Source organism: Petromyzon marinus, chromosome 83 (genome assembly GCF_048934315.1).
Source record: "Petromyzon marinus isolate PM22_M1 ecotype Great Lakes invasive population chromosome 83, UKy_Petmar_22M1.pri1.0, whole genome shotgun sequence".
NCBI classification, from domain to species: domain Eukaryota; kingdom Metazoa; phylum Chordata; class Hyperoartia; order Petromyzontiformes; family Petromyzontidae; genus Petromyzon; species Petromyzon marinus.
The window spans coordinates 6,088,044-6,232,222 of NC_133748.1; the positions used below are offsets into that span (position 1 = coordinate 6,088,044).

Sequence of the window (144,179 nt, forward strand, 5' to 3'; positions counted from 1 at the left end):
GATGACTGCGGCAGTTGTTTAAAACGAACAGTTCTTGAACGGGTCCTCGTCGTTGGACCCCCGGGTGGGACAAGGGCGGGTTCCCTGGGGACGACTTGAAAATGGTCTAACGGGCACGGCCCCTCCCGGAAAGAAGATGGGGGGGGGGGGGCGGAAGCGGGTTTTGGTCATTCCTCCCTCCTTGGATGGCTTTCAGATGGCTCAACGGGTGGTTTCCGCGGTTGTCAAGTGCTGGATTCCTGTGGGCAGAGGAACAAAAATCTGCTGAGGCCTAACCTCTGTGGTCGCACGCCCAGGCTCGTCGGCCACATCAGACACCCTGCCTTCGGGTAGTGAGGATGAAACAACCTGGCAAGGAGGAAAATAAGGTTTCAGCCACGATGGGTGCACGTTCCAACGCCTGTGACCAGGGGCGGAGCCAGGGGGGGTGACAGGGGTGACATTCTGCGTATAAGTGTACGACACTCGGTCTGGTGGACTCCGTGCAACTGCATTGTCAGAGTGTGTCGCCAACCGATGGTCTCTAGTTCAACAGCCTGACTCTCTAATAATTCTTGAAATACAAATATGTTGAATGTCACCCCGGCCTGAAATCCTGGCTCCACCCCTGCCTGCGACCAACCTGGATCCGAAAACATTGCGGCCTCCTGACCTCTATCAGCTCAACCGGGCCCTGCCATGGTCTATACAATTTAGGGGACGTGCCCAAGGGCACATGGGGGCAATGCAGCCATGCCTTCTTCCCAGTTTTCCATGGGTTCCCGGACTCCCAAACCCCTGCCAGTTTCTCATTGGCCATGAAAGTGCAGGAGGCGGGAGGCGGGATGCCTCCTGCGCTTTCATCAATCGTTTAAGGGTGAGGTGCATAAGTCTTGGCACAGCGACTCTCTTTTTACCCGACTCAATATTTAACTGGGCTTCCATGGGGGGGGGGGGGGGGGGATCACACTCTCTCCAGTACATAAAAAAGAGGAGAACCCGGTAGAGGCGTGAGGGGCCATCCTATAGGCCGCGCAAACATCAGGAACATGTAGGTCCAAATCGGACTGTGCCTCATTGACTTGTTGGCACAACATGGACGTAAGAGTCCTGTGCAGGTGCTCTACCATCCCGTCAGTCTGGGGATGGTAGGGAAAAGTACGAATTTTCTTTCTAACCAACAGATCACACACTTCAACAACTTAAAATAAAAATTCCGACCTTGGTCCATAAGGAGATGTTCTAGGGCCCCTTTATCGAACATGTACCCATGAAGGAAAGCATCCGTTAAAGACGCAGCCGACTGATCTGCCAGGGGCCATGCCACTGGCCACCGTAACAGGTACTCCATCCCCACAGGTAAAAATGTATTACCCCAATAGACAGCAACTGTGATCGGGCCAGCCTCGGTTGGGGCTTTCGGGGAGCACATTCAACACACCCCAAGGTGCATAAACTGGACAATGGGCAGCTCTCCTAACTCTACCCTGCAGAGCAGTCAGCACAACGATGCGGTAACGCTGCACTTCTGCATCCCATCTCATGAGAATCCCATCTCGGAGGACCACGGGGGACATACACCCTGGACCCTTCCTACTGCTCGTTGTACCGACATGGTGACGTATTTTTAGAAGGGAGGCATCCTCTGCCTGGAGGCGCCCCCACTCCTCGTGTGCAAGACCAATGGTGTTGTCGCACACGACCATCACTATGGATGGTGGAGAGTCCACTGACGCTACAACGGCGCAATGCTCTCATTCACCTACCGGTTTACAACGCCCCGGCACCCATCAAACATGCACAGTAGCCCTTGGGCGACAATCGCAACAAAGCGTCCGCATTACAGTGGCGCAACCCTTTCCTGTAGGTGACTGTGAAGGAGTAGTCCTGTTAAACCTCCAACCATCATGAAAGCTGTCTGACGGCTGGTCAATTCACAGCGCTTATTGCAGGGCCGCGTGATCCGTGCGTACCACAAACTGCCTATCATAGAGGTATGGACAGTACTGCTGCATAAAATTCACGATAGCCAACAACTCGCAGCGTGTAATACAATAGCGCTGCTCTACGGAGGATAGTACCCGTCTCCCGTAAGTGACTACGCTCTCCACCACGTTCTCCACCTGTGACAACACGGCGCCTATTCCAGTGTCGCTGGGTACCGAAGGGGAGGTGCATTAACGAGGCCATCGCACAATGCAACAAATGCGGCCTCCTCCTCCTTCCCCCACGGAAACCTCTGACCCTTTGCAGTGAGACCATGGAGCAGCTTCGCGACTGTCTCGAACCCGGGCACAAAGCATCGGTAGTATGACGCGAACCCAACAAAACTGCGGACTTCACTCACTGACGATGGGGTTGGCCACTTTCGCACGCATGCAGTTTTGTCAGGGTCCATGGAAATTCCGGCCTCGCTAACAATGTGACCCAAATAGTGTTCCGAATTTTGCAAGAGGTGACATTCTTGCGGCCTAAACCTAGAATTGGCTGCCCGCATTTTGACAAACACCGAACGCAGCCGCTGCAGAATGTTGTATATATAGGCCTTTTTCCAAAGATTCATATTAGAATAATTCTGCAAATATTTTTGTTTATTATTGATCGGGGCGAGCATGGGGCATGAAAGGGTGAGGCACACCCCACCCCTCACACCCAGCTGCCTTACAGCATTTAAAGCAACTCGAGGGAGGAGGCCATGAAGAGCCATTAAATAATAAACTCCGGGGCAAAGGGAGGTTAACGACGATCTTGGAAATCTCCAGATTGTCAAAGGACCACATGACATGACCTCCCCGCCGACGTTGTGGACAGTTCACAAACAAATAGCCAGACTCACTGGCACATTATAACTGATATACTTTTTTTATATGGTAAAAGTTTGAAGCTTGGCTATAAGAATTAGTCGACATTATAGACTGCAGTATTCATTATTTTATTTCTTATTGTATCTTTCTATCTACGTGACTTTACCAAGAGAATCAAGGAATATGAATTCCGGCAGTCAAGAAAGCTTAAGTGGAAACTTAGTTATATCTCCATCCTCAGGATATCAAAATATAACTTGAGAATAAAAAGCACGGATCCTTGGATACAGAAAAGGAGCAAAGGTTAATAAAACCCTTGGAATACCGGAGGTAACATCTAATGGTACATTACAAATCTTGGTTAAACATAAACCAAATAATATTCAAAAAACGTTAGACCGGGGGTAACTCAAAAGAGATACGAGAAAAATAGATAAAACACAGACCAAATAATATGTAATCCATGCAATCAAAGCCTCCCTGGCCGCCTTTGTCGTTCAACAATTTGACACAACACAGAGTAGCCGTAAAATACGTATGAAGGGAGAGTGCCTCCCTCCCTTTTAGCAGAAACCACGGAGGCAGGAAAAGGGGGGGGTAATGCAAACAAACATAAAATGTAATGGAAAGCAGCCAGTCAGGTGTCACCAAGAGGAGAGGGGGGAATCGACCAAACAGATGCCCATTGTTTTTGTTTTACCTCTTTTTATATATGTAACTTCACTAAATGAACCAAAGAACATGAGCTCCTGCAATCACGAAAGCTTAAGTCCAAACTAAGCTATATCTCCAACCTCAGGATATAGAAATATAACTCGAGAATAAAACACTGATCCCTGGCGACATGGACTGAGAACAAAGCTTAGCAAAACCCTCGGAATAGTGGTGGTAACAACGAGGGCACATTACAAATCTTGGTTAAACATAAACCAAATAATTATCAAGAGGTAGACCGGGGGTAACTCAAAAGAGACACAAGAAAAATAGGTCAAACACACAAGACCAGATAATATGTATTCCATGGAATCAGAGCCTCCCCAGCCACTTTTGTCTTCCAACAATTTGACACAACACATTTTCCCCATCGCAAGAGACGCGTGGAGGGGAGAGAATTTCAGATATATGCAGTGACACGACACGTAAAATTCAGTATGGCAAGCGGCAAGCTCCGGGGTGGGCCCTGCAATTGACGAAGGATGGCGAGGCTTGCCGAGTAGCGATGTGTCTACACTGAGTGCCAACTTCCACCCGGCAGCTGCACAATCAAGGAGAGAGATAGAGTGACGAGCAACGACAAGCAATCAACCGGGAGAAATGGCAGAAAGCGCCAAGCATCGACCAAGCCAGCATCGCAGAGGACCAGCTGCACGCGCAATTGTGCATCTCCAGATAGCATGGAGCAGTAGAGAGCGCGCAGCAGCGCCACCAGCGCCACGGAGCAAGGGTATCAGTGGCCAGCGGACAAACGGCGAGCACTACGAGCACCTTCAAAGACAAGCGTTGTGCCGACTCTCTTCATCCAGCAGTGGACAAACAGCTGCAGCTGCCGCCTCAAAGAGAGCGAGGAAGCTGTTTGTATGAGATGCCCACATTCACACACCTACAACGCATCGCCCGGCATCTGCTTAACGCAAAGATTTGAATAAGGAGACAAAACCACCAACAAACACATAACGCACATTTCGGGACAAATAATAAGAAGACTGATAATAAGAGTGTGCCAACTATTCGCTGATGATGAAGAACATTACTGCCCATTGAGAAACGTAGATACGGTCGTTTAGAAGTATTTTAGTCATTCATTTTGGTAATTGCTTAATTGTACAAATGAATTCATTGATGAAACTAAACGTTTGGAAAACCTACTTTACGAATCTGCACACTCACAGGGAGACTATCGTGTTAAAATCTTTATTTTGATCACAGGATCTTGCCGGCGAATTTTTTGAAGCCTTAGCCAATTGATAAGCATTTGCTGAAGCAGGCACACTGCCGCACACCATTGTTCCAAGACATTTTGTTAATTGCATAATCTTACCAATGAATTCATTGAGGTCTACTTTTGCTTTCGGGATACGTTTTATTTTTCCTATCGCCGTATATGCCCGCTTTACTCTGAGGAATTAAAAGATTGTTCTGTTACCCAGTTTAACAAACGTAATCATTTAGGGTTAAATGTACGGATCAATGAGGAGGACATCTCCAGGAGTACTGTGTTGACATTCCAGACATAAGAGTTTGCATATTAGAGCGTTATGTTTTTGTTTAGAAATTAAAGTTGCTTAACACAGAAGTGTCTAAGTGGTGCCTTCCTAAGTTCATGCATAATAATCTTGATTTTAAGAACTGTATCCTGCAGTGAGATTTTAATTTGGAGACCTGACATTAACACACTAAACATAATCAGTAATGTTAAAGTGACAATCATTGTATTATCCCGATTTCAAGACAATAAAGCATACTTACATCACACTTGCATAACTTCATATAACTCATTGTATTATCCCGATTGATAATACGACCCTAGACAACGAAGCAGAGCCTAATTATCATTATTACATGCATTAACATAATTACATACACTTGCATAACTTAATACAATTGCACCTCGCTAATTCGCATAAATTACTTGCATAATTACATAAATTAACATAATTTCTGATATATATTTTTTTACATTTAACTTTCACTATTTTTACTAATTATACATGACCCAGCATATATAACAAGTTCCTGAAACGTGCATCCAAAGAAGACTACGTCATCCAAATAAATCAAACACGAATCCCATTGGAGTCCCAATAGCACTAAATCCATAAGTCACTGGAACGTGGCTGGAGCCGAGTGAAGTCCCATCAGAAGTCAGTTAAATTGAAACAACCCCTGCGGTTTGCAGAATGCTGTTTTTTGCTTGCAACTTTCATCCATAGGCAACTGCCAAAACTCTGACAACAAATCTATGTTGGAGAAAAATCGCGCACCCGACAGTGCATCCAATGAATCGTCCATCCGTGGAAGTGGGTACGCATCTGCAACAGAGAAATTGTTTAATTTCCGAAAATTCACACACAATCTCAAACTCCTCTGCTTTTTAACCAGGACAATGTTCGCTCCCCACAGACTGGTGGAAGGGGAAATTATATCAGCCGCCAACATCTCGTCGACCGCCTGACACACATGGTCCTTCTCTTTAGGACTAAACCAAAACGAATTCTGACATATGGGAGCAGCGCTACCCATATCAATATGATGATGCATCAGGGACGTGCGGCCAATATCAAATGTATTCTTACTAAACAGATCAGAGAATTCCCGGAACAGTACACGAAACCTGACCCTCTGCTACCACGACAAATCCAGATTTTCCGAACAGAACGCATCCATCCATGATTCATCCGACACCGCTCCCCATTCCACTGAAGCCACAACCTGAGCAGTCACGTCACTGGTATCTCGACAACACATGGCCGTTGCGTGGGCCAAAACCGTACCCACCTGTATAACCACGGGACTCAATCCAGCATTCATCACCTGGAGGAAGGGCTCCTGATCCCCCCTCACTATCGTCTGGGCCCCCACCAAAGTGAGACCACGAACCGCCACCTCAGTAACTTCCCGATCGAGCTGTTTCCGCAGTTCAAGAGCCGGATGGCTCACAGGGCTATACCAAAATAAACTGAACAAGGGCACAAACATCTGTGCACCTGGGGGAACTCAAACAGTTTTGCTTACCAGAGTCTGAACCATAGCGTTAGCTATACGCAACTGAGTTGGGGAAGACAAAAAAGCCAATCGATGCCCCAATGACAGCTCAACACACCCCTGGTCAATCAAAATCTTGAGGGGCATCTTCTTAAAAAAAACAGTTCCCAACAAACAAGGCACCACTAGTGACTTCGAAACCAACACTGGGCCCATCATTTCAATATCACCAAACCGTACTGTCAATGATTGGCCCACAATGATTTCGCCATTAGCGGCAACACATGGACGACCCACTGGACTAAGACAACCCAATTTTGGTGGCAAGGACCTATAAATAAACTCCAAAATGATGGTGGGGGATGCTTCCGTATCAATGAGCACCCACACCTCAACAGCCTGCACGGTCCCCACAACCACAGACATTCCCGCCGCCACGACACGATGCGCCAACGTGGTCCACTGCCCCGGACGCCGCGGCCATCTGCCACCCTCTAAAACCTGACTATCACGCGCCGTGACCCGACAAGGAGCAGAGACGTGCGAACCTGACATGGTCTGCGATGAAGATGCCTGAAATTACTGTGGAGGCCATTTTATGATGCACTCCGACTCGCCGTCGCATTTTACAATGTGCCTGTATGCATCGAGCTACCTTAATCGAAGTCAGGTCGTCCTCTTCCGTGGCGGGCAGAAAAACGTTAATTTCCCACTCCAACTCCAACAATCTCTCCAACACCAGGAAGTTCAACCCCGCTTGATGCATCTTGGGGTATGCGGCTTGGGCCAGCGACATCAGCGTGTTCCAGAAGGCGAGAGGTGTCTTGGCCTCCCCTCGTCTTTGCATTATAAATTTTTGACGCACATTGGACGGCGGATCAAAGATAGCTGTCGGATGGGCATACGCCTGTGACAGCGTCATCCTGTCCATTGGGGGAATCGCATAAAATGCCGCCAAGGCATCATCATCCAAAGTCGTAGGCAGCACTCACAGCGCCTCAACATTAGTCTATCCCGTGAGCTCACACGTTGCAGCAAACCAGCTTTGAAAGGCAGCCCAATCGCCCCCCACGGCTGCAAAGTCCCATAAAAAATGGCAACCGCTTCTTGAGGGTGTGCATCTCTGCACGCGAATTCGGCGGCGAGTTGTATTTGGTGAGAGCCATTTCCTGCCCAGTCGACAAAATGGCGGCCGTCCGAGTTGGCTGGGGCTCCGCGGTTTCCCGCGCTTGGTTAATGGCGGCAGCGGGGCTGTCTACAAGCCTCTCTCGAACAACCACATCTTCCTCCGGCTCCTCCATGTCCAGCTCCGCCACCAGCGCTGCCGCGTATTTCATATACGGCGTCCTCCTCCTGACGACCGCAGTGCGGAGTCGCCGTCTTCCTCCCGATGCTCTGCCAGGAGCGCCTCCTCGGGATTATTCTCCGGGGTCCCAGGTCCCGGGGCTGTCTGGGGAATAACATCCCCACTGTCTTCCTCGTCTGAAGACACCAGGGTGAGTGTCTTCCTCCGTATAAACATCAACATTCTAAGTATAATTTTTCCAATTTTATCATATATCGTTAACACTATTGGCACCAAATGTAGTGAGTCACTTCTGAGACACTAATAGTAGGAGGCAACACACGTTTAATTCTACACTTTTAACACTGATACACAAAATAACTATAAACGGGTCAGAGCAGCTGGCACACTGTCTGACCCACGGCGCCGGAGATGAAGATGAAGACGTAGGACGTTGTGTTCCATTCCACCGACAGACAGCCCTTATCCAGCCTCGGGACTTCCATTTTGTGCCCCCTGGCATGGCCTGGCTCCGCCCTCAGCCACACACCCTTCTGAAACACAGCAGAAGGTTCTGGGCTATACCTCACGTCTCCCCTCGGTCACCTTTGCCATACATCCTGTATTCCGGACTATCACGTGCTCCGCCAGCCAGTCGGGGTGTCATGTCCTCATATGCCACCCTCTGCCAGCAGCCAGCGCCACGCACCCTAGTGACCCACTCTGTGGCATTGCATGTTCTGCTGGCAGAATGGCTGCTACACCCTGCTCTGCTGGCAGGTCGGCTATTACGCCCACATTTCCTCTCTCTGTCAGTAACCAGCACTACACGCTGTAGTGACCCATCCTATGTCACTACACATACATTAATTTGGAACAATAGTTTCCTTTCCGACCTAATTTCAAGACACCAATCATGCCCTACATCACGACTCTTCAAGAACCATAGATTTCAAGGTCCTTAACGTTGATCTTCATAATGGACATACGTTCCATCCACAGCATCATTCCCAATAATCATGGTTTAGGAGTGCTGACACAGTGGTGAACAAACCCCGTCAACTGAAACTACCTAGGTTGGCCAATCGCCGATTCACCCTTGTTAATTTCCCCTCCAGCGGATGTGACAGGATCCAAACTATTGTTGTGGCACATGGGCACATGCATGTAACCTAGCTATGCAAACCTCTTTTTAGGGCATTTGTAACAACAAATCCTATACAGGCTCCGAACTTGACTTCTTTGGAAGACACATCAATGAATGTCTTAGCATTGCCACGTTTTCCAGAGAGTAAATTAATGCCATCATTAAATTTGTTCACAATGTTTATCCAGCACCACAATCAACTAATAACAGAAAACAGCCCTCTCCATTCATGACATCAGACTATCTATCCAAGATGATAAACTACCCATATCTGTCAATAAAAACCAACAGACTCACACTGTTACTTGATGTACACATCATCACACCCTGTCCACACCTTTATACATTTCCTCCACCACTAACTACACAGAATACGGTGTTCCAACCATAATGCAACATTCCTATTTTCAGTTTAATTGAAACAGGTTTCTTTATTTTTATGTTTTTTAAAATCAAGATTGAAAACTCATTTCTTTACGCGGTTGGCTATGTACGGTGCGAAAGAAGTTCAACATTAATAGATTATTCAATTGCTTCTAACATGTAGTTAATCATATGCCAATTTACAAATATTTAACCAGGAAAAAAATGTAATTCTTATTAAGCCCCATGGTATAAACTCCTGTCCACTCTATCTCTCTGACCTTTTTATTCATCTTATATAATAATACTAATAAGACGCCATGCACTGCAACCAAATGGGACTCATTAACATCATTTTATACTTGGCACCATCACACAGGCTGGTTGGCTGCTTTCTGAGTGCTAGATTACCTATAAATTACCTGTGAACGTGATACAAACTTCCGATTATAAAATACTAGCGGGAAGTTCCCGGCATTGCCTGGGCGAAAAAGCCACACACACATCGACTTACACACACACACATGGACTCACACACACACAGGCATCGACTTTAGACACACACACACACATCGACTCACACACACACATTGACTCACACACATTGACTCACACACACACTCACGGACTCGTACATCGACGCAAACACACACATCAACTCACACACACACACATGGACTTAGACAAACACATAAATATATAAAAATGTACTAACTTAATTTCAAAATATTAGTTGTCTACACACACACACCACGCACACACATTGACGAACGCACACACATCGACTGACACACACATATCGAATCACACCCCACATACTAATGGACTCCCACACAGACTTACACTCACGCACAGCGACTTACACACGTCACGTTGACAAAAGACAAAAAGTTCACTAAGTAGTGAGCTAAGTAGTGAACTATTTGTCTTTTGTAAACGTGACGTCACCACGCCGCTTGTGCCAGGCCATGTGCACCTTGAGGCCACGTGAAGTGTCGAACGCCCGCTGGCAGGAGGTCATGGGGCAGACCCAGTTGCCACGGGTCGACTCACTGATATGACCGAGATGACTGGCTGATGGACCACCTGTGCTCCCTACTGTGCCAACTTGCTGTGCTTTAGCCACCCGGCGCTCTGCTCGTTGTTGTGAGAGTCGCTCCTCTGCTCTCTGTTGTTGTTGGAGAGCGACTGCCTTCAACTGCCCAGTAGCGTCCTTCACGAGCCTCCTCCACAGAGGCCGATCTTGACACCGCTGGTACCAGTCATCAGCAAGTCCACTCAGCTCCACATCCTCCTGTACCTCGTCACTCCATCTCTTCTCTAGCCGGTGCCGCGCCCGTTTAGCCCCCTCAATCCGGCCGAACAAAAAGCTGTTTGGGTATTGCAGTGATTGGGTATGCGGGCTACATGGCCCAGCCAACGCAGTCTTGCCTTCCAGAGGTGCTCACTAATGGGACTTTCTCCAGATCTTTCGAGGAATTGTGAGCTCCTCACACAATTCAGCCTGGTTAAACTCAAGTTTATTGATCGTAGGCAGGCCAGCCTAAATGTTTCTTACCACGTTTCGCAAGCGTAGAGAAGGGAGGGAATGACTGTGGCCGAGAAGACCTGAAGCTTCGTGCAGAGCGACAGACCAGGTAGCTTCCACACAGCGTTACGCAACCGATGAAAAGATAATGCCGCTCGACTGATTCTGAGTGAGACCTCTGCTGTTAAACCGGAGCCAGTCATGAGCACACTGCCCAGGTATGGGAAACTCTCCACTCTCTCCACAACTGCCCCAATACCTATTGGGAGTTGTGGGGGTGCAGTGCCCAATGGTACAAAATACCCAGGCAGGTGTTTCGTTTTGGTGGGGCTGATGGTAAGGTCCCACCTCTTAGTGGCACACTCCACCTTCAGCAGCAGTGCCTCCTACTCCTCCTCTGAGGGAGCTGCAATTACCAGGTCGTCGGCATACATAACGTGGTTAACCAATAGGGAGCCATCCATTGACCACACCCGGGCACCGAACAGCCTCCCATTGTATCTGTACCAGATGGAAATTCCTCCGGTACAGCTACTGAAGGCTTCACAACCTACGTGGTCGAAATAGATGTTAAATAATGTTGGAGCCAGAGGACACCCCTGTTGCACCCCAAGGTGTACAGGGAATGGCTCTGACTCCCAGCCACGTAGTTTTACCCGGGACTACTCACCATCATGAAGGTCTTTAATAATCGTGAGCAGTGGGTCAGGGACTCCTAAAGCACAAAGAACAACCCAGAGCCCAGGCCTACTGATGGTATCATAGGCCTTGACCAGGTCAATAAAGCAGAGATGTAGGTCTTGTTGGAATTCCCTACACCTCTGCTGTAGCAGACGGACAGAAAATATGGCATCTGTGCAGGACTGCCCTTTCCTGAAACCGCATTGGGGCTCCACAATCCTCTCCTCAGCGTGCCTAGCAAGGCGATGTTGAATAATCCTTGCTAGGACCTTTCCCAGCACACTGAGGAGTGAGATGCCCCTATAGTTGTTACAGTCTGTGTGGTCCCCCTTCTTAAAGAGGAGGACCACCAGGGCATTCTTCCAATCCTGCGGAACCCGTCCAGTGGCCCAGACTTTTATTATGATGTCATGTAGGGCAGTCTGCGCACAAACGCCACCCTCCCTCAGCATTTCACCTTTCCTGGTCTCAGACTCTGGATCGCCTTCAGTACTTCCTCAACGGATGGCATCTCAGCCAGCTACTCACAGGGGGTGACCTCCTCTCCAATATTTGAGGCACCGCAGCCTCAGCAGGGTCATCCCCACTTTGTCCCATTATGTTTTCCAGAACCTCACAGAAATGCTCAGCAAATCTGCAAACCTGTTCCTGGGGGTCGGAGATTGGATCACCGTTCTATCCCCTAATGATGGTAATAGGTATGGCGCTGCAAGTTACTTTTATGATGGAGTTAAATAGGGATTTGTGATCGCGGGCGATTGCGTCAGAATCCATCTCCTCAGCAATCCGCGACCACCACCCATCCCTGCAGTGCCTCACAGCTCTCCGAACCTCCGAGTGAAGGCTGCGGAAAGCCTCGTCATTCTCTGACATGGGATACTGTAGACGATGAGAGTGGGCCTGTTGCTTTTTCTCAACCATTCGGAACACCTCCTCTGTCGGCCAGGGTCTCTGGGGAGGTCTGGACCGCGTACCCAAAGCAGCCATTGCAGCTGCATGCGTCACAGTACTAAACCTCACCCATTTACCTTCGACATCAGGAGGAGTGGGGGACGATGCCAACTCCAGCCGCAAGCGATGATGAAATTCTCACTTGCAACTTCCATCAGCTAGCTGAGACCAGGCCACCTTAGGTTGGAATGTGGTCCTGGGTGTACACCCACCACCGGAGTGGAAGAATGGCATGCGCTTCTTACAGATGATCTGGCCCATGCCTACTAATCACTCCAGACCAGGTGCCAGCATCATGACCAACTGGGGCATTGAAGTCACTCAACAAGATGACTCTATCCCGAGGGGCCACTTTAGCTAGCACCTGTGACAGGAGGTCATAGAAGGCATCTGACTCATTGGCCTTGCCTGCATCCACGGATGTACACACGAATACTATACATATCTAATTGTACGTAACATGTGTAAAGATGCTCCGACGAGACGTTCATGAAGACGAAGTTATGATCTTTATTTTCGTATGTGTGGGAGTTCAAATCTCTTCGATGAGTACCGATCGAGCGTAGCCACCAACTCGTCTTCATCCCAGGCATGTGCCACAACTTTTGGCGATGCTCCCTTTTTATATCTCTCTCCCCATCCTTAATTAGCTACCACCTGTAGTCGCTTGCGACAGGTTCGTTCGTCTCCGGATGTTAGACATCCAGCCACCCGTGTTATTAATTATCTTTCCAAAACCTGTTCTTTATATTTCCAAAATATTTAGTAGCTATGTTTAACGGTTCTCCGTTTAGTACCCAACATCACCCGCTCCCCCTGGTGAAGAAACAGCCGTCCCGGCTATAACATTTCCTGCAATGGTAGGATATGTCCAATTGTTTTTAAGACAACAGTCTTGGCCCAACGCAATAAATGAATAAGCCTGTGTGCCATGGGATGCACAAGAGAGAAGAAACCCCTCTCTCTGTCCACCATGGGATTGCTCACCCTGAGGCACGGTTATTGCAAGCCCCAACCGCCATAAGCCCAGAATTCCAGCTATAAACGCTTGCTATAATAGAGGACGTCCAACAACTGTTTTTAAGATAACAACCTTGGAGCTATGCAATACATTGATTAGTCCCTGGGCCATGGGAATGCACAAGAGAGAAGGAAGACTTCTCTCTGACTGCCACGGGGTATCTCACCCTGAAGAATGAGTACAAAAAGGCTCAAACAGCACAAGGCTACAAGGCCAGGGGTCATGGAATTCAACCCTCCAAAAGTGATGAGATTCAACTCTCAGCATCCTTGGTCAATGCCAAACACAGGCCCTCGAAAAGGGGGAAAGGCACCACGGCTGATTATGGACTGCATTTTGCAAGCCCAACTAAATTAGATTACCCCTGCGCTTAGTGCCAAATTAAGGAAAACACCCATGCACAACCTGCCAACACAACCAGGTGCATTGCCTCCACAAAATTGTTATGCATTTAGTCCACCCGCGTGTGGTTTAAACGGTATGCCTGTCCTGGTGACACAGCTCCCCAGCGTATGCCTGGATGACCCTGAGTCCGCCCGACACCCCCATCTTGCCAAAACTCAAAACCGGCAGAACCTCCTCTTTCTCCATTGTGGCCGTGTCTGAGGAGGAGAGGGTGAGAGCATGGTAGCATCACCTTGCTGGGGCAGATGTCTTCAGGCCCTCTTTACAACACTATTTGGCACGGCAACCCGCAGGCCCAAGAGCACCCCCACTCCACACTAAACCAGAAATCGCCACCCAGCGCAGCGGGCAGCACCTGGAGCACCTCCCCTTCCCTCCACCCATCGACTTCTATCGCAGCCCTGAAGGTCCGGACAGAGTCTGCCTCCACCGTCCGTGAACTCCCCGACTGGCTCCAGCCGGCCTGATCACCCAGCAAGGGCCCACTGCGGCCAACGAGCGCCCACAGTGGTTCAGCTGGTGGCCACGGTGGCTCAGCAAGTGCTTGGGCCAGTTCAGCGAGTGGTGGTGCAGGGAGCAGCCCCCATCCAGGTTGTGCAGCGCCAGCCCACGGTGCCGCCGGGAATGGCCACCACTCAGGTGCTGCAGGGAGCGGTGGCTGTGCAGGCCGAGCAGCCTCGCTCAGCGGTGTTGCAGGGAGCAGCGACTGTGCGGGCCGGGCAGCGTCGGCTCAGGCCGAGCAGCGTCGGCCTGCAGCACTGCGAGAAGCAGCGACTGTGCGTACGTACTGACGCACACAGTACATATTCTGCATCAAATATTGGCGGAAGCAGCCACTCCTTGCGATTGGTTGGATAATGTGTCATCCGTGGCGAAAGTGTGTAGGGCGATTTAGAGCTCAAAATCAGAATTCATTCGAACGTGTTGTGATGGGTACTATAAGATCCGACCATGTCCATCTAGTGCACCCCGAGCTGCATTGGCTTCCTGTTGCCGAAATGATAAATAAGGTCACACTCATTATACACAAAGTGCTTGCCATAAATTAACAATACCTTTCTGAGCTTGTCAAGGAACCTAATTAATCACTCGAACTCCAGTCATCCTCGAAGAGGCTTTTGGTGAGTGATCAAACAAAGATGGTCACTGCATTGTGTGCTTTCAGATGTGCTTCTGTGGTCATCTGAAACGCCCTTCCTTCAAATATTAGGAAGCCACTGGAGCTATGCACTTTTAAATATAGATTAAAACTGATTTCTTTAGAACTGCTTTTTGTGGTAAGTTGTCCATCAACACGTCTATTAGCACGGTAGGCTACATATGGTGCAAAATAAGTTATACATACATATGTAGTGTTAATACTTACTGAATGACTCCGACGACTAGGAATAAGAAGAGCCACTTTTATTGAGTTGACATCATAAGGAACCCTATTACGGAATTACACAATAAGGGACCCTTGGCTTCTTTGGTGTCTTCCAGCTTGTGTCTTCCTCCGAACGACCCTACTCCTCGTGCTTTCCCCTTATATATCCCTCAGCCCCCTTTCTCAAATGTTCCCTCATCCTATTTCTCTCGGAAAATCGCTGAACTTTCCCTCTAATGGAGCCAAACCGTCGCCTCTGGGTTCTGCTTTGTTTCCTGCCTATTCTCATTAAAAACTTTCCGTACAATCACTTCAAAAGCCTGCCTCCTGACCAATCCCTGTTGAGACCTTGTTGATATCTTCTTTGTTTCTTTCGGTAAAGTCACGTAGAATGAGAATAAAATAATAAATTGATAAAACTAAATAACACAATAATATTCTCACGACGTTTCGGCCACAACACAAGCGGCCTTCATCAGGTGAAGGGACGAGACTGTCTGGAGGACAGCGCTGGAGTGAGAGCCACGCTGAGATCACGACCTTTAAGCTGTGTGAGAAGAAACAAAGCGGCTTGACAAAGGAATTAGCATATAATTTAGCATTGAAATGGCTGAGTGATTAGCTTGTGACTGGTCACAGAAAAGGCTATGTTAAAGTTAAAGCATACACATCCGCAAAGGCACCCCTTGACAAAGGAATTAGCATAGAATTTAGCATTGAAATAGCTAAGTTAAAGTATACACATCCGCAGAGGCACTCCTTGACAAAGGAATTAGCATAGAATTTAGCATTGAAATAGCTGAGTGATTAGCTTGTAACTGGTCACAGAAATTGCTATGTTAAAGTCAGAGCATATACATTCACCGAGGCACCTAGTACAAATCAAACAGGAGAATTTAGCATTGAAATAACTAGGCGAATTTAGCATTGAAATAACTGAGTGAATTAGCTTGTGACTGGACACAGAAAAGGCTATGTTGAAGTTAAGGCCTACACATCTGAGCTATTCACAGTAACTGGGTATACAATACAATATATAATGAATACTATATAGTGAACCAATAAAAAAAATACTAGAATATATAAATTACCTCAATGTTATCAATAAACTCTATATTCTCCAATCAGCTAAGCTACCAACAATAAGTCGTTATATATCACAATGCTATATGGCGAAAAATGGGTGGATTCTTACCCTCAACTTTAGCAACACAGAACGGGACCCGTATCTATCCGTGTTGCTAAAGTTGAGGGTAAGAATCCACCCATTTTTCGCCATATAGCATTGTGATATATAACGACTTATTGTTGGTAGCTTAGCTGATTGGAGAATATAGAGTTTATTGATAACATTGAGGTAATTTATATTTTAGTATTTTTTTTATTGGCTCACTATATAGTATTCATTATTTATTGTATTGTATACCCAGTTACTGTGAATAGCTCAGATGTGTAGGCCTTAAGTTCAACATAGCCTTTTCTGTGACCAGTCACAAGCTAATTCACTCAGTTATTTCAATGCTAAATTCGCCTAGTTATTTCAATGCTAAATTATCCTGTTTGATTTGTACTAGGTGCCTCGGTGAATGCATATACTCTGACTTTAACATAGCTATTTCTGTGACCAGTTACAAGCTAATCACTCAGCTATTTCAATGCTAAATTTTATGCTAATTCCTTTGTCAAGGAGTGCCTCTGCGGATGTATATACTTTAACTTAGCTATTTCAATGCTAAATTCTATCCTTATTCCTTTGTCAAGGGGTGCCTTTGCGGATGTGTATGCTTTAACTTTAACTTAGCCTTTTCTGTGACCAGTCACAAGCTAATCACTCAGCCATTTCAATGCTAAATTATATGCTAATTCCTTTGTCAAGGCACTTTGTTTCTTCTCACACAGCTTAAAGGTCGTGATCTCAGCGTGGCTTTCTCACTCCAGCGCTGTCCTCCAGACAGTCTCGTCCCCTTCACCTGATGAAGGCCGCTTGTGTTGTGGCCGAAACGTCGTGAGAATATTATTGTGTTATTTTATTTTATCAATTTATTATTTTATTCTCATTCTACGTGACTTTACCGAAAGAACCAGGGAAGATGAATCCTTGCAGTCACGAAAGCTTTAAATCAAAATTTAACCTTGTTGATACTTTGGTTCATTTTTTTAATAGCCGTTAGGCTGCACCTTGGTTTGGGGTAATTTTCAGTCATTACACTTACACGATCTGGAGGATCCCAGGTTACTGTTAAAATGACGTCACGAACGAAAAGAGAGAGAAGGCGGAGTGTGAGAGAAACGTCCAGCAGGGGAGTGGTGACGTCACTGAAAGAGGCAGGGCGATTGGGGCGCTTCCTGTTGGGATTTTGAGTTGAGTGGTCACACGCAGCGTGAGCTGATGTTGAAAATAAAGAGGAGTGTTTCATCTCAACTTTCATCCGGTGGACTCATTACACATACATACTTAATGGTCAAAGACAGTTGTACGTCGTACAGTGTACACGCTTTCCATCGCTGTACCACAGGAATGTACATATGGGAGGCTGATCGATGGCTCATTGTGCTCACAATTCTAGATTTAAAGCTTCCACTCCAGCGCTGTCCTCCAGACAGTCTCGTCCCTTCACCTGATGAAGGCCGCTTGTGTTGTGGCCGAAACGTCGTGATTTTTTGTTATTTTATTTTCACCTACGTGACTTTACCCAATAGAACCAAAGAGTATGTGCTCACAATGTTATTTATCTGGTTCCTGGGCAACGAGAGGTACAGCGACTGTGTACCCTTGCCATGATGTGCATGCACTTATCATTTATGTTTTTACAACGCACTTCTCTGACGAGTTTCTTATATTTTTTACCATTTTAAAGTTTTTGTTGTAAAACATTGTAATTGTAATAACGTGCCTTTCCCTAGGCGATGTCTGGAGAGGACGAAGAGGAATGCAGAAGCCAGGCTGACGATGAACTTGCACAAAAGCTCAGAGATGTGGGTCTTGACACAGTTTACTGGAAACAGAAACTGCGTGAGGTTCTGCTCATTTCTAATGCACAGGCCCTGCTTCACCTCGACCAGCAGGACAGCAGAGAACTGGACTCACATTTCCGTAAAGAGTGGGAAAAGCGAGCATTTTATAAAATGCTTGGCATTGTTGCTGCTGATGGTGTTGTCAGTGCTAAAAAGGCAGTGAGCTTGGCTCCACATATACAAATTGATAATCTGTTGCCTTCTGTCGTGTCTGAGAGAATTCACGAGCCTGCCCAAGAAATATGTCCATCTGTTTCAACACATTGTTTGTCAGATACAGAGATTTTACAAAACGCATCAGGGGGTCTTGCTCTAGAGGGGGTTTATATGAGTGGAAAGTTAGAGGATGCATTAGAAAAGAGAGGAAAACTCTTGACGAGCCCACAAACATTCCGGCTCGTGGGTCTGGTCGGCAGGTCAGAGACAAAACAACACGAGTTTATTTCTTTCAATGATGAATCCATGTTCAGGAAGACCATGGAAGTCATGGGCTTCAGCAGCACTGTCTCCGAGAAAGGATGCGTCTCGTCCTTGAGTAGAAAACCAGCCTTAATGCAAGTAAAATCAATGAATCTTAAGGAAATGCAAAATACTCAGACTGATCATTCCTATCTTTCCAGGACACAGTTTACGTACCTGCCCCTAGCCTCAGGTAATCTTCATATGGCACAACTCAGGCTGTCTGAAGCAGCCCTGAAGGAGCTACAAATGATTGAGAATACGTTGGAAAATACAAAGGAAGATTTTAAAAGCAACGTGTTTTCCAGCATGAGCTGCAAATTCTTCCACAATTTTGGCTCTCACGCAAACGAGGGTCCTCTCCAATTTGGAGGAATTTTTTGGAGGAAGGCATCAGCTAAAGGTTTCAGTTTACATCAGCAAGATGAAATAAAACTGCTCTTGTCTGAGTTATTCGAACCAAACATTGGTGCCGACTGCGGCAGTAGTACAACGACTGATACAGGTACTGCAATGACAACTGAGCCAGCTCCAAGTGATTCTGGACATTACAGCCCGGTGCTCACCGATGTGATACAGATGACGGTAACCACAACAGGGGGTAATCCTGATGTACATAATCTCCCTCAGTGGGAATCTGCAATTGTTGTCAATTGCTGAGCTAAATGCCCTTGGCAAGACATTTACAGAAACAAAGAAACAATTAAAAGAAGCGATGGATGCACCGACTTCTTTTGAAACTGCACTGAATGAAGGAAAGGTGAAGGGAACCAATGAAATCACATTTTCCCTCAATTCCCTTTGCCGGTGCTTCCGAGAAATGGAGCGGATGGAGGAGGAGCTCCTGTTCATTTCTTGTGCTGCTGCTTCAGGGTTCCGTACAAAGGAGAGATCGTTCGATCGCCTCCTCGACTATGAAGACGTTAACTGCCTTCAGCACCAAGTGGACGCGGCACACAGCGAGTACTCAGCTCTCAAATCTCAAAGTGCTCTCAAGGCTCAGGCGTATGTCCTCTTGAACGGTTTGACTACAGGAGTACAGTCTAATTCACGGACCCCCCTGGAAAAAGAGGAACATCTGACGTTCATGAAATCCTATTTGGATGCAAACATCTGCACCGAAGTATCAAACGTGGTGCTGGTCTATGATGGAGGCCCCATTGATTGGAACCGACTCGAGGAAACTTTGAAATCTCTTGTTGCTGGGACACTGACTATCACATTGGCTCCTTCGCAGACATCGAAGGTTGAGAGTGAAACAGAGGGGATGAAAACGTTTATGAATCTGTGTAACATACTGGGCTTCAAGAATACTACCCGAAACAAATGCACACAAAGCATATGTGTGTTGTTAAGTCAGAAATACTTAAAGAAGCCCCAATCACAGAGGAAGAACTTGTTCTTCATTATTTGCAGAAACTGATGATGTTTGACTCCGAAGCACGGTATGTTAGTGTTCTGGGTGAAAATGAAAACAATGAAACCATGCAGAATGAAAACTCTAATTATGAAAAGTTTTTTAACCATGATGGTATTGTGAGTAGTCAAGATTGGTCTACGACAGAAACTCGAAGCCATGTTCACCCAATGGATTTGCAAATGGCAATTTTTCATTGTGGAGACAATTTTGTGAGGCAGTACATTTACACCAAACTCTCGTTTTGCCAGTTTGCACTGCCGCTTTTAGTTCCAAATCCTTGTAGCTCAGAAATAGAATTCCCTCTATGGGCATTCTGACAGATTAAAAAGAGCTGGAAATCCCGTGCTGCATCTACTGAGACAGAGCAAACCAACCTCTGTGCGATTGTTAACGCTGACACTCCTCTAGTGTCATTCATTAGGTTTGGTGAATCACCCGCATCGAAATCTCAGATGCTGAACTCTCTGCTTGGAAAGCAAAAGAATGAAGTTTTCTTTCATAGACACTGCAGAGGCAGCAGCAAGAATGGTCTCCTAATGGAAGGAGTCACAGAGATCACCTGGTACTGTCCAGGTGGGAGGGATAATGACGTCTTTAATGACTGCATAGCGTTCACAAATCTCCATGGAGATGCGAGAGAGCACAAAAAGCAGGTGCAGTTTCTCCTCGAGATATTCACTGTCAACGTGATATTAATGTCAGATTGTGATAACAATGATGAAGCTAAAAGCATTTTGGTAGATTGTCTAAATTCTCCAAAGCCTTTACTTTGCCTTTGGGCTGACAAAGAACGAATCTTGGGTGGACATTATAAAACAAAGGTAAAAATTGGTGTCAAGAATAGAAATGAGGCTGAACTAATGGATGAATTGAAGTCAACCCTCAAATATATGTTGGCCAAATCAAAACAAACGGTTGCAATTAATGATTGCTCGACATCGCTAGACAGTGCGGCTTCAGTGTTGATGAAGATGATGAACAATGTAAACAAGGCAAGTCTATGGCAGGCGTCTTATTGAGTCTTCTGAAGGACAAGCCATTGTCTTCCATGAAGGAGACTTTTCTGCCTCTTCAAGGTAAATTGTGGCACGAGTGGTGCAAGAAAGACAAATAATTCGCTCGCTTGAGAGTAGAGGGGGACCAAAGCGTGGAAGAGTACAGGGACAACATTGAAATTGAAAAACAATCAATACGGGAAGCCCAGCTTCACAAAGCATCTCCTCTCAATAAATTAATGAGATCGTTCATTGATAATATGGGGCATCATGCAGACTCAGTAAAACAATACTCACTGCATTGGCTACAAATCTATTTAGATAACCTGTCTGCAGGTAGCATATCACAACTTCATCAGGAGTATCACCAGGCTCCGAAAGGAATACTTGAGTCCAGGAGAACAGTTATTGGCAGTAGGTTACTGTCTATACAACAAGCAGAGCTGGAACGAATATCAGAAAAACATGAGGCATCCTCTTTTGGAATCCATCACCTTTTCAGGGAAGTTGGGCAGATCTTTGAAGCGTCACAGACACCGCGCACAGCTGACAAGCCCTCAGCTGCTTTGCCAGGCATCGCAGCAGATTTGATGCTCTCTGGGATCCCTCTTGAACTAATGGACGGTGATGCCTCACATGTCCACATCACTTGGAATTGCTCAGTTTTGGATGAAGTTATTGAAAAAATTGGGAACAAAAAACTCTTTGTCCTCTCCATACTGGGCATACAGAGCAGTGGCAAGTCCACGCTGCTGAATGCAATGTTCGGTCTCCAGTTCTCTGTGGGTGCTGGGAGATGCACCCGAGGGGTCCACATGCAGTTGTTGAAGGTGGACGAAGAGTTCAGCAAAGAGCTGGGATATGACTTTGTGTTGATAGTCGACACAGAATGGCTCTGTGCCCCAGAGCTATCAAATGCGACACCCACTCTTGACAATGAACTGGCTACATTTGTGATCGGCCTTGCAAACATGACCGTGATCAATACTTTTGGAGTGAATCCCTCTGAGATGCACAACATAATACAGATCGCTGTGCAGGCATTTCTGAAAATGAAGCAGTTGAAGTTGTCACCAAGCTGTGTGTTTGTCCATCAAAACGTCGGGGATGTGACTGTAAAATAAAATGTCATGGATGGAAGGAGACTCTTCCAGGATACGTTAGACGAGATGACTCGCACGGCTGCAGAACAGGAGCAGTACAAAACTATATCATTTAACGAGGTGATTGGGTTCGACGTGAACTCTCAGATCCATTTCTTTTCTCACTTTTGAGAAGACGATCCTCCAATGGCTCCGTCAAATCCAAGCTACTTTCAACATGTAAAAAAAAACCTTAAAGACAGCATCATAAAGACAAAAAATCAGGTTTTAAAAATATCAGAATTGAAAAATCGTATCCAAAATTTGTGGAATGCATTGCTTCCAGAAGACTTTGTGTTTAGCTTCAATAACTCCCACGAGATTGCAGTTTACAGCAAACTTGAAGACATGTATAGGAAATGGACTTGGAGCCTTAGGAGTCATCTTATTCAAGAGGAGAATAGGATATAATATTACTAATAACAGGACAGACGTAAATTTCGATTTAAAGCTTTCGTGACTGCAAGGATTCATCTTCTTTGGTTCTTTCAGTAAAGTCACGTAGAATGAGAATATAATAATAAAATAAAATGAGACGATAAAATAAACACGACGTTTCGGCCACAACACAAGTAGCCTTCATCAGGTGAAAGAACAGAACTGTAGGGACGACAGTGCTCCAATGAACGTTGGTAAGATGCGTAGCGTCTTTTTAAGCTCGGTGAGAGGCGTGAAACCTGTTGACAAAGGAGTTTAAGTATCAAAGCAGGAGAATTTAGCATTGAAATAGCTGAGGGATTATCTTGTGACAGAAATAGCTATGATAAAGTCAGAGTTTATCTATCAACAGAGGCATTTAGTATATGGACGCTAAAGGCCTCCAACCACCCAACTTTCATACAGTAAACCGATGTGAAAAGAACTAAGTCTATATTACATAATATAATAAATGTACTTAATATATTCTTCAATAAGCTCGGCTATTAATCACAAAGCAACTGGGTATACAATACACTATATAATGAGTGTCTTTTAAGCTCGGTGAGAGGCATGAAATGTCTTGACAAAGGAGTTTAAGTATCAAAGTAGGAGAATTTAGCATTGAAATAGCTGAGGGATTAGCTTGTGACAGAATGAGCTATGTTAAAGTAAAAGTTTACCTATCAACAGAGGCATTTAGTATATGGACGCTAAAGGCTTCCAACTACCAACTATCATAAAGTAAACCGATATGAAAAAAACTAAGTCTATATTACATCAATATAATAAATGTACTTAATATATTCTTCAATAAGCTGGGCTATTAATCACAAAGCAAATGGGTATACACTAAACTATATAATGAGTGTCTTTTAAGCTCGTTGAGAGGCATGAAACGTCTTGACAAAAGAGTTTACGTATCAAAGCAGGATAATTTAGCATTGAAATAGGTCCGGTTCAATACAGTACACAATATTCGTGATCTGATCCCATCCGTGAAGGATGTCATTCCTGACTTACAGTACCCGGGGGTTTACAAATTGAATTGTACCTGCGGCGATTGCTATATCGGGGAGACTAAGGGACATGTCTCTAACCGAATTCGCGAGCACAAATCAGATTTGAAACACGGCAGAACGAATTATTCTGCCGTAGCTGATCACTGTGTAGTGGAGTAGATAATGCGCATAGGAATTGGCCATTTACAGTACATACAGACAGACAAGGAGAACGGGTCACACGAGGTCGAACAGGTGGTCGAGTCGCGAGTGGCGTAAACAAACCCAAGTAATTAAGGGAGTCGTGGCACGAGGGCTGTGATTGGTCGAGAGGCTGTTAGCGTTAAGTGGTGGCGTCTGAATGTCTGATGAAGGGGACAAATGCGGGCTGGCGGGAAACGGCCAGCGAGCCACGTGGCAATTAATTAAGGCTAATGCGAGAGGGAATAAAACGCGAGGTGGTTTGAACGGAGGGGAGTTGCTGTTGGAGAGTTGCTGCTGGGGAGTTGTTGCTGGAGAGTCGTTGCTGGGCAGTTGTTGGCGAGAGGTGAAGAGATACGAAGAAGACAGCTGGAAATGTTATGGAAGAATAGATAGAGAGCCGGACCCCAAAGACAGTAAATAGCGATAGGGAGAGTCAGCGTTAGCGGAGATAGAGTCACTGTGTGTGAATAGATGGAAGTCACTGCGTGTGAAGAGATAGCGGCGATACTGTGTGTGAGGAGATAGAAGACGAACCACTGTGTGTGGAAGAGATAGAAGACGAACCACTGTGTGTGGAAGGGAAGACACTGTGTGTGAAGAGATCGGCGAAGAAACACTGTGTGTGGAAGGGGATGCACGGACGATGCTGAAGTAAATCGGAGTGTCCGAGTTGGCGGAGCACGGAGAGAATTACTGTGTGTACGGAATGATGGAATAAAAGTGACGGCGAAAAAAGGGACGGTTGTCGTCCGAGTGAATTCACGGCGCTACAACTGTTACAACGCTGTGGGTGATCACGATATAATTTTCTCCGATACCAAGGTTCTTTGAAAACCCACGGGTTTTTATCAGAGAATTGTTCACGAGGCAATTCAGATTTACAAACACAGACACAATTTCAACCGAGAAGATGGTTTCAAATTAAGCAACCATTGGAAAGATATTCTAAATCGAACCAAACAGTAAACTAATTTTCAATGGTACAGTATATATTTTTTTTGAAGTAGTGGTACCCCAAACTTTCGCAGCTCTTAAAATTCCCTTTTCACACCATCGAAGTGTATACCCAGTTGCTGTTAATAGCTCAGCTTATTGAAGAAGATATTGAGTACATTTATTATATTGATGTAATTTAGACTTAGTTTTTTACATCGGTTTACTGTATGATAGTTGGGTAGCACAGCCCCTTTGGCGTCCATGTACTAGGTGCCTCTGTGGATGTGTAAACTTTAACTTTAACATAGCTATTTCTGTGACCAGTCACAAGCTAATCCCTCAGCTATTTCAATGCTAAATTCTCCTGTTTGATATGTAAACTCCTTTGTCAAAGTGCCTCACTTCTCTCACCCAGCTTAAAAAGACGCCACGAATCTTAGCAGTGTTCATTGAAGCTCTGTCGTCCCGACAGTTCTGTTCCTTCACCTGAAGAAGGCTACTTGTGTTGTGGCCGAAACGTCGTGATTTTTGTTTTATTTTTTACCTACGTGACTTTACCGAATAAAACCAAAGAGTATGGATCCTTGCAGTCAAGAAAGCTTCAAATCTAGAACCAGTGTAATATTTACGCAACCCATCGGCACTCGCCCACACCCTCATGCAATGTGGGGAAAAATCCCACAGAACCGGTTTGGCCGTTGAAAGGGAGAGGTGTCAGTCGTTTCTCGACGCCTCTCTACACAGCAGCAGCAGCGTTTTGCAATGCGAGGCTCTCTTGAGTGTTGCAGTGCCGTACAACTCCAAAGTACGTGAGGCAACCAAGAACAGAATAAGTCTGAGAGGAGATGGAGCGATGAAATCATCCCGTGTGCAGGTACTGGGAGGATTCTCGCGTCGCAGATACGTGAGAGATGGTTATGGCTCTGGGAAGTCTTCATCCAGCAGTTGATCGCTCATGGCATGTGATGGTTAATGTTACGTCTCATGTTCTTAGCATGACACGTGTTGGAGTGACATGGGGCAGCACGTTTTAACACGTAGTCTTTCGCGACCAACATCAATAATAGAGGTTTTTTGGGGTTAGATGGCATAAATATATAAATGTGTCGTTAAAACATGCCACCACCCGACACATCCAACTGGTAAGGTTTGTCACGGAAACAAAACGTGGCCAATTCGTCACTAGTACAGCACACCGGTGTGCTGGAGTACTCAGATTAGATAGTTGTAATTACTGGCGAAACGTTGTACTTAGATTGTAAATGTTGTGGCTTGGCTCTCCAACACACCGGTGTGTGGTACTATTGACGAATTGCCATGTTTACGTGACATCCCTTACAAGTTGGCTGTGTTAGGTGGTGGCGGGTTTTAAGAACACATTTATATATTTATGCGATCTAACCAAAAAAAACCTCTTATGGTTTAAAGCTTTCGTGACTGTAAGGATTCATCTTCTTTGGTTCTTTCGGTAAAGTCACGTAGAATGAGAATAAAATAATAAATTGATAAAATAAAATAACAATAATATTCTCACGACGAAAGAACCAAAGAAGATGAACCTCTTATGGGTCAGCACGTTATTTATTTGGGTATAAGCACATTTCAGGGGTTGAATAAAGGATGCGTGCATATGCATTTTAACTATATATTTTATACTGCTGTGAAGAAGGTGCAGTGGTACAGCAATGGAGAAGGTCTAGTCGTACAGCAGTAGAGAATGTGTAGTGTTACAGCAGTAGAGACCGTGTAGTGGTACAGCAGTGTAGAAGGTGAAGTGGTACAGCAGTAGAGAAGGTGTAGTGGTACAGCAGTAGAGAAGTTGTAGTTGCACAGCAGTGGAGAAGGTGTAGTGATACAGCAGTAGAGAAGGTGTACTCGTACAGCAGTAGAGAAGTTGTAGTGGTACAGCAGTGGAGAAGGTGAAGTGGTACAGCAGTAGAGAAGGTGAAGTGGTACAGCAGTAGAGAAGGTGTACTGGTACAGCAGTAGAGAAGGTGTAGTGGTACAGCAGTAGAGACCGTGTAGTGGTACAGCAGTGTAGAAGGTGTAGTGGTACAGCAGTAGAGAAGGTGTAGTGGTACAGCAGTAGAGAAGGTGTAGTGGTACAGAAGTGTATGTGGTGTAAGATATGAAGAGGGTAATGTACTGTGTGTGTATTAAGGATGTGTTTTGTGGCATCCTTTTTGTCAATCCCCTGCTCTATGTGGACTTCCTCACGCCATGTGCGCTGTGGGGAGTGATGTGACCTTACTTCACTGCGAGGTCAGTGGGGGGTTTTACATTCGGAGATAGTAAACGCAGGGGCATATAATTACGGTAAAGCGAAATATTTGTATTGTCTTAGTTCAGAACCAAATGGTTCACCTTGTTTCACCTTGTTCTGCCCGTGTGTGGACATGGCAGGGAAGTGGTGAGACAAGTTTCGTTTCCCCCTGATAAACAAAAACCTCCACAGACAGGAATGTAACACGCACACACGCAAACACAATGCGTGCACGCACCTGCACATACACACACAATACAAAGATCCCCTGTATAGCCTAACGTATTGTTGGGGCAAGTGATGTTAATGCGTACCTATAAATGGGTGCTGTGGCCAGACACTGCTTGGCCGTCTTTGTATCCCAATGATGATGTTTACACAGTGGAGGTGTAGTGGTACAGCAGCAGTAGAGAAGGTGTAGTGGTACAGCAGTGTAGAAGGTGTAGTGGTACAGCAGTAGAGAAGGTGTAGTGTTACAGCAGTAGAGAAGGTGTAGTGGTACAGCAGTAGAGAAGGTGTAGTGGTACAGCAGTGGAGAAGGTGTAGTGGTACAGCAGTAGAGAAGGTGTAGTGGTACAGCAGTAGAGAAGGTGTAGTGGTACAGCAGTAGAGAAGGTGTAGTGGTACAGCAGTAGAGAAAGTGTACTGGTACAGCAGTAGAGAAGGTGTAGTGGTACAGCAGTAGAGAAGGTGAAGTGACACAGCAGTGGAGAAGGTGTAGTGGTATAGCAGGAGAGAAGGTGTAGTGGTACAGCAGTAGAGAAGGTGTAGTGGTACAGCAGTGGAGAAGGTGTAGTGGTACAGCAGTGGAGAAGGTGTAGTGGTACAGCAGTGGGGAAGGTGTGGTGGTACGGCAGTAGAGAAGGTGTAGTGGTACAGCAGTGGAGAAGGTGTAGTGGTACAGCAGTAGAGAAGGTGTAGTGGTACAGCAGTAGAGAAGGTGTAGTGGTACAGCAGTAGAGAAGGTGTAGTGGTACAGCAGTGGAGAAGGTGTAGTGGTACAGCAGTGGAGAAGGTGTATTGGTACAGCAGTAGAGAAGGTGTAGTGGTACAGCAGTGGAGAAGGTGTAGTGGTACAGCAGTAGAGAAGGTGTAGTGGTACAGCAGTAGAGACGGTGTAGTGGTACAGCAGTAGAGAAATATGTAGTGGTACAGCAGTGGAGAAGGTGTAGTGGTACAGCAGTAGAGAAGGTGTAGTGGTACAGCAGTGGAGAAGATGTGGTGGTACAGCAGTAGAGAAGGTGTAGTGGTACAGCAGTAGAGAAGGTGTAGTGGTACAGCAGAGGAGGTGTAGTTTTACAGCAGTAGAGAAGGTGTAGTGGTACAGCAGTAGAGAAGGTGTAGTGTGTGTGACAGTCCATATGTGTGTGCGTCGATATGTGTCTGTGTACGTCCATGTGTGTGTGTAGATCCATGTGTCTGTGTGTGAGTCAATGTGTATGTGTCAGTTCATGTGTGTGTGTAAGTCCATGTGTCTTTTAGTCGATATGTGTGTCTTTGTAAGTCCATATGTGTGTGGAGGTCAATGTGTGTGTCAGTCTATGTATGTGTGTATGTGAGTCCATGTGTGTAAGTCTACGTGTGTGTGTGTGAGTCGATTTGTGTGTGTAACTAAAAGTGTGTCTCTTCAGTCGATGTCTGTGTGTGTGAGTCCATATGTGTGTGTGTGTGCGTGTAAGTCGATGGGTTTATATGTGTGTGTGTGTCGATGTCTGTGTGTAAGTCCATGTGTGTGTCTGCCTTTTTCGCCCGGGCAACGCCGGGTACTTACCGCTAGTTTCATATAAATGGCAACAATATCAAGTAAAGTTTAACACTTAGGCTTTCGCGACCAATATTATTCATAATAAAGGTTTTTGGGTTAGATCAAGTTTATTTATAAATGTGTCGTAACCCTCCACCACCCGACACGGCCAATCAGCAAAAAAAGTGTCACGTTTACAAAAGACAAATAATTCACTACTTCAGCCCACCGGTGTGTTGAAGAGTTAATCCACATTTACAGTTTGAGTATGACGTTTCGCTGGTAAATACAACCAGCGTCATCGGGCAATTCGCCAGAATGGTAAAGCCCTCGCTTGCTCCCGGTTTTATATAGAGCAGCAGGGTGACGTCATCACTTAACTCATATCAGGTGCAGTGATTAGAGGCGGAGGGGGGGGGTATTTCAATTATATAATCGATTAGTAATCAGTCATTGGTTATGATTAGTAATGAGTTGTAGATTAGTAATTCTTTAAATCAAAATGTAATGTGTATTATTTAATAATACGCTTCCAGGCCGCACTAAGCCGGTAGCTGTCAGAGCGATTAAAGTTATTCTTGTTCCTCTCAATTTCAATGGATTCTCTAATTAGTCTTTGCCAGTAATAATTAGTTTTACACACCACTGCAACATTGTCAAAATCAATTGAGTGTCCTTGTTGACAAGCATGTTCTGCCACTGCCGACAGTTGTGTTTGAGATAATTTAATATTTCTCTGATGTTCTTTTAGTCTTACGCTGATGTTACGTCCCGTCTGCCCAATGTAGCAGCTGCCACATGAACAATTAATCCGATATACACCTTCTGTTGAAAGTTTAGGTAATGCGTCTTTAGTGCAAGATACTAGTTTTTTAATTTTGTGTACTGTACCAAATCTTACTGTAATGTTTTGCTTTTGCAAAACACGGGCTAATTTGTCAGTTACTCCTGAGATATATGGAATTTTTATTGTTTTAACAATCTGGTCGCTTTCAGCAGTATTGCTTTGCGATCGTGATTTGGCATTCAGTGCTATGTTAATTTGAGCATTATTGTAGCCATTCTGTCGTAGTGCGTCTTTAACGTGTTTAATCTCTCTCACTAGACTCTCACCATCTGACACTGTTTTAGCCCGATGTATGAGCGTCTTGATAAGAGAGGATTTCTGAGCTGGATGATGATGTGATTCTGCATTCAGATAGGCATCAGTGTGTGTTTGCTTTCTGTAAACGCTGTGTGTTATTTTACCGTTTAGGCCATGTCCAAGCAAAATATCTAGGAATGGGAGTGTGTTATTCACCTCCATTTCCATGGTGAACTGGATGGCCGGGTTTTGTGCATTGAGATGATTTAGAAAATCATTAAGTGTATCTTTACCATGTGGCCAGACAACCAAAGTGTCATCCACATACCTAAACCAAAAGGATGGTTTTAATGTGCTCGAGGCAAGTGCTCTTATTTCAAAGTTTTCCATGTACAAATTTGCTATAGCAGGGGATAAAGGAGAACCCATTGCTGCTCCTTCCTTTTGTTTAAAGAAATCTCCTCTCCATAAGAAGTAAGTGTTATTTAAACAATGGCCAGCAAGTTTCGGAATATATTTTGGTAAACCGGTATTCTTTACTAGTGTATCAAGTAATTTAAGCGATTCGTCCACTGGAACCTTAGTGAATAGAGAAATCACATCAAAACTTACCAGAATATCATCAGGAGTAAGTTTAAAATCTTTAATCACATTCACAAGATGTTTTGAGTTTTTTTTATGAATGAAGATGTCTTACCGATGTAGGGCTGTATTTGTTTGGTTATATATTTTGCTAATTTATATGTGGCAGAGCCAATTGTACTGACTATGGGTCGTAATGGGATGCCGATTTTATGAATCTTTGGTAGCCCATAGAGTCTAGGTGGTTTTGAGGCCCTTGGCTTAATTAGGTATTGCTCATTTTTAGGGATTAATGAATTTGCAATTATTGCAGTGGTCTTACGTTCTAAAGAATTAGTTGGATCTCGTTTAATTTTAATGTAGGTACTTTCCTCTAGTAAATTTCTAATTTTATTATCATAATCGGCTCGTGACATCACTACAGTAGTGCAGCCTTTAACAGCTGCTAGGATTTGGATATCCTTATTTACACGCAGCTCTCTTAAGGCTTTTGCCTCGTTAGAGCTAATATTTACTTTTGGAACTTTGCTATTCTCGCTTAAATTACTTGATACACTAGTAAAGAATACCGGTTTACCAAAAGATATTCCGAAACTTGCTGGCCATTGTTTAAATAACACTTACTTCTTATGGAGAGGAGATTTCTTTAAACAAAAGGAAGGAGCAGCAATGGGTTCTCCTTTATCCCCTGCTATAGCAAATTTGTACATGGAAAACTTTGAAATAAGAGCACTTGCCTCGAGCACATTAAAACCATCCTTTTGGTTTAGGTATGTGGATGACACTTTGGTTGTCTGGCCACATGGTAAAGATACACTTAATGATTTTCTAAATCATCTCAATGCACAAAACCCGGCCATCCAGTTCACCATGGAAATGGAGGTGAATAACACACTCCCATTCCTAGATATTTTGCTTGGACATGGCCTAAACGGTAAAATAACACACAGCGTTTACAGAAAGCAAACGCACACTGATGCCTATCTGAATGCAGAATCACATCATCATCCAGCTCAGAAATCCTCTCTTATCAAGACGCTCATACATCGGGCTAAAACAGTGTCAGATGGTGAGAGTCTAGTGAGAGAGATTAAACACGTTAAAGACGCACTACGACAGAATGGCTACAATAATGCTCAAATTAACATAGCACTGAATGCCAAATCACGATCGCAAAGCAATACTGCTGAAAGCGACCAGATTGTTAAAACAATAAAAATTCCATATATCTCAGGAGTAACTGACAAATTAGCCCGTGTTTTGCAAAAGCAGAACATTACAGTAAGATTTGGTACAGTACACAAAATTAAAAAAACTAGTATCTTGCACTAAAGACGCATTACCTAAACTATCAACAGAAGGTGTATATCGGATTAATTGTTCATGTGGCAGCTGCTACATTGGGCAGACGGGACGTAACATCAGCGTAAGACTAAAAGAACATCAGAGAAATATTAAATTATCTCAAACACAATTGTCGGCAGTGGCAGAACATGCTTGTCAACAAGGACACTCAATTGATTTTGACAATGTTGCAGTGGTGTGTAAAACTAATTATTACTGGCAAAGACTAATTAGAGAATCCATTGAAATTGAGAGGAACAAGAATAACTTTAATCGCTCTGACAGCTACCGGCTTAGTGCGGCCTGGAAGCGTATTATTAAATAATACACATTACATTTTGATTTAAAGAATTACTAATCTACAACTCATTACTAATCATAACCAATGACTGATTACTAATCGATTATATAATTGAAATACCCCCCCCCTCCGCCTCTAATCACTGCACCTGATATGAGTTAAGTGATGACGTCACCCTGCTGCTCTATATAAAACCGGGAGCAAGCGAGGGCTTTACCATTCTGGCGAATTGCCCGATGACGCTGGATGTATTTACCAGCGAAACGTCGTACTCAAACTGTAAATGTGGATTAACTCTTCAACACACCGGTGGGCAGAAGTAGTGAATTATTTGTCTTTTGTCAACGTGACACTTTTTTTGCTGATTGGCCGTGTCGGGTGGTGGAGGGTTGCGACACATTTATAAATAAACGCGATCTAACCCAAAAACCTTTATTATGAATAATATCAAGTAAAGTCAATGATATAATGCAATACTCGCAACTCCAGAAATTACAGTCCCATCCATCATGTTTAACAATAATATATATTTTATTATTTTATTGTTTCCCTTCAACGTGACTTTACCGAAAGAGCTAAGAATAATAATATTCATATCCACTAATATGGTTGACACAACAATCCTACTTCTGATTGAGCACGGTTGGCTACATACGATGCAAAACAAGTTCAACATACTCATATACGAGGCAACAAAGCCTTTCTTTTCCGTGCCACATTCTTTTTTTATATTGGAAACAATGATTACTGTACAAAGTGCAAATTCGGCCAAATTTGGAATTGTCACATTTGGGTTGGAGCTCTCAGTTCCTGCTTCACTCGTCAGTCACCTCCTTATCACTCTTCTATCGCTACCACTATCATTTTTAGTATTCCCGTGAACTTCACTCATCGATCCTTCATCCATGTTGAGGTCTCGGTCTACCAGAATGCCCCTGTTGTCTCATCCGTTCTCTCTTCAATCACCACACTGCAGGTCACACTCACTCAACGGCCCACTCAAGGCAGATGTCATGACCATAGATGAAACATCTGTTACGTCGTGTTCACAATGTAATTTTGAAATATATTAACCATCATTACGAGCATTGAGTCTTTGCTAGCCCATTCATCTGGGCCCTCTGACTACTTGATTCCATACTCTTTGTTTCTATTCGGTAAAGTCACGTGACTTTACCGAATAGAACCAAAGAGTATGGATCCTTGCAGTCACGAAAGCTTCAAATCTAGACTTGATTCCATGTACCTATAGACTTGCCAATGATCTACTGTCGCCTCATCGGATGAACTTTCCTTCTATTACTCTTTTTCATTATTTTATTGGGCGTTCTGCTACCCAACCATGAATCCTTGACTGAGGAGGCATGGTTTATCCCCCTTTAGTTATCAACAAATTACAGTCTCACTATGGTATTGTTGGCAACCTATTGGGATATTGGGCGTGTGCTCAACAACACAATCATTTGATACTACTTAATTTGCAACCACCATCAAGCATTGTCTTGACCTGATCCAATAATTCGAAGTAATAATCCAGAGTGATTTTATTTTCAACAGATGCTTGCAAAGAATGCAGCAAAACGTCGAGGCCGGTAAATTAAGGTCGCACTGTCTGGATTCACGTTTTGAGCTGGACACGAGCTGGACAAGCGATGGAGGAGTTTGAGCATCTGCGGCGTGGAGAGCGGAGTATCATGACCTCGCGGAGAAACCCAACGGGGCTCACGATGGGAGTAAAACTTCTCCTCATGGTGAGGACGACCACTCACATTGTCTCAGTCATTTGTCAGTTAAAGGGTTCACGTGTCGCTGAGGTCCTGGGTTCATATCAAGGTTTCAGCCACCTGAGGTTAAACCGGATACTCAAGCCCTGTCACCAACGACTTAATCAGAGGCACCGACTCGCATAGAGACAAATATAGGCTGAACTGTGACTAAACCAGGTTTTCAACTCACCTCCATACATGACCACTCCCTTCCACACAGCACCAATCACCTCTAAACCCCATCACTCATCAGCATACAGCAACACCCTCTTCCACACCCCACCAGTCACATACACTCACCACCACAGCACCACTGACCTCCCATACGGTCCCAAAAATGTCTCCATCCCCACCCTACATCGACTTGTAGCACCACTACCCTATCAACGCGTTGTACATTGCAATTGAGAGTTGATTGCATTTTATTAAAAATTAATGGCACCACACAGCCGCCTGTGAATGGCCAATAAGTTTCCACTACACTACGTTAGCTCCTTCAATTTTCGGCTATAAAAGTAAAACTGTTTTGATTATTTTTCAAGACATTTATGCGTTTGGTAATCCAGTAACTTTTTTATTCATTCAGTTAGTGCTAATGGAAAAATAACTGATATTAATTAGGCTAATATAGAGAGAGCTGATGCACATCTAGGAGACGGTCTACTGAGATGTAATACCTATTGGCTTGTTCTTGTACCATATGGCAAGACAGTAAATTATACGTTCAGTTTTAAGTTTGTGAACTTCAGGAAGAGAGATGGGCGTGCAGAGGTAGGAGAGTGGTTTGATGGGAGGTAGGAGACTGCATGGAGGGGGGAAATAGTGAGATGAGAGGGGACGAGTAGGAGAGTGCGTGGTGATGAACATAGTGAGATGAGAGGGGAGAGGTAAGAGACAGGGGCAAGATCATGACGAATAGAATAACAGTCACTGCAATATTTCAGCGAATCTGAGATTTGGCAGAAAGCCAGTGGAGAGAATGCAGTATTGGAGTGATGCGACCACCTTTGTGTCTATGGTTGAGGAGCTTTAGAGAATAATTCTGAATCATCTGTAACCTGGACCATGGAAGAATGAGTCACAGTAGTCCAAGCAAGAATAACGGCATGGATGAGAGTCTCAGCAGGCAGTGGATCTAGACAATGCTGCATGAGTGCAATGTTCAGTGGTCAGAAAATAATGTGGCTCCTCAGAGCCCAGCAAGTTTGTCTCTCTGCACACAACAATCTCTGTGTAATCCACCAATCATACTTGGTATGGAAAGCCAATAGGCCAATAGACTAAATCGTTACAATAGTTTTACATCTATGTGAAAATAGATTGTAGCTTTGTGTGTTGTTGCGTTTATCTTTAATGTTTCATGCCAATTCATGATGAGGGTATACACTTCATTAGTTATTGTGTTGACCAGGGCCCAATAGTTTATATGTAGTATATTGCTCCATTTGTTAAAAAGCCTGCCTGATGATGTTAACTAGAAGTTCAAAACCGCTCCACAGTGTTCTTGCTTTAACAAATACAACTGGATAGAATTTATCTTCTTTGGTTCTTTCGGTAAAGTCACGTAGAATGAGAATACAATAATAAAATAAAACAATAAAATTCTCACGACGTTTCGGCCACAACACAAGTGGCCTTCTTCAAGTGAAAGGAGCAAACCTGTCGGGACGACACAGCTACAATGGGTTTGCTCCTTTCACCTGAAGAAGGCCACTTGTGTTGTGGCCAAAACGTCGTGAGAATTTTATTTTTTATCTTATTATTTTATTCTCATTCTACGTGACTTTACTGAAAGAACCAAAGAAGATGAATCCTTGCAGTCACGAAAGCTTTAAATGGATATAATTTGTCTGAAGAGCCAACAGGCTGATGAATCTTAATATATTTGCTGAATTTGTGAGGGAAATTAGGGTATTTGTTGCATTCCTGGTAACTGCTAAAACATAAAATAACTGATTGTCACTTTGCAACAAATATATAAATGTCAAGGGCACGAAGATTTGTACTTTTTTAACTGATAAATTAAGGGGGCTGTCATGGTGTAGTCGTGAGCACACTGAACATTCCATACAGTGGTCTGTGGCTCAATTTAAATCTACACCACCACCTCTGTCCACCCAGCAGTGTAAATGAGTTCATCGCAGTTAAGTCTGATCGTCAGGTCTCAAGTTATTCATAAGACGATATATACACATCCTTGATAGGATAAGATGATGTGATGGGTTGAATTGGGAATTCCCCTAACTCTTCCAAGACGTTTGGTGAGCATGGAAGAGTCGACAAATACCCCCTGGAGCTCCCAGTAGTTGAGGCCCTTCCACCAGCCGTGACAAGGACAGGCGTGAAATTGCAAGATATAGAAAAACATGACAGGAGTGCAAATTATAGGCAACATAAACACATCACAAGGTAACTCAGCACCTGGCCTACAAATGGGCATTAGTTTGTCAGTCGGGGGCAATGATTGGTGCTTTCCTCAATTGAGTATAGCAGGTAATTTACATTTGGCAAGTTTAGATTGTGGCACGTCATACAATGGCCGGCTCCTTTCAAATTACGTATGTTGGTTGAACTTCTTTTACACCCTACGCATCCAACCGTGCTAATTGAAGGTGCGAATGTCAGGGCATCTTTAATATGAGTGAAGCAGACGGCGCATATTTATGATTCATTTAGCTGGATCGTATTGCTGTTCAGTTCCTCCGCCTGATTGCCCAATCATTCTGTATGGATCCGTTCTGCAGATCTCTTTACTGCACAAATTGTCTCTTGCCAAGGAGTGCGGTGATGGATTCTACAAATCACAACGAGGCATCTGTTGTGAGCTGTGCCCTGCAGGTAAAGCAACACAGACGTGGCCATCCAGGGTCATAACACTTCCCTCCCCTTGACATTCGATTGTCACGATAACATTGAAAACAGCAGAAGTCCGTGGAGAACTTTTCATGACTTTGCAGACAGGTTGAGAACCGTTGCCCTACCCCTACTGCTGTGTGAAACAAAAAGCATGGCACTCAGGTGCCTGTTTGGTGGCCAGGTTGACGCACTACAGATGTGTGAAGGAACTCCAATTGGTAGTGCCATTCCAGTGGCCCCACAAGACGGGTTAATTTGTAATAAATAAAAAAAAAACAATATGCATCGAGTTGATGCATTGTTCCTAAAAGGCGCGTGCTTAAAGTTTGTCCACTCTGTCTCCCAAAGAATCAGTTCCTGCTTGGACGTTTAGTCCAGCACCAATACAAAAGTGAAGTATTTTGTCTTGGCCTGCTCACGCTGCGTTGTCCTCCAGGGACATACAAGATGTTCGACTGTGCAGCTAATAAAAGGAGAGCCGCGTGTGATCTATGCCCTGAGGGCAGCTTCATGAGCAGAGTCAACCATGAGGAGAAGTGTGCACCGTGCAGCAGTTGCGGACAAGGTAAATGACAGCACAGCAAGTAGGTTACTGCCATATCTGCATTGTGTGTTTTTGAGATGTATCTCTTTGTATGCATCATACTCCAATAGTGCCATCAGCATCTTGTAATAAGGCAGATAAGTTATATTTGGGGTGTACAGTGAAGAAACAAAACAGGATATCAAACAGACCAAGATACCAGCAGTGCTGATATCCTGGTTTGTGAATCTGTAGCAATTAATAATGTCCTGCCAATGACACATTCTCGGGTATGTAACTGATCTCATCAGATACCAGAAGCTAAACAAGTTTCAGGCTGGAAAGTGCTTAAGTGGGGGTCAACCATGCATAGAACTCGTGATATAGACCGCTACAGGGCTACGTACTGAGGAGTGCAGCAAAATCAATTGGACTGTATTATTTTCTGTAGTATTTTCCTACATCTATGTTCCTCACCTTTACAACCTGCTCTGTGTGGTGAAGTATGAACAAACAACCTCAACAGGGGACAAAGAGGACTATATTTCTTGGATGTTTTCTCAGGTACATATTGGATAACATGAATATAACCTCTGAAAATGGTCAAATCACAGTCGTCTGCATTCCGCCAAGGGTTGTCAAATCAAAACTGGTAACTATTTTAGCAATTAATTACCAGATATGTGGCCTACTCTTCCAAGAAGACCAGCTATCTTGGAAGAGGTTAGCATACTATTTTGTTATTGCCCACGACAGCCCCTCTAGAGGGTATTTGGCCGACTGCCACACTGCCCAGACGTCTTGGAAGAGGTATTCCATCTCTCAATGGTAACTCCAAGGGTGTTGGCATGAAACACCAGCCTATCAGTTTAACTATTTTACGTTTTGTATTTTTAATAAGTAATTTTTCTTAAGTTGAATAGTCAATGTGAGAATATATTGATGTCTCACGATACATGGCATTGTGCGGGGTGGACAGAGGCATTTTGTTTTTACATTTGTAATAAACCACTATCACGACAACTGTTGATTGGCGTCTTTTTATTTATAGAATCTCTGCACATCTCCACTCTCTCTTCCTCTCTCCTTTCCTTTTCTCTCTCTACTGCCGTTGACGAGCCGTTCTATGTCCACCGTCGTGGCACGCCTCCCTCTCTCTCCGATACTGCCGCTGGCTGTCGGCGTGCCGGGAGGAGCGGCTGCTTCGCTGGGAGTTCGCCACATGGTCGTCGGCGAGGAGAGGTTGAGCAGCGATGCAGTCCTGACCCGACGCTTCCCACACCGACCCCGAGTCCTCTCCTGCCTCCGCTTATATCCCTCTTGGCGGAGCTAAGCTCCACCTTCAGCCACGCCCCCTCGTGGAACCCTCCCAATGGTTCCCGTTTATTCTCTCCAACTCTGCCCGTTACCTTTGGCCCAGATGGAATCCCCGCTTAGGATTGGATACTGGTTACCCAGCGGTGGCCATGCAGGAACCCCTTGTAACCTCCTAGATGGCGCTCTCTAATTACACAATGATAATTATTAATGTAACCAGTGACCTCTGGCTTACAAGTTCAGTGTGCTAACCTTACACAGCAGTGGTTACTTTTCTTTCCCAGTCTTAAATGGTATGCTTATTGTTATAGATATTTCTATATGTGCAGCAAACTGGCAACCATTGTTTTCTCTCATTCAGTGACTGATGATGCAAAAACAAAACTATTAAATTGACTTTGGTTTGAATGGAGAGGTTAGTGGTTTGATGTGATGCTTCTCATTGCAGATGAGGAGGTGGCTCACACCTGCTCCGTGGCCCAGGACACCGTGTGTCAGTGCATTCAGGGGCTCAAGAGAGACCCTGGCTCAGGGATTTGTCTCCATGAAAATCAACACACAGGTGAGCTAACCAGCCACTGTAACCGGTGCCATCAGTTATGCAGTAGAGACGTTGATTTGTTATCTTGACAGTCAAAGCAACAACAGTCTGGTAACTGAAATAGCAGACGCTCGCTGCATAGGAATGAAGGCAAAATACAGACTCGTGTTTGAATGTGAATATGACCAAGAGTAACTGTAAAATAATCTTTCTTGAAAGGTGAAATCCAAAACAGGATTCATTGTGCACGTTTCATTTACAACTCACAACTTTGAGACAGCATCATCATCATACCTAGCATCGTCTTTATCACTATCAGTAGCAGAATCAGTGGAACCAAAATGCAGCGACTTCAGGCATACGCTGGGTATTGAATGCCTTATTTAAATCAGGTGAGCATTGCTATTATTTAACTATTAGGAACCCGCAGAATGTCTATGGTAAGAAGATGGCAAATATGTACAGACTCTGATGATTTCGTAAACTGATTATTTCATACAGAAATATAGATTTTTATCTCTGTTAAACTGTATCCGGAAAAGAAATGACAATTATTCACCCCCTCTCCCTGCTGCACCCAAATCCCGCGTGGCGTCATAAACCCTTCTACTCACCACCCCGACGTCTCATGACATCACCGCCTCTCCTCACCAACTCACGTCAATCTTAATTTGAATGGCTAAGTGGTAATGCGTCGTTGCAGAAGTTCAGGGTTCGAATCCAGCAACCACATTAATTAATATTATGGGTATATTATCCATAAATACTACATTGCATATTGTTCACACTGAACATTAGAGATCCGTGATATTGTTCCTAAAAGAGTGTGCCAAGTGTGTTGGCTTCCAATTACGCAAAATTTGAGGTACACAGAAAAACCCTCTCTCTATTCACGAGGGATTTGTTCTTGAAAATGCACCCGATTGCAGAATTCGCTCATGCAGAAACCTAGTTCCAATCGGAAAAATGGGGTGACGTTCATTGTACGAGTGGTCACCCCAGTGGTTCCTTGCCTGGTATACGTAAGGTCGGGGGTTCGATCCCAACCCAGACACCTGTATATTTGGAGTTTGGATGTTCTCCCCGTGGTCAGATGGATTTTTCTCTGGGTACTCAGGTTTTTCACCTCCACATTTAGAAACATGCATTTAGATGATTTGGCTGCGTTAAATTACCCCTCGATAAGCCACTCCATTGAGCTATCATTTGTGGCCAAGTCATATCTGACAAGTGGGCCTTACCTGGAAAAAAAATAGTTATAAACAACCATGTGTTTTTTGTAACTACCTTGGATGATGATTTTACTCTGATGGAGGGTGGTGGTGATGTTGATGAGCTTAGGAGGTTGACTCAGTAGATGCAGGTGTTTGATAGCAATGCACAGTTATCATTTTGGAGAACACGAGCCACAACACTTTCCTGAATTTTATGCAACTCAGTCGACTTGTTCATACCTAAATGTATAAACGAGTGGATTGTAAGTATAAAGTAAACCTGCACAATAGCGAGTTCCTAGTGGGATCACTGCATGACTTGAGGACTAAGTGGGTAGCCGAGGAGGTATTGGTGGTCTGGCACCATGTACACTCGCAAATACTGAAGTCCAGTGGGTCACGAATAGGGAATTAGTATACATTTGTAGTGACATTACTGGATGTCTCAATGCTGTGGGTGCAGTACCGGCCCTAGAGGAGCACGGTGTGTGCTGCATAAGAGCCCTGGATGGCACCACGCTTTAAGTGCAATGCCAACCCTGCAGGATAGGGTGTGTGGGTGCCGACTGAAGGATAGGGTTGTGTGAGGCCATAGCATTTTGGTTGACCCCGGAGGACACGTGACCGGCTAAGTTGACAGAGGGGCCCCAAGAGGGGCCTAGGGGGGGTCACGTGGTTGGGACCCAGAACCTCCCAATAATTCTGGAAGGTGGACGTGGCCAAGGGCGAAACTGGCCATGACACAGAGAATATAAGCCGGGTCCCAAGAGGGATCAGGGTTGTTGTTCATCCAGGAAAAAAACCCTTCATCTACAATCTCCATCCAACGAGTCTCCAACACGTGGACCCGGGCCGAAGTCGTTGGTCCTGGTCCATAGTAGCAGTTACGTAATCATGAGTGTAGTTAGCCAGGTGGTCACCACATAAGGTTGTTATTCTGTTAAGGGGAAGTTATCCCATGTGTTGGAACTAAATAAATGTATTGCCTCCAAAGTCTACATCTGCGACTCAGTTGAACCCATTACACATTTGTAATGACGACTTGGCACACTTCTCTTGAGATGGGACTTTATTCAAGACACGTTCACTTGACATCAGGCAACAGCCCCGAGTCTCCTGAGCATCTCCTTTATATACAAACCGAGGCCACGCCCCCCTTCTCGATCATTCTCGCTCACTCTGGATGCTAGCTCCACAGCAGACTCTACTGTCCTCTTTCGTGACCTGACCATGCTCCCTTCTCAATCATTCCCGTAGCCACCAGTCCCTTCACACTCAACTGATACCCCTGTCATTACCTCCCGTGGCCGCCAGTGCATTCACACTGTAGGCTGATTCCCCTGTCATTATCTCCCATGGCCAATAGTCCACTCACACCGCATGCAGGCTTTATTGTCATTATACATTTAGTTACTCGCGAAACCCACGGATTCAGAACTCGCGAATAGTGAGTGTTTACTGTACCCACAATTGAGTTAAGTGCATGAAGCCACATAGCAGCTTCGCTCCCTATTGAGAACGTATTGCAGACAGTGTCTATGAAACACCGCACCTTCCTTCATGAGAGTCTTGCAAAAAAAGAATGGTGCGAATAATAAATGTACACATAATGTGATCTGATATGTGTCATCAGCAGGTGTGGATTAGACTTCAAATGTTCTGGTTTTGACAGATGTTTGTTTCTCATCCTTTGGGAAACTACACTGCACCTGCAGCAGCTATAGTTTTGGGGTCTATCCTTGGACTGGTACTGTCTGCATTTAGTCTCTTTCTACTCAAGAAAAAACGGAAATGGCTGACTTTGAAAAAAACATCGGAGCATTATGGTAAGTATAGTGTTCCATTATTATATCCAAAACGGGATGAATCTATAAAAATGTATTCTTATGCTACCATGGCGACACCGCTTGAGATCTTCCAGGTGCATGCTCTAAGTAATGATATTCAGAGACAAACTGTTACATACTAAGATAATTGTTAAGTCATTTCTCACCATACATATTTTGACACAAAAGAGTAAGGTGTTCCCTATATTTGATTGTTAAAATACACCATACCCATGTACTTTACTATCTCATTATGCGAGACCAGAACTTAATGAGCCATCTTGCATCAGTTTAATTGTTGTATATTTGCAGCCACTGCAACATTAATCTCAATTTCGTGCCACAAAACAAGACTCCAAATTCTGAGTTCTTAATGCGTGCATATTCACAATCAGTAGTTTAGTCAACGACATGAATCTCATATTCTTGGTCCTTTCGGTAAAGTCACGTAGAAGGAAAACAATAAAATGATAAAAATATAAAACAATAAAATTATCACGACGTTTCGACTGCAACACAAGCAAGCATCATCAGGTGTGAAAACCACAGCAAAATGATTGCTTGTGTTACAGTCGAAACGTCGTGAGAATTGTATTGTTTATTATTTTTATTATTTTATTGTTTCCCTTCTACGTGGCTTTACTGAAAGAATCAAGAATATGAATCCCTGCATTCACGAAAGCTTTAAATCAAAATACATGAATCTCACTCAATACTCTGCCAATGAAATTACCAGAATTTTTACGATGTTAAACGCTTTCAAAACAAATGCAGTTAACTCTTGATCAGCGTCTAGTTAATCGCAGCTCACCTTGAGGGAACTGTTCATCACTCTAATAGACAAGCGCACCTCTACCAAACACGCTCAGTGATAGTGTTGAACAAGAGAAAGTATAAATAGTAACATGATGCAGGATCTGATGAAGAATCAGATACAAACTGAGAGAGCACTTCATGTATTGGAGACTTGTAGGAATCTAATAAGGCCTAGAATATTAGATGAGATTACAATTTGACTAATGTTTCCATCATAAAAGTTTCCTTTAAAATGTTACTAACTTGCAAATCCAGATATTATGAAAATTGTAATTGTCTATCGTTCTGCCACTATGCCATGTGTGTTCCGGAATTACAATGTCTGTGCCTCCAATATATTTGGACATTTTTCTTCAATAAATAATATTTGTTTTCATAGGAAATGAATGCCTTAACCTTCAATATAAACATTTTAGCAGCACGTAGGCTTTCCCGATCAATATGAATAATCTCAGATCTAATGTATCCTAATCATAGGTTTCGGGGAGGGACAACAACGTGAACATAAACTCATTCCACTATGTTACCTGTGAATAACCCAACTAATAATTGGTAATGCATATTCTCAGGTTAACATGATCCATTGTAATTTATATTACTACATTAAACCCCCTATAGTCTTGGCACCTGATATGCTCACAATGATGGCTTCACATTTACTCTCTTTACGACTGAAACAGGAAGACTTCTTCACAATTTTTGATGATCACCTGACAAAGCTGGTTGTAATCACCAGCGAAACGTCATATTCAAATTGTAAATATTGTGGGTTTAAGGTCCAACACAGCAGTGTGCTGAATTAGTAACTAATTGGCATATTTTGTGAACTTAACAAACCTTGCTAATTGGCTGTGTCAGGTGTCGGGTTTAACGAAACATTTATATCAATCTAACCCAAAATTATTTTTATGGACAGCTATGTTTGTTGACTATGAGCTGAGATTTTTGGTGGCCATCGAAAATTTTCCTACCTTTGACAACATGTTAGAGGTTCCCAAATCCATATTTTTCAACAGGCTTTGTTCTTTAAAAAAAACCCTTTACACATTTGCTCAGATAAACCGGTTAGACCTATTATATGAGGTTATATTTATTACTTGTCCTTTACTAAGAGATCATGGAATTGCGGTAGAAAAGAAGATGGTTATATGATGCTTGCAATAACGTGAGATTAATATTTGTTTAGGAAGATACAAGGAATATCATATTCGGAAGAACTGTTCAGCAGTGGCAGGTGTAGAGATAAGCCAGAAGGCTACTACAGGGAATGATGAACGTAGATCATTGCTGAGGAGTCGAGTGGAAACGGCAAGGGAACGGGAGAAAATCAATTTGTGGTGGAGACACTAAAAATGCTTTTTAACACCGGGACACTGATTAGCGTCCATCAGCACAATGTGGGGAACGACTTTGCTGCTTTCTTGGTCTGCAGTTTCACAGCACTCTGCTACACTTCTATTTTAGTTGTTTTCTACTGATTACTTCTGATTGGACACTAACGTTCAATACTACTTTTCATTCGGCAACACTGCAGCCACTTATTTGTGACATTTTCAAAACAGTATTAAAATGTTCGTAGTATAAATGACCACTTTGAATTGAATATGGGTTCCAATAATTGAATGTTTTGCTCTGCTACCAGAAGGAAATTATCAACCATATGAAGTATTAAGTGAATCGTTTGTAACTTAATTTTACGGCATTTATTTCACAGGCACTACTTATAGAAAGAATAATGATAAAGGCGAAGAACTTGCTGCTCTTGTGTTCATTGAAGTTCAGGTACAATGAACGCAGCATGTTTACACATTGACTCCAACATTCATTATTCATTGTGTAGGCTTACTCACAAGGACAGCTGTGGGCTTCATCCCTCATTAATCAGATCCCGTGTTCTCCACTACAGGGGAGCCAGAAGAGTGAAACAATGAAACTCATCCGAGAGAACCAAGAGAATCTCAAGGCCTGGATCGGAGTAGATCCCTCACACCTCCTGGAGCATCTCAAGGACTATAAGTGGATTCCTCACCACGTTTACAACGCAGCCAGGAAGAGGCATGGAGAGGAGTGTGTGGAGCACATACTGAACCACTTCTTAAAAAAAGGAGACACAGGCTGTAAGGAACTGTGGGAAGCACTCTTCTTTGTGAGGAAGCACTATTTGCAGCTGTGGAGGTGGCTTCACAACCGAGGTATGACCCACGTTCATTATAACAAGAGTTGCGTACTGGCAGTGAATTGATTTTGCATGGCTTTTGTTACAATTGTAGTGAATCTTTTCAGAGACGCGATTTATGATGCAACAACGTTAATTCTACACTTCGTGCAACACCGTTACACACGAGACTAAATACACCTATCTCTCTTGTTACACATAGGACCACAATACACCTATTTCTCTCGCATACAGGATAACTATAATCGGGTCAGAGCAACCAACGTGCTGCCTGACCCACGATGTCGAAGACAAAGACGTAGATATATCACTTGGGTTCCACTTTACCTGCAGACAGCCCCAATATACGATCGGAGCTCCCCTTTTATCCTTCCCAGCGCGGCCTGGCTCCACCCTCGGCCCCGCCTACCTCTGGAATTACACCACACCTGTTCCCTCTCTGGCTCTGCTCTTAACCACGCCCCCTTCGGGAACTCTCTAGAGTCTAGACGTTTCTCAGCTCCTCTTTCCGTGTCCCGTCGTTCACCCTTGGCCCACATTCCTCACCCCAGCCCATCACGTGCTTAACCCGCTGATGGGGTGACTCGTCCTCGCATGCCCCCCCCCTGCCGCCAGCCACCCCCACCACACTCCCCCAGTGACCGACTCTGTGGCGATTACCTGCGGCGCTGGCAGAGGCTGTTATCCCCTACTCTGTCGGTAGTACTCATCTGGCTTCCTTCTGCTAGCACCCAGTACCATGCCCCTAGTGGCGCATTGAATGGTACTGCATGGTGTGTGAGGCTCTGTGCCCATTTCTGCAGCACTCGGCGCTACGCGCCATAGTGATCCATTTAACATCACTACACAATGAACAAGGAATAAAAGTCATTCATATGCTTGGATTCCGTACAACTTTGCAGCTTGTGCTTGCCCTTTCAAATAATTAATCAGTTATGTTCCGTGCCACAAAACAAGATGGCACTCACCAAGTGGCATGTGACTGAACAGCTTCATGTTAAACGCCGTAATGCTTGAGTACAATTATGAACCCATCTCTGCTTCGCCTCTTGATTCTTTTAGCACACTTGTGGTAAAAGTCAAGAGCAATGAAAAAAATACCCGTGACATTTATTCAACGCTGTCAATCACAGGTGACGCAATGCAGTGCATTCGAGAGAATAAGTCAGCTCTGAAGCTGTGGATCAGTAGGGACCCACACCATCTTCTAGAGCATCTGAAGAGTCAAACATTCATCTCTAATGCCGTCTTGGCTAAAGCCAAGGGCATGAATGGCGGCGAGAAGTGTGCAGAGCTACTTCTAAATTACTTCATCAATAGAGGCAATGATGATTGCCTCCAGCTGCTGATTTCTCTGCAAGCCGTGCAAGATGAGTATCCTGAAGTCAAACAGTGGCTGGGCTCTCTTGGTAAGTTATTATTTTATTTAAAATGCCTTACACCTCTTTCATGTAAACAACGGGAAAGATGATAATTTGGAGGACAAGCAGACAATCGTAACTCTGCCACAGCAGCCCTGTAATCTTAACACGTAGGTTTTTGCAACATCATGATTCATAATTCATTTTTGGGTTGGGCCACGGAATAATAGCACCAAATCTGTGTCGTTAGATCTGTGTACTAGCGATTAATATGCCAATTATTATTGATTCATCTCACTGATAAGTTGTAGAGCAATCCTCAAGACCAAACTCATCAATTCGATTTAACATTATTAAAAACAGCAAACATCATCAAGACAATGTTCGGGAAGTCATACACGCAATGTCACCTTATCCAGCTCGGTATCATGACCATTGAGGTTTTTGGGTTAGATCATCTAGATATAAATGTGCCGTTAAACCTGCCACCACCCGATGCAGCCAATTTAGTAAGGTTTGTCACATTTACAAAACATGCCAATTCGTTACAACTTCAGCACACCGGTGTGTTGGAGAGTAAACCCACATTATACTTATGCAGTACAACTACTCATGAAGTTTGTGGATGTTTGGTCATTCATAGATCCTATAAAGTTTTGATTCTTTGGTTTAATCATGGATGAATGACACAAAGTTGACTTTAAGAACGTGGTAGTTTTATCCAAACAATTTTTTTTACTTGCAAAAAATATCTAATGCACACGTTGAGATTGATAAAATGTACATAATACATATTTGAGCTGATAAGTTGTGTGGCTTGGCATATATACATGTGAAAATCCCGTGTAATATTCAACAAATCTATTATACCAATTGTAACACTTAGTTTAAAGCTTTAGTGACCATATAATGCTATCCTTCTGCAGGCTAAATCTTGGCTTAAAGCTTTCGTGACGGCAGGAATTCATATTATTTTGGTATTTTGGTCAAGTCACGTAGATATGGTCAAAGAAAATAATAAAAATCACAAAAAACTACGACGTTTCGATCACAACACAAGCGATTGTCATCAGGAGGAAAAAAAAGATGACGATCGCTTGTGTTGTGATCGCAACGTTGTAGTATCTTGTATTTTTGTTGTTAACTTCTTTGAACCTACTGTATCTACGTGACTTTACCGAGAGACCCAAATAATATACTTCTGCAGGCTAGCATATTCTTGAGTATCTTTTAACCTGTTGAGACAGTGCTTAGCTACACTTCTATTTTAGTTATGTTTAACTTCGGTTTAGCACTGTCTAGAAGTGAGATTTCCTTGGTCGTTGAGAATGCTCTGCTCTCCAGAAAAAAAAACTCCATGTCCTTTTTGTGGAAGATGGGCAACATCATGAGTGACCTTTCTGGAAGTGATGGCTACAGAGATCGGTTTCATGAGTGTGGGACATTTTGTGTAGTCTTAACTCTACCTTCATACAGATGATGATCACGAGAGACAATGTTGTCCACAACAGGGCACTGGGAGCCTTGGTAATGTGGGTTACTAGAGGCAGATGAGATTCAGATGCCAATGGAACGTGCACACAATGGAAAAGGAGCAATTACCACGTGATGCCATGTCCCAGCAACCACACCATGATAGTGACGACAAACATTACTTCCAGTTTGAAAATAAGATTATGTTGCAATTTGATCACAAATGTACGAGTGATTCTAGAAAGGTATTGGCAAGATAGCATAAGCAATGCATTAGTTGGCAAGAGAACATCATCTGTAAGCGGTTTAGATATCGTTAGATAAACACGTTTGCGCTGGGTGGGACGTGTGTACACAATGGGTCATGGCCAATCGTTGAGACAGGCATTGGCGTGGTCTCCAGAAGTGTAACAACAAAGGGAAGACCGACGTGTAGATAGTGAGATGAAGTTTAAGCAGATCTTGAGGTCGCTTATCAACTGTGTAGCAACTGCATGATTTGGCAGAGGGTTGAATGTACTGGGGATGCGTGGTAGCATCAAGAGACATCTTGATCTTTATTGCAATTGTTCAAACTAAATTCCTGTTCATGTCTGTAGAACATTTTATAAAGTTTGTAATGTAAATATCCTCCATCACTCTCATCTCAGTGTCTCACATTCTGTGTTTATCATCATTATTATTCAGTTCTAATAAGGTAATTTGCTGCTATGAAGTGAGAAAATATTTAACCACACCAACTGTCCACTTAAATCAATGGTAACCTAGTAGTATTATATTTATTCACAGGTAGTACCAAAACAAAGAGCAATGGAATCAGTGTGCCACGTGTTGATGTGCTTTCAAATGGAATTCAGGTAAACTAGATGCAGTTTGCATGCACATTGAACACTCTTCATTTGTTTAGTATATATGCTTAGGATGAAGCATGCTTTGGAATCCATTGCACATATAAATAACAAACTTAACTCCCATGTTCTCTAATTCACGACCACAATCAGAGTGACACATTGAAACTCATCCAAGAAAACAAGGGGAATTTCAAGGAATGGATTGGAGCGGATACATCGCACTTCCTGAAATTTTTTGACGAATCACATTCTATTCCACACGAAGTTTGCCAAGCAGCCAAGAACAAGCATGGAGAGGAGTGTGTGGATGTTATACTAGATCACTTCTTTAACCAAGAAGAGACGGCGTTGTGGGAACTGTGGAAAGGTCTCTACTATGTGAGGAGGAACTACGAGCCACTAAAGAGCTGGTTTCAGAAGCACGGTATGATCCACACTAATAATACATCGTGCATATGCACGGATACTGTACAACTGTACAATTTTCCAATGTTAATTTTCAAAATGGTTGAATACTGTAATAAAAAATGTTGCCTCCTCCTTTATTCTTTTGGCACATTTTGGAATAACAGGATAGTTAAACGAAAATACAATGCATATGAAAAGATAAATGTAAAATGCATCCAAAGTTCTGTTTGTCACAGGTGAGTCCGTGCGGTCCATTAAAGAGAAGAAGTTGGATCTGAAGTTGTGGATCGCTAAAGACCCCCGACATCTCCAGCTGCAGCTGACGAGTCGAGGACAAATTCCCAATAAGATCTTCACTCAAGCCAAGGGCATGAATAATGGTGAGAAGTCTGCAGAGGCACTGCTCAACTACTTCATATCCAGAGGCAATGACGACTGCCTCCAGCTGCTGTTTGCTCTGCAAGCCGTGCAGGACAAGTATCCTGAAGTCACGCAGTGGCTGGGCTCTCTTGGTGAGAAATCACTACATTTTAAACGCCTTCCTGCTTTTTTATGTAAATAACGGCCAATTGAACACTGGGTGACCAAGTGGCCAGCACACTCACGAAGGAGTCAGTTGTCAACGAGTCGACAGTTTTAACCCTGCTTAATAGCCCTGTAATCGATTTCTATGAGGCATCCTCAGCTATATTCTATCCACTGCTGAATGAATGCATCCCCAAGCCACTGTTATTCCACATAGTCATGTGATACATTCCATATAGCTCCAGAACCTTAGCCAATTCAACTCCTCCAACTCAACGCTGTGCACACCCTTTGGTGCATTCCCTCCTCTGTCTGCCACTCCATCGCTAGTCTCCACCACCAGGCTCCCAATCCTCCTAGTGACCTGTCCCAACAAAGCCTAATTAATTTTCTCAGCAGTCTTAAACATTGCATCTTCTTCCAAAATTGTATGCATGTATGTTTAACTTCTTATGGACCATACGCATACATGTATGTTGAACGTCTTTCAGATCATACACAGCTTTTGTTATTTTCAGTTTATTTTTTTAATTTTACATTTATTATTTTTATTTCCTATCTCCGTGACTTTACCGAAAGAACCAAGAATATGCATACATGTGTTCCACTTTCTGTATATGTCCATGTGTCAGAGCCATGTCATGTCAGGTAATGTACAATTAATTAAATTGTTATTCTTCAGGAAAATGGGTGCTACTTTTCAGGATTGAGTTTCGTTCTCCAAAAGCACTCCAACCTCACCTTGTCCATCTCTAAGGCTGAAACAGCATGAACTTTGTCTTTTTTTACTGCAGTGTTTTTCAAAAGGCTTTGCGAGAAGACGAGCTTGTTTCTGAACAAGTATACCAACTCTTCGCTGCAAGAAAAAATTCGATCTTATAAACGGGAGCTGATCCAGGTACTGCACTCCAACGTGATACCCCTGCTGTCTCAACTACAGAGCCGAAATATATTCACTGTCTTCAATGTGCAGGTATGTCCATGGTCTGGTGTAGTAATTAAAGGGGGATCAGGATCAAATTGAAAATGTTAAATTACAAGGTGAGAGAGTAGAATGGTGTGCAGTCTGCCATTAACATGAAGATACGACGGCCCTCATTAACATGTTCCATGTAGGTGATCCAAGTATTCTATGAACATGTCTAACGTTTGTCCTCGGAAGTATTTCATTATAAAAAATAACATCACATTCCTATCTGCAGAATAAAAAAAATCACACGGCACATGATGGGTAACATTCTGAGATAACCTCACGCATGATGACGTCATTGGATCGCAAACGGGGAGGTGCCTTGTCAGCGAGGCCAGATGCAAAGTGAAGCCTTTTGGCACTAGCTGCCTCCAACTCCATGGTGACTTTTTAATCAATTTGGCCAACATCCTTCAAGACGAGTCCCTAATAGCAGCGAAACTTTATAATAAACTCTTGCTCACATTGATTTGTGCCCCCAGTTGGATAATTTTAACATCATCAACGGATTGTGTTGTCATCAATGCACAAGCATCAAACGAAGTCAAACCTTTGCCATTAGCACTGCCATTTAACTGAAACACACACAGAGTAGCCTGGCAGTGGATCTGAAAATTTACTAATGCCTGGAACATCGCCCTGTTCTAAGTAACACGCTTTGTGCCTGTGTCGGTGTAGGAAGTGAAAGAAAGGGAGCAGTGGCAAGGCAGCAAGAAGGCGACTGAATACATGCTGGAGCTGGTTTGCGTGAAAATACATGTCAAACAATTCTGGAAGGTGCTGTGGGATCTCCGTAAAACCTACCCACAATTGAAGGACATTTTTGAGCAATTCTAACTGGGGTGCAGGAAAAATGTGGTACAGTAGTTAGAGCACATCGTTACCCATGGAATTTTTAACCCAATGTTGTTTAAATCTTTTTTCCCTCACACTACCTGTCTGTGGAATACCCCACCATCTTCTATTTACTCAAGTTCTTGTACAAACCGTTACCAATATGTAGTGACATCGGGGATGTCACTGTATGGTGCTGGCCCAGAAGGGCCGTCCCATACGATGTTCCTACATCATGGACCGTGTGGGTGGCTGTGTGAGGCCGGTTCTAGCAGAGCATGGCGTGCGATGCACCGTTATGGCGTACACCCCATAGGTGGGTGTAGTACCAGCCCTAGCGGGGCTTGGTGAGCGCTGGGATAGCGCAGACACCACGCAAAAATCACAAGGGGGAGCGGGAGAATGTCGGGACAGGGTTGCCCTGCGGTTACGGCACTCTGGTTGACCCCGTAGACACGTGATCCGGAGTGTCCACAGAGAGGGTCCCAGGTGGGGAGGCATAAAGGTGATCACGTGTTCGGGGAGAGCTCTCGAGGGGGATTAAGAGCGAGCTAGAATGCTCGCAAAGGTAGATGGGGCCGAGGGCGGAGCCGGCCCTGACCCGGGAGGATATAAGGTGGGTCCCTCGGAGGGACTGGGGTCGCTGCATTCTACAAGCTGTAAGCTCTACATCCTACAAGGCTTCAACACGTGGTCGGGGGCCCGAGTGAGGGTCCGACCCTTCGTAGCTGTAACTCCTATGTATAGTGTAGTTGCCTGGGTGGTCACCACCCTAGGCTGTATCTGGTAAAGGGTCAGTTACCCCTTTGTGTATACGTGTTACAGATAAATGTGGTGCCTCTATGGAACAAGGTCTGCGACTCAGGTGGACTCACTGCAAATCCATCATGAGACCTGATCTACGTAGTGTGTGGGCGACAGTGCCGAAGGTTGACGCGTCCAGCCGTGCTAGAAGACTGTGCCGTGAGCACAACTTTCTGGATACCTTAAGCTGTTGAAGGAATGCCAGACTCCTCTCCAACATAACTCCAAGGAAGAAAGGCTCTGCATCATACATTAGCAACCGGGCATTCAGATGCAGTTTGAGCTCGTAGTTGTCTTCAACGTTGTGTAGGTGAAACACACTGGAAACTGTCTTGCTTGTGCTTGGCCGACGTGTCAATTTCTTGCAGTACTGTAGTCTGCTACCATGGCCAGGTGACTAATCAACGTACATTCAAGGCTGCCAAAATCACAGGCTTGGGTTGTGATGCAGATGTAATCTACGTACATAAATCGTCATAACTTTGCAGAGGTAATCGATTATTTTGCATTGGCAAACTGCTGACCTTGTTGGTGGACACTCAGAAGCAGCCATCTTGAGAGGCTCAATGCTGCCCACTTCTGACCTTAGCAGGGCTGGGGACAATATTCTTTGGGTCTTTGGGTGAAGTCACGTAGATAGGTTCAAAGAAAAAATAACTAAAAACTACAACGTTTTGTCATTGCAACGCAAGCGACACAAAGAATATGGATTCCTGCAGTCACGAAAGCTTTAAGTCAAGATTTGACTGGGGATAAGTTGAGCAGAAGTAATTTAGTACACTTGTCATGCACACATCACGGCTATCACAAAGGCACTAAGTTTCACAGATACAGGTTGCAATATTTTCACAGCAGGGGGTGATGTTACTGTGTAATTTTTTGGTAATTTTTTGGTAATTTTTAGACTTCGAATGTGAGCAATACAGCCGGCACACAGTGATTTGCTCCTGATTGATACCAGGGGATCTTTAATGTCCAGGGAAGCGGACGGCACAGAGTCGTATTTATGGTTTATAAACACTGCAGCTATAATGCTGGCAGGTCGCCCGGCTCAATCTGCAATTCTCTAACAAGGCCATGAACCGCGACTGCTGGGCCACGTCACTGCCTGCTGGCAGTTCATCGCAGCTACATTGGGTAAATGAAGTTCCTGTCAAAATGTTACTGTTGTTGTGCAATGGTTCGTACACTAGACTTGCAATCCAAGGGGCACGGGTTCTATTCCATTCCTAGGTAAAATGGTAGCTTCAATTATCAGCAGTATAAACCAGGTGCACCACAGTCGATCAGCAAGTCGCGTGCAGCGGGATCAATATGGAAGAGTTTGTGAACAATGCACCCAAGTTGGAACTCTGAATATTTCCCTCGTGAGGGTTTTTTGACAATACATTGCAGAGCTGCAAATTACCTATTATTGTGGTAGGGCCATTGAAATTCCCTCACTTATACAGTCGACCCTTCCACATCGCGGGGGTTAGGGGGCGCAGGCCCCCCGCGATCTAGAAAAAAAACGTAAAATGTTTTGGTCCCCTTGGTGAGTGGAGCGAGCACCTCCTGCCGGGGGGTTTAAGTTATCTCTACATATCCAGCCTTTGCGTGTCGTCTACTGGCTTTTGCGTTCTTTTCGCAAACTTAAACTTTTACAAAATATTACTTTTAAAAAATGTGGGTATATTTATGGTATTAAAAGATCAAATGCATTAATATTATACAGTACTGTACATATGTTTATGCATTTATGAGTTACTAAACGTTTTGTGTGTCGTCTGCTAGCCTTCGCGTGTCGTCTGTGGCCTTCGCAAAACTCCCCAAAATTTCCCATAAAATGTTCTTATGCCGACCCCGCAATATATCGAAAACGTCATGGGAAAAGTCGCGATGCAAAAAGGTCGATTGTATTACATTGTCCTCGAATTACATGACACAATGGCTGGCTCGTTTCTAATGACGTCAGGGATCTTTGACGTCCACTCTGAATCAGACGAGGCGTAATATTGCATACACCCGCAGTGATAAACAGGACGGCCTGCCGGATGCAAACCGCCAACCTCAACAAGTGGTGAACGCGCTGCTGCTGGGCCCAGTCACCTTCACGATGATCCCCTGTGACGTCCTTTGATTGATGTTTAAATGGCCATTACGTTATGCCACATGTGACAAGCCAGTGTTCCTAACCCGTGCTTCAATCAGTAGGGAAAGCAAACTCAGACGAATATTTTACACATTTACCTTTTTAGTCTGAGAAACTCGATGTACATTGAAATGATGAAGGCAATTTACGCTAATGCAAATATTTTAATAAAGCTAGGTATTGAACAATAAAACTATTATGAGACCTTTGCCAGGAGCAAGATATAATATGTTTTTACCCTTTTATCTGGCAACAAAACTGATACCTTTTTACAAGGGATCATGCTTGCATTAACCGCAACATTTACGGTCAAAATGCAAACAAAAAGACAACACTGATAATGTATGCACTGTCCTTGCAATTGATTGGTACACACTCGAGACAACTTTTCTTAGTACCCAGTCTCACATGGTGTTGGACCAGATGACACCAAAAGGCGCACACCTCAAAGACAATGCACCATCAGTATTGAGAGCTCGGGGTAAGCTTGTGTGCAAGTATGTCAACAAAGGATCTGACATAGCTATCTTGGGCCTCACAACAGATGGCACAGTGCATCATGAGGTTCAACAACTTTGAATTGGTAGACACATCAGCACCAATGAAGCCATATTGAGAATCCTCAACTTCTCCATTCACGAGCGACATCCCACTGTGTTTTGTCTCAGCGTGCACCTTGAGAATAGGAAAAGAGTCTTCTTCATGGACACATGCACATACGTGAGCCCAAGTCCCACAACACACAACTCTCACTGCTTTCTTCCTTCACTGTATGGATAATGTTTTGCTCAGACACTGCTTCATCATGAGGTACCCAAGTGCTATACATGGAATGTTGCGAGAAAAGTAGGTGCACCGCAATATTGGACAAAATGTGTTAAATTACCCACAAAAAACAGTGAAGCACTTGGCCGTGTTTACACTTACATCCCAACAATTTTAAATGCTTGTACCTCAGACTGCTTCTACATGAGGCCAAACGGCCTAAGTCATTTGAAGAGCTGCGAATAGGTGATGGCACCATCTGTGATACTTACCAATATGCTTGCCAACTCCGAGGACTGCTAGAGGATGATGAGCAATGGAACAGCACTTTGGACGAGGCAGCTGCAACTCTGTCACCAGCAATGGTGTGGAACCTATTTGCCATCATGCTGCACACATGTGCCGTGTCTAATCCTCTGCAACTATGGCACGACCACAAGGAGAATCTGGCAGAGGACATTCTACACCAGGCACGTGCAAAATCCAAACCTGCTACATCACTACAATGATGCCATCTTCAATCAGGCTCTTATTATCATTGAAGATAAGTTCAGGATTTAGGTGGAGCTAGCCTCTAAACTTTTGCCCTTCCTGAACCAGAACAAAACAAAGATAATATTGTGCCACATAGCCTTTTGCGAGAACCCAACTAAAACAAGCAACAGCTTACTGAATACATCGTACTGCATGAGCAAAGTCTGCTTCCAAGCCAAAGAGAAGGCTTCAACAAGATTATTATTGCTGTTTTCACGGCTAGTGGTGCCATTTTATTTCCGGCAAAACTTTATTTATAAATCTTCTTTTGGCCAAAATCCGGCAGAGCAACATTATCTCCAATACAGTTGCATTATTATACATTGCTGTCACTATTGACAGGATTGAAGAACAGCTCAATCTGTCTTCAAATTGAACTTTAATTTGGATAACGCAGAGGCACCTACCTGCAACATTACCAGGACCACTGGCAAAGCCACAGCTTGCTGTAAGTCTGCTGAAAATGGGCAATGACAATGCAGATAGAAGTATCTCTATGACCAACATTGGCACAACAGTTGCAACACTTCAGTAACTTGTATAAGTTGTATTTGGTGATGTTTCACCACTTACATGACCATAATTGGCTATGCAAAAGAGGCATCCTCGCACCAAAAAATGACGCTGTCAATATCACTAACAACGACCTCCTTTCTGAATTACCAGGTATTTCTCATACATACAGGTCAATTGACACTGTACTGGACACTAATGAGGCAGCCAATTGCCCTACAGAATTTCTCAACTCTCTGCAACCACCTGGTGTGCCTCCACACAAACCCAACCTCAATATTGGCACACCCATCATGCTTCTTAGGAATCTAGACCCACCAACACTTTGCAATGGTACGCGATTATCTGTGAAGAAAATGATGCCCCGTGTAATTGAATCGACCATCATGACTGACCATGCAGCAGGATTAATTCCACGCATTCCAGCCATTACCTCTGACCTGCTCTTTCAATTTAAACTCCTTCAATTCCCTGTCCAGCTCAGTTTTGCATTGAGCATCAACAAGGCACAGGGTCAATCACTCAAAGTTGTTAGCTTAAGCCTGCTAAGCCCATGTTTCTCTCATTCCAACTCTATGTTGGTCGCTCCAGAGTTGGCAATGCGAAAAAAATGCATATTGGCACTAGGTGACAATACATCCAATATTGTATATCCTGAAGCTCTCCAATGTTAACACATTTTAAAGCTGTTCTCATATCAAACAAACAAGTTATGTGACTGTATCACACAATAAAAACAACCGTAACAAAATACACGTTTACCGACTTCATTTGCAGCATTAAATTATTCTAAGACAACATGGCAAGACATTACTCTTAACATTTGATTACTGAGACCCATGCGAAGCCGGATAACTTAGCTAGTTACTCATGATATTGAGAATATTGGCCTCATGCTCAGCTTGGCCTCAAGTTCAGCTTGATAATTCTTGGTACACGTTATTGAAGATCAAGGAGCATCGTGTGTTCAATGAGTGTTGTGAATGGATTCGTTTTATTAATGTGCATCACGCCTTTTTCAAGGGCGTACATCCATTTGTTTGCCTTTACCACAGCACACTGGTTCGGATACTCATTCTCATTTGTGAAATATCTCTCATACTCGCCCATAGGATCCATATATCCTTTATTCTAATTTTGCCTTTCATGCACTTTGCATTCAGCTGTTGTGTCGACGTTGTTTCATCAATTTATTTAAGGACACTCGTGTTGATAAGGGTGCATCTCGACACCAACGGTGATCTGTTATATTCAATCAACCAAAATTATTATAATTGCTGTCATGAACGTTACATAATCATCTGAATGGTATATCTTGAAAGCGTGGTTTATAATACCGTAAGACAGCAAAGATGATCATCAGTTTCCAGGCTGTAGCAGACGGCCTCCCGTGTGTATGTCCACTCATGTGTCTGATTGTACACTGCTGTGTATGTATGTAGCGGCATAGCACTGTCTGCTGGCAGAAAAGGAGATCTGGGGCGTACGGCAGTCCTCACGTCAGCAGGCCAGGATATACACAAGACAAGGATCTAGGGGAAAGGTCACAGAAGGGGCCCACCAGGAACCTGCTATTAGGCTACAGAAAGGGGGCGTGGCCGGGGCGGAGCCAGGCCACGCTGACAGTATAAGAGGGGCCCCTGTGGGGCACCTCGGGGCTGTTGTTGGAGTGAGATTCCTGTCGTGCTGCTGAAGTCCATCGTCGTCGTCTCTGTCTCTACCTTCTCGGGGCGCCGCTCATCAGGCAGCCTACCAACTGCCCTGCCTGAGTAACATCGCCGACAATAGACGGACTAAATATTAAGTTTGTTAACCCCGATGGTGCTCGTTAATAAAGAAGTGCTTCCAAGTCTTATCGTCTCCGAGTTATTCACTACATGTACACTCGTGTGTCTATGTACGCAAGTGTGTATGTGTGAAATATTTTCCATGTGTTTTCACGGTAATTACATTGAAGGTGAAGGGGTAACCAGCCCCTCGCACTCATCTCGAGACCGCGTGGGCGGCTGTGGTTACCATGCAAAACCGCTGAGGAGGTCGGGGGTTGTTTATATGGTACTTTACTCGTGGAAGGGAAATGCCAAACAACAAGGAGTGGCTCACCAAGAATGAAGGGGTGTGGGAACGTGGCGGTAAGGTGTGTGGACCTGTAAGCCCCAGGCTACTGTGGGCTCGCATCCCCATCAACCGGAGGCGAGGAACGGTGGTTGCTCATGCCTTCACCGAAGGTAAACATCAGTGGAGGGATGCAGGAAAAGTCGATGAGTCAGATGCCTTCTATGACTTCCTGTATTAGACTCGCAATGTGTTCGTATGTAGGCATGTTATATGTATGTATGTGTAGAGAATCCAACGTTCTAAGGCAGAGGGGCCACACTATACTTTATTTATTGTGAGGTGCACGTTGCACGCATCCACCCTACTCCGTTTCCCTATCCGCCACACCTCTTCAAGTGATGTCCCCCCCCCCCCCCCTCTCTCTGGGCGTTCTCTCTTTTTCTCTTCCCACCGTCTCTCTCCTTTCCATTGTGACGTCATCCTCCCATTGTAACCTCGGATCATGTAATTATTTATACCTTCGGATCACGTAAGAAATAGGACTATATCACGCACCCCCTTCCCCCCTGAAAATAACGTCATCCTCGACTAAACCACATCCTGTACGAATCCAACGGAATGAAAGAAAAATACACTTTTGTTGGTCAATAAACAAGCAATGTCGAACTCAACCAGAGAACTGTTACTTTGTGTTTGTGTAGGGATTAAAAATGTGTGTATACAGAACAGTATTTAAGACAATAGTAAATGAATAACTTGTAAGACAAGACAGTACATACAAAGGGTAAATCGGACCTTAAAAGAGAGAGCCAATTTAGATTGGCCATTCCCCGCATGGCGTTTGTAACCGCGACAGCGGCCAAATAGGGGCTCTGGACGGGTGCGAGGGGCTGGTACCCCTCCACCTTCAATTAATTACCACTAAACCACGATTTAAAACTTAAATAAAGCTTGTGCCGGAGGCCACGGGGGGACAGGCGTCTATGACGTCTCCTGGCCAAATGCCATTTGGCAAAGCCAGAAGACTGAATCCTTACTCTCGGGGCTCGTCCAGAATCAACAAAAAACCACTACTGGTGAGTCAGATGCCTTCTATAACCTCCTGTCACAGGTGCTAGCTAAAGTGGCCCCTCGGGATAAAGTCATCTTGTTGGGTGACTTCAATGCCCAAAAGTCGGTCATGATGCTGGCACCTGGTATGGAGTGATTGGAAGTAATGGGCCAGATCAGCTCAATAACAACGGCAGGAGACTGCTAGATTTTTGTGCAGTCCATGAGCTTGTAATTACCAACACGCTGTTCCGGCATCAGCCCATCCACACAACATCATGGATGCATGCCAAGTCCAAGCAAGAACATCTGCTGGACTACATAGTGACGGAGCAGCGGATGCAGGCCCATGTCCTTGACACCAGAACCTACCGTGGAGCTAATCTGCCCGCTGACCATCGACTTGTCATCTGTAAGATGTGTCTGCCATTCTTCTACTCCGGTGGTAGGTGTACACCCAGGAGCCCATTCAAACCCATAGTGGCATGGTCTCAGCTAGCTGATGAAAGTTGCAAGCGAGAATTTTATCATCACTTGCGGCTGGGGTTGGCATCATCCCCCACTCCTCCTGATGTCGAGGGGAAATGGACGAGGTTAAGGATCGTGGCTCATGCAGCTGCAATGGCTGCTTGTGGTACACGGTCCAGACCTCCACAGAGACCCTGGCTGACAGAGGAGGTGTTCAGGCTGGCTGCAAAAAAAGCGACAGGCCCACTCTCATCGTCTACAGCATCCCACGTCAGGGAATGAGGAGGCTTTCCACAGCCTTCGCTTGGAGGTTTGGAGAGCTGCGAGGCACTGCAAGGATGGGTGGTGGTCGCAGGTTGCTGAGAAGATGGAGTCTGCCTCAATGGCCCGCGATCACAAATCACTCTTTAACTTCATCAAAAAAGTAACTTGCAGCACCACACCTATTGCCATCATTAGAGGGAAGGACGGTGATCCAATCTCCGACCCCCAGGAACAGATTTTCAGATTTCCTAAACATTTCTGTGAGGTCCTGGGGGAGGGGAAATCCCTCATCCTGTAAAACATCGTGAGACAAATTGGGGATGACCTTGCTGAGGCTGCGGTGCCTCAAATATTGGAAGTCACCGCATGTGAGTGGCTGGCTGAGGTGCCATCTGTTGAGGAAGTATTGAAGGCGATCCAGAGTCTGAGACCAGGAAAGGCACTGGGCAGAGATGATCTCCCAAGTGAAATGCTAAGGGAGGGTGGCGTTTGTGCAAAGGCGGTCCTATATGGCATCGTAACACAAGTCTGGACCACTGGACGGATTCCGCAGGATGGCAAGGATTGCCCCGGTGGTCCCCATCTTTAAGAAGGGGGACCGCACAGACTGTAACAACTACAGGGGCATATCACTCCTCAGTGTGCCATCAAAGGTCCTGGCAATGATTATTCAACATCGCCTTGCCAGGCACACTGAAGAGAAGTTTGCGGAGCCCAGATGCAGTTTCAGATGCCATATTTTCTGTCCGTCTGCTACAGCAGAGGTGTAGGGAATTTCAATAAGACTTATATCTCTGCTTTATTGACCTGGTCAAGGCCTATGATACCATCAATAGGTCTGAGATCTGGGTTGTCCTTCGTGCTTTTGGAGTTCCTGACCCTCTGTTCACGATCATTAAGGACCTTCATGATGGTGAGCGGGCCCGTGTAAAACTACGTAACCGCGAATTGGAGCCATTCTCTTTTCACCTTTGGGTGCGACAGCGATGTCCTCTGGCTCCCACGTTATTTAACATCTATTTCGACCACGCAGTTCATGAAGCCTTCAATAGCTGTACCGGAGGAATTTCCATCTGGTACAGATACAATGGGAGGCTGATTGATGCCCGGGTGTGGTCAAGGGATGGCTCGCTATTGCTCAACCACGCCAGGTATGCCGGTGATCTGGTAATTGCTGCTCACTCAGAGGAATTGGAGGCGATGCTGCTGAACCTGGAGCTTGCCACAAAGAGGTGGGGCCTTACGGTCAGCACCACCAAAACTAAGCACCTTCCTGGGTATTTTGTACCATCGGACACTCCACCCCCACAACTCCCAATTGGTGATGGGCAGTTGTGGAGAGAGTGGAGAGTTTCCCATACCTGGGCAGTGTGCTTATGACCGGCTCTGGTTTGACAGCAGAGATCTCACTCCGAATCAGTCGAGTGGTATTATATTTTAATCGGTTGCATAATGCTGTGTGAAAGCTACCTGGTCTGTCGCTCCACACGAAGCTTCAGGTCTTCTCGGTCACAGTCATTCCCTTCCATCTCTACGCTTGCGAAACGTGGACCCCCCCTAACGGAACATCTTCGCCGGTTAGAAACATTTAGGCTGGCCTGCCTACGATCTGTCCTGGATTTAATCAGGCTGGATTGTGTGAGGAGCTCACAAATCATTGAAAGATCTGGACAAAGTCTCATCGGTGAGCTAATCCGGCAGGCAAGGCTGCGTTGGCTAGGTAATGTAGCCCGCATGCCCAGCCACCGCATGCCTAAACAGCTTTTGTTTGGCCAGATCGAGGGGGCTAAACGGGTGCGGCATGGGATAGAGAAGAGATTAAGTGATGTGGTACAGGAGGATGTGGAGCTGAGTGGACTTGCCGATGACTGGTACCAGCGGTGTCAAGATCTGCCTCTGTGGAGGAGGCTCGTGAAAGACGCTACTGGGCAGTTGGAGGCAGTCGCCCTGCAACAACAATGTAGGGCGAAGGAGCGACGCTCACAACAACGAGCGGAGCGCCGGGTGGCTAAAGCACAGCAAGTTGGCACAGAAGGGGGCACAAGTTGTGCATGATCCAGTCGTCTCATTCAGTCGACCCGTGGCACCTGGGTCTGCCCCATGTCCTCGTGCCAGCGGGCGTTCAACACTTCACGTGGCCTCAATGTGCACATCTCCTGGCACAAGCGTCATGGTGACGTGACCGCCACTTAGTGGCAAATGGCGGTTGTTGTTGAAGGTGTAGATGTTCGCGGTGACCCGGTTTTTGGTGCATGTAATGGGTGGTCTTGCGGGTGGAGTACTACGTCCATGGTAGGCCTCGACCGGTCCAGCTTTAGACGGGTGGGATGTAGATATCAGTGCCAGCATCCCAATTGGACCCACACACATTGGGGCCTTTACAGGGCTTGCCATGGACGGTGCAGTTTGGGCGAGGTCCCCAAGGGGACCTGTGGGCAGTGTTGCCTGCGACAGATGTGCCACGTACATTCGGGGCAGGCAGTGCCCCCACGTCCAACCCTGGGAAAGCAGATGGTGCTCGGGCCATGAGTGAGCTGCTGTAGGCCTAAAGCTGATTCTCCTTCCTCCCGCCAACGGTTCTGGAATCATCTTTTAGCACTGGATAGTGGGTCAAAAATCACTCCATCTCTCGGTAAGCTGCTTGCAGGGTGTTGTTTTTTCTCCGCCTGTATGGAGGAGTATATTATAATTAAAGCATCGTCACTAAGGGCCATGGGAAGAGCCTTCGGTGCCTCGTGCTCTATCCATTCTAAAACAAAAAAAAGCACTAATATAGACTGTAGCCTGGTTCTTTATCGTAGTGAGTATACTGTCAGTCTATGATGTAGACTTTAGCAATGGTTATTAAGCTGGCCTCAAATCGGCGAACAAATGCTCCCCAGTCCCCTCGTTTAGCCACAAACTTCTGACCATTGCCAAACTTGCGTGGTCGATTGGCGCCCTCCCCTCGTCACTGTTCTGATCCCCCGGGCTGAATAAATTCCGCGCCTGGGCTACGGATGCCTTGCACCTCTGACCATTGTACCAGCACCCTCCCACATGGCTCCAATGCTCCACCCCTAAAGCTTGTAGCGGTCATTACCGCTGGGCCAAGGGGGTGTTTTGTCGCCGCTCCTCCAATGGCAGCTAGCGGTGTCAGCCCCACTAAGATTGACTTTAAATCCTCCTGAGGTAACTCTTCAACATCTCTCAGTGGTTCCGACGCTGCCAATTTAAATCGTGGAGCCTCCGATGGACCTGCTGGCCCCGTGAGAATGGAGCCCATTGGTCGTGGTGCCATGCTCTCACCCATCCCCGGTATTGTCGTCTCCAGTGGTCTGTCTTGGGCGGTGACCAACCCCACCGTGGCTGTTGCCCATGGCGTCCCCACAGTAGGTTTTCCCGGTCGGACCCCATGGGTGGCGTCGGCGCCGCCGGGCTAGTAGCCACCTTGTCCTCCCTCAACTGTTACAGGAGTAGCATGACTGCCTCTGTGAGCTGATCAACCCAGACCACCCAGGGCTCCCTTCCGTCATGGGGTCGAGGGCTCTCGGATATGTCGTTCCTCGCTCACCACCATCATCTCACGGTTCGGGGGGCCCTTCCGACCACACCTACAGATTGTGCTGTCTTTGGATCACGGCCGTCCGGAGCGCTTGGAGTAGAGACAAGTTCCTCCCCTTCTTCGATGGGGTCTCTGTTGGGGTCCTTCCTGTTACCGCGTCGAGGCATCATATGATCTCACCGCTGCCAACAGTTTTAGTGAGTCCACCAATCGAAGTCAGAGGGGCCACACTATATTTTATTTCTCACGAGCTCACAGCATACGTGTCCACCCTGCTCCGATTCCCACCAAGAAGTGCCCCGTTGACCCCGCCTCTTCCGGTGACATCTCCTTCTCTCTCTGGGTGTTCTCTCTCCCTCTCTTGCCCCGCCATCTCTCTATTTTCCCTAGTGACGTCATCCTCCCACCCTAACCTTGGATCATGTAAGTATTTATATCCTCGGATCACGTAAGTATATGCGAATCCGGGGACGGATATGTGAACTAGGGGCTTAGGGATTAGGACTGTATTAGAATTATTAGAATCACATTGTGGTTGTATTAGAATCACACTGTGCTGGTATATGTATGGTAAAAGTAAATGCGTTTGTCACTCTTTGGTTCCAGCTTAGATGCAGTATAATTATGTTGCAATATATTTCGGGTGTAAATACCCTATCTCTGCCAATCTGTTTTAATGTCCAAATCTCGCAGGCATACAAAGGTGTACTGAATACACACATTCTTAAGATGTTCAGTTTGGTTTTGTAGCTGATTTGCTTGCTGATTGTCATTGAATTCTCCCATTAGTCATTTTATTCCATCTTCACAGACACCAGAGAACACACACGGGTGATAAGCCGTTCAATCGTTCTACGCGTTCGAAGGCATTAGCACCGTCATTGCATCTTCACATGTATCATACGGTACAGAATGATAGGGATGTTAAATCAAAATAGTAAATTCAAAGTGCTGTATTAACTGCTGAAGAAATTCCACTTGTGATCCCATGCATTTGGATCCCAAGAGATGGCTGGATGCAATGTAGTGGCTGAAAAGTCAAACAGAAAGTATAGGGGAACTGGAACAAATAATGTTGCATGTGGTTATACCTTTTAAGCCATATTGAGTGGATATGTTAACAGTTGAATTTATAGAATGTGTATGTTCGTGTCTGTTAGATCAAGTAATATGTAACAATTATGTCCAAGCAAGAGTGATTTTTTGAATGCTGTACACCGTGTTGACATTGTCATTTTTCTTTTGACTTCTGCGGGGGCTGTCTTTAGGGGAAACTAAGAGTTACCTCTGCTTAGTGCGTTAGTTGGTTCATTGGGGCTGTATATTGTGTGGTGTGTATGATGGACAGTACTAAGTTTTGTCTTCATCGCACAACTACTAAAGTGGGTGTCCTACCTTGTTTTAAGATGTTTATTCTTGTCATTAGTTTTCTTGTGGTGTTTTGTATAAAATTCTAACACTTCAATGTTGTAGTTTTTGTGGAGACTTCGTCACATAAACGTGATCATCTTATCAGACTAATTGTTGAAGTGGTATGATGCGCAGTGGTTGAGGGTTCAATTCCTGATTTTACCATAGTGGTTAAGTGGTCCTTTGAGCTAAAGTTGGAAAGCATCTGTGATCAGAATATTTTAAATTTTCTGTTATGTTTAAGTACTACTTCAGATGATCAATTTCAGGATGTACATGGATGTCACATTTGTGGGGGCTACCGTCCCCCGCCATCACTGAATTGTCGGGGCCGTTGCCCACCGACTCCCCCGTTCCATTCATACCGCTACCCCCCGGCTGCTCTGTCAGGTCCAGACTACCGACCCCTAATGTCTCGCCCCCCTGTACCTCTGCCTGGGATGTCGACCGCGTTTGCATAGCTTAATTAGCGGCTCGTACGCTTTGTGCTTGCGATGCGCTACACTGTTCAATGGCGGCGTGCCGCGGTGAGCGTGCTTGCAAAGTAAAATCCCGTCCTGCACGGGAATAAACAGGTGCGGCGCGCTGCCGTGGGATTCCCTCCCACCCACGCTCCACACGCTTTAAGCAAATACAAACACGCCGCGATTACTTTGCTCCGATTTAACGGGCCGTTTACACAGCTGCGTATTCGCGCACGCCAAGCGCTTAATTCGCTACCTCGCTATTACACAATCGCGCGGGTGCGCGACCGCCACCCCGTCACACAGGCAAGCGAGCGCTAAACACCACCGAAACCAGTCGCTTAGGCACGCGCACACTGAACAGCCCACCTCGTGTTAACCAACTGCGAATGCACGTGAACACCTAGCACGCTCATAAACAGCCGCGTAGGCACACACACGCTAAGCGCTCCGCCTCGATGTAAACAACCGTGCGTGCGCGCGATCACCAGACGCTGCACTCCTGTATTCGCCGCAAACAGCCACGTATGCGCGCGAGCACAAAACACTCCGCCTCCCTCGTACTCACATCGACCACGATGCAGTTTTATCCTCTATTAGCGGTTTTATTCCCCGCGAGTATCCCGCTAACTACGTGTGTCTGTGCGAGTCAGCCGGCCCTCCTAGGCTATCCCTTGAGGATCCCAGATTCAGCTTATCCTGCCTATCGCTCCGCTTTCTACCGTCGATTAAATAGCCCAAACTTACCTCTCCTCTACTTACGATTACTTCCACTCTGCTGCGCTGAACGCTGTAGAAAGGCGATCCTTTGAGTCGTCTCCGTAGCAGATCGTGCCTGGCTGCGCTGAAACTCGTCACACGGACGATCCGAACGGCCGGCTCCAAGCTCCGTGGGCCGCGATTATGTTGAAGAAGAACTCTCTCTTGCTACACTAAGCTTCCGTATTTTATACACCCTAAAGGCATTCCGTTGCTCTGGCGCCTGCCCACCCGTGCTCCTTCATATTCAGATCTGTAATATTACTTATGACAAAGGCATACCGTGGTTCCCACGCTCCGTACCGCCCTGTCCATTCAGAGGCTGAGTTATTTTCGTCCTTTTTCACATGCTGATCCGTGACCATTTCTAGAACAATGTCATTCAAATGCTTCCGCCCCGCGCCGCCCTGTCTATGCAGAGGCCTGAATGCTCCTATCCTGTTGTTATTTGGACCCGGGAGCTCACCTATAATCAAGGGCATTCAGTTCCTAATTACATCTATAACCACAGGCATATCGCGGTTCCTACGCCCCATGCCGTGTGTGTGCGGTTTCGCTCGCGGTGGCGCAACGGCCTCCGCCGTGACCACGCAACTTTAATGTCAGGTCACGGTGCCGCGGTGCGTGTCAGTCTCTGGGGTGGATCGCCCAATTTCCCGGCCGCGGGAAACCATGAAGCTTGATCCCATTAGGGGCTTCTGGATAAAAACCCGTCGGCCAGGTGACCTTCCCTCCCGGCCCTACGTGGGGTGTGTGTATACATGTGGGGGGGGGGGGGGGCGAGGGGCGCTCCGCGTCGGCGTCGTCACTCCCCGGTGGCGGTGTCACGGTGGTGAATACGGCCTCCGACGGAGCTGCTCCGCCACGGTGGTACCACACATTCGTTGGTTACAAACTGAGTTGTACCTGCGGTGGCAGGGTGGCAGTTACATTGAGGAAACGAAACGACATGTCTCGGACCGTGTTCACGAACACAAAACAGATCTGAAACACGGCAGAACCAATACCTCTGCCGTGGCTGACCATTGTTATAATGCTGTGGGCTCGCATGATATTGTTGCTTCTGAGACCAAGGTACTCTGCAAACCTACGGGCTACTATGAAAGGTTTGTTCATGAAGCCATCCAGATATATAAACATAGACCAAACTTCAACCGAGAAGATGGATACAAATTGAGCAATCATTGGAAGGGTGTTAGTAACCAGGTACAACTTTAACTGTTTATGGTTGTTCCATCATATCTGCTGGGTACTAGTCTGTTTTTCCGAGTTATTTCCCCCCCCCCCCCGCATCCCCAGCGTTTGGCATTTCTGCCGCATTAGCATTGTTGCTGCATTGGCATTGTTGCTGCATTGGCATTGTTGCTGCATTGGCACTCGTGCACCACCCGTGCATCTGCTGTTGTTGTTGGTGCACTTGGGCTACGCCAATCCCAAAACCCTTATAAACAGTTTGCCTTTAGAGGCTGACTCCTTTGTCTGATGACGACCGCTTGTGTTGTGATCGAAAAATCGTGATTTGTTTTATTTTCTTTTATTTCTAACTAAGTGACTTTACCAAAAGAACCAAAGAGCATGGATTCCTGCAGTTACGAAAGCTTTAAATCAAGGGTGAATTGGTTCTACATTGGAAAATTGTCAAGGGGGCGGGGGGGGAGTAAAAATAAGTCTTAGTCCAATGAAGCATGAAACGCTTCAGTGCATGACAACTTTATAATTAAAAACTCAAATTCAGGATACCATATCAAGGTTTATTCATCTATTGATATAAGATTTTGTTGATAAACTCCAATGCATATTAGTGTTGCCCACGTTATATCTTATTTAGTCTATTTTTTATCTCTTTGCTTTCTCTGCTATAAGCCTTAAACCAATAATTGCTGGACAGTATAGGGTATAAAGATAAGGCACTGCTATATATAAACCTTTAAAAGCTATAATAAGGCGGTGATATATGTAAATATATAAACGATCTGAGAATAAGGCACTGCTATATATCAATCTATATAAAATATGCGAATAGGCTCTGCTGTATATAAATCTATATAAAATATAACAATAAGGCACTGACATATATAGAGGATATAAGAAAAAGGTGCTGCTATATAAGTTACTGGAATACCACAATTTATGTATAGCAGCCCCTTATTCTTATAGTTTATATTAATGACTACATAGCAGCGCCTTAATCTAAGGTGTTTTACAGCAGTTATTAAATTGTACATGAGATGATAGTGGTTGAGATAATAAATACGGGGGATTAAAAGTGGTGGTTGTGTGGTTATGGTGACAGGAGAACAGGCGGGAGTGGTTAAGGAGCAGTTGGGGTAGTGATAGGGGTTGGGGTAGTGTTAGTAGGGGTAGTGATAGGGGTTGGGGTAGTGTTAGTAGGGGTAGTGATAGGGGTTGGGATAGTGTTAGTAGGGGTAGTGATAGGGGTTTGGGTAGTGTTAGTAGGGGTAGTAATAGGGGTTGGGGTAGTGTTAGTAGGGGTAGTGATAGGGATTTGGGTAGTGTTAGTAGGGGTAGTGATAGGGGTTTGGGGTAGTGTTAGTAGGGGTTCTGATAGGGGTTTGGGTAGTGTCAGTAGGGGTAGTGATAGGGGTTTGGGTAGTGATAGGGGTAGTGATAGGGGTTGGGGTAGTGATCGGGGTTGAGGTAGTGATAGGGGTTGGCGTAGTTATAGGGTGTGTGATAAGAGTAGGGGTAATCATAGAGAGTGTGGTAGGGGTAGTGATAGGGGTTGGCGTAGGCCTGTTCATAGCTGGGAGCCGGTGGCAGAGAGTGGCAGTAGCAGCAGGAGGACGATGATGATGATGGACTAGGGGAGAAAAGAAAGGTATTCAAGGGAGGACCAGATTCGACACCGGTATAAACCGGCTGGGTCGTGCCAGAGTGGGGATCCAGGATAAGCATCTGCAGGAAAGGTGGCATTCCGGTAGCTCCCAAAAACTTCCAGTGCCCCGTGGCCTGCAGTCGACAGCCGGCTTGATACGAACGCGTGCCAGGCAACTTTTTAGCTCCTCATGTGGTGCAGCAAGGAGACTTCAACCAATGTAGTCATTACGACTGCACAGGTTTCAGTGGCTGTGCTGTGCAGCTCTCCAGTATGAGTTTGTGAATTGCACGATGTCCAACGTTTTGACCCATATGCCTTCCATCACGTGTGAATGAACATTGAGTGGGAGCGGAGTCGCCTCTTCTGAGCTAATTGAAGAAAGCCTTCATGGTTTCCTGCGGCCGGGCAATTGGGCGATCTACCCCCGAGGCTGACATGCACCGCAGCGCCGTGACCTGATATTAAAGTTACGTGGTCACGGCAGAGGCCGTTGAGCCACCGCGAGTGAAACCGCACACACACAAGCACGAGTCAGGAGGCCAAGGGGGGTACGGATCGGAATGCCTTTGTTAGGATTAGGGATCTAGATAGCAATGGGACAAGAATAGCCAGGCCTCTGAATGGACAGACGGCAAGGGTGTGGAAGCATCTGAATGCCTTTTGTTATAGGTGAGATTACGGATCCAAACAACAACGGGACAGGGGCATTCCGACATCTGAATGGACAGGGCAGCACGGGTTGTGGGAACAGCGGAACGCCTTTGTTCTAGGCAGAATTAGGGATCTAGATAACAAAGGGACAAGAATAGCCAAGCCCCTGAATGGACAGGGTGGCACGGGTGCGGAAGCATCTGAATGCCTTTTGTTATAGGTGAGATTTCGGATTCAAATAACGGGACAGGAGCATTCCGACATCTGAATGGATAGGGCGGCATGGGGTGTGGGAACAGCGGAAAGCCTTTGTTATAGGCAGAATTAGGGATCTAGATAACAAAGGGACAAGAATAGCCAAGCCTCTGAATGGACAGGGTGGCACGGGTGCGGAAGCATCTGAATGCCTTTTGTCATAGGTGGTATTATAGACCCGAATATGAAAGGGCACGGGTGGGCGAGTACGAGCACCACGGAATGCCTTCGTGATAGGGTGGATAAAATGCGGAGGCAGAGTTCTTCAAATCATCGGGGTCCACGGAGCAGGAGAGTCAGCCGTTCGAGACGTCCGTGTGACGAGCTTCAGCGCAGCGAGGCTGAACCCCCTACGGAGACGACCGACAGCCTCGCCCGTCTACAGCTTTCAGCGCAGCAGAGTGGAAGTAAGCGTAAGTAAGAGAGAGGTGAGTGTGAACAATTTAATCGAGGGAAAAGAGCAGAGTGATAGGCAGGATAAATTGAGCCTAGGATTCCCGAAGGATAGGCTAGGAGGGCCTGCTGACTCACACAATCACGCGTAGTTTAACGGGTTACTCGCGGTAAATAAAATAACTAGTAGGGGGATAAACTGTGTCGTGTGGTCTTTGGGAGTGTGAAGAGGAGGGTAGAGCGTGCTTGGTGTTCGCGTGCATGTGCGGTTGCTTACCACGAGGCGGAGTGTTCAGCGTGCGCATGCCTACGCGACGGTTTTCGGTAGTGTTTAGCGCTCGCATACATGTGTGATTGTTTACAGTAGCACTTAGCGCTCGCGTGCCTGTGTGACTGTGTTGCGGTCGCGAGCCTGTGCAATTGTCTATAGCGAGGTAGCGAGCTAAGCGCCTGGCGTGCGCATATTCGCGCGGCTGTTTAAACGGTCCTTTAAATCGGAGCGAAGTGACCCCCTCCAATCAGCAGCACGCGCACGGCAGACACCCCTGGCCTCCCACCCCCGACTCCCCACTCCCTCGCGTGTGATTGGTGCACGGGGCTCGGCAGGTAGCAGCGTCGTGTTTGTTATTGCCTGAGCGCGTAGAGCGTGTGTGTGAGGGAATCACGCATCGGCGCGCCGTACCTGTTTGTTCACGTGCGGGACGGGGTTTTACTTTGCGAGCACGCTCACCGCAGCACGCCGCCACTGAACAGCGTAGCGCGTCGTTAGCGTAGAGCAGGCGGCCTCACCGATTGAAACATGCCGACGCGGTCAGCAACCAAGTTGGGGGTACAGGGGGGCGAGGAAGTGGAGGCCGGTAGCCCGGACCTCACAGAACAGCCGGGGGGTAGTGGGACGAATGTAGCGGGGGAGTCGGGAGACAATGGCCCCGACAATTCAATGATGGCGGGGGACGGTAGCCCCCACAAATCTCGCGGTCAACCGTCAATGGTCGAGCCGCCACAGGGGTGCAATTGGCCGACCTCTGTACCTCGATAAACTTGGCACGAAACCGCGAGAGTATTCAGCACTAAATTCACAATGGGAACAAATAACTCCAGCCATTTTAGATAAATCAATTGATCGTGTATTATAGCAAAGAAACACAACCTCTTCAATAAAACTGTATCACTCATCCCTCAATGATAATCACCAAAGCAATTATTAAATGAACCCTATTAATAACCAATTAACACTAAACTAAAGTCATACTGGCATTAAAACGTCAGCTTTATAACAAACAATACACTTCAATATAATCACAAACCACTAACCTAACCTGCCAATCACAGCCAATCAGCCAGCAATCAACTCTGATTATTGTTCGTTATTTCAGCAAGTTTTTGAGCCAGATGGCCAGGATTGGGCAACACTTTTCACCAAGGAAACTGGAGAGCAGAACAGACTAACTCCGTGTTACTAACCTAACATCAAAACTTAGAAAACATGTTTAAGAATGACAGTTCAGAGACAATAAACAGCATATACGGTTGAACATCAAAAATAAAATAGCTTTTTCTTAAATCTCATTAATGGTCCCCAAAATCTATCCGGGCCACTGTTGTTGCAGTGCCTAAGTTGGCTATTATTGTTAGTTAATTTTAAAAGCACCGTGAGGCACCAACTGAATATCGTAAAGAAAATGGTTACACTTTAAAAGCAGTAACCTTGAACGCCATTGATAATGGGAAAGACAAATGGAAGGTAAATTTTCCCTCCAGATGACAACAAAATATTGATCATATTCAATATTGTGTAGAGAGGATAGAGTTCCTTTTTCTCCGATCTGCTGAAGGAAATTTTATTTTAGTGAGCTCATCACGGTGCTTCGTGGAATGAGGTAGCCTGGCATCTGAGATAAAACGGGAGATAATAATAAAAGTTACATCATGATTATTCAAGGCCCTGACTTGTGACGCATTGATAAAAATAGATCAGAATGTACCACATGGCTGTCATTGTGACGTCATGGCACATACTGACTGACGTGGATCTGGAAGCTGTTTCACGCGAAAAAGAGCTGCTGTGTATGTCTCATTATGCCGTGTGCAATCTCCAACGAAACGTGGGGAATAAAAAAAAAAATCCCAGTTGGGGCGCCGCGGTGGCAAGGTAGATGTTATCTCCCTCGCCTGGTATGCAGGAGGTCGTGGGTTCAATCCCGTCCCTGAAGCCTGTTGTATATGTCGAGTTTGCGAGAGTGTCTCTCCCTGTCCCTGTTGTGGTCGGGTGAATTTTTCTCCGGTTTTTCCCTCCACATTTAGAATCAAAATTACACGTTCAGAGTATGTGGCTGCTATAAACTTCCACGTGATGATAAGCCACTTGGTTGAGCTATCATTTGTGGTCAGGTAGCTTCTAAAAAAGAGCTACATAGCTCAGTGTCCCTTAGCTGGGAAAATAGTTTTAGTTTAAAGTTGGCCAACAACTTCCTTGATTTGATCTCCTCTACTGTCGGGTGGCGATGGAGGATTATAGTTTAACTTATTTTTGTACTTTATATCTACACAAGAAGATCTCACCCACAATAAACTGGTTAAGCTGGAATCACAATACAGCACTGGTCGTGAGAGTATAATCTTGGAATTAAAACCAAAATTTAACATCGTGCTTAAAAAAATGAGTGAAAAACAAAACAAAAACTCTTCGGAGAGCTTGAATGCAGCGGTTGTATCACAGGTAGTTAGTCCATTACAAAGACAAATAGACCCCGTGTAGCCTTCAACAGACTGTTGGGATAAGTGGTGTTGGTGAGTAGCACGTATGAGGACCAGCATGAGGACAAGCACGGCACATGAAGGAGTGGGTGAGCACCACATCAGCCGCCTTTGTCTCCCTGGTGGAAGTATTTATACACCACACCAGGTACTCAATTGAGACTGCGTCAACCTACGGGAGGCCGAGGACCAGTTCAAATAATCATCACTGATGGTGGCCTTGAGCGGGAATCGAACCTTGGTCGCCGGGTTCGTAATTTAGGTCGTTAACCGCTACAATACCGCTCCCCACAGTTTGTTATACTATTACCAATACCCGCCATTCGCCACAAACTGATGGTGATGTCACCATGGCGCCTGTTCCAGGCCAGGTGCACTGTAAGGCCACGTGAAGTGTTGAAGGCTCGCAGGTGCCATGGGTTGAATGACTGAGATAATTGGAAGATGTATACTGTGCCATCTTGCTGCATTTAAGCCGCCCGGCGCTCTGCTTGTTGTTGTGAGCATCGCTCCTCTGTCCTCCGTTGTTGTTTGAGGGCAACTGCCTCCAACTGCCCAATAGCATCCTTCACTAGCCTCTTCTATCGAGGCCGATCTTAACACTGCTGGCACAAGTCTTTGGCAAGTCCAATCAGTGCAACATCATCCCGAACCGCATTAGTGCATCTCTTCTCCAGGCCGTGAAATGCTCGTTGAGCCTCCTCTATCTGGTCAAACAGAAGTTTCTTGGCCATGCGGTGGCTGGGCATTTGGACTACGTAAGTCAACACAACCTTACCTGCCAGAGGAGCTCACTGATGAGAATGTGTCCAGATCTTTCGAGGATTTGTGAGCCCCTCACACAATCCAGCCTGGTTAAACCCAGGATGGATCGTTGGCAGGAAAGCTGAATGTTTCTAACCAGCACATATATTCCAATAAAGGAGTCCACTTTCAAAAGCGTAGAGAAGAGAGGGCATGACTGTGGCCGAGAAGACTCGAAGCTTTGTGTGGAGCGACAGAACAAGTAGCTTCCCCACAGCATTATGCAGCTGATGAAAAGATAGTGCCACCCGGCTAATTCAGAGTGAGACCTCAGCTGTCAAACCGGAGCTGGTCATAAGCACACTGCCCAAGTAGAGAAAACTCTGCACTCTCTCCACAACTGCCCCATCAACAATGGGAAGCTGAGGAAGTGGAATGTTTGATAGCACAAAATACCCAGAACCAAAGAGTATAGGTGCCTAGTGTTTTCTGGGGCTGATAGTAAGGCTCCACCTTTTAGCAGCACACTTAGTAGCACACTCCAGGTCAAGCATCAGGGCCTCCAATTCCTCCTCTGAATGATCAGCAATTACCAAATCATCGGCATACATAACATGGTTGACCAATAGGGAGCCATCCCTCGACCACACCTGAGCATCAATCAGCCTCCCATTGTATCTGTACCAGATTGAAATTTCTTTGGTACAGCCATATAAAGCTTCTCAAACCGGGCATCGATCAGCCTCCCATTATATCTGTACCAAATGGAAATTCCCCCGGTACAGCTATTGAAGGCTTTACGAACTACGTGGTCAAAATAGATGTTAAATAATGTGGGAGCCAGAGGACATCCCTGTCGCACCCCAAGGTGTACTGGGAACAGCTCTGACTCCCGGCCATGCAGCTTTACCTGGGCCTGCACACCATCATGAAGGCTCTTAATGATTGTGAGCAGAGAGTCAGGGACTCCGAAAGCACGAACAGCCCAGAGTCCAGGCCTCTTAATGGTGTCATAGGCCTTGACCAGGGCAATAAAGCAGAGATGTAGGTCTTGTGGGAATTCCCTACGCCTCTGCTGCAGCAGACGGACAGAAAATATGGCATCTGTGCAGGACCACCCTTTTCTGAAACCACATTGGGGCTCTGCAAGCATCTCCTCAGCGTGCCTGGGAAGATGTTGATTAATAATCCTTCCCAGAGGGGGGCAACTAGAGCATCCTTCCAATCCTGCGGAACCCTTCCTGTGGTCCACACATTTGTGATGATGTCATGTAGGGCAGTTGCACACAGATGCCACCCTCCCTCAGCGTTTCACTTGGGAGATCGTCTCTGCCCGGCGCTTTTCCTGTTCTCAGACTCCGGATCACTCCTCGTACTTCCTCCACAGATGACACTTCAGCTAACCACTCAGAAGGGGTGGCTAATTTGGCCAATTTTTTAGGCACCGCAACCCTATCAGGGTCATCTCCACCTCGTCCCATGATGTTGTCTGGGCTGAGGGACTTACTCTCTCCCAAGACCACACAGGAATGCTCTCCAAACCTACAGACCTGTTCAAAGGGGTCAGAGATTGGATCGCCGTTCTTTCCCGTAAGGATAGTAATAGGTGAGGTGCTGCAAATTAATTTATTGATGGATTTAGTTATTCGTGATTCGGACTACTGAGGCAGATTCCATCTTGTCAGCAACCCGCAGCCACCACTCATCCTTACAGCACTGCATGTCTCTTCAAATCTCCGAGCTAAGGCTGCGGTAAGCCTCCTCATTCTCTGATATTGGATGTTGTAGACAACGGGAGTCAGCCTGTCGTTTTCTCTCAACCAGCTGGAACACTTCCTTCTTAAGCTGGGGTCTCTGGGGAGGTGTTGACTGCATACCCAATGCAGCTATTGCAGCTGCATGAGCCAGTCATGAGCCACAGTCATGAACCTCACCCATTTCCCCTCCGCATCAGGATGGGGGATGCTGCCAACCCCAGCTGCAAACCCCAGCTGCAAGCGATGTTGAAATTGCCGCTTGCAACTATCCTCAGCTAGCTGATACCAGGCGACTGTGTGTGACTGGCAGGCACATCTAACAGATGACAAACCAATGGTCAGTGGGCAGATCAGCTCCACGGTAGGCCCTATATAGTCCAGCAGATGTTCTTGCTTGGACCCAGCGTGCATCCGTAATGTTGTGTGGATGCGCCGATTCCAGAACAGGGTGTTGGTAATTACAAGCCCATCGGCTGCGCAGATGTCTAGCAGCCTCTTAGTGTTAATATTGAGCTGATCTGGCCCATGCCTTCCGATCACTCCAATCTAGGTGTCTGCATCATGATCCACTCGGGCATTAAAGTCACCCAACAGGAAGACTCCATCCTGAGGGGGAACTTTAGCTAGCACCTGGGACAGGAGGTTTAAGAAGGCATCTGACTCATCGGCCTTGTCTGCATCTCTCTACTGATGCTCATTTTTGGTGGGGGCGTAAGTAACCATTACCATTTCTCACCTATTGTTGACAGGGAGGCGAGTCCACAGTAGCCTGTTGTTGTATATGCCGGGTCTTAAAAATTTGAAAATAATCCAAAAATAAAGTTGGGGAAATGCGTAATTATCCTAATTTATGATAATTTATGTAATTATGTGCATAAATAATGCTAATTCAAAATGTATCATCGTATGAAGTTTGCGATTATGCTAATGCACACCGTTATGATCATTATGCCCTGCCTCGTTGCCGAGGGTAGTATTATAAATCGGGATCATACAATTAATTGTATGCAGTTTTTCAGGTGTGCTGTAAGTATGCTAGATTAAGCTTGGCTTCGTTGTCTAGGTTCGTATTATCAATCTGTATAATACAATTATTCTCGCTTAACATTTACTGATTATGTCTTAGTGTTTTTATGTCAGGTCTCCAAATTCTAATCTCACCGCAGGATACAGTTCTAATAATTAAGATTATTATGCATGAACTTAGGAAGGCACCACGCAGACACTTCTGTGTTAAGCAATTTAAATTTCTAAACAAAACCTTAACACTCTAATATGTGAACTCTTATGCTTGGAATTGTCAACACAGTACTCCTGGAGATGTTCTCTTAATTTGATCCATACATTTAACCCTCAATGATCACGTTTGTTAACTGGGTAACAGTACGATCGATTATTCTTCGATTGTACTGTTAGCGAGCATACACGGTGAGAGGAAAAAGTCCTTTAAAAAAATTCATGCAACGATATTCATACGAAGGCAATAAAGAAACATGTCCCAAAGGCAAAACATATACGGCAATGAATTCATGGGGAAGATTACATAATTAACGAAATATTTGGAACAATGGTGTGCGGCAGTATGCCTGCTCCAGCAAATACTTATCAATTGGCTAAGGCTTCAATAAATTCGCGGGCAGATTCTGTGCTCAAAAGAAAGATTTCAACACAATATTCTCCCTGTGAGTGTGTAGATTCGTAACCTAGGTTTCTAAAGGTTTAGTTTTCATCGATGAATTCATTGATAATATTTATGCAAATCAAAAGAAAAATAACTACTAAAATACTTCTAAGTGACCGTTTCCCCGTAACCCAATGGCAGCCGTGTTCTTCGTTATCAGTTGATACTTGACGCGCTTATCATGAGTCTTCTTACTATTAGTCCGGGTATGTGTTGTGTGTGGTTGGTTTGTCTTCTTGATCAATTCTTTGCGTTGTAATGTGTGGGTGTGTGTGTATCATACGGGCAGCTTGGCTCTCCCTCTTCCTCAGGTCTACAGTAGTTCTGTCCACAGCTGGGTAGAAGAGTTGGCACGACGCTCGCCATCGGTGCGCGATGATCCTGTCGTCAGGTAGCACCCGCAGCTCGTCCGCTGGCAGCTGACACCCTTGCTTGGTGGCGCTGGTGACGCTGCGGTGTGCTCTCTCCTGCTCCGTCTCTCTGGCAGTGTCGATTGCGCGTGCAGCTGGTTCTCTGCGATGCTGGCTTGGTCGATGCCTGGCGCTTTCCGCCCTTTCTCGACGTTGATTGCTTGACGTTTCCCGCCGTCACAGAACTCTTCGGTGACTGATCGCCCTCGGTGGCTGGCTGTTATCTTCTGTGGTTGGTCATCTTCTGTAGTTGATCGCCGTCTTCTGCCACTGGTAGCTGTGATAGCGATGTATGGCTCGTGTCTGTTTTTATGCCAAAATTTCTTCCTCTGGCTCGCCTTCTCACAAAGGACCGGAACTTCCTTTGATTTCACTCTATGCTGCGGGGGGGGGGGGGGGGTAGGATTGTACGTGTGTCCATGTGTGTGTGTTCTCATTTATTAAGCCATTGGTTAAGTCTCACCCTGGCTTGATTCTTGTCCCCCTCCTCAGCTATCCCACCATCAAAGGGAAACAGATGCTCCAGATTGCTCCCGAGTGCGTCCTTCTTCTCCACCCTCTGCAATAATTAATCTGGAAGGAGGGGGGGTTCCCCTGTCTGGTGGAGTTCCCTCCCCCCTTTTCTCTTCCCTCCAGGTGTGACATTCTTTTGCCTCTCACAAAGGGGTGTGTTGAGGCTTTTGAAGTTAAACATTTTATTTGACCTCCTATAGCTTGATACCGTACCACTTTATAGTTATGATTCTGTACGTGACTCAAGGTATGTTTGTGGCAGTGTTTACAGTGCTTCCATCGTGGCATTTGATTTTTATTTATAAGAGATGCCCTCTGCCTGCGTATGCAATTCTATCATGTGCTGCTGGAAGACAAAGGTGGTTGGGAGACTCTTCCTCTATGGAATACATTTATCTTGGTCACGTGATCGACTCCCCTCGCCCCATCTCTCCTGGATGACTCCCGGCTTAACTCTTCATAATTATTATTTGGTTTGTTTTCCACGATTCGTGTTTTAAGATTGTATTACCACGTATGTTCCTAGGGTTTGATTAAGTTCTGTTCCCCCGTCTGTATCCAGGGATCCGTGCTGTTATACTAGAGTTATATTTTGATGTCCTGAGGTTAAGAGGTATAACTAAGTTTTAGTTAAGCTTCTTGACTGCTGGAATTCATATTCCTTGTTTTTTTGTAAAGTCATGTAGACGGCAAGATGTAAGAGAATTTAAGGTGAATAACATTAGTATTTTGATTTAAAGCTTTCGTGAATGCAGGGATTCATATTCTTGGTTCTTTCGGTAAAGTCACGTAGAAGAGAAACAATAAAATAATGAAAATATAAAACAATAAAATCTCACGACATTTCGATTGCAACACAAGCAATCATCATCAGGTGTGAAAACCGCAGCAAGAAAATTTGAAAAAAGTGGCGTTTTTTAACGTTAGCACCACGGAGAGCGATTTGACAGTTTGTTCAGATGGACGAGTCCATCCATGTTCGGAAAAGAGGGGGGAGACGAAAATAATGGATGCGGTCTGAAAGCCACCATAAGCGTGAACAATCAATTAAGACCCGAAATGGTTTATCAAATCATTCCAATGATTGCTAAGCCAGAATCCATCTTCTCGGTTGAAATTGTCTCTGTGTTTGTATATGTGGATAGCCTCATGAACGAATCTCTCATGGTAGCCAGATGGCTTGCAAAGAACCTCTGTCTTGGAGAAGTCAATGTCATGTGAGCCTACTGAATTATAACAGTGATCTGCCACGGCCGAGGTGTTGGTCCTACTGTGTTTTAGGTCTGCTTTGTGTTCACGAATGCGGTCTGAGACATGTCGTTTGGTTTCTCCAATGTAACTACTACCACAGAGGCAACTTAGTTTGTAGACGCCAGGGATTCTGGACATACAGTTTTATTATGTTATTGTTTCCCTTCTACGTGAAAGAAAGAACCAAGTATAACATTAGTATTAATAATATGTTTTAGAATAACCCACTGTGTAGATTTTAGTCTGGTTTTTAATCGGAGTGAGTGTTTTGGCAGTCTATAATGTTTGCATATTCTTGTTGCTGAGTTTTTGTCATCCCTCGTCTGGGTATTTATGTGTTTGTTCTACTTATTGGGGTGATAAGTTGTTTCCTCAAGGCCTGGCTCCTTCCTTCGCGGTCGGGTGTCACCTTTGTCTATCTCAATGGGGGTCGTGGTCTCTCCCTTTGTGGTTTTATTGCTGCCCCATGCTGCTAAGAGACAAGGCGGCCGGGAGGCTTCATCTATGGAATCCTTTTCTCTTGGTCACGTGATCGACCCACCTCGCCCCATCTCCCCTGGATGACCCCTGGCTTAACTCTTTATAATCATTATTTGGTTTATGTTTTCCACGTTCGTGATTTAACATTGTCATTTCACGTGTGTTCATAGGGTTTATTAACGTTTGTTCCCCCGTGTGTATCCAGGGATCTGTGCTGTTAAACTCGAGTTATATTTTGATGTCCTGAGGTTAGAGGTATAGCTAAGTTTCAGTTAAGCTTCTTGACTGCTGGAATAAATATCCCTTGGTTTTTGTAAAGTCATGTAGACGGCAAAAGGTAATAGAATTAAAGGTGAATAACATTAGTATTAAATTGATATGTATGAGAAGTAATAATCCACTATGTAGACTGTAGTCTTGTTTTTAATCGGAGTGATTGTGTTGTCAGTCTATGTCGACTCATTTTGTCGCTAAGTTCTGAACATTAACCGTTGTATTAAGAGAAACGAAAAGGCACATTATTGTAGAATTTGCCTGTTCCTTCGTGGCACCTGGTTGTCTGTGCTCTTAAAACGGGGGCCTTTGAGGCTACGTATATTTCCCCCGTGTCTCATTAGTAATTCCCCCCCTTCTCTTTTCTTTTGGGTTTTATTATATTTTATGGCTTATCTCCGGCTGCCTGGTTCCAGTGTGAGAGGCAGCTGCTGTGAGGGGAGGGGGGGTTTATCTCACCCCCTTTCGCCCCCAAGCGACACCATCAATGATTAAAAAAATATATATTGGCAAAATCATTCTTAATATCAATTTTGGAAAAAGGCCTATATATACAACACTGTAACTTACAGCTTCTTAGACATCACCGCCACGCTCCCACACCCCCTTCATTATTTTGTTCAAAAGAAGTGGCAATCCTTGTTGTTTGGCAGTTTCCTACGCCAAGTGGAGAGCTGTCGACCCCTCATAATTATTGAAGCCAGAACCGGTTCACCGGTCCGCCTGTATTTCAGAGGTCCAGGCAGTACTGGTCCATCTCATGACAGAGGAGAGGGAGCCTCTCATCCACAACGAAACATTCCATTAGGTCCACAAACACACGTAATATAATTGTCCCTGGGAACCGAGATTCCAACCATATAAGCACAACTTCCCACGTAGGTATATGAGGCTCTGTATGACGCCATGAGTTTATATTGTTTTCTATGTGAGTATATGGGTATCTATGCGAGTCTATGGGTATCTATATGAATATATCGGTATCTATGTATGTCTATTGATTTCTACATGAACCTGTGGTTATTTATGCGAGAATATGGGTCTATATTTGAGTCTATTAATTTATATGTGATTTTGTGGGTATCTATGTGAGTATATGGGTTCATCTAAATATCTGGTTATCTATATTAGTCTGTAGATTTGTACGTGAATCTGTGGGTACGTATACAAGTCTATAAGTATGTATGTGAGTCTATGCGTATCTATTTGCATCTGTGGGTATCAATAGGTCGATATTTGAGTCTATTTGTGTTGAACTAAGGTTGTGGATAGTTATGCGAGTCTATAGAAATCTATCTCAACGGTGACGTGAACAGTGCACATCTATGACAGTAATCAACCGGGGGAGCAACAGTGCCAGAACGGCTAACCTACACAGCAATGCTCACAGAGCGCTCTGATGCTGGGTCCACATCACCTCTTCTGAGAATCCTAGCAGAGGCCTGCGCAGGAGCGTGGACACGTGGCTATTGTGATGCTGTCGTCTAGGACTTTGAACGCAGGGAAGAGTGGACCATCGTATTGCACAACGTAGTAGGTGTGCAAGTGGACCCGTGCATGTGAAACATCATAGAATGACAGTCGGTCCATGTCACAGTCCAGCAGAATGCCCACCCTGTCGATGTGCCAGCCTCTACGGCCACCATCGCAGCTGAATTCAATGTCGGTTTGCTCTGCATCATGAAAGGCACTCAGATTTCCATCGTCGTCGTCGTCATCATCGTCTCTGTATTTGATGCACCACGACTCGGCATTTTCACCCAGCTCCGCATCGCTGGTATTGCCGCTCCGCTCCATCGACCCGTAGCAGACGCCCACACACCACTCGACGCACTCGCTGACGTCCACCTCCCAGTAGTGCAACCCGGAGGTGTAGCCCTCCTCGCACAGCGCTTGCCTCCAGTAGGAGAACGCCTCACAGCCCTCCGTCACGTCCCGACGCCTCCTGAGGGGCCGAGACAGGCTCAGGGCCTTGCCACAGTCGTCGGCGTCCAGTTGGTAGTGCAGCGTATCTTCATCAAGGGTTGGGCTCCTGAAATCTTCTCGGTCATAGAACGCACACGGAAAGGACAGCGGTTAGTCATCGGCTCCCTTAGCTGGTGGACTGCTTCTGCTGTTGTTGATACAATGACAAACAACAGTGCTGGAGAATCCCAAACAGCTGCGCTGCCACCGTTCAGATCTTGGGTTTAAGTAGAGGTTTCACCTGCCCGTGGTTACACCGGGTACTCGGGGGGTGTACGAAGAGTGCGATCGCCAAAAATCATAACCGTTGGGTTGTCTCTTAACTATATACACAAGGACAGCGTGTACATCATCAAAGCGTGTTTGTTTGCATGTTTTACCACCAACAGGATGTGTGAGTCATGCAGACTTGATGATTCCTTGCAAAAGGTGTGTCTATTTGGTGTTTGAACATCTTAACACCTCCTGTAGTATTATTATTTTTTTACAGAAAGGGTAATAATGCATATAATTTTTTTCATCACACAAACTGATAACTTATCACTCTATCTCCATGGGAGAGTGTCCTTTTAGGTGCATTTCCACCTTGGGCTGCCATTCTGTCTCTTAGTCTGCAACATCACCCATCGGTCCTGCTAGTCGACGTAAACTGCCCAAAGCCCAAACCCCCTAAAAGTTTCCGTGCCAAGTCAAGATGATGCCACTAACCTTTGCATTTTTTCTCTGTAATGCGTACGGCACCCTTTCTGTCTCTCAGTGCAATTCTATGCATGCGACCTCTCCACGCTCACTTGCGCCCCATTCGAGTGTCCATTCAAGTTGTCTACCAGCGTCCCCCCCCCACCCCCCGCTTGTGATTCGGTGTGTTCCACAGCAGGTCGTTTGCGTGCTGACGGAACACCCCTCTCCCTCCTGTAGCTCGCCTGGACCGCTGCCGCCCGTTCTCTTGCGCCTCTTCACGTCGTCACAGTCATTCGTTCCCAAACTCTGAATTCATAGGCGGCAGAAGCTTTCCTTTGTTTTTGGATGGCGTGGTCACATAGACGTAGTCACATTAATGTGAGATTCGTGTTTGACGCATTTGGTAACTCCCTTCATTTATATATTTCCATTTGCGGAATAGCTGATTGCACCTGCCGCGTTCAGTCAGCACGCGATCTGGGCATCCCACTTCCCCCACATGGCAGTGAGCCTCCGGATAGCAGGAGGGTGGTTAGAGCCTCAACACCTCTTCTCCATTGCCCATTCTCGTCCTCTTCCCTCCTCCTCACCCCTCCACTCCTTCCCTCCCCTGTAGTCCCTTTCGTGATCCCCTGAGTAGAACCACCTGGTAGCCCGCTACTACACCATTCCATTCTGTGTCACCGTGTTGTAAGCCATGTTCATCAAGCGCCTGGAGTGAAGGGCTATATAAATATACGTGTTTAATTAGATTCGATCATCAGATGTACCACTTATTAGCGTTTTCATCGTTATCAAAATAGATAACATGAACGGTGGGTGAGTGATTCGGTGAGTGGGTGAGTGAGTAATTTAGTGGGTGAGTGAATGAGTGGGTGAGTGAGTGGGTGGGTAGGTGAACGAGTGGGTGGGTAAGTGAGTGTGTTGGTGGGTGAGTGAGTAAATGAGTGGGTGAGTGAGTGCGGTGTGGTGAGCGAGTGGGTGGGTGAGTGGGTGGGTGGGTGAGTGAGTGAGGTGGGTGAGTGAGTGAGGTGGGTGAGTGAATGGGTAAATTGGCCTTTACCATCTGCCTAGTTATGGCCTTTTGCCCTCTGCAGGTTCTGTTTATTTCCTAGCTTTCCATACACAGGGGCGCATTGGTGGATCTACGGATTAAATGCAGAACTTTACAAATGTAAATTATTATTCATTATATTATTATTAAGTGTGTTCTCTATTCCACAACTTTGATGCCAAATAAAAATATCCCCTGTATAGCCTGTAGCAGTCTGCAGGGGCAAGTGTTGTTATCGAGCAGCGCTGAGGGGGTGGTTGCCTATCACCAGACCCGGGCACATTTGTCTCCCCAGTGGCGATGTATACTACACACCACACCAGGTACTCATTTGAGGATGAGTTGAGCTGGGGTGGGGGCTGGGGGCCCAGGACCGGTTCATATAATCATCACTGGTGTTGGTGGCCATGAGCGGGAATTGAACTTGGGTCGCCTGGTTCGCAACGCAGCCACTCGTTAACCACTGTGCCACCGCACGCACGCACACAAACTTACTTCTGAGCATCGCGTTTTCTGTCTTCCAATTGGAGATTCTGGGGGAGAGACTCTGCAGCAGGCCATGCAAGGATGAAAATAGGTCTCTAGTCACGATGTTGTCATTTGGCGGGTTCTTCATCATCACGGCCGTTATCCTGAACGTGGAAGAAACAAATAAGGAATAAGAATATCGTGGATCTATGGGAAAACCTTTGTTGGCCAGTATCAAGATTATTACAAAGAATAGGCTTGCAATACCCTTCCCGGTAAGAATAAGAATCATAATACAGGAGTTGTGTTAAGATGTTCAAACACTAAATAGAAACACCCCTTATTGCAAGGCATCATCACGTCTGGGTGAACCACACATCATGCGTGTTGTAAAACATGAAAACAAACGTTCACTGATAATAATAATGTATGCATTGTCTTCAAAATTGATTGGCCTGCACCAGAGCAACAGCCTCCTGGAGGAATCCGATGAGGTATAAAGCTCTTTTTCACAGATGTCCAGTAGGCACGGGTAACAACGTTAAAACAAACAATACAAAAAAACATGATCGCTGTGAAAAGTACAAAAAAGGTAAAAAACAAATGACCCAAACACATACAAATAAAACAAAACCAACCCGATTTTACCAGGCAAAGCCCACTGAGGTAATAACTTTTTGTTTAAAGCTACCTGGACACACATGATAACTCAACAAAGTGGCTTAGAAATTTGACGGTTACAGCAGCAAAAAAAATCTAAATAGTCCAGTTGCATGTTTCTAAATGTGGAGGGAAAACCCGGAGAAACAATCCACGCAACCACCAGGACAGAGAGAGACATGCAGACTCCTAATATGCAGCAGCAGGCATCAGGGTCGGTACTATCACGATGATGATAAATAAAAGTATGGCAATAATACAGCTTCCTTCATGACAAGGCCATAAAGGAGACTGTAGCTCTGGTGTAGGCCAATCAGTTCCGAGGACAATGCGTAGATTATTATGATGGAAGTGTGTTTGCACATTTCACTACAAGTATGATGTGCGGGTGAACACAACTTGATGATGGCCTTGTGATCGTAGGTGTCTCGACATATTAATACAACTCCGGTGTTATCATTGCGGGGAAGGGTAAAGTGAGCATATTATTTATTCACCATCGTGGTACCAGTAAAACATGGATCTTGAATGTTCAATTAAACTGGGATTGGGGAGTTGAGTGGCGGTGGAGTGACGTGAAGGTGTCCGACCTACCTTCTCTCCAACTCACCGCTCACCTGCGACAGAGGGACAGGGGTGCACGCGTGAGACATCCATTGGTAAGCTGGTCACCATCTCAGGGTAACCTCATCTCATGTTGATATACGGAGTGTACCAAAATGAATACTACACCAAAAAAAAGTTGAATATCTGTATTGTCTTGATTTAAAGCTTTCGTGACTGCAGGGATTCATATTCTTGGTTCTTTCGGTAAAGTCACGTAGAAGGTTTTCACACCTGATGATGATTGCTTGTGTCGCAGTCAAAATGTCGTGAGAATTTATTGTTTTATATTTTTATTATTTAATTGTTTCCCTACTACATGACTTTACCGAAAGAATCAAGAATATATGTATTGTCATTCGAGATGCTGATATGAATTTAATATGAATGCTGCACGTAATAGACATTTACGTTTTCGTTTATTTAATGTTATGGTATTGATTAGATATGCTCGAATTATTAATAAACTTGTATATGTTGCCCATCGTTCAGAAAAAAAAAACATTTTAAAACACAGATGTAGGCATGCATGATGACTCAGCATTCACAATACCATGTTTTAGTTCTTCCAGGTCAGTTGGTTTGCGAGCCTAAGACTTTACTTAAAAAATTGAAATACAAATTTAATGGTTTTAAGTCAAAAATAGGGTTTCTCTTTCAACAAAAAAAAGCCTACGTGTTAAACTAAAGAAATGGGTTTGTCAATCTAGATGATGTAAAGGTGCATCGTAGCTCTCAGTGGCTTCCTAATATCAGAAGGAAACATTTTCCCATATGGCCGCAGAAGCAGCGTGTTTGAAAATGCCACGAAATGAAGTGGTGACCGTTTTTGTTCGACGGCTGAGCCAATAACCGCCGCTGCTGCTGCTGCTGCTGCTGCGAGGATGACAGGAGTTCGCGTGATGGTGGTATACAGCTCCTTGACGAGATCACCAAAAGTATTGTGTGGTTCATTCGTGGCAGGCACTTTGTGTGTGTGTGTCATGAACGCGACCTTTTAACACTGTATTCGTTCAGCCAATGCAGCAGCAGTAGCAGAAGGTGCTATTGACGATTTCCACACTACTGGTGCCCTCTGTTCTCCACGTACCTGGATAGCCCGCACGTGATTCGTTTCCTGCAAAGCCGCCTGCACCTCTTTGGTGACAGCCACCATCTCAGCGACCATCTTCTCTCGGGGCGCCATCTGGCCATGGATTAGGCCCAATAGTTTACTCTGCTCTGCATGCGCCAACTGCTTGAGTGTGGCCCTTTCTTCCTCGAGGGACTTGATTGCAGTGTTAAAAGCGTCGTCTATGGATTTGTCAAAAGCTGCCGACGTTCCCTGAAATGGGACGAGTATAAAATTTTCCGCGTGAAAAGATTACAGTTTTAGCTACAAGTACCACCGCTGCATGGATGAGCATGACCCACGTGAGTTGCGAGCTGTCATTCGTCCAAAGTTCGCCACGTGGATGAGAGTGTGGGTTGGCGGAGGCGAAGGGGCATTGACAATGCTGTGGCGTGCGAGAAAGAACAATTGACGGAGCTGCTGCTCAATTCGCCAACAGTTAGCTGGTAGGAGCATCAGCAACGCGCCACACCAGCATGACGGCAGCTTGCAAAAACCCAACCAATAGTAGATGTCTATTGCAATTTATATTAATATATTAACCCCCCCTCTTCTCTTCTGATTGGTTCACAATTGACATCACATTTATTTCTCCTATATTTAAGACCGAAACAGGAGGATTTCTCCACAATTCTGGCTGTCACCTGATATGGCTGGTTGTTTATAATTACTGGCGAAACATCAGTATATGAATTGCAAATGTTGTGGGGGGTTTTACTCTCCAACAAATATCAAATTGGCACGTTTTATTGGCATGACAAACCACCATACTAATTGGCTATGTCGGGTGGTGGCCGGTTTGATATCGGTCTTAAGTGGAATCGGTACTAATGTGTTGAATCAAAGGGCAGCACGAAAATGAGCATGTGAGGTATTGATCTAAACAAAGGAATTCGTGGAGGAAGGACAAATTTACGTAAGAATAGGCTTTACTGTTTCTGATAAAAATACGAGGTGTTAAGATGTTCAAACATATTTTTGATAGCTCAACCAAATAGCTTATTATCATCAGGTGGAAATTTAAAGCAGCAGTCAAATAATCTAAATGCCTGACATTGATTCTAAATGTGTATGAAAAAAACAGGGGACCTGGAGACAAATCCACACAACGATGAGGAGAGCGAGAGAGAGAACCAAACTCAAAACATACAGCAGCAGGCATCGTCAGGGTCGGGATCGAACCCACAACCTCCTGCATACGAGGCATGGGAGATAACATCTCCTAGCCACGAGGGCACCCAAAAACCGAAATGGACAGCGACTATCGCTACAAGGCCTAATCAAGACTGCATTAACCACACACCATGCTTGTGGTAAAATATGCAAAAAAAACTGCTTTGATTATAAAGTAGGCATTCTCCTTGGAACTGATTGACCTGCAACCAGAATCAAGATTTTTCAAGATGACCATCAGATGTATCAAGGTGATCATCCTGATATTGGTGCACGACAATCAGTGATACTGGTAAAAAAAGGGGTCCCGGTGTTATACCAAAGTATAACGCCAAAAGGCGAACACAGCACGATGACAATGCAAATATCAAAGTATCAATAGCTCGGGTTGGCCAATATAGCTGCTTTTTTTCTGTTTCAAAGCTAGTGGGTATGTTACTATCAAAGCACGTTTGTTTTAACGTTTTACCACAAGTGTGATGTTGTGGTTGGTGCAGACTTGATCATGCCTTGTCGTGATAATTCACGATGTAACACGATTTTTGTTCCTGGGTAGTGTTATTTTCGAATTGCTTATGCCTCAAAAGTATAGAAAATGGCTATTATTCACCACAAACTTTGCTTACTTACTACCCAGGAACAAAAAAACTATTTTTGTTACACAGTGAATTATATAATTGGTGTCTATTTGCTGTTTGAACATCGTAAACACCAACTCTATAATTATTATTATTGCCAGGAAGGGTAATAAAATCGATTATTTGTATCATCAATCATCTTCATTTCATGGGAATTTGTGTTATTGTGTTATTGGGTCTCACCTCTACATTGGCTTCCGTGTTCTTCAGTATATTCAATCTTGCTGCAACTTTCCCATTATGTGTCATAAGTTGTTGGAGTGAACGCGATAGGGATTCCTGTTTTAAGAAGAAGAAAACAAACCAAACAAAAAAAGCCTATAGCAAAACGATTAAAATCATACACGATATTTACCCATTAAATGAAAAGGGTTGTTGTTGTTGTTGTTCAGAAAAAATGTAAGGAACCAGAAAGAGAGGAAAACCAAACACAGAAAATTATGGCTTGAAGAAAGCGTCATCAGCGGATTGGTGCCAGAAAGATGTAGCCACTAACTTGAGCCATATTTGCACTTCAAGACAGAGGAGAAAGTGGAAACAAGTGAAGAAAAGTGCAGTGGGCACCTACTCCGGGCTATCTTGCCTCATGGATCGTGATAATGATATACTACACTACTATTCATGACACGACTATACGCTACACTATACACTACGCTATACACTACACCAGTGGTTCTAAACCTGGGGTGCACGCACCCCCTGGGGGTGCGAGATGCCCTTTCTGGGGGTGTGAGACATGCCAGATGTTTTTAGAAGCTAAATCGTTGAACACAAATTAAGCACAGGTACGCAAGTCCCACTACTTTATTTCTTCAAACCTATGTATTTATTAACATTATTACAATAAAAAAAATGTTGTATCTGTCTTTGTGTCTATAGCCGTGTTCCCACTGCCTTCTGGAGAAGTCTGGGAAGACAAAAGCTAGGGGAGCACACCCTGAGATTAAAGCAACGTGCTGGTGGCGCGCGAAAGGCGGTCCTCCGATAGACTGGAGCTCCGGCAGCCTCCTGCAACTGTGGAAGAGGGCCAGTCATCCTGGGTTCTCCCTTTGCACTGGATTCCACCCTATTGCAGTGAAGAAGTGCTGTTGGGACTTACGCACCCTCAACCGCACTCTAAATATACTCTTTGCGCAGGTATCCACTTCTGCCTCTGTGAATCGAGCATCTGGAAAACTGGACAAAAGTCTGGCGGCGTTGAGTGGTGTGGCGACGGGAGTAGGTACGAACATATCCGAAGCTCCTAGTCAGACCCCTGCACGCCAGCGGCACAGGGCATTTGGTCACTAGCAGCTGGGGCTGAGTTGCAGCTGCTCTCAGCAGACCTCTGTGTGACTGAGTAGTCCTATATAGGATCCGCACTGATCACCCATGGGGAGGGGCCTTGAAAAGGTGGCCTAAACATTGCAAACTCAAACTTATGTGGATAGGTAACCGCACCTATAGGGTTGTTCCAGTCTGCAGTCGAAAACACAATAAGAATATAAATCTTGAATTAAAGTTTCCGTGACTGCTGGAATTCATATTCTTGGGTCTTTCGGTAATGTCACGTAGATAGGTTATTTTCTTTGAACCTATCTAAGTGACTTTACTGAAAGACCCAATAATATAATAAGAAAATAATCTCCGTTAAACTGGCAACGTGGAATGTAAGAACCCTATTGGATGCTGACCGGGACACTGAGAGACCCCATCGAAGAACTGCCGTAGTTGCAGCGGAACTTAAGCGATAAAACATTGATATTGCTGCACTTAGCCAAACAAGACTCCTGGATGAAGACTCCCTGAAGGAGGGCGGCCAGGGTTATAGCTTCTTCTGGAACGGATACCTCCAAAGAGGACAACATCGACATAGTGTGGGATTTGCAATAAAAAACAGTCTCCTACCCAATCTCACAGAGAGTCTGATTGGCATGAGTAAGAAACTCATTACGGTATGCTTCTCGCTACCAAAGAAGCGCTATGCCACACTTATAAGTGGCTATGCACCGACTTTACCATCAGAGAGCGAGGTTAAGGATCGCTTCTACCAAGCACTAGATGAGGCCCACCGTTGCATCCCCAGCAATGATATATTTTTGCTGGGTGACTTCAATGCTAGAGTGGGAAAAAACAACCAGGTGTGGAGTGGAGTTATTGGTAGGCATGGCATTGCGCAAGCTTATGCAAAATGGCATGACGTTATTGACCCTTTGCGCTGAACATAGCTTGACCATCACGGACACCGTATTTCAACTAAAAGACAAATATAAGACATCCTGGAAGCACCCACATTCAAAACATTGGCACTTAATGTATTACATCATTGTGAGACGTTCTGATATAAAATGTTTTATTCACCCGTGCAATGAGAGGTGCTAAGTGCTGGAAACATCACAGACTTATCACGACCAAACTACAGGTGAGAGTGCGCCCTCCTGTCTCCAAAAGTCAGGAAAGAAGCAACTTGACTGTGCCCGGCTCTGAAATGCTGTGGTCTGGAACGACCTTTGATGATCTCTGGCTGAGAAATTGGAAGACGTTGAGCCTCTCCTAAGCGCAGAGGATTCCATTGATGGAAAGTGGTCCTCTATCAGCTCAAGGCTCTATGGGGCAGCAGCCGGCTCCCTCAGCCACAAGCGCATAAGACACAAGGATTGGTTCGATTAAAACTCTGCACCAATAACTTCCCTACTCAAAGATATGCACAAAAGTCACAGTGCTATAATCAACAACCCACATCAGACACATTTCGGCAGCGATGGCGAGCAATACTAAAGGAGGTGCAGTCTACAATGTGTGCCCTGCAGAACGAGTGCTGGGTATCGAAGGTGAACGAAATACAATCCTACACCGACAAAAATGATATGCACAACTTTTATGGTGCAGTGAAAACCATCTATGGCCCATGAAACTGCTCTGTCTCTACCCTGAAATCGGTTTATGGCCTGACCCTCATAAAGGACCAGAAAAAGATCACACAGAGATGGGCCGAACATTTCGAAGCCCTTCTCAACCAACCCTCCCCTGCAGACCACTCTGTACTGGATGAACTACCTGACTGCCCCACTATTCAAGACCTGGATCTCCCACCGACCTTCACAGAGGTTCAGTCAGCAGTAAAGTTTTTGAAAACAACAAGACCCCATGTCCTGACAGAATCACTGCGGAGATCTTCAAACAAGGAGGTTACCTTTGCATCCAAGCACTACACCTCTTCATCACTCAAGTTTGGGAGCATGAAATCATCCCCCAGCAATGGCGGGACGCAAACATCATCACCATCTACAAAGGCAAGGGTGATACGTCCATGTGTGGCAACAGCCGTGGCATTTCACGACTGGCTGTTGCTGGCAAGGTCCTTGCCAAAGTAACGCTCCACAGACTGTTGCAGAGCGTGAGTCACAGTGTGATTTCAGGCTAAACAGGAGCACTGTAGACAGTGCTCCTGTTAACACAGCATGGCAGCTCGAGGAGAAGTGTTGAGAGCAGCACCAGGACATCTTCATGGCTTTTGTCGATCTGCCGAAGGCCTTCGACACAGTTAACAGGGAGTTTCTGGGGGACGTTTTGCTGAAGTTTGGCTGTCCAAGAAAATGTGTCAATATCCTGCGTCAATTTCATGAGGGGATGATGGCAGGGGTGACCATAGGAGGCCAGGAGTCCGAGCCCTTCAGGGTGTGCACCAGCATATGCCAGGGATGAGTCCTTGCTCCGGTACTCTTCAACATTTTCCTCCTATGTGTCAACACGCTACTGCACAAGGAGATTGAGAAGAATAGTGGTCTTACAGTGGACTTCAGGCTGGATGGAAAACTTTTTAACATCAGGAGGCTCTGAGCTGTCAAAAAAATAACATCCGAGCCTGTCATCGAGGTGCAGTATGCTGATGACTGCACGCTCGTGGCCAACACACCAGAGATCCTGCAAGTCACGCTTACAGCTGCTGCAAGTGCAAATCATAGATTGGGTCTCTCGGTGAACATCATGAAGACTGAAGTAGTATGCCAGTGGGCATCTACTAATCCACCTTATCCACCCACCATCACCGTCTTTGAGAAACCACTCATAATAGTGGTATCCTTTATGTACCTGTACAGCTTTCTGTCTGGCGTCTACAGCATTGAAAGGGAAATACAAAACCGAGTAAAGCAGGTGTCATCCTCTTTTGGCAGGCTCAGAAAAAGGGTATTCCAGAACAAGGACCTCAGCCTACACACTAAAACATCTGCTTACCCGGAAATGGTCATCACAGCACTCCTTTACAGCTGTGAGACCAGGGCCTTGTACAGTCGCCACATCTGGATGGTTGAGGCCTTCCATATTCGGTGTCTTCAATGCATCATGGGGATAACCTGGTGTGACCGAGTGCCCCAAAATGAGATACTCTGCAAAATCAACTGCATCACTATGGAGGCTACCATCATCCAGCACACACTCCGCTGGCTCGGTCACGTCATCAGGATGCCAAAGGAGCATCTTGTATGTAAGGTCTTGTATGGCCAGCTGCACCTAGGCCACCGCTCTACAGGGGGCCAGAAAAGGTGCTACAAGGACCAACTGAAGACGGCCATGGAAAAGTGCAGCCTGAACCCTAGCCAGCTGGAGGACATGACTGCAGAATGCTCCATCTGGAGCCAGCTGTGCCAGCAAAGAGTGTCGAAGCTCGAAGAGGACCGAAGTGAGCTACGGAAAAGAAAGCATCTCAAGAGACGTGAAGCCAGAACCATACCTACACCTCCAATCAGCGACTTTGCCTGCTCTGTCTGTAGCAGACGCTGTGGGTTGAGGATTGGACTTCACAGTCACACAAAATCCCACAAATAGAGGCAGAGGTGGAAGGTCATCATCGGATACAATGGACAACCCCAAAGAAGAGAGAAGAGATATTTTCACGATTTAAAACCAAAGGGGTGCAAGGCTGCAGTAAAGGTTAAGAACCACTGCACTACATTATACCTACATTACACTACCATACACTATGTTAAAATACACTACACTATATGCTACACTACTATATACTACACTATACACTACACTACTATACACTCTGCTATGCACTACACGATATACTACACGACCAAGATGTGCCAATAACGTGAGCCATATTGGCACTACAAGACAGAGAAACGAAAGTGAAAACAGCAATGAGTGACGTAAAGTGCAGTGGACACCTACTACGGGCTATCTGTCCCATGGATCGTGATGATAATTTACCCATGGGAAGCCCTCCGCTGATTTCCCAAGGCTTTCTCCCGAAGGTCTTGCGTTATGAGCGATCGACAAATCCCATATTGAATGGTTCATTGAGGAGCGGGAGGAGACCAGGATTCATACAGCCTACTCACGAACGGCTAGGAAGTCTTATCTCCCTCGCCTGGTATACAGGAGGTAGGGGGTTTGATCCCAACCCTGACGTCTGCTGTATATGTGGAGTTTGCGTGTCTCTCCCTCTTTCTCTTCCCTCAGTCGTGTGGATTTGAATCTGGGTCCTCCAGTTTTCCATCCACATTTAGAATAAACATCACTTGTTTAGAGTGTATCACTGCTACTATAAATATCCAAATGATATGCAATTTGCTTCAGCTATGATTTGTGATGGCCAGGTAGCTTCTGAAAAATAGCTGTATAAGCTAAGAGGGCCTTTCCTGGTAAAATTAAAAAGCTTGTAGTTTTTGTTAGATTATCGTTTACTAAATGCACACAGTCCTGAAACATCGCGAGGAGTGTTCAAAACAACACTGTCGATTTTGGCAAGGTTATTTATTTTCAATGTGGATTTTTTTTTTAGTTTTGCGTGTACTAGTGGGCATTCACAAGTCGAGTTTAAAACAAAGTTCGAGTGCAAAACTACAACGTTTTATTGCTTCGCGACCACATTCATCCCACGAAGTCGCATCAATTGAGGAGGCCAGTCACAACCATGCTTGGCCCAAACCCAGATTCCAATCTGACCTCTGAGCCACACCACGGCCATCACTACTACCACCACCATCATCACCACCACCAACAACAACAACCGCCATGTCCCAATAAGTGGCAGTGACATCACCACGGCACTTGTGCCAGGCTATGTGCATGTTAAGGCTATGTGAAGTGTCAAACACCCGCCAGCAGTAGGTCACGTGGCAGACCCAGGTGCTATGGGTCGACTGACTGAGATGACTGGCCGATGCACCACCTGTGCCCCCTACTATGCCAAGTTGCTATGTTTTAGCCACCCGACATTCTGCTCATTGTTGTGAGCGTCACTCCTCTGCCCTCCGTTGTTGCTGGAGGGCGACTGCCTCCAACTGCCCAGTAGCGTCCTTAACGAGTCTCCACCACAGAGGCCGATCTTGACACCGCTTGTACCAGTCATTGGCATGTCCAATCAGCTCTACATACTCTTGTACCACATCACTCCATCTCTTCTCTATCCTGTGCGGTGCCCGTTTAGCTGGCCTAACCAAAAGCATGCGGTGGCTTTTGGTTAGGCCAGCCAACACAGCCTTGCCTACCGGAGGAGCTCACCATTGGGACATTGTCCGAAATTTTCAAAGATTTGTGAGCTCCTTACACAATCCAACCTGGTTAAACCCAGGATAGATCGTAGGCAGGCCAGCTTAAATGTTTCCAACTGGCAAAGATGTTTCATTAGGGGAGTCCACGTTATGCAAGCATAGAGAAGGGAGGGCATGACAGTGGCAGAGAAGACCCAAAGCTTCGTGTGGAGCAACAGACCAGGTAGCTTCCACAGTGATACGCAGCCAATGAAACGTTAATGCCGCTTGACTGATCTGGAGTAAGACCCCTGCTGTCAAACCAGAGCCGGACATGAGCACACTATTCAGGTATGGGAAACACTCCACTATCTCCACAATTGCCCCATCACCAATTGAGAGTTGTGGGGGTGGAGTATCTGATGGTACAAAATACCCAGGCAGGTGCTTAGTTTTGGTGGGACTGATGGTAAGGCCCCACCTCTTAGTTGCACGCTCCAGGTTCAGCAGCAGTGCCTCCAACTCCTCCTCTGAGTGAGCAGCAATCACCAGATCATCGGCATACGTAACATGGTTGACCAATAGGGAGCCATCTCTTGACCGAACCCAGGCATTGATCAGCCTCCCATTATATCTGTACCAAATGGAAATTCCTCCAGTACAGCTACTGAAAACTTCACGAACTACATAGTCGAAATAGATGTTAAGTAATGTGGGAGCCAGAGGACATCCCTGTCGCACCCCAAGGTGAAAAGGGAATGGCTCCGACTCCCGGCCACGTAGTTTAACCCGGGGCTCGCTCACCATCATTAAGGTCCTTAATGATTGTGAGCAGAGACTAAGGGATTCCGAAAGCACGAAGAACAGCCCAGAGCCATAACCTTTTAATGATATCATAGGCCTTGAAACCACATTGGGGCTCCGCAAGTCTCTCCTCAGCGTGACTTGCAAGGCGATGTTGAATAATCCTTGCCAGAACCTTTCCCAGCACAGAGGAGTGAGATGCCCCTGTAGTTGTTACAGTCTGTGCGGTCCTCCTTCTTAAAGAGAGGAACCACCAGGGCATCCTTCCAATCCTGTGGAACCTGTCCAGTGATCCCGTTTGTTATTATGATGTCATGTAGGGCAGTCTGTGCCCAAACGCAACCCTCCCTCAGCATTTTCCTTGGGAGATCATCTCTGCCTGGTGCATTTCCCGGTCTCAGACTCTGGATTGCCTTCTGTTCTTCTTTAACAGATGGCACCTCAGCCAGCCACTCACAGGGGGTGACTACGTCTTCCAATATTTAAGACACTGCAGCCTCAGCAGGGTCATCCCCACTTTGCCCCATTATGTTTTCCAGGCTGAGGGATTTCCTCTCCCCCAAGACCTCACAGAAATGTTCAGCAAATCTGAAAACCTGTTCCTGGGGGTCGGAGATTTGATCACCGTTCTTTCCTCTAATGATGGTGATAGTTGTGGCACTGCAAATGACGTTTTTGATGGCGTTAGAGTGATTTGTGGTCGCGAGCAACTGACCAGACTCCATCTCCTCAGCAACCCGCGACCACCACCCGTCCTTGCAGCTCCTCACGGCTCTCCGAACCTCCGAGTGAAAGCTGCGGTAAGCCTCCTCATTCTATGATGTGGGATGCTATAGATGGTGAGAGTGGGCCTGGCGCTTTTTTCAGCCAGCCTGAATACCTTCTCTGTCCAACAGAGTCTCTGGGAGGTTTGGACCGTGTATCTAAAGCAGCCATTGCAGCTGCATGAGCCACAGTCCTAAATCTCAACCATTTCCTCTCAGCATCATGAGGAGTCCGGGACGAGGTCAACCTCAGCTGCAAGCAATGATGAAATTCTCGCTTGCAACTTTCATCAGCTAGCTCAGATCAGGTCATTGTGTGTTTGAATGGGGTCCTGGGTATCCACCCAAAAGCAGAGTGGAAGAATGGCAGGTGCATCTTACAGATGATAAGTCGATGGTCAGTGGGCAGATCAGCTTCACAGTGGGTCCTGGTACCAAGGATATGGGTCTGCATCCACTGTTCTGTCACTATATAGTCCAGCAGATGTTCTTGCTTTGACCTGGTGTGCATCCATGATGTTGGGTGGATGTGCCGATGCCGGAGAAGCGTCTTGGTAATTACAAGATCATGGGCTGCACAAAAGCCAGCAGCCTCCTACCGATGTTATTGAGCTGATCCGGCCCATGCCTTCCCATCACTTCAGACCAAGTGCCAGCATCATGACCAACTCGGGCATTAAAGTCACCCAACAGGATGACTATCCTGAGGGGCCACTTGTGACCGGAGGTCATAAAAGGCATCTGACTCATCGGCCTTGCCTGCATCCCTCCACTGATGTTCATCTTTGGTGGAGGCATAAGTAACCACGACCACCACTCCTCCCCTCTGGTTTATAGGAAGGGGAGCCCGAAGTAGCCTGGGGCTTACAGGTTCCCACACCTCACTGCCATGCTCCCACACCTCCTTCATTATTTTATGCAGAAGAAGAGCCACTGCCGGTTGTTGGCAGTCTCCTGCCCCGAGTACAGGACTGTCTACCCCTCATGGTAGGCAGGACCCAGAGCCGGTCCACCGGACATCCTGAATACCAGAGATACAGGTGGTACTGGTCGAGCTCCCGACAGAGGAGTGACAGCCTCTCCTCCGCAGTGAGCATTCGAACATTCCACGTGGCCACCCGTAGTGGCTTTTTGCTCTTTCTGGAGTAACGCCAAGGGTAAGGATTCAATCTCCTGGCTCCGCCAAATGTCGTTTGGCCAGGAGACATCATAGATGATTATCCCCCCGGGGCCTCCGGCACAAGCTTAGCTGTATATTTTTTTCGTGGATTAGTGATAATTGAAGGTGGAGGGGTTACCAGCCCCTCGCACCTGTCTAGAGCACACTTTGGATGCTGTGGTGGCTACAAACGCGATGAGGGGAATGGCCAATGTAAATTCGCCGTCCCTACATGGCACTGCTCACCATAGCTTTACCGTCTGGCACTAACATCACCACCACTACCACCATCGCTACCACCACCATCACCACAACCACCATCATCACCACAACCACCACCATCACCACGCGGTCGCCGCGCTCAGAGCACCTCACCTTTGCCTGCCGACCAACCTCCTCTGCTGACATTATCTTGTGGCCCCGGTGCGCACTGCTCGTGATGCAGTCAGTGCACACAAACGCACTGTGCTCCCGGCAGAACATGGCGAGTGCCTTGCCATGCTGAGCACAGAGGTCCAGATTCAGGAGCCTCACTCGTGCCAAGCTCGGGTTGAGCTCCTTCAGCGGCCGTTCCCCTTGCGTGCTGAGACTTGAGAACCTATGGGTACAAACCGTCTTCACTGAGCGACCGTGAATAGTGGCCGGTTCTCCCGTAGCTCACTTGTCCACATTGGGGCACCACGGTGGCAAGATGTTAACTACTTTGGCTGGTGCACAGGAGGTCGTGGGTTCGATCCCGACCCCGATATCTGCTATACATTTAGAGTGTGGGTGTTCATTCTCCCTGTGATCTTATGGATGTTTCCCTTGTTGTCAAGTTTTTTCCTCTGCATTTATAATAAACACTGGGGTACCGCGGTGCTGAGATGTTAAGTACCTCGCCTGGAATGCAGGAGGTCGTGTTCAATCCCATACCCTGACAATGGCTGCTTCTGTATATTTGGAGTCTGCCTCCCTCTCCCATGGTGATTTCATGGATTTTTCTCCGGGTCCTCCATTTTTCCCACTCCACGTTTAGAATCATGCGCTTAGAGTATTTGACTTCTGTTATGAATTTCCACGTGATGATAAGCGAATTGGTTGAGCATTCATTTGTTATAGACAGGTCACTTCTGAAAAAGAGCTATATAACTCAGTGGGCCTTATCTGGTAAAATGTAAAATAGTTTAGTTTAGTATTGTACTGTCATGAAACGTGAGTAGGGACTCGCAAGACAAAAGACAGTTTCATGTTTCAAGTATATTTTGTTTAACCAGATGACAACTCCAGAGACCGGGACCTTTTTTGAGTTTAGTTTGTTGTCCTTCCCCCGTCACCTCCAATTAGCATGGTTGGCTATGTACGGTATGAAAGAGGTTCAACATACATACATGGTATGTTGTAAATGTTGTGGAATTACTGTCCAACACACCGGTGTTCTGAACTAGTAACGAATTGGCATGTTTTGTTTACGTGACAAACCTTACTAATTGGCTGTTTTGGGTGGTGGCAGGTTTAATGACACATTTATATTTACGTGATCTAACCCAAAAAAACCTCGGTTATGGTATACAGCATGTTGTGGGTTGTGTACTCGCTCTGTTTCTGCACAGCAGCGTCTTAAGATGTGGTAGCAGCATGCCTGCTCTGTAAATCCACAACGTGTTACACAATCACGAACAATGTCACAAGACTACCTCTGTAGCTTGATGCCTTTTGTAATTATTTATCATTATGATCCATGGGCTGATAGCCCACATAGTAGGTGGCCACTGCACATTGTCATTAGTTTCCACTTTTCTCTGTCTTGTAGTGCCAATATGACTCAAGTAGTACCATATCTTTCTAGCACCAATCTCTTATAACGTCGTCAAGCCATTCTCTGTTTTGGTCCTTCACTCTTTCCAGTTCCTCTCATTTTTCCTCAAACAACAACACCACACTTAAAACATTCTGTTGTGTCCAAATAGTGCCAGTTTCCTTCCCATCAATGCCTGCATCATTAGGTGGTCTCTCTTCTTTGGTGCAACCGTTTTCTTACTTTTACTTTGATCACTCTTTATTATTACTCTGTTCGTATTTATAAGGCGCAGCAGACCCAAAAATAGGGCTTCAGAGTGCCATACAGAGAGAGAGAAAATAACTATTTCGAATTAACATATCATAGGAAATAATGTTGTTTAATTTAAACTCTTATTCTGAAACGTTCTCAGTTTTAATGTAAGGTGAGCAACACGAACAAACAGACTCATAGAGATACATCGAGATTCAGAGCCACAGAGATACATACTCATAGAGATACGTAGCGATACGTATAGATTCGTAGAGATCAAGATATTTCGATACTCATAGACATACACAGAAACTCACAGGGATACATAGAGATGTTTAGAGATACATAGAGACTCATAGAGTAAATACATAAATATGTCGTTAAACCCGTCACCACCCGACACAGCCAATTAGTAAGGTTTGTCAATTAAAAATAACATGCCAATTTTCTTCTAATACAGCACACCGGTGTGTTGGAGAGCAAAACCACAACATTGACAATCTGAGTACTCAACTTGTAAATGCTGTGTGCTGTACTAGTAACGAATTGGCATGTTCTGTCTACGTGACAAACCTTACTAAATTGGCTGTGTTAGGTGGTGGCGGGTTTAACGACACATTTATATATTTACGTGATCTAACCCAAAAATCATGTATTATGGAGGATATTGGGCGCGAAAGCCTACGTGTTAAACAGACTCATAGAGATGAGATACATATAGACTCATAGACATAGAGACTCATTAGGGACACATAGGAGATTTATAGAGATACAGAGACTAAGAGATACATAGAGACTAAAAGAGATATATAGGTGGAGAAGATGGCAATCTTCCCATGGTCTGCACTGTTACGTGCTTGTCACAAACTAATGTTATCATCCCAGCGATTGAATGCCAAAATGGCCCTCCTGATCAGGATTACAACACCAAAGATCCTTTTCATGGCCAAACTTACTGCAGAATAGGGCCGTCACTACGTGTTTGCCATCTAAACGTAGAGGCACCTATCAAGGCCCAAGTGCGACTTGCTGGGACGTTTCCTCGTAATCCAGGTGGTTCGACGCGCTCCTGCTCCAATAATTTCCTGTACAGCCGACGACGAGAGCCAGCTACCACCATCCTAAGCAGGGACTACCAACGTCACGTGAAATTCCATTTCAAGGACCTCACCACAATGAACGCAGAAAACAACATACTGACAGGCATCATCATCGTCAAAATCAATTATGTATCTGTGATAAATGTATATAAACCTCCAAGAACCACATGGAGCCCAAACATGCTGCCTGCTGTGACCAATCCCGCGGTTTTCGCCGGTGAATAGGTCATCGACTGGGCAGCAACTAGTTACCTGTTCATTCTGTTTGACGCTAAAGATGAAGGCACCATCCATTCCGCACGATGGAGGAAGAATTCAAACCTTTACCTGTGCTTTGTGTCGTGTTCAAGTTCGGGTAAACTGCCGTGTGCTTCCAGAATGGTTCTGGACAATTCCCGAACAGTTAGCACAGGCCAGGCTTGGTGCATATCAGGGTCAAAATTCTGATGATCACGTCCACCCCTGTGCCACGATGCAACTTAAGAAAGTGCAACTGGGAAACTTTTATTGAAGCCATCGTGTGCACTGTCTACCAGAATCCACCAAAGTCAGAAAACTATGAACGTTTCACCAAGATTGTCCTCAAGCAGCCCACTCACAAATTCCATGGGGTTACTGGGCAGAAGACACTCCATGCTGGAAAGGACAAAGCGAGTTCCTGCTCCAGAAATACAGAGTCAGGAAGCCCAGAGTGTGGAAAAGCTCTCCTGGACTCCCTAAATGAATCCAGGAGCCAAAGGTGGACAGAAGCGATGCAGTCATTAGATTTTACGCACTCAAGCCATAAAGCCTGGTGCCTCCTGAGATACCAAGGAGCGGCACCACCACCGAGAAACAAGACCGCCAATGTACCCATCAATGCCATTGCCACACAGATGCTATTGAATGGAAAGATCTCTACAGATCGGCAAACAAGACAGCGAGTGAAATGAAAACTCCACCAATTAATAGTGGAATGTGCACCGACAACAGCCTTGTTATCCCCCTTCAATGAAGAAGAGGTCAATGATGCCATGAAAGCCAACAGATCAGGAAAGGCCACAGGATTAAATGGGATTCATCCAGAGTTCCTTAAACACCTCGGCCAAAAAGGATGCCACTGGCTGGCCAGATTGTTTTCAGACATTATTTCCTTAGGCAAATTCCCAAAAAATGGCGACAAATGAAGGTCATTGCCATTCTGGAAATCAACCGCAAACCCAAATAAGTTCTGCCTCATATCCCTGCTTTTTACAGTGTACAGACTCCTATAGAGGATGCTACTGACCTGTATGTCACCGATCTTCGAGGAAACTATACCAACTGAACAGGCTGGCTTCAGCCCTGGCCACAGCATTTGCTATCAAGTGTTGTAACTCACCACACACATTGAAGCTGGCTACAAGTGCAAAAACATCACAGGGGCCGCTTCATCGACCAATCACTGGCCTATGACACAGTATGGTGGGAAGGCCTCATGCTAAAGCTTCTAAGGTCATCAGATCCCAGCAAACCCTCAGACTTCTATCATCGCTACTGTGCAACCGGCCAAACCATGTCCACCTAGAGAACACTGTCAGCAGAGCCCACTTCCTCAGTAACAGGCTCCCACAAGGATCAGTGCTTGCTGTGGCACTTTTAACATATAGATATAAGTGACCTCCCTGTCACCGTCGGCCGGAAATTTGGCTACGCCGATTACCTAGCACTTGCCGTCCAAAGAACGACTCAAAATTGAGGTGCAAAATGACCTGTGCGAAGACCTTAAGAAACTTGAAACGTACTTCAAGTACTGGAGGCTCCGCCCAAACCCAAGGAAAACTGTTGTAACGTTATTCCACCTGAACAATGCAAGCGCCGACCAGAAACTGGCCGTCACTTTCTGTGGCGAAGAGGTCCAGCACGACAAGTACATCAAATACCTCGGTGTAACTCTTGCCAGCAGCCTCACCTTCCACAAAACCTGCAGAATACTGCTGTAAAAACAAAATTGTGAGTTAATCTCGTTCATAAACTGGCCGGAACATGGGGAGCAAATTGCAACAACCCTCCGGACGGCCCCCACAGCACTAGTCTTCTCTGCGGCAGGATATTGTGCCTGAGCCTGGAACAAAAGCGTGCAAAGTTGGTGGACACAAAGGTAAATGCATCCATGAGGATCATCTCAGGGATGCTAAAGAGCACACCGTTGCAGTGGCTTTCGGTCCTCGCAAATATCGATCCTGCGCAGCTCTGTCGCGATGCTGCATCTGTGACGGAGTACTGCAAGGCCATCGTAAATCCAAACCTCCCAATAAACAAAGACATCTCCATGCCCCCACCACACAGGCTCAAAATCCAGAAAACTTTTCTGGCAATATGCAAGGAACATACATGATGATGACAAGACCACCAAAGCACGATGAGAGGAAACCTGGGCAAACACCAAAATCTTGCAGAAATACATCATCAGCGACCCTGAAATCCTCCAAACAGGATCTCATCTACCGAAGAAGATCTGGTCCTCCTTGAATCAGATCCGGACACTCCGTGGAAGATGTGGACACTTGTGACTGTGGTGCAAGATCTCAGACCGTGCAACATATCAGATCATTCAACGGCGATCTGAAACAAATCCATGCGGCTACTCCTGGAGAAGTCGAATCAATATCAAATCTCGAAATCAATTTATCTGTTGCTGTCCCCAAAAATGCCATACAAAAGAATAAGAAAGGGATACATAGACTCATAGAGCTATATTGCGACTCATAGAGATACATATAGACACATGGGAGACTCACAGAGTTACATAGAGACACATAGAGATAGACAGAGACTTTGTGAAAAGTGGGCTAAATTTTTCCCAATCCGAGCCAGCTGGCTCAACAAATGTAATTCACTAAACCAATGGACTAACCGACCAACTAACCAACTAACTATCTTTTCCCGGGAACAGAACCTGTCCACGATGCTGGCCAGCTTGAAGTTTTTCTCGAGCTGCTTCCGCATCTCCTCCTTGGAGCCAAAGGGCAAGACCCTGCGGCACTCGGGGCAGGCGCAGGCACCGTCGCGCCACACGCTCACGATGCACTCTCTGCAGAAGGTGTGTGGGCAGCCCAGCAGCACGGGGTCGACGTAGAGGTGCAGGCAGATGGAGCAAGTCAGCTCCTCCTCCAGGCCCCGGTCCCGGCCACCTGCTGCTGCCGCCGCTGCCATGCTGAGTGGAGCCGATCCGGTCTGCTGTCCCTCTGCTCCCGCAAATCCTAACGAGGTGGGACAGGTGGCCGAAATAGACAACAACAACAAAATCATAAAGTTTGGAGACAATTTTGAGTAGGTGTATCTCTGCGTTGTGTTCTGTCCTCCGGAAAAGTGGGGCGACTCGACAACAGCTGAGCACGAGGGTGTTTGCGGAATGGCTGAACTTAAGTTCAAACTTGTTCTTCCGAAGGGCAATTGCGTATCTGCAATAGCGACATCCAAAACGTGTCGAGCATAGCGCTCAATAATCGTGCTCTGTGCAAGACGCACCTGGTCAGACTCGTCTACCCTGTATCTGCTTCTTTATTTATTTCATTTCCCGTTTAAAAATTATTTCAACTAAACTATATTTTTTCGTTATTTCAACAGGTAAGGCTCACCGAGCTATGTAGTTATTTTTAGAAGCAACCAGGCCACAAATTATAGCTCAAAGAAGTAGCTTATCATCACGTCCAAATTTACAGTGATCAAAATGCCTAGGGATTCATAGAGACGCACAGATATGCAATGAGAACCATACAGGTTTATATGCATGTTTATTAAACTTATTTCACACCGTAAATAGCCAACCATGCTACATGGAGGTGCGGGGAAATCTGCACTGGTGCCTGCTTGAGGGCGAGATTAGCAAATAAAACAAAGACTGATTAATTGATCGATGTCACCGTGGAACAGGTCCAGGTTATGAAAATGCTGGGGCCCTAAGCTACGTCGAGCTTAAGAGGCCCCATCATATCGGAATTAAAATACAGTACACAGATACCCATAGAGACACCACAGAGATGCATAGAAATGCAGAGATACATATAGACTAATCTATGTTAATTTTACCAGGTAAGGTCCACTGAGCTGTGTAGATCTTTTTCAGAAGCGACCTGGCCACCACAAATTATAGCTCAACGAAGTGGCTCATTATCATCACCATTATGTGGAGATTTAAAGCTGCAGCCAAATACTCTAAACGCATCACGTTGATTCTGAAGGGGAGGGAACAACCGGAGAACCCGGAGAAAAATCCACGCAGTGACAACCACGGGGAGAGACAAAAATTACAAATAAACAGCAGCAGGCATCGTCAGGGTCGGGATGGAACCCACGACCTCCTGTACCCCGCGCGAGGTAGTCAACATCTACGTAGCTACCGTGAAGTGGAGATACGCAGAGCCCCAAGCATGGGCGATTTATGACAATGCTGGGGCCCTAAGATATTTCTATTTTTCAACGGGCTATGTAAAAAAAAGTAGAACGTGTGTACGATTATAAGTTTTGTTCACACTTAAGAGGGCCCCCGTCGTTAATGAATGCCAGGCTGACTTAGCTGTAGCTCACTTAGCCGAGGCCGAAATCTGACCCTGCCACAGAACGAAGAAGCCGTCAAAGCCACCACCCCCCTCAAGGCCACGTAATTGTTGGCCAGGTTATGATTCCTTGGGGTTTACTGGTTAACGCGACCAATCGGGTTGGCGCCGCTGTTATAGACAATATGAGGATCTGTATTTATCAACTGAAGGAGTAATCCGGATGGAGCTATGAAGCTCTTTGTTTCAGATGTCCAGTAAAGAGTTATGGATCAGAGAATTAAATCGACAACGATACAAAACTACAATACACACTGAATATATACTGTTAGTATACCACACTCAGTCAGTCCACACAGTCAGTACACACACAGAGAGTAAACCACACAGTATACACAGAGTACACACACAGTCAATACACACACACAGTACACACACGCAGATTACACCACACAGTATACAGTGTACTTACAGTCAGTTCACACAATAATAAACCAGTCTACACAGTGTAAACACAGTCAATGCACACAGAGTACACCACACAGTGTACACACAGTACACACAGAGTACACCACACAGTCTACACAGAGTAAACACAGTCAATACACACAGACTACACCACACAGTCTACACAGTGTAAACACAGTCAATGCACACAGAGTACACCACACAGTATGCAGTGTGCACACATTAGTCCACACACACAATACACCACACAGTATACACAAAGTACACTCAGCCAGCACATACACAGAGTACACCACGCTGTATACACAGTGTACACATTGTCAGTGCACACACAGTATACACAGTGTAAACACAGTATATATACACTCATACAGTCCACCATGTAACATAAATAGTGTACAGTCAGTGCACACAGATTACACCATCCAGTATAAACAGTGTACACACAAACACAGCACACCACACAGTATAAACAGTGTACACACAAACACAGCACACCACACAGTATAAACAGTGTACACATAGTATGCACACGATGCAGAGACAGAGTACACCACACAGTATACACAGTGTACACACAGTCTACACCACACAGTATACACAGACTACACCACACAGTATACACAGTGTACACACAGTCTACACCACACAGTATACACAGACTACACCACACAGTACACAGTGTACACAGTCAGTTCACACGCACAATAATACACCACAGTCTACATAGTGTAAACACAGTCAACACACAGAGTACACCACACAGTATACACAGTGTACACACAGACTACACCACACAGTACACACAGTGTACACACAGACTACACCACACAGTACACACAGACTACACCACACAGTATACACAGTGTACACACAGACTACACCACACAGTATACACACAGTACACACAGACTACATCACACAGTATACACAGTGTACACACAGACTACACCACACAGTATACAGTGTACACACAGACTACACCACACAGTATACAGTGTACACACAGACTAGACCACACAGTATACACAGACTACACCACACAGTATACAGTGTACACACAGACTACACCACACAGTATACACAGACTACACCACACAGTATACAGTGTACACACAGACTACACCACACAGTACACACAGACTACACCACACAGTATACACAGTGTACACACAGTACACACAGACTACACCACACAGTATACACAGTGTACACACAGTACACACAGACTACACCACACAGTATACACAGTGTACACACAGTCAATGCACACAGAGTACACCACACAGTATGCAGTGTGCACACATTAGTCCACACACAATACACCACACAGTATACACAAAGTACACTCAGCCAGCACATACACAGAGTACACCACGCTGTATACACAGTGTACACATTGTCAGTGCACACACAGTATACACAGTGTAAACACAGTATATATACACTCATACAGTCCACCATGTAACATAAATAGTGTACAGTCAGTGCACACAGATTACACCATCCAGTATAAACAGTGTACACACAAACACAGCACACCACACAGTATAAACAGTGTACACACAAACACAGCACACCACACAGTATAAACAGTGTACACATAGTATGCACACGATGCAGAGACAGAGTACACCACACAGTATACACAGTGTACACACAGTCTACACCACACAGTATACACAGACTACACCACACAGTATACACAGTGTACACACAGTCTACACCACACAGTATACACAGACTACACCACACAGTACACAGTGTACACAGTCAGTTCACACGCACAATAATACACCACAGTCTACATAGTGTAAACACAGTCAACACACAGAGTACACCACACAGTATACACAGTGTACACACAGACTACACCACACAGTACACACAGTGTACACACAGACTACACCACACAGTACACACAGACTACACCACACAGTATACACAGTGTACACACAGACTACACCACACAGTATACACACAGTACACACAGACTACATCACACAGTATACACAGTGTACACACAGTACACACAGACTACACCACACAGTACACACAGTGTACACACAGACTACACCACACAGTATACAGTGTACACACAGACTACACCACACAGTATACACAGACTACACCACACAGTATACAGTGTACACACAGACTACACCACACAGTATACACAGACTACACCACACAGTATACAGTGTACACACAGACTACACCACACAGTACACACAGACTACACCACACAGTATACACAGTGTACACACAGTACACACAGACTACACCACACAGTATACACAGTGTACACACAGTACACACAGACTACACCACACAGTATACACAGTGTACACACAGTACATACAGACTACACCACACAGTATACACAGTGTACACACAGACTACACCACACAGTATACACAGACTACACCACATAGTACACAGTGCACACACAGACTACACCACACAGTATACACAGTGTACACACAGTACACACAGACTACACCACACAGTATACACAGTGTACACACAGTACACACAGACTACACCACAGTATACACAGTGTACACACAGACTACACCACACGGTATACACAGTGTACACACAGTACACACAGACTACACCACACAGTATACACAGTGTACACACAGACTACACCACACAGTACACACAGACTACACCACACAGTATACACAGTGTACACACAGTGTACACACAGACTACACCACACAGTATACACAGTGTACACACAGTACACACAGACTACACCACACAGTATACACAGACTACACCACACAGTATACACAGACTACACCACACAGTACACACAGACTACACCACACGGTATACACAGTGTACACACAGTACACACAGACTACACCACACAGTATACACAGTGTACACACAGACTACACCACACAGTATACACAGTGTACACACAGTACACACAGACTACACCACACAGTATACACAGTGTACACACAGTACACACAGACTACACCACACAGTACACACAGACTACACCACACAGTATACACAGTGTACACACAGTACACACAGACTACACCACACGGTATACACAGTGTACACACAGTACACACAGACTAAACCACACAGTACACACAGACTACACCACACAGTATACACAGTGTACACACAGTACATACAGACTACACCACACAGTATACACAGTGTACACACAGACTAGACCACACAGTACACACAGACTACACCACACGGTATACACAGTGTACACACAGTACACACAGACTACACCACACAGTATACACAGTGTACACACAGACTACACCACACAGTATACACAGTGTACACACAGTACACACAGACTACACCACACAGTATACACAGTGTACAGACAGTACACACAGACTACACCACACAGTACACACAGACTACACCACACAGTATACACAGTGTACACACAGTACACACAGACTACACCACACAGTATACACAGTGTACACACAGTACACACAGACTAAACCACACAGTACACACAGACTACACCACACAGTATACACAGACTACACAGAGTGTGTACGGTACACACACAGTAGACCACACAGTATATAGAGTGCACAGTCAGTACACACAGAGTACAGTACACATGCACACAGAGTACAGTACACAGAGTACAGTAGACATACATACACAGAGTACAGTACACATACACACAGAGTACAGTACACACAGAGTACAGTACACATACACACAGAGTACAGTACACACACAGAGTACAGTACACACACAGAGTACAGTACACACAGAGTACAGTACAAACACAGAGTACAGTACAAACACAGAGTACAGTACACCCACAGAGTACAGTACACCCACATAGTACAGTACACCCACAGAGTACAGTGCACCCACAGAGTACAGTACACACACATAGTACAGTGCACCCACAGAGTACAGTACACACAGAGTACAGTACACCCACATAGTACAGTACACCCACATAGTACAGTACACCCACAGAGTACACTACACCCACAGAGTACAGTACACCCACAGAGTACACTACACCCACAGAGTACACTACACCCACAGAGTACAGTACACCCACAGAGTACAGTACACCCACATAGTACAGTACACCCACAGAGTACAGTACACCCACAGAGTACAGTACACCCACAGAGTACAGTACACCCACAGAGTACAGTACACCCACAGAGTACACCACTCATGCAGTCCCACCTCAGCACGATCCTCGCAGTCAGGACCGTGCTGAAACGTTCAACTATTTAGGCTGTCAACTAAAACACAACCGTGGGCCCGTGGGCCCGTGTCTGGGCATCTACACTATGATCATCATCGTCATGGAATCGTCGTCCCATGTCCGTGCACCGAAGAGGGAGAACGCCACCCACCTGAGTCCCCTGCTCGCTACGCGCGGTCTCTCAGAACTCTGCTCTGGGGAGTCAACTTCCTTAGAGGTGGCGGAATTATTTTACCTCAACAACTCCACTCCCACCTCTACACCCTACCCCACCTCCACTCCCACCTCTACACCCTACCCCACCTCCACTCCCACCTTTACACCCTACCCCACCTCCACTCCCACCTCTACACCCTACCCCACCTCCACTCCCACCTTTACACCTTACCCCACCTCCACTCCCACCTCTACACCCTACCCCACCTCCACTCCCACCTCTACACCCTACCCCACCTCCACTCCCACCTCTACACCCTACCCCACCTCCACTCCCACCTCTACACCCTACCCCACCTCCACTCCCACCTTTACACCCTACCCCACCTCCACTCCCCACCTCTACACCCTACCCCACCTCCACTCCCACCTCTACACCCTACCCCACCTCCACTCCCACCTCTACACCCTACCCCACCTCCACTCCCACCTCTACACCCTACCCCACCTCCACTCCCACCTTTACACCCTACCCCACCTCCACTCCCCACCTCTACACCCTACCCCACCTCCACTCCCACCTCTACACCCTACCCCACCTCCACTCCCACCTCTACACCCTACCCCACCTCCACTCCCACCTCTACACCCTACCCCACCTTCACTCCCACCTTTACACCCTACCCCACCTCCACTCCCACCTCTACACCCTACCCCACCTCCACTCCCACCTCTACACCCTTCCCCACCTCCACTCCCACCTTTACACCCTACCCCACCTTCGCTCCCACATCTACACCCTACCCCAACTCCACTCCCACCTTTACACCCTACCCCACCTCCACTCCCACCTTTACACCCTACCCCACCTCCACTCCTACCTCTACACCCTACCCCACCTCCACTCCCCACCTCTACACCCTACTCCACTCCCACCTCTACACCCTACCCCACCTCCACTCCCATCTTTACACCCTACCCCACCTCCACTCCCACCTCTACACCCTACCACACCTCCACTCCCACCTCTACACCCTACCCCACCTCCACTCCCACCTCTACACCCGACCCCACCTCCACTCCCACCTCTACACCCTACCCCACCTCCACTCCCACCTTTGCACCCTACCCCACCTCCACTCCCACCTCTACACCCTACCCCACCTCCACTCCCACCTCTACACCCTACCCCACCTCCACTCCCACCTTTACACCCTACCCCACCTCCACTCCCACCTCTACACCCTACCCCATGTCCACTCCCCACCTCTACACCCTACCCCATCTCCACTCCCACCTCTACACCCTACCACACCTCCACTCCCACCTCTACACCCTAACCCACCTACACTCCCACCTCTACACCCGACCCCACCTCCACTCCCACCTCTACACCCTACCCCACCTCCACTCCCACCTCTACACCCTACCCCACCTCCACTCCCACCTTTACACCCTACCCCACCTCCACTCCCACCTCTACACCCTACCCCACCTCCACTCCCACCTCTACACCCTACCCCACCTCCACTCCCACCTCTACACCCTACCCCACCTCCACTCCCACCTCTACACCCTACCCCACCTCCACTCCCACCTTTACACCCTACCCCACCTCCACTCCCCACCTCTACACCCTACCCCACCTCCACTCCCACCTCTACACCCTACCCCACCTCCACTCCCACCTCTACACCCTACCCCACCTCCACTCCCACCTCTACACCCTACCCCACCTTCACTCCCACCTTTACACCCTACCCCACCTCCACTCCCACCTCTACACCCTACCCCACCTCCACTCCCACCTCTACACCCTTCCCCACCTCCACTCCCACCTTTACACCCTACCCCACCTTCGCTCCCACCTCTACACCCTACCCCAACTCCACTCCCACCTTTACACCCTACCCCACCTCCACTCCCACCTTTACACCCTACCCCACCTCCACTCCTACCTCTACACCCTACCCCACCTCCACTCCCCACCTCTACACCCTACTCCACTCCCACCTCTACACCCTACCCCACCTCCACTCCCATCTTTACACCCTACCCCACCTCCACTCCCACCTCTACACCCTACCACACCTCCACTCCCACCTCTACACCCTACCCCACCTCCACTCCCACCTCTACACCCGACCCCACCTCCACTCCCACCTCTACACCCTACCCCACCTCCACTCCCACCTTTGCACCCTACCCCACCTCCACTCCCACCTCTACACCCTACCCCACCTCCACTCCCACCTCTACACCCTACCCCACCTCCACTCCCACCTTTACACCCTACCCCACCTCCACTCCCACCTCTACACCCTACCCCATGTCCACTCCCCACCTCTACACCCTACCCCATCTCCACTCCCACCTCTACACCCTACCACACCTCCACTCCCACCTCTACACCCTAACCCACCTACACTCCCACCTCTACACCCGACCCCACCTCCACTCCCACCTCTACACCCTACCCCACCTCCACTCCCACCTCTACACCCTACCCCACCTCCACTCCCACCTTTACACCCTACCCCACCTCCACTCCCACCTCTACACCCTACCCCACCTCCACTCCCACCTCTACACCCTACCCCACCTCCACTCCCACCTCTACACCCTACCCCACCTCCACTCCCACCTTTACACCCTACCCCACCTCCACTCCCACCTTTACACCCTACCCCACCTCCACTCCCACCTTTACACCCTACCCCACCTCCACTCCCACCTTTACACCCTACCCCACCTCCACTCCCCACCTTTACACCCTACCCCACCTCCACTCCCACCTCTACACCCTACCCCACCTCCACTCCCACCTTTACACCCTACCCCACCTCCACTCCCCTCTTTACACCCTACCCCACCTCCACTCCCACCTCTACACCCTACCCCACCTCCACTCCCACCTCTACACCCTACCCCACCTCCACTCCCACCTCTACACCCTACCCCACCTCCACTCCCACCTTTACACCCTACCCCACCTCCACTCCCCTCTTTACACCCTACCCCACCTCCACTCCCACCTCTACACCCTACCCCACCTCCACTCCCACCTCTACACCCTACCCCACCTCCACTCCCACCTCTACACCCTACCCCACCTCCACTCCCACCTCTACACCCTACCCCACCTCCACTCCCACCTTTACACCCTACCCCACCTCCACTCCCACCTTTACACCCTACCCCACCTCCACTCCTACCTCTACACCCTACCCCACCTTCACTCCCACCTTTACACCCTACCCCACCTCCACTCCCACCTCTACACCCTACCCCACCTCCACTCCCACCTCTACACCCTACCCCACCTCCACTCCCACCTTTACACCCTACCCCACCTCCACTCCCACCTTTACACCCTACCCCACCTCCACTCCCACCTCTACACCCTACCCCACCTCCACTCCCACCTTTACACCCTACCCCACCTCCACTCCCACCTCTACACCCTACCCCACCTCCACTCCCACCTCTACACCCTTCCCCACCTCCACTCCCACCTTTACACCCTACCCCACCTTCGCTCCCACCTCTACACCCTACCCCAACTCCACTCCCACCTTTACACCCTACCCCACCTCCACTCCCACCTTTACACCCTACCCCACCTCCACTCCTACCTCTACACCCTACCCCACCTCCACTCCCCACCTCTACACCCTACTCCACTCCCACCTCTACACCCTACCCCACCTCCACTCCCATCTTTACACCCTACCCCACCTCCACTCCCACCTTTACACCCTACCCCACCTCCACTCCCCACCTTTACACCCTACCCCACCTCCACTCCCACCTTTACACCCTACCCCACCTCCACTCCCCACCTTTACACCCTACCCCACCTCCACTCCCACCTCTACACCCTACCCCACCTCCACTCCCACCTTTACACCCTACCCCACCTCCACTCCCCTCTTTACACCCTACCCCACCTCCACTCCCACCTCTACACCCTACCCCACCTCCACTCCCACCTCTACACCCTACCCCACCTCCACTCCCACCTCTACACCCTACCCCACCTCCACTCCCACCTTTACACCCTACCCCACCTCCACTCCCCTCTTTACACCCTACCCCACCTCCACTCCCACCTCTACACCCTACCCCACCTCCACTCCCACCTCTACACCCTACCCCACCTCCACTCCCACCTCTACACCCTACCCCACCTCCACTCCCACCTCTACACCCTACCCCACCTCCACTCCCACCTTTACACCCTACCCCACCTCCACTCCCACCTTTACACCCTACCCCACCTCCACTCCCACCTTTACACCCTACCCCACCTCCACTCCCACCTTTACACCCTACCCCACCTCCACTCCCACCTCTACACCCGACCCCACCTCTACACCCTACCCCACCTCCACTCCCACCTTTACACCCTACCCCACCTTCACTCCCACCTCTACACCCTACACCACCTCCACTCCCACCTTTACACCCTACCCCACGTCCACTCCCACCTCTACACCCTACCCCACCTCTACTCCCACCTTTACACCCTACCCCCACCTCCACTCCCACCTTTACACCCTACCCCACCTTCGCTCCCACCTCTACACCCTACCCCACCTCCACTCCCACCTTTACACCCTACCCCACTTTCACTCCCACCTCTACACCCTACCCCACCTCTACTCCCACCTTTACACCCTACCCCACGTCCACTCCAACCTCTACACCCTACCCCACCTCTACTCCCACCTTTACACCCTACCCCACCTCCACTCCCACCTTTATACCCTACCCCACCTTCACTCCCACCTCTACACCCTACCTCACCTCCACTCCCACCTTTACACCCTACCCCACCTCCACTCCCACCTCTACACCCTACCCCACCTCCACTCCCACCTCTACACCCTACCCCACCTCCACTCCCACCTCTACACCCTACCCCACCTCCACTCCCACCTCTACACCTTACCCCACCTCCACTCCCACCTCTACACCCTACCCCACCTCCTCTCCCACCTCTACACCCTACCCCACCTCCACTCCCACCTCTACACCCTACCCCACCTCCACTCCCACCTTCACACCCTACCCCACCTCCACTCCCACCTTTACACGCTACCCCACCATCTAAGCAACCTGTAGCAGACGTCTAAACACTTGCTCGTTAGTGTGTTAAGTTTCGTTGAGCCGGCTGGGTGAGAATTTGGTAGAAACCCAGCCCACTTTTCAAGCAGTCTCTAAGTATCTCTAGGAGTCTCTCTGTGTATCTCTATGAGTCTCTCTATGTATCTCTATGAGTCTCTCTTTGTATCTCTATGATTCTATCTGTGTATCTCTATGAGTCTCTCTATGTACAGTGAGGGAAAAAAGTATTTGATCCCCTGCTGATTTTGTACGTTTGCCCAGTGACAAAGAAATGATCAGTATATAATTTTAATGGTAGGTTTATTTGAACAGTGAGAGACAGAATAACAACAACAAAATCCAGAAAACGCATGTCAAAAATTTTATAAATTGATTTGCATTTTAATGAGGGAAATAATTATTTGACCCCCTCTCAATCAGAAAGATTTCTGGCTACCAGGTATATTTTATACAGGTAATGAGCTGAGATTAGGAGCACACTCTTAAAGGGAGTGCTCCTAATCTCAGCTTGTTACCTGTGCAAAATACACCTGTACACAGAAACAATCAATCAGATTACAAACTCTCCACCATGGCCAATACCAAAGAGCTCTCCAAGGATGTCAGGGACAAGATTGTAGACCTACACATAACTGGAATGGGCAACAAGACCATTGACAAGTAGCTTGGTGAGGTGTCAACAGTTGGTGTGATTATTCGCAAATGGAAGAAACACAAAAGAACTGTCAATCTCCCTCGGCCTGGGGCTCCATGCAAGATCTCACCTCGTGGAGTTGCAATGATCATGAGAATGGTGAGGAATCAGGCCAGAACTACACGGGAGGATCTTGTCAATGATCTCAAAGCAGCTGGGACCATAGTCACCAAGAAAACAATTGGTAACACACTATGCCGTGAAGGACTGAAATCCTTTCTAGATTTGAAGCTTTCGTGACTGCAAGGATCCATACTCTTTGGTTCTATTCGGTAAAGTCATGTAGGTAAAAAATAAAACAACAAAAATCACGACGTTTCGGCCACAACACAAAAGGACACTTGTGTTGTGGCCGAAAAGTCGTGATTTTTGTTGTTTTATTTTTTACCCACGTGACTTTACCGAATAGAACCAAAGAGTATGGATCCTTGCAGTCACAAAAGCTTCAAATCTAGAATTGATAGCCTCTACGGGGAGGGTTTTCACCTATCTGTTAGAGCTTTTAACAGACGAGACAAGAAGTCACAGCTCATCGAGACGCTAACCTTCCTCAAAAGATGCCGCGACCACAAGGTAATACCCATCGCCTTCACACTCACTTCTGCTGCTGTGTCCTCACCGAATTCTAAACAGATTCACACAACTTAAAGGACGCGACCTGGGCTTGGCTGTCTTCACTCCAACGCTGTCCTCTGGACAGTACAGTCCCTTCACCTGATGAAGGCCACTTGTGTTGTGGCCGAAACGTCGTGATTTTTGTTGTTTTATTTTTTACCTACGTGACTTTACCGAATAGGACTGAAATCCTGCAGCGCCCGCAAGGTCCCCCTGCTCAAGAAAGCACATATACATGCCCGTCTGAAGTTTGCCAATGAACATCTGAATGATTCAGAGGACAACTGGGTGAAAGTGTTGTGGTCAGATGAGACCAAAATGGAGCTCTTTGGCATCAACTCAACTCGCCGTGTTTGGAGGAGGAGGAATGCTGCCTATGACCCCAAGAACACCATCCCCACCGTCAAACATGGAGGTGGAAACATTATGCTTTGGGGGTGTTTTTCTGCTAAGGGGACAGGACAACTTCACCGCATCAAAGGGACGATGGACGGGGCCATGTACCGTCAAATCTTGGGTGAGAACCTCCTTCCCTCAGCCAGGGCATTGAAAATGGGTCGTGGATGGGTATTCCAGCATGACAATGACCCAAAACACACGGCCAAGGCAACAAAGGAGTGGCTCAAGAAGAAGCACAGTAAGGTCCTGGAGTGGCCTAGCCAGTCTCCAGACCTTAATCCCATAGAAAATCTGTGGAGGGAGCTGAAGGTTCGAGTTGCCAAACGTCAGCCTCGAAACCTTAATGACTTGGAGATCTGCAAAGAGGAGTGGGACAAAATCCCTCCTGAGATGTGTGCAAACCTGGTGGCCAACTACAAGAAACGTCTGACCTCTGTGATTGCCAACAAGGGTTTTGCCACCAAGTAGTAAGTCATGTTTTGCAGAGGGGTCAAATACTTATTTCCCTGATTAAAATGCAAATCAATTTATAACATTTTTACATGCGTTTTTCTGGATTTTTGTTGTTGTTATTGTCTCTCACTGTTCAAATAAACCTACCATTAAAATTATAGACTGATCATTTCTTTGTCAGTCAGCAAACGTACAAAATCAGCAGGGGATCAAATACTTGTTCCCTCACTGTATCTCTGTGAGTCTCTTTACATCGCTATGTATCTCTATGAGTCTCTCTATGTATCTCTATGAGTCTCCATACATCGCTATGTATCTCTATGAGTCTCTCTATGTATCTCTATGAATCTCTCTATGTATCTCTATGAGTCTCTCTATGTATCTGTATGAGTCTCTATATATCTCTGTACATCGCTATGTATCTCTATGCGTCTCTCTATGTATCTCTATGAGTCTCTCTTTATCTCTATGTGTCTCTCTATGTATATGAGTCTCTCTGTATCTCTATGAGTCTCTCTATGCATCTGTATGAGTCTCTATGTATCTCTGTACATCGCTATGTATCTCTATGCGTCTCTCTATGTATCTCTGAGTCTCTCTGTGTATCTCTGAGTCTCTCTATGTATATGTATGAGTCTCTATGTATCTCTCTACATCGCTATGTATCTCTATGCGTCTCTCTATGTATCTCTGCGTCTCTCTGTGTATCTCTATGAGTCTCTCTGTGTATCTCTGAGTCTCTCTGTGTATCTCTATGAGTCTATGTATCTCTGAATCTCTATACATCGCTATGTATCTCTATGCGTCTCTCTATGTATCTCTATGAGTCTCTCTGTGTATCTCTGAGTCTCTCTATGTATCTCTGAATCTCTATACATCGCTATGTATCTCTATACATCGCTATGTATCTCTGAGTCTGTGTATCTCTATGAGTCTCTCTATGTATCTCTATGAGTCTCTCTGTGTATCTCTATGAGTCTCTCTATGTATCTCTATGTTAGTTAATTTACTTATTAAGTTTGTTGATAGAACTGGGTCAGGACTGGGAAAAAACTAGCCCACTTTTCACAAATCCTCTATGCATAGCTGGGTGTCTCTATGAGTCCCTCTCTGTGTGTTACTTCATTTATTAGATGTGTTGAGCCAACTGGGCATAATTGGCAAATAAACCTAACCCATTTTAACCCAGGCAACCGTGAAATATTTACCTTACGGACCCGGTCGGACCAGTTTGGGAATGTAAAATCCACGGACGTCAGAACTCGGCACACAAACACGAACTCGCGTGCATTTCATGGAAGGTGCTCTAAATAGACTGCAATGTACTGGGTGTGTCCGAAAATGAATTGTGTATACCGAGAAACGGAACGTTAAATAGTTTGTTATTCAATTAAACACGCAGTAGCAGTACTAATCGGGATTATAAGTTGTTTTCATTTTTTATTTTTATTTTTCTACCTACGTGACTTTACCGAAAAAAAACAAAGTGTATGGATCCTTGCAGTCACGAAAACATCAAATCTAGAATTGTATAAGTGTCATAGTGTACAGTGCAGTGTATAGTGGATGCAGTCGCAGTGCATAGTGTAGTGTATAGTGTGTAGTAGTATATCGTGTAATATATAGTAGTGTAGTGTGTAGTTCTGTACTGTATAGCATAGTACGGCATGTTGTGTTCGTATGTTGAACTTCTTTCGCACCATACGTAGCCCACCGTATTACTCGGAGGTGCGGGGGCGTCAATAAACTATGGGTATCTGTGTGAGTCTTTGGGTATCTGTGTGAATCTATGTATGTGGAGCGTCGGACCTTCATGATGGTTTGCGGGTCCGAGTAAAACTATGTGGCCGGGAGTCTGAGCCATTCTCTGTACACCTTGGGGTGCGACAGGGATGTCCTCGGGCTCCCACATTATTGAACATCTATTTCGACCACGTAGTTCATGAAGCCTTCAGTAGCTGTACCGGAGGAATTTCCATCTGGTACAGATACAATGGTAGGCTGATCGATGCCCGAATGCGGTCAAGGGATGGCTCCCTATTGGTCAACCACATTATGTATGCCGACGACCTGGTAATTGCAGCTCACTCAGAGGAGGAGTTGGAGGCGCTGCTGCTGAAACTGCAGTGTGCCACTAAGAGGTGGGATTTACCATCAGCCCCACCAAAACGAAGCACCTGGCTGGGTATTTTGTACCATTGGGCACTCCACCTCCACAACTCCCAATTGGTGATGGGGCAGTTGTAGAGAGATTGGAGAGTTTCCCATACCTGGGCAGTGTGCTTATGACCGGCTCCGGTTTAACAGCAGAGGTCTCACTCCGAATCAGTCGAGCGGCATTATCTTTTCATCGGTTGCGTGACGCTGTGTGGAAACTGCCTGGTCTGTCGCTCCGCACGAAGCTTTGGGTCTTCTCGGCCACAGTCATTCCCTCCCTTCTCTATGCTTACGAAATGTGGACCCCCCTAATGAACATCTTCGCCGATTAGAAACATTTAGGCTGGCCTGCCTATCATCAATCCTGGGTTTAACCAGGCTGGATTGTGTGAGCTCACAAATCCTTGAAAGATCTGGACAAATTCCCATCGGTGAGCACCTCAGGCAGGCAAGGCTGCATTGGCTGGGCCATGTAGCCCGCATGCCCAATCAACTTTTCGGCCGGATTGAGGGGGCTAAACGGGCGCGGCACGGGCTAGAGAAGAGATGGAGTGACATGGTACAGGAGGATGTGGAGTTGAGTGGACTTGCCGATGACTGGTACCAGCGGTGTCCAGATCGGCCTCTGTGGAGGAGGCTCGTGAAGGATGCTACTGGGCAGTTGGAGGCAGTCACCCTCCAACAGCAACAGAGGGCAGAGGAGCGATGCTCACAACAAAGAGCAGAGCGCCGGGTGGCTAAAGCACAGCAAGTTGGCACAGTAGGGGGCACAGGTGGTGCATCAGCCAGTCATCTCGGGCATCTCAGTCAGTCGACCCGTGGCACCTGGGTCTGTCCCGTGACCTCCTGCCAGCGGGCGTTCGATGCTTCATGTGGCCTCAAGGTGCACATGGCCTGGTGGCACAAGCGTCGTGGTGACGTCACCGCCACTTAGTGGCGATTGGCGGTTGTCATAGCGTCGGAAATGCGTATGCACACACCTGTATCCACTTACCTGCAGTTACAGCCAGAGATCTGTAGAGGGTGCCAGCCTGTACAAGGGGATAGAGAGAGAGAGCCGCACCCTTGTGAGGCTGGGTTCCCCTCCCCTACCCCAGGTGGGGGGCTGGGGGGGGGGGCTTCCAGGATCCTCTGGAAGGTTCCAGAAAAGGGACGGTACCGGGGGCGGAGAGTCCCCTGGAGGTGTATAAAAGGGGCAACTCAAGCACAGCTTGGGGCAGTGCTATGGAAGATGAAGGCAGAAGACTGAAGACTGAAAAGCAGCTAGGTTCGGACCCTGGTACCTCGAGCCCGACGTCCTTGTAAGGGCCGGGCCGAGCTTGGACCAGTGGTCAGGACCCGTACCTTGGCTGGGTCGGGTCAGAATAGCCTCCCTAGCTAGGACCCTGGGACCTCGAACTTGACATCCTTGTGAGGGCCGGACCGAACTTGGACCAGTGGTCGGAACCCATACCTTGGCTGCGTCGGGTCAGTTGGCCTCCCCTAGGTCACAGATAGCCGGAGGGCTGAGAGCCAGGTTACCCAGTGTGAGGACACGCTAGCTTGGAGGCTGTACCTCCCTAGATAGGGGAAGTTAAGGGAGTTCTGTAATAAGTTACAATAAGCCGTGTTGCCTCTAAAAAGACGTCTCAAGTCTCCATAAGAACTCACTACATATGTGTAGTGACTGACTCAGAGATAAAAAGAGTAGGGGGCACTGTTTATTAAAACGGCCTTAACAGTTAACACTTGGTAACTATGGTTCCCAGTCAGGACAGCTGGTAGACTGCCTGACTGGTGACGCCGAGATGACGTTGAAGACTCCAGCAGGATGACGGGATCCCACTCCAAACGACAGCCCCGTGGTCCCCTCCCGGCGTCCCTCTTATACTGTCAGCATGGCCTGGCTCCGCCCCCGGTCACGCCCCCTCCCGGAACCTACTAGCGGGTTCTTGATGTGCCCCTCCCGTAACCTTTCGCCTAGATAACTCTCCGGTTTATCAGATCCCCTTCCCTGCCAGTGCTATGCTGCTACGTGACCGATTCTATGTCACTACACAAGCATGACGGCCATCACAAAGGCACAAAGTTTCACAGACACAGGCTGCAATAGTTTCACAGCAGGGGGCGATGTTGCTGTGCAATTTGTGGGTACATTTTTACATTCTAGATTTGAAGCTTTCGTGACTGCAAGGATTCATACTCTTTGTTTTTTTCGGTAAAGTCACGTAGATAAAACAAAATCAAAATAAAAGATAACAAATAAATCAAATCACGACGTTTCAGAGGCAACACAAGCTTCCGTCTTCAAGTGGAACAGTTATAGCAAGATAGCTGCATCAAGTGGTGAGCTCTGAGACCCTCGAGCTTATATTCAGGTTAAGGTGGTGGTGGGGGGGGGGAACCAAGCAGGGAACGACGATGAGGGTAAGTTAATCCGTCTTTTGTTATGTTGAGGGTTCGGGGGAAGCGGTGGTTCACTGCACGGGGGCAATGAAAAATGGTAAAAAAAGGATGTGCGCTTATAAGGTAGCTGAAGTTTTGACTTGGTTTATGACATCTTTCCAGTGGTTGCTTATTTTAAAACCATCCTCTCGGTTGAAGTTGTGTCTATGTTTGTATATCTGGATGGCTTCATGGACAAATCTTTGGTAATAACCGGGAGGTTTGCATAGTACTTTGGTATCGGAGAAAACAATGTCATGAGAACCCGCTGTGTTGAGACAATGATCAGCCACGGCAGAAGAATTCGTTCTGCCATGTTTCAAATCTGATTTGTGCTCGCGAATTCGGTCAGAAATATGTCGTTTCGTCTTCCCAATATAGCAGTCACCACAGATACAACTCAATTTGTAAACACCGGGGTACTCTAAGTCAGGAATGATATCCTTTACGGATGGGATCAGATTACGGATTTTGTGTACTGTATCGAACCGAACCTGGATCTTGTGTTTGTTTAGAATTTAGGAAATCCTTTTAGTGACGCCTGCTATGTATGGCAGTGTGATGGTTTTGATCGGAGTGTCAATTGGTTGCTTCTGTATGGTAGGAGAAACAGCTTGGCGGATGATACGGTCAGAGTAACCGTTCATCTTGAGGGCTAGATGTACATCTTTCAATTCACTGGTCAGGTGGTGTTGGTCAGAAATGCAAGTGTACATTTTTACACTTAGAAAATGTGGATAATGTAGCCGGTAGAGACCGACTGAAATTCGGTTTTGGTTTCAGCGCTGAAAGGTGGCAAATGGCCTTTTTCGGCATACTTTCGGTTTTGGCTGAAAGTAAAATTTTAACTTTCGGTTTACTTTCCGTTTCGACCGACACTGATATTGACTTTCGGTCGTCAACCAAGGATCTATTTTAGAATATAACGCTAGTTCTACGTCTATCTCTCTGCCTATCGGCCGGTCAGTCGGCGCTAGGCAATCCTATGTGATAGGCTGCAAACACATACACGTCAGCATTGCATGTAATGGTACAGATTCGGGATTAATAAAGTACAACCATAACCACAATCATATAAACAGAAATCTATTTTATAGCAATATATTGGGGGGGACATTTTGAGCATATTTAATTATGGGGGGTATGTGTCCCCACCAATATATATTATTATTACTACGGCTTTGTGTCAGGGGATCTTTGATGTCCACTCTGAATCAAACGGAGCGTATAATTGCACACACCCACAGTAATGACCAGGACGGCCTGCCGGATTCAAACCGCCAACCTCCCCAACAAGTGGTAAACGCGCTGCTGCTGGGCCCAGTCACGTTCACGATGATCCCCTGTGACATCCCTTGATTGATGTTTACGTGGCCATTACTTTATGCCACATGCGCCAAGCCAGTGTTCCTAACCCTTGCTTCAATCAGTAGGGAAAGCAAACTCAGACAAATATTATACACAATTACCTTTTTAGTCTGAGGAACTCGATCTACAGTCGACCCTTCTGCATCGCGACTTTCCCCATGGCGGTTTCGATAAATTGCGGGTTCGGCATAAGAAATAAAATGGGAATTATTTGGGAGTTTTGCGAAAGCCGCAGACGACATGCGAAGGCCAGCAGACGACACACAAAAAGTTTAGTAACTCATACATTAATAAAATATATGTACGGTACTGTATAACACCAGGCGCTTGTTTGTGGCCGAGTCGACCTAGGGGAGGACCAGGCCCGGCTCAGATAATCGTCACTGGGTAGCCGGGTTCGTATCGCAGCGCGCTAACTGCTGCACCACCGCTCCCCATTAATCACCAGCAGCAGCCATGCTCAGTCCACTGCTGGAGGGAAGCTTCGCCAATCGTTGCCTCACGTGGATTCAGGCTCCATCTGAGGGGGCCGAGTTCAGTTAAAACTTTGAGCTCTAAATCGCTCCCCAAGCAACGGAAATGTTTAATACGACAGAAAATTCATACGAAATGTTGTTGTCAATGAAGCATTCCCAGATGTGAAATGATAATTATACGTAAACAACTTTCTCTATCTATATATGATGAATATGATGAACGCTTGAGAGAGAGAACGAGGCCCTCACCACCGATGACGACGACGGTTTCCCATTCTCCCCGCATTCGCTATCACAATCTACAAGTCGCAGGGACAGACCTTCCATTACGTTGGTCAGTGCACAACTTGTTATTAAACCAATCGAGGGGTTTAAAAACAAATGGAGGGGTTATCCATCGCGTTACCGTGACTCGAGTCGCTTGATGGACGTCAATGCGAGGAGAGGAGTCGTTCTGACGGTCGAGGCGTGAGGGCAGAAAAACTGCAACGAACGACGGCGCCCATTGAACCGACTGGGCGTGAGACCAATTTCAGTTTCTTTATTTTGGTTTAGCCCTGTGAGCCATTCGGCTCTTGAATTGGGTGCAACCACAACAAACAAACAAAAACTAAAACACGAACAAGAAAAAAACATCTTAAAGTGACTATGTGCCTGTACAAACAGAAAATCCATTAAAAAAAGGCAAAATATTCCTGAAAAAAGCACCGTACACCAACGCTGTGTGCATTAAATCCCAGTGGGATGCAAGTCAAACAACAACAACAACCACAAGAAAACTGATGTAGTGGAGTAGAAAATACACATGGGTAAATTGGCCATATACAGTACATACAAACAGTGTGGGTCATGTAAGGTCGGGCAGGTGATGAAGTCACGGGTGGCGTAAACAAGCCAAAGTAATTAAGGGAGTCAAGGGACGAGGGCTGTGATTGGTCGAGAGGCTGTTAGCGTTAAGTGGCGGCGTCACGGAGTCTGGGCCGTTGGACAGGTGCGGAGTTGGCGGGAAAATGCCAGCGAGGCACGTGGCAATTAATTAAGGCTGATTGTAAAGGGGATAAAAACGCTAGGTGATGTGGACGGCGGGGGAGTTGGCGAGAAGTGGAGACAGCAGCGGGTAGAGAGAGATGCGAAGAGTGGAAGCCAGTAAGTGTTAGTGGGAAATAGATTGAAAGCCGAACCCAGAGGACAATAAATAGCAATAGCGAGAGTTAGCCTTAGCAGAGTGGAGATTACGGTATAGGTAGGTACAGGGAGAGTTATCGATAGACAAGTCACTGTGTGTGAAGAGATAGACAAGTCACTGTGTGTGAAGAGATAGACAAGTCACTGTGTGTGAGGAGATAGACAGGTCACTGTGTGTGGAGAGATAGACAGAGTCACTGCGTGTGAAGAGATAGACGAGTCACTGTGTGTGAGGAGATAGAGATAGAACCACTGTGTGTGCGGGGAGTGAAGAAGAGATTGTGTGGGGAGACAAGGAGTATGAGCGGACGGTGCTGAGGGGAATTCGAGTGTTCGAGTTGGCGGAGCGCGGAGAGGAGAAATTATATAGTGTGTGTGTGTGTACGGAACGATGGAAATAAAAGTGACGGTGGAAGAAAGGCGATTGTCGTCCGAGTGAATCCAATGCACTACATTTGGTGTCAGAAAAAGTACGGAACACGCCACGATGTCAAAAAAAGCAGCAAAGAAAACAAATGTGCCAGTGGACTCGGGCGGCGACAGCAACAACGACGATGTACAGCCTGGCCAGATGGCCGGCAGTACTCCTGACTGGGACAGCGGTTCGGGTGGTGCTGAGGGCCCGGGATCGCCAGAGGATTGGCGAGTCCTCATGAACCAGTGGGAGGCCAGGATGGAGAAGTTGTCGGAGGAGTTCCGGAACTTTTTGACGGAGAACCGCATTCAACAACCAGTACCGGGTCTACCGCCGGAGGTTGCCGCTCAGCCGGAGCGGGTGGAGGACTCTGACGACAAAGACGACCGGTCGGCGGGACCGCCACGACGGCTACACGTACAACGATTTGAGGCCAAAGTGGGAGATTGGACGGCGTTCATACGAAGATTCCGTGCGGCTTATGATTCTCTGAAATGGACGGAGAGTGCCGCATTACGAGCACTGCCGACGGCATTGGATGATGACTCCTTGGCGACTTTTAATGGACTCCCTGCCGCTTTCAGAAAAACATTGGATGGTGCTATTGCGGGAATGAGGAAAGTCTACGAGCCGCGGTCGGTCGCCAAACGTCGATTTCAACAGAGGAAACGGGAGGCCACAGAGTCCCCCCTGGCATTCCGCAGCGCCTTGCTGGCCCTCGCCCAGGTTGCGTACCCGGCGATGGACGAGGAGGGCTGGGACTCCCTGCTGCAGGAGAAGATGTTACAGCTGGCGAAGGAGCTGAAAGCGTCTTGTCACTCCCGGACAAGGACGATGACGACGACGTGTCGTCGTTGCTGATCGCCAGGAACATACAAGTCAACCTTGACATACGAGACGGACCAGCGGCGGCGGTGGCGCAGCCGTCGCTGACGACCCCTGCCGGGGCCGGGAGCATGGTGGCGGTGGTGGTGAAAGAGACGCCGCCGATGGCAGCGACGGCCGGGGTGTCGACCGGAGAACGACGGCGTCGTCCCGGGGTGTATGGAGACGGCGTGCATCGGACATGCTGTGAGTGCGGGCGGAGGGGTCATCTCGCCTGCGACTGCTGGAGACGGAGAGGTGGTCCTCCAAGGGCGCTGAACAACTACAGTGGACGGTTCCCCCAAGACCAAGGATCCCGGGTGAGGCGAGATGCATTAAATACAGGGCCGCCCTATCCACATCACTCATCCGCGTTATCTCACCCGTATTCATCGAGTTCGGATAGTGCGCATGGCCGGGATACGTGGGGCGCGTTGGTACATCGTGTGTTGGGGGCCGCGCCAGGATCATCGGATGTGATGGCATGCATTCAAGGTGTTATGGTATGGGTTATTCTAGATACCGGGGCGTCGGCGACTCTCATTTTGTTGCAAATTTTTCGGTCGCTGCCAACGTCGCCTGGATCGTTGGGGCCGGTGGAAGGGCCATGCGTAGCGGCAAACGGGGGTAGTTTGGGCATTATGGGCTGCGTGGTTGCGACAATTCAAATTGGGGAGGTGATTGTGACGGGAAGTGTTTTGGTTTCAACGGCCTTGGCGGTACCGTGTTTGTTGGGCACGGATTTTTTGCAAAAGATGCCGATTAAGATTTTAGTGGAAAAAGGTTGTTTGGAATTACCGTCGGGGAGATGTATGAAATTTTTGGGGACGCCTTCAAAATTTGCGGTGGCGAACGCTGTGGTGCAGGCTGTGGTGAGCCGCACCGTGCGCGTCCCACCTGCATCGCAAATATTGGTGCCGCTATGGTTAAAGAAGGAATTGCCTTGGGATGAGCTGCAGGAGGCAGTGCTGTTAACACCCTCAAATGCTGTATCGAGAATGCCCACCGTGGTAGGGGCTTTTACCATAATACCAACATATTGCGATCCTTTCATTCAAATTGTAAACGTGGGACACGAAGAGGTTGTTATTCAAGAGGGCACTATGTTGGCGCACGCGACGGGTGCGCCGGGTCCAGAAACGAAAACTATTTTGCTATGTGACAGGATGAAATGTTGTCAAGGGAGGAAGACGATCCGGAATGGTTAAGCGATCTTTACAAACAAAACCCAGAGTTATCGCCTGTGCAACGGTCGAGTTTGCATGCGTTGCTAATGGAATTTAAAGATGTGTTCAGTTCAGGGAAATACGACGTGTGTCGGACGACGTTGTTGTGGCATCGTATTGACACAGGAAATGCACCTCCGATCAGGTTAAATTCGCATCGTGTAGGTCCGCTTGAGAAAGAATGTATTCGGCGATCTGTTGATGAAATGCTAGAGCAAGATATTATTACCCCATCGTCCAGCCCGTGGGGAGCCCCTATTGTCCTCGTTAAAAAACGTGATGGAACCGTGCGATTTTGTGTTGACTATCGGAAATTGAATAAAGTTTTGGTGGCGGAAGCGTACCCGCTTCCACGAATTGATGATTCACTGGACGCCCTGTCCGGCGCCAGAATCTTTTCGACCCTCGATCTGTTGTCGGGCTTTTGGCAATTGCCCCTGGATGAGGAGTCAAGACCTAAAACTGCATTTCGGACATCACAAGGATTGTATCAATTTAACGTGCTCCCGATGGGACTCCACTCCACGCCGCCGACCTTCCAGCCATTAATGGAACTCGTGTTGTCGGGCCTACAGTAGGAGTCATGCTTGATATATCTAGATGATGTGATTGTTTTCAGTAGGAATTTCGATTAACATTTGCAACGATTGCGCGCCGTTTTTGGCAGAGCACGGCGCGCCGGATTTAAATTTAAACCAAAGAAGTGCCAATTGTTAAGAACATCGGTGAATTATTTCGGGCACGTTGCTAGCGCGTCAGGAGTGGCCACTGATCCGGAAAAGACGAGTTGTGTGCGAACATGGCCAGTGCCGAGAACAGCAGGGGAAGTACGTAGCTTTGTGGGCTTTGCGTCGTATTATCGGCGGTTCGTTAAGGATTTTGCCACGATTGCTCGACCATTGCATACGCTGACCGGGAAAGGTGTGAAGTTTCAATGGGGGATTGCAGAACAAAAATCGTTCGAAGCATTGCGGGCCGCATTGGCGGACGCACCGCCGTTGGGATACCCGGATTTTACGAAGCGATTTATACTTGACATGGATGCCAGTGATACGGACATAGGTGCGGTTTTGTCGCAGATGGTTGAGGGCGTCGAGACAGTGGTGGCATATGGCAGCCGGGTGTTATCGCCGGCGGAGCAAAAATACTGTGTGACGCGTAGAGAATTGTTGGCGATTGTCCATTTTGTTCGGCAGTACCAACCGTATCTGTACGGCAGGGAATTTTTGATCCGCACTGATCACGTGGCACTACAGTACTCGCTGCGCGTGGATCAGCCATCGGGGCAGATGGCTCGCTGGCTTGAGACCCTCCAGGAGTACTCTTTCACGATCCAACATAGGAAAGGAACGGGCCATGTAAACGCGGATGCTTTGTCAAGGTTGCCGCGACCGGCTGAGACGTGTCGGTGCGCAGAGGGCTCGCTGCGTTGTGGCCCGCCGCTGCAGGAGGGTCCGCAAACGGTCGCTGCAGCGGGTTCGGGAGTGCCAGGGATAATTCCTGGAGCAGAAATTGGATTGTTGGGGTTGTCATTGAAACAGTCGAAGCAACTGCAGGAAGAGGATTCCTCGCTGACCAGGATGAGGCTGCGTGCCTCTCGTTCAAGGGGATCAGAGGATCGCCCATTTTTGATGTTGACGGACGGGTTGCTTGTTCGCTGGGATGTGGCAGCACACAAATTTTGTATTGTTGTCCCGACGGTGTTGCGGGGGAAACTCATTAACGAGATACATGAGAAATTGATGCATTTGGGGGAGAAGAAGACCGCGTTGACAGTGGGGAATGAATTTTACTGGCCGGGAATGTTTAATGATGTGAAACAGCATGTAAAAGCGTGCCAGGAATGTGCGCGGAGGAAAGCGCCGGCACGGCCATATCGTGTCCCATTGCAATCGATTCAAGTTTCGAGAGTGAACGAAATTGTGGCACTAGATATTTTGGGTCCGTTCCCCGTCACCCCCCGAGGGCACAAATATTTGCTCGTCGGGGTGGAATACTTAACTCGTTGGCCGATGGCATGGTCGCTAGTAGACCAGTCAGCGATGTCGATCGCTGAGGCTTTCTTGAAGGGGTACGTCTTAGATGAGGGGGCCCCGGAACAATTTCTTACTGACAAAGGCAAAAAATTTTCATCGAAATTGATTAAAGACGTGTGTGACTCGCTGGGGACCAAAAAAATCCGGACGTCCCCGTACCACCCGCAGACTGACGGGATGGTCGAGCGGCTGCATAGGACGCTGACGTCCATGCTTTGTCACCAAGTAAACACCGCTCAAGATAATTGGGACCTGCATGTTGCAGCGACGCTGGCCACGTATAGATTGGCCACGCATGCCTCAACGGGGTACTCGACATTTTTTCTAATGTATGGACAGGAACCAGAAGCGCCGGCTATTGTTAAATTGCGAATTCGGAAGCGAGAGAAATCTACGACGGTGCCTGCTCCAATGCAGGTGGCTTTAGACCGTCTGAGGGAAGCCCGGGAGGCTGCATTGAAAAATACGGCACGACAACAAGCCGCTAACGAAAGATTGTACGGCAGGCAGCGGCCACGAGAGCCGTGGAATGTTGGAGATAAAGCCTGGTTGCACTGCCCCATGGTGCCGGTGGGAACGTCCCCAAAGTTTCACCGCCCCTGGTAGGGGCCCGTTGATATTGTGGAGGTTTTACGGAATCAGAGTGTGCGAATAAAATTCGGTCATCGGACATGGTTTGTTCACCCGTCGCGCCTGAAGAAATTTGTGTTACCATATGACGAGTCATCCCCCATTCGAGAGCGGCCTGTATTGGATGTGTCCGACGAACCTGTGGGGAGGTCACAAGTGCGCGTGTCCCAGAGATCTGCCCCTAGTGTGCCTGCAGGATCGCCTCTTTTGGGCAGAGTTGCTGACCGGACGCCGACTGAACGGCCACAGATCCGGACCAATGTCCGTCCCGACCGGGAACGACGGACAGCCCCGCCAGCAGTGTCGCTGAGACAGGGAGGGGTGCAAGGTGGAGCCCAGGAGCGCCCCTCGTTGGCGAGACGAGCGAGGCCCTCCCTTACCGCAGGGTGTCCCGTGCAGGGGAGATGGGCCGGCAGCAGGAACCCGTTCCAGGAGAAGTACACTACGTTGACTTTGGGGGGTTTGGGGATTCTGTATAAAGGTGTTGTGTGAGTGTCGTTGGGTTGTGCGTGTCAGGTGGTTCTACAAAATGGTTATGTGTTGCGAGTGCGTTCTGTATATATGTTATCATCATTCCGTCCGCTTCACTCCACTACTCCAATTCGAGTATAGCGTAGCCGGGGACGGCTAGGTTCCTTCATCACGGGGGGGGGGGGGGGGGGGGGGGGTGATATAGTGGAGTAGAAAATACACATGGGTAAATTGGCCATATAAAGTACATACAAACAGTGTGGGTCATGTAAGGTCGGGCAGGTAATGAAGTCACGGGTGGCATAAACAAGCCAAAGTAATTAAGGGAGTCAAGGGACGAGGGCTGTGATTGGTCGAGAGGCTGTTAGTGTTAAGTGGCGGCGTCACGGAGTCTGGGCCGTTGGACAGGTGCGGAGCTGGCGGGAAAATGCCAGCGAGGCACGTGGCAATTAATTAAGGCTGATCGGAAAGGGGATAAAAACGCTACGTGATTTGGACGGCGGGGGAGTTGGCGAGAAGTGGAGACAGCAGCGGGTAGAGAGAGATGCGAAGAGTGGAAGCCGGTAAGTGTTAGTGGGAAATAGATTGAGAGCTGAACCCAGAGGACAATAAATAGCGATAGCGAGAGTTAGCGTTAGCAGAGTGGAGATTACGGTATAGGTAGGTACAGGGAGAGTTATCGATAGACAAGTCACTGTGTGAAGAGATAGACAAGTCACTGTGTGTGAGGAGATAGACAGGTCACTGCATGTGAAGACATAGACGAGTCCCTGTGTTTGAGGAGATAGAGATAGAACCACTGTGTGTGCGGTGAGAGAAGAAGAGACTGTGTGGGGAGACAAGGAGTATGAGCGGACGGTGCTGAGGGGAATTCGAGTGTTCGAGTTGGCGGAGCGCGGAGAGGAGAAATTATATAGTGTGTGTGTGCGGAAAGATGGAAATAAAAGTGACGGTGGAAGAAAGGCGGTTGTCGTCCGAGTGACTCCAAGGCATTACATTTGGTGTCAGAAAAAGTACGGAACACGCCACGATGTCAAAAAAAGCAGCAAAGAAAACAAATGTGCCAGTGGACTCGGGCGGTGACAGCAACAACGACGATGTACAGCCTGGCCAGATGGCCGGCAGTACTCCTGACCGGGACAGCGGTTCGGGTGGTGCTGAGGGCCCGGGATCGCCAGAGGAAATTGCGAGTCCTCATGAACCAGTGGGAGGCCAGGATGGAGAAGTTGTCGGAGGAGTTCCGGAACTTTTTGACGGAGAACCGCATTCAACAACCAGTACTGGGTCTACCGCTGGAGGTTGCCGTTCAGCCGGAGCGGGTGGAGGACTCTGACGTCGAAGACGACCGGTCGGCGGGACCGCCACGACGGCTACACTTACAACGATTTGAGGCCAAAGTGGGAGATTGGACGGCTTTCATACGAAGATTCCGTGCGGCTTATGAGTCTCTGAAATGGACGAAGAGTGCCGCGTTACGAGCACTGCCGACGGCATTGGATGATGACTCCTTGGCGACTTTTAATGGACTCCCTGCCGCTGTCAGAAAAACATTGTATGGTGCTGTTACGGCAATGAGGAAAGTCTACGAGCCGCGGTCGGTCGCCAAACGTCGATTTCAACAGAGGAAACGGGAGGCCACGGAGTCCCCCCTGGCATTCCGCAGCGCCTTGCTGGCCCTCGCCCAGGTTGCGTACCCGGCGATGGACGAGGAGGGCTGGGACTCCCTGCTGCAGGAGAAGATGCTAGAGCTGGCGAAGGAGCTGAAAGTCGTCTTGTCACTCCCGGACAAGGACGATGACGACGACGTGTCGTCGTTGCTGATCGCCAGGAACATACAAGTCAACCTTGCCATACGAGACGGACCAGCGGCGGTGGTGGTGGCGGTGGTGGTGGACGAGACGACGCCGATGGCAGCGGCGGCCGGGGTGTCGACCGGAGAACGACGGCGTCGTCCCGGGGTGTATGGAGACGGCGTGCATCGGACATCCTATGAGTGTGGGCGGAGGGGTCATCTCGCCCGCGGCTGCTGGAGACGGAGAGGTGGTCCTCCAAGGGCGCTGAATAACTACAGTGGGCGGTTCCCCCAAGACCAAGGATCCCGGGTGAGTCGAGATGCATTCAATACAGGGCCGCCCTATCCACCTCACTCATCCGCGTTATCTCACCCGTATTCATCGAGTTCGGATAGTACGCATGGCCGGGATACGTGGGGCGCATTGGTACATCGTGTGTTGGGGGCCGCGAGGGATCATCGGATGTGATGGCATGCATTCAAGGTGTTATGGTATGGGTTATTGTAGATACCGGGGCGTCGGCGACTGTCATTTTGTTGCAAATTTTTCGGTCGCTGCCGATGTCGCCTGGATCATTGGGGCTGGTGGAAGGGCCATGCGTAGCGGCAAACGGGGGTAGTTTGGGCATTATGGGCTGCGTGGTTGCGACAATTCAAATTGGGGAGGTGATTGTGACGGGAAGTGTTTTGGTTTCAACGGCCTTGGCGGTACCGTGTTTGTTGGGCACGGATTTTTTGCGAAAGATGCCGATTAAGATTTTAATGGAAAAAGGTTGTTTGGAATTACCGTCGGGGAGATGTATGAAATTTTTGGGGACGCCTTCAAAATTTGCGGTGGCGAACGCTGTGGTGCAGGCCGTGGTGAGCCGCACCGTGCGCGTCCCACCTGCATCGCAAATATTGGTGCCGCTATGGTTAAAGAAGAAATTGCCTTGGGATGAGCTGCAGGAGGGAGTGCTGTTAACACCCTCAAATGCTGTATCGAGAATGCCCACCGTGGTAGGGGCTTTTATCATAATAGCAACATATTGCGATCCTTTCATTCAAATTGTAAATGCGGGACACAAAGAGGTTGTTATTCAAGAGGGCACTATGTTGGCGCACGCGACGGGTGCGCCGGGTCCAGAAACGAAAACGTGTTTTGCTATGGGACAGGATGAAATGTTGTCAAGGGAGGAAGACGATCCGGAATGGTTAAGCGATCTTTACAAACAAAACCCAGAGTTATCGCCTGTGCAACGGTCGAGTTTGCATGCGTTGCTAATGGAATTTAAAGATGTGTTCAGGGAAATACGACGTGGGTCGGACGACGTTGTTGCAGCATTGTATTGACACAGGAAACGCACCTACGATCAGGTTAAATTCGCATCGTGTAGGTCCGCTTGAGAAAGAATGTATTCGACAATCTGTTGATGAAATGCTAGAGCAAGATATTATTGCCCCATCGTCCAGCCCGTGGGGAGCCCCTATTGTCCTCGTTAAAAAACGTGATGGAACCATGCGATTTTGTGTTTACTATCGGAAATTAAATAAAGTTTTGGTGGCGGAAGCGTACCCGCTTCCACGAATTGATGATTCACTGGACGCCCTGTCCGGCGCCAGAATCTTTTCGACCCTCGATCTGTTGTCGGGCTTTTGGCAATTGCCCCTGGATGAGGAGTCAAGACCTAAAACGGCATTTCGGACATCACAAGGATTGTATCAATTTAACGTGCTCCCGATAGGACTCCACTCCACGCCGGCGACCTTCCAGTGATTAATGGAACTCGTGTTGTCGGGCCTACAGTGGGAGTCATGCTTGATATATCTAGATGATGTGATTGTTTTCAGTAGGAATTTCGATTAACATTTGCAACGACTGCGCGCCGTTTTTGGCAGAGCGCGGCGCGCCGGATTGAAATTTAAACCAAAGAAGTGCCAATTGTTAAGAACATCGGTGAATTATTTGGGGCACGTTGTTAGCGCGTCAGGAGTGGCCACTGATCCGGAAAAGACGAGTTGTGTGCGAACATGGCCAGTGCCGAGAAGAGCAGGGGAAGTGCGTAGCTTTGTGGGCTTTGCGTAGTATTATCGGCGGTTCGTTAAGGATTTTGCCACGATTGCTCGACCATTGCATGCGCTGACCGGGAAAGGTGTGAAGTTTCAATGGGGGATTGCAGAACAAAAATCGTTCGAAGCATTGCGGGCCGCATTGGCGGATGCACCGCCGTTGGGATACCCGGATTTTACAAAGCGATTTATACTTGACACGGATGCCAGTGATACGGGCATAGGTGCGGTTTTGTCACAGATGGTTGAGGGCGTCGAGACAGTGGTGGCATATGGCAGCCGAGTGTTATCGCCGGCGGAGCAAAAATACTGTGTGACGCGTAGAGAATTGTTGGCGATTGTCCATTTTGTTCGGCAGTACCAACCGTATATGTACGGCAGGGAATTTTTGATCTGCACTGATCACGCAGCACTACAGTACTCGCTGTGCGTGGATCAGCCATCGGGGCAGATGGCTCGCTGACTTGAGACCCTCCAGGAGCACTCTTTCACGATCCAACATAGGAAAGGAACGCACCATGTAAACGCGGATGCTTTGTCGAGGTTGCCGCGACCGGCTGAGACGTGTCGGTGCGCAGAGGGCTCGCTGCGTTGCGGCCCGCCGCTGCAGGAGGGTCCGCAAACGGTCGCTGCAGCAGGTTCGGGAGTGCCAGGGATAATTCCTGGAGCAGAAATTGGATTGTTGGGGTTGTCATTGAAACAGTGGAAGCAACTGCAGGTAGAGGATTCCTTGCTGACCAGGATGAGGCTGTGTGCCTCTCGTTCAAGGGGATCAGAGGATCGCCCATTTTTGATGTTGACGGAGGGGTTGCTTGTTCGCTGGGATGTGGCAGCACAAAAATTTTGTATTGTTGTCCCGAGGGTGTTGCGGGGGAAACTCATTAACGAGATACATGAGAAATTGATGCATTTGGGGGAGAAGAAGACCGCGTTGACAGTGGGGAATGAATTTTACTGGCCGGGAATGTTTAATGATGTGAAACAGCATGTAAAAGCGTGCCAAGAATGTGCGCGGAGGAAAGCGCCGACACGGCCATATCGTGTCCCTTTGCAAACGATTCAAGTTTCGAGAGTGAACGAAATTGTGGCACTAGATATTTTGGGTCCGTTCCCTGTCACCCCACGAGGGCACAAATATTTACTTGTCGGGGTGGAATACTTAACTCGTTGGCCGATGGCATGGCCGCTGTAGACCAGTCAGCGATGTCGATCGCTGAGGCTTTCTTGAAAGGGTATGTCTTAGATAACGGGGCCCCGGAACAATTGCTTACTGACCAAGGCAAAAAATTTTCATCGAAATTGATTAAAGACGTGTGTGATTCGCTGGGGACCAAAAAAATCCGGACGTCCCCATACCACCCGCAGACTGACGGGATGGTCGAGCGGCTGCATAGGACGCTGACGTCCATGCTTTGTCACGAAGTAAACACCGCTCAAGATGATTGGGACCTGCGTGTTGCAGCGACGCTGGCCGCGTATAGATTGGCCCCGCATGCCTCAACGGGGTACTCGCCATTTTTTCAATGTATGGACGGGAACCAGAAGCGCCGGCTATTGTTAAATTGGGAATTCGGAAGCGAGAGAAATTTACGACGGTGCCTGCTCCAATGCAGGTGGCTTTAGACCGTCTGAGGAAAGCCCGGGAGGCTGCATTGAAAAATACGGCACGACGACAAGCCGCTAACGAAAGATTGTACGGCAGGCAGCGGCCACGAGAGCCATGGAGTGTTGGCGATAAAGCCTGGTTGCACTGCCCCATGGTGCCGGTGGGAACGTCCCCAAAGTTTCACCGCCCCTGGTAGGGGCCCGTTGATATTGTGGAGGTTTTACGGAATCAGAGTGTGCGAATAAAATTCGGTCGTTGGACATGGTTTGTTCACCCATCGCGCCTGAAGAAATTTGTGTTACCATATGACGCGTCATCCCCCCATCCGAGAGCGGCCTGTATTGGATGTGTCCGACGAACCTGTGGGGAGGTCACAAGTGCGCGTGTCCCAGAGATCTGCCCCCCGTGTGCCTGCAGGATCGCCTCTTTTGGGCAGAGTTGCTGACCGGACACCGACTGAACGGCCACAGATCCGGACCGATGTCCGTCCCGACCGGGAACGACGGACAGCCCCTCCAGCAGTGTCGCTGGGACAGGGAGGGGTGCAGGGTGGAGCCCAGGAGCGCCCCTCGTTGGCGAGACGAGCGAGGCCCTCCCTTACCGCAGGGTGTCCCGTGCAGGGGAGATGGGCCGGCAGCAGGAACCCGTTCCAGGAGAAGTACACTACGTTGACTTTGGGGGGTTTGGGGATTCTGTATAAAGGTGTTGTGTGAGTGTCGTTGGGTTGTACGTGTCGGGTGGTTGTACAAAATGGCTATGTGTTGCGAGTGCGTTCTGTATATATGTTATCATCATTCCGTCCGCTTCACTCCACTACTCCAATTCGAGTATAGCGTAGCCGGGGACGGCTAGGTTCTTTCATCCCGGGGGGGGGGGGGGGGGGTTCTGATATAGTGGCCATATACAGTACATACAAACAGTGTGGGTCATGTAAGGTCGGGCAGGTAATGAAGTCACGGGTGGCATAAACAAGCCAAAGTAATTAAGGGAGTCAAGGGACGAGGCGTGTGATTGGTCGAGAGGCTGTAAGTGTTAAGTGGCGGCGTCACGGAGTCTGGGCCGTTGGACAGGTGCGGAGCTGGCGGGAAAATGCCACCGAGGCACGTGGCAATTAATTAAGGCTGATTGGAAAGGGGATAAAAATGCTAGGTGATTTGGACGGCGGGGGAGTTGGCGAGAAGTGGAGACAGCAGCGGGTAGAGAGAGATGCGAAGAGTGGAAGCCGGTAAGTGTTAGTGGGAAATAGATTGAGAGCTGAACCCAGAGGACAATAAATAGCGATAGCGAGAGTTAGCGTTAGCAGAGTGGAGATTACGGTATAGGTAGGTACAGGGAGAGTTAGCGATAGACAAGTCACTGTGTGTGAAGAGATAGAGAAGTCACTGTGTGTGAGGAGATAGACAGGTCAGTGTGTGTGGAGAGATAGACAGAGTCACTGCGTGTGAAGAGATAGACAAGTGCCTGTGTGTGAGGAGATAGAGATAGAACCACTGTGTGTGCGGTGAGAGAAGAAGAGATTGTGTGGGGAGACAAGGAGTATGAGCGGACGGTGCTGAGGGGAATTCGAGTGTTCGAGTTGGCGGAGCGCGGAGAGGATAAATTATAGTGTGTGTTTGTGTGAAATTATATAGTGTGTGTGTGTGCGGAATGATGGAAATACAAGTGACGGTGGAAGAAAGGCGATTGTCGTCCGAGTGACTCCAAGGCACTACACTTACATTAAGGCATTCAGTCTAACTCCGTACTACAATCAATTAAACAAACATGTCCAAACCAAAAAACTTTTCGAAATCACCAAAAAATAAAGCCATAATTGCAACGTAACAGTGATCACAGGGACTGTGACCGGATTTTTACAATAAATTACCTAAATAACATGTAACACCAAATCCTAGAGCCATAGCTGGCTGCATGAGTTACTCCAAAATCGCCCTCTTACCGCCAACCCCCCCCCCCCCTTCAAAACCGATGCCCAAGCACACAATTGGCCTCCTTCACTCACATACATTGCCTAGCCGTATATAAATATATATATAAGTATCTGTGTCTATGTTACAATTGTATGGTTGAGGAGTTTCAGCGCGTGCTGACAGCGTACAGTCGCCGTGCTGCAGCAGCAGCAGCTCTGTGTCTGAGACGTTTCGCGGAGTGACCTCACTCAGTGTGCCCGCTAGCGTCACGGCTTGAGCTACTGCCGCCTCTTCCACTTTCGCCCTCCGAGCTGCAAAGCGCAGTGTGCATTCGTTCATAACCGGTTTAAACCGATTAAGCCACATCCTCTATGAGGGGGGTTTTCATTCCGGAGGCCAAATTGTTACATTTTCTTGCTGTGGTTGTCCCACCTGATGAAGGTCGCTTGTGTTGCGATTGAAACATCGTGATTTATTTTATTTCTATCTGCTACGTGACTTTCTTCGCTCCAGTTAAGATTAATTTTATCCAAAAAACTCGTGATTATTTCGTGATAATCAACGTTGCTTATTTTAGTCGCAAAACGTTGCCTCAGCTGAGCCCCCAGTGAGCGAGTCACGTGGCGAGCGCGAGCCCAGAGGGCGTCTCCACGGCGTCGTCTCGCAGCCCTCCGAGCTCCAAGGCGGCAGCGAGGCGCTGCCGCCTGGAGGAGCGACAGCGCCGCGAGTGTCGGAGACGGAGCGGGGTGACGGAGCAGCACCGCTGGCAGGAGGAGCTCCGCCGGGCAGAGAGAACCCCTCCAGGTGGCGCTGGGGTCGACTCTGCGGTGCCGGCCAGCAGGCGTTGGGAGAGGTGGATGTACCCACACTTCACCCCACCGCACGCGATCTGCTGAGTGCGGCCTCACTGTGGTGAACCCCATTCGTACGGCAGGGTGGACAGGTTCTGCGTGAGTCGCATTGAAGACGCTCGCCTCGTTGTTTTAACTGCCACGCTGAGAGACAGAACCGTTTAGTTCACTAAACCATTCGGCTACCGATGGTCGAGTCACATTTTATGCCCCCCAGCCACTCATTGATATGTGGGACTCGGTATATCCACCTATATACTATTTAGGGGACACACTGTGATAACAAAATACCAAGCGGGAGATTATTCAGTGTGGAAATAACCTTTCAGAATAGTCTTCTGACCAATAACACGAATGGTAGAACGGGTCCGTACCTTCCAAATGTCATTCTTAACGAAAAAAGACGTCTTTCTCTTCTGGAATATCGTTCTGAATGAAAAAAAATAGCCATGAGACCATTCCGTGCCTTCCAGAATGTATAACAACTCAAAACACATTCTGCAACACGCAACATCTCCATGACATCTTTCATAAAAGGCGCGTGGTGGCACAAGCATGGATTCCAGCACTAGGGACACAGTAAGCGTTGGTGGGTCGCACAAAATGTTGTCAAACTCTCTCAGTGGCCGTTAAGGAGCTATACTCAGACTGACCAGGAGATGGCAGTAGAAAACAAATGTGGACTAGAATCCACACGTTCAGTTTGTATGGGGTAAGGCGTTTCCCACTCGCATGCGTGATTGTATTCCGAGATGCAAACACTGATTAATTTACCTATAACACGTTAGTATATAGAGGACCGCAAATATTGGGCAATTGATGGCACTGGCTCACTGCGTGGCTGCCTTCCATCTTGCCTGTGGTGCCGCCTCACGCATCCGAGTCGTTCTCGCTCTTTGAAAGTGAGCGAACACTTCGCATTATAAGTTGAAATAATTATTCTGAAAGAAAAAAACATATTCCTTCGAAGAGCATAAATCATGGCTGGGACCAAGCTCAGAGCCAAACCAATAAAAAAACGGTGATTGCATTGCTTGAGTGCAAAGGTCCAAGGGGAACATCAGGCAGACCATCCCCTAACACCCTTCCAACATTCACCTCCACCCTTCACTATAATCGCTCCCCCACCACCCCTCCCACATCCCTCATCACCCTCGCCACCACCCCACAATGCCATAGACGGGCTGTATTTTTATTTGCAGCTTGGCTCTGGATGAATTTTAACCCATGTCACCCCAAGGCCGGGATAAAGTTCAGCTGCAGCAGAGCACTAATTTTCATATAGGCCAGAGTGTGACTGCATTACCAACCCTTACCGATTGACTTGTCGAGTGGTGTTGGGTTCACAGCACAATTGTATTTACGCGATTTAACCCAAAACACATTATTATGAATGGTAAAATTCTAACGTTGTTACTGGGCAAAAACTAAAATGGATTGTATGACCTTTTGATATTCATTTAAACTGTTGATTTCCTTAAAGTGGGGTTTTAAAGTTGTCAAGGAACAGTATTTATTACAGTATTACATGCAAATGTACATTTTTTTCTCATTTATGAGTTTAACAATGCTTCCCTTTTGTTGACTCGTAACATTTATAACACTGACCTATGCACATGTAAATACAGCACCACATTCTTGTCGCGACATATGAGCCATTCAAATTATGCAAGGCTCGTCAGGAACGGAACCGTTCATAAGTCAAGTACTACCCGTATAAAAGTGATTTAATTCAGTACAGATTTTTTCATGATTACTGATTAATGAGTCTCAAACAAAGATAAACATCCCCCAAATCGCCTTACAGATTTTTGGGGCAAGTACTGTTAACGAGCACCTAATGAAAGCCAGCACGGTACACAAGGGGGTGGGTGGCCAGCACCACGTCAGGGCGCTTTTATCTCCCGAGGTGGCGTTCAGATTAATCGTTACAGGTGTTGGCCGTGATCGGGAATCAAACCCGGGTGGCCAGGTTCATAGCGCAGCGCGCTAACTGCTACACTACCGCTCCCTACATACACACACACAGTCCAGAGGCAATCGCTGATGACATTCGAACACCAGTGGTGGACACCTCCCAGTCTTCCACCAAACCCCGTGATGAACAGCTTTGAAGTATGGTTCATAACAGGCCACATGGGGGAGGAGAGCCTCTCCCTGGCCAGTCGATTGACAGACGGTAGGCAGCAGATTGTCATTCTTCTTCCTGCCGTAGTAGTTAGAAGATATTAACTCACCTGGTCTACAGGAGGTCATGGGTTCGATCCCGACACTGACGCCTGCTGTATATTTGGAGTTTGCATGTTCTCAGCGAGGTCTCATGGATTTTTCTCCGGGTCCTCTGGTTTTTCCCTCCACATTCAGAAACATGCGTTTAGAGTTTTGCTGCAATACATTTCCACTTAATACGCCACTTCGTTGAGTTGTCATTTGTGGCCAGGTTGCTTCTGAAAAAGAGCTATCTATATACAATAGCTCAGTGGGGCCTTACCTGGTGAAATAAAAGTTCAGTTTGGTGGTTAAGGCAATGTCCAAGTTTGCTGCTGATGTTGTTTATTCTCGCGACTCCCTTCAGTCTGGAAGTTCGTTCTCCCCACTAAATGCCGCGATGGTCGTGTACACCGTGAAGTCTTCACCGGGAGGTCGGCGAGGCTGCGTGCAAGGCGGTAGACGCTCCGTTTGAAGGCTTGCATACACAATCTGTCCAAAGACAAAAATCCCCGGTATAGCCTATAAACAGATTGTTAGGGCAAGTACTGTAAGCAAGCAGCACTTGCGAAGGTCGGGAAGGCACACAGAGGATGGGTGGCCAACAGCACGCCCGACCGCCTTTGTCTTTTCAGTGGCCATGTTATGACATAACCACACCAGGTACTCATTTGAGGCTGAGTCGACCTAGGGTTCAAATAATCGTGTTGGCCGTGAGCTGTAATAGACCTCGGGTCGCTGAGTTCGTAGTGTTATGGGTACTGCAAGATCCAACCTGTGTCTTTCCAGTGCTTGCTGAGCTGCATTGTCGTACAGTTGCCGAATGAGTACATTATAAGGTCGCACTTATTACACAAACAAAGTGCTTCCCACAAAATAATGAACCAATGTAGCTCGGTGATTTCGTTAAGGAGCAGAAACTAACATCACGTGGACTCCAGTCAACCTTGCAGTGGATTTTGGCTTACCATCGGGCAAACACGCTAACCATATCGGATGCTTTCAGATATGCTCCTGTGGCCGTCTGGAATGCTCTTCCTTCCAATATTAGGCAGCCACACAAAACGGAGTAATTCGGCCGAAGATGGAATCCTGCTGCTGCTGTCACCGTATCTCAAGTGGTAGAGCAGCAGCAGCAGGACCTGCCAGTTGCTACGGCATTGCTACACCCGGTAAAATTCAGATGGGAGCAGCAGTCAGGGTGACCAATTAATTATCCAGCACTGAGTGATTTACGCAAATCACTCGCTGACTCACTCAGCCAGTCATTCGTGCAGCCAGCCACTTACTCAGCCAGACACTTAACAATTTCCCCATGAACGAATTCACTCAGCACTTAATCACGCTGCATTTATTCATTCACCCAGTCACTTATTAGCTCATTCACCCACCCACCCACTTATTCACCCATACAATTCAGAGTATAGCAGCTGTCAGGTTGATTCATGATCCAGCATTCGCTGATTTACTCCAATCACTCGCTCACTCAACCAGCCAGCAGTCATTCGCACTGCCAGTCACTGACTCACCCATTCACTCATTCGCTCAGCCACTCACACACTGACTCACCCACTCACCCATTAATTCACCCAGTCACTCACTCACCCACACTTATTCACCCAGTCACCCGTTCATTCACCTGCTTCACTCATTAACCCATACAATTTAGAGTAAAGCAGCTTCTAGGTTTATTGATCATCCAGCGCTCACTGATGTATTCCAATCACTCGCTCACTCATCTCCTTATCACTTTTCTCTAGCTACGAACATGGTCATAGTAGCCTCTAAGACTCACTTTGTTGATCCCCCCCACCTATAGTCTACCAGATACTGACTGTCTCACCCACTGTTCACCACACTGTAGGTCACTACAACTCACTCACTTACCCTCCCACTCACTCACCCAACCACTCACATACTCACTCATCCATTCACCCACCCACTCACCCACTCACAGATCCACTCATTCACATAGGGCAGCAGAGGGCAGCACAGCAAACTATACGGTTCCAATGTGATGCAGGATGCTGCCGCGGTGCAGAGTTGACTTCATGGGCAGTGTTGAGTGTATGGGTATCGTTGTGTCTATGGCCAATGTTAAGTCTATGTGCAGTGTTGAGTCTATGCGTGTATGGGTGTTGAACGTCTTTCACACTGTACATAGTCAACCGTGCTTATAGGAGGTGCTGGGGAAGGACAACAAACTAAATACAAAAAGCAGTTCTCAAGAAATGAGTTTTCGCGACCAACATTATCCATAATAACACATTTGTGGGTGAGATCGCATACATATTAATGTGGTTAAAACCGCCACGACCTGATAGCCAAATATCAAGAATATTAAGGATTGTCAACAAAACGTGCCAATTAGTTACTACCTCAGCACACCGGTGTGTTGGAATGTCAACCCACAACATTTAGAATTCGAGTACCTTGATGTTTCGCTGGTGATAACATCAACAACCACCTTCTTGTAGAAGAATAATAATAGAGTTTTCAAAAAAAGAGATCGATACATTTCACGCACCTCACTCGTTTCCATATCATCCAAGGGACGAGTCTCTCCACCAGGGTGCTGCATGTCTCCCGAGTCTCCCTTCCTTCTACCACCACCACCACCAACAACAACACTCCCACCGCTATCATCACCACCACCAAGGCCGAAATTACTTCTCATTCTCCTCCAGCAACACCAATTCCTGCTGTGGTAGTGGTGGTGGCACCGGTAGAGAAGCACCATCAGCACCAGAAGGAAGATCAGAGCCCACGCCGCTATGGCGATTGCCGCTTTGCCGCACA

The 144,179-nt window shown here is 46.9% G+C and overlaps 2 protein-coding genes, 1 long non-coding RNA gene and 2 pseudogenes across 5 annotated transcripts in view; 3 read left to right on the top strand and 2 right to left on the bottom strand.

Annotated features, from left to right (window-relative positions):
* The first annotated feature begins 13,981 nt into the window (after nucleotides 1-13,981).
* LOC116937418 (interferon-induced very large GTPase 1-like) lies at nucleotides 13,982-25,402 on the top strand (annotated as a pseudogene).
* Nucleotides 21,361-25,402, top strand: LOC142907797 (interferon-induced very large GTPase 1-like; annotated as a pseudogene).
* A 103-nt stretch (nucleotides 25,403-25,505) lies between these two features.
* On the top strand, nucleotides 25,506-58,196 carry LOC142907796 (uncharacterized). Of its 2 annotated transcripts, XM_076057602.1 has the most exons (15): nucleotides 25,506-25,695; nucleotides 27,059-27,083; nucleotides 33,697-33,890; nucleotides 36,650-36,743; nucleotides 37,198-37,326; nucleotides 39,050-39,163; nucleotides 42,072-42,182; nucleotides 44,713-44,780; nucleotides 44,905-45,190; nucleotides 46,308-46,583; nucleotides 48,798-48,865; nucleotides 49,010-49,283; nucleotides 49,504-49,779; nucleotides 50,587-50,765; nucleotides 57,786-58,196. In XM_076057602.1, the coding sequence occupies exons 3-15, from the start codon at nucleotides 33,792-33,794 to the stop codon at nucleotides 57,972-57,974; spliced, it is 2,163 nt and encodes a 720-aa protein (XP_075913717.1). In that variant the 5' UTR covers nucleotides 25,506-25,695; nucleotides 27,059-27,083; nucleotides 33,697-33,791; the 3' UTR covers nucleotides 57,975-58,196. The 2 variants fall into 2 exon arrangements, with proteins under 2 accessions (XP_075913717.1, XP_075913716.1); XM_076057601.1 differs by lacking the exon at nucleotides 27,059-27,083.
* A 13,406-nt stretch (nucleotides 58,197-71,602) lies between these two features.
* On the bottom strand, nucleotides 71,603-110,540 carry LOC142907798 (tripartite motif-containing protein 14-like). 2 transcript variants are annotated; one of them, XM_076057603.1, is made up of 8 exons: nucleotides 110,417-110,533; nucleotides 103,955-104,258; nucleotides 98,281-98,503; nucleotides 88,901-88,996; nucleotides 86,886-87,119; nucleotides 85,787-85,809; nucleotides 84,560-84,696; nucleotides 71,603-82,403 (listed from the first exon to the last, which is right to left on the bottom strand). In XM_076057603.1, exons 2-8 carry the CDS (start codon nucleotides 104,209-104,211, stop codon nucleotides 81,796-81,798), a joined length of 1,578 nt encoding a protein of 525 aa, XP_075913718.1. In that variant the 5' UTR covers nucleotides 104,212-104,258; nucleotides 110,417-110,533; the 3' UTR covers nucleotides 71,603-81,795. The 2 variants fall into 2 exon arrangements, with proteins under 2 accessions (XP_075913718.1, XP_075913719.1); XM_076057604.1 differs by lacking the exon at nucleotides 86,886-87,119 and having other exon boundaries at nucleotides 110,417-110,540.
* Nucleotides 110,541-140,320: 29,780 nt separating this feature from the next.
* LOC142907799 (uncharacterized) overlaps nucleotides 140,321-144,179 on the bottom strand; it is a 16,071-nt gene continuing 12,212 nt past the window's right edge. Inside the window, exons 2-3 of the long non-coding RNA XR_012931268.1 lie at nucleotides 143,908-144,179; nucleotides 140,321-141,872 (exon numbers count right to left, since the gene is read on the bottom strand). The exon at nucleotides 143,908-144,179 is cut by the window's right edge and continues 3,984 nt beyond it. This is a non-coding gene — a long non-coding RNA (uncharacterized LOC142907799). The remainder of the gene's footprint in view (nucleotides 141,873-143,907) is intronic.

Excerpts from the sequence above, each read along its gene's own strand:
- LOC142907796 (XM_076057602.1), top strand. The coding sequence starts at position 33,792 with ATGGAGGAGTTTGAGCATCTGCGGCGTGGAGAGCGGAGTATCATGACC. Across the intron at positions 42,183-44,712 it reads AAAAACATCGGAGCATTATG|GCACTACTTATAGAAAGAAT; the intron begins GTAAGTATAGTG and ends TTTATTTCACAG. Across the intron at positions 50,766-57,785 it reads TCACTGTCTTCAATGTGCAG|CGGCATAGCACTGTCTGCTG; the intron begins GTATGTCCATGG and ends GTATGTATGTAG.
- LOC142907798 (XM_076057603.1), bottom strand. The coding sequence starts at position 104,211 with ATGGCAGCGGCGGCAGCAGCAGGTGGCCGGGACCGGGGCCTGGAGGAG. Across the intron at positions 88,997-98,280 it reads AGGTTGGTCGGCAGGCAAAG|GAATCCCTATCGCGTTCACT; the intron begins GTGAGGTGCTCT and ends TTCTTAAAACAG. Across the intron at positions 85,810-86,885 it reads ATCACGTGCGGGCTATCCAG|GTGAGCGGTGAGTTGGAGAG; the intron begins GTACGTGGAGAA and ends CCTCTGTCGCAG.